The following is a 144179-nucleotide window of genomic DNA, read 5'->3' on the forward strand; positions in this document are numbered from 1 at the left end:
ATGACCACTGAGCCACATCCCCGGCCCTACTTTGTATTTAGAGACAGGGTCTCACTAAGTTGCTTTGCAGCTAGCTGTTGCTGAGGCTGGCTTTGAACTCACAATCCTCCTCTCAGACTCCTGAGCAGCTGGAATTACAGGAGTGCACCACTGCGCCCTGAAAAAGACTATTTTTAAGTATCCCAAATAGGCAAACACATAGAGATGGGAAAGTAGGTAAGTTACTGCCTGGGGCAGAGGGGTGAAGAAAGGAAAGCTGCAATGGGGCCAGGATTGAGAAATGTCCACTAATGGTTATGGGGTTTCTTTTCTGCATGATGAAAATGTTTTAGAATTGATTGTGGTGATGGTTTTACAACTGTATGAATAAAATAAAAACCCTTGGTTTGTACTTTTTAAATGAGTGAATTGTATGATATAAGTTATATTTCAATGAAGCTGCTGTTTTAAGAAGGAAATGTGGCAATGTTTATCTAAGGTGAGATGGTTTATCTAATATGTTTATCTAAGGTGATGATGGTGATGATGATGATGATGTTGTTGTTGTTGTTGCCATCTTCAAGGCTCTAGACACAGAACAGAGAGTGAGGAAAAAAAAAAAAAGGTTACATATCAGACTCACCCAGGAAGTAGAAAGAAACGTTTCCAGCTCTTTAAAGATTCTTAAGCCCTTTCACATTAACTGTTTTCCAGTCTCTACAATGTTCTTTGTTAAAATTTTAAAATACTATAACTACATATAGAAACAAGAAAAAAAGGAGATACATATACAAGTTATCACTTAAAATTCTGTACTACAGCATTTACTCTTATAACAAGTTTGAATGTTTGTTCTGTCTTGTCTTTATATTTGATGTTAAAAAAGAAAAGCTGAAGGAAGAGTCCTCCATAATCCACCATTATGAGCAACTTTATCCATTTGTTCTTTAAAAATAAGGAGAAAAAAAAGAGAGAGAGAGAACAGCACAAAGAACCTAGATGAAGTAAGTGGCATCAACTGCTCATCCCTGTTCTCCTACCCTTGAGCTTAGTGCAAGCTCTTCTTAATGCTCTAGGATCAGCCTCAGGCTGGATTTGACTTATGATGGACATGCTATTGGTGAGCATTTCAGCCAATGAGATCACTGTCACGGACTGCTCCTCACTTGATGTTCTTAGAGTGGCTAAGAGGTCAGAATTCAGTTTGTCCTTGAGATGAAGGATGTATATGACAGCAGTTCTGTTCCCATGTGCTTAACTTTTCACCCTTTTGGGTGGGGAGGGCCCACTCTTCTTCAGTCTAGGAACACCAAGTGGTTGTATTCTAACTTCATTAATCCAAAAGCCTTCTTATCAGAAACAAGGGCATAATGATTACTCTCTCAAATGCTCACTCTTCCTTGGTAAGACAAAGTTTATTGAGACTTGGGACGAAAGTATTCTTGTATAAAGAACTTACTGACCAAAATGAGCTTCATAAGTGTTCTTCTTACTCTAGTTTATGCCAAGCATTTTAAAAAAAAAATCTTTACAGGAGTTCTATTTTCTTCATTTCCCAAAGGAAAACAATCACAAATATATACAAATTTCTAAAAATAATCAATATAAATTTATACCATAGTTTTAACTTCACCACTTTGGGCATTATCCTTTCTATAAATGTCATAAGTTTTTTTTTCTTATTTTAAAAGCTGATATAATTTTTACTTTCAAGTTACATATGTAAAAATGAAGAGACTAAAAATTAAGTAATCCTTATTTGTGAAGCAACTCTATTCAAAGTGGCAACTAAACATTGTTGACAAATATCCTAATTGACACAAAAATTTTCTATCAGAATTATATCAAAGTGGCTGTAGTGATAAAGAGGTAGTTTGCTTTAATATTCCCTTTAATGCAAATATAATTGGTAGGAGTGAGATAGTGTAGAAATAGTTATCATTTTAAAGTATTACTGCTATGTATATGCTAGAGATTATTCTGGACTATATATATGTGTAGTATAACATATACACACATATACACACACATACACATACAGATAAACACACATATATACATATATATACACATGCATATGCATATATATACACATGCATACACACATATACACATGCATACACATATATACATATACATACATACACATGTATATATACACATGTATACTCATATACACATGTATACATATATACATACACACATACACATACACATACACACAAACACATACACATACACACAAACACATACACACACACATATATATATACACACACAAACACACACACACATATATAATTCCTTATAGCACAATAGTCCCTACTTGTTGTATTATTTCTATATTCAGATCACAGTATGTAATTGTGGTTTATTTTCCACATTCCCTTCTGGGACAGATACCCTGTAGGATGAAGGCACTGTGGGAAAAGGAGTCTGAAGAACTGATGTGGTAGAGAAGCTACCATACCTTGTTATGATCAGTTTGTCCTACAGTCATCTCATCTTGCCTCTCTGCATCTATACTCTGACTGCCCACCAGGTACAACAGAGAATGGGTCTCCCCTGGTGGAAGCAGTGGGTTGAGGGGAGCAGGAAACCTGCCTCTCACCAACAGCCCTTTCCTCTCAGTCTGCCCAAACCCCTGCCTACAACTGAAGCAGATGAGTGGCATAAGGCCTCTTTGATAATTTAGTAGGAGGAAACCCAGACATCATTGTTGGAATGGGCATTTCTATAGACACTATGATGTTGAAGCCCACTTCCTCTGGCTAGGAGCGTGACTACAGAACACAAGTTGATTAATGCTCTGCCAACACCACTTTACTTCACTAGGGAGATTGATCAGGGATTTTTCCTGTTTTCATTTAAGCTGTACATTTTTTTCCGTTCATAATTCTGGTGGCAAACAATTAACTGCAGCAAATACAGACCTCTAGAGATTGTGAGTGCTGAATTTTATTTTTTTTTTAACTAATTCAATGTGAGATCTAAGCTAGTCCCCTCCTTGGCTGGCCCTTGGACTTCACCTTTGTGAAAATGAAAAGGTTGGTTAGTAGATTTCCTCTGTCATTTCCAGCATTAGTCTCCTAAGGGTTTAAGTGATTAATACTGGACCTGCGGTAATCATAGATTTTATGGGGTTCCACCTAGTGGCTTTGCCCTATATTGCAACTCTAAATTGTGCAGGGTTTTATTAAGGCCTTCACTAAGGTACCCTGGGTAGATTTTGGTGTGTCCATCAGACAGTACATTTGCTATCAATAGAATAGGGAAGGATGAAAGTGGTGGTGAGAAGAAATATAACAAGACATTATAATATTTGTTTTGAGCTTTACAGTAATTAAACCTCAAATTTAGATCAAATTTAGACTTTGGTATTATCTCACATTGAGGTAATATAGAAAGCTATTGAGTCAGTGTATTTTAAACATTAACCCTTTAAATGCAAACATTTAAAATATGCTTCAATTTTTGCAGCCATGTGTCAGAATCTCCTCTTTTAAATAATTAGGGTTGGAGATTTTACTCTTTATCTAAGAAATTTTACGTTTAGAAAGTACACTTAGTGTTTGCCTAGCAAAATGCTAGATGCTGTAGTAGATTCCCAAGTGAAAAATTCTTAGGGAAGGTAGAATAATAGCATGCACACCTAGGATAGCCCTGTAAAACATGATCATATTTTCACTACATAATTTACTTGAGATTAGGTTGAACACTGGGGATAGAAACATGCCAGAGCCATGGTTCCTATTGTCCTCAAGAGACTGGTATTTCTGTGGGAGAGCAGATATTTATAAACAGTCACAATGCTCTATGTAAATATTCGAGCTACAATAGAGATTTTAAAAATATACCTATAGTGATATATAATAGAGAGGTTTTTGGAGGGAGAGTTTGGAAATATTTTATCAAATAGAAGACATGAAAGAATATAGAAGGAATCTTTCACAGAACGGGTCCTTAAAGCATAATTTGAAGTTTTCTAAGAGGTTGGGGAAGAGATTTTCAAAGAAACTGAAAAGAATAAAAGGCATATGTTAAGTAAAAAATGAACCCAAACAGTCCTTAATGTCAAATGTATTTAAGTGATTAGAGACTGAGGAAAGTGCATTTACCTTCTCTTTATTCTAGCTTGTCTTTTTCTTGGACAAAGCCCCACTACTATATGCATTTTTTTTTCTGCAAGGACTAAAATCAGCATAACTGTGACTACAATGTATATTAGAAGCAAGTCTGGCATGGTTGTAAAAAATGTGGGCTTTTGAGGCTGTAGTCCTTACTTGGGGTCCTGGCTCTTGCCTACTTGCTGAGTAAACAAAGGCAGCTTCTTAGCTCTTTGTGATTTGTTTATTTCCCTGTAAAGGTGGGTAAAATAATAATAATAATAATAATAATAATAATAATAATACATATTACATAGGGTTGTTGTAATGATTAAATGTTAGAACAAATAACATCAGGAATAAAAGTGAGATCATTATTATTTGATTATGAGAAATTAAAATGATACAAATAATGAAAAGTAGTCTCATTAAACAAAAGATCTTGCTAAAGTGGGCATTACTTTAATTGTAATTTATTAAAACATGAACAAAATAATATGCAAATCAAACACCACTATATCTAATAAATAATTGTGTCTGAAAACAAAAACCTTCCAATAAAGGAAAGTTCAGGCACAGATGAGTTTAATGGTGACCTATTTGAAACACTAAAAAAAAATAAAATCAACTTTTTTCAGAGAATAGGAAAAGAGGAACACTTACAATTTTACTAGGCCAGAATAATCTTTATAGTAAAATCTGAGAAGGCCATTATAGGAAGTAAATACTACAGTTCAATATTTCTCACAAACTAAAAGCAAAAATTCTGAATATTATTAGCTGATTACTGAATCAAAGGAGATCCAGGTGAACTTATTTCAGATTATTTTAGTATTCAGAATTTAATATAATTCACTATCTTAATCCATTGTATATCATATTTCCAGATGTGGAACCCCTGTAAACATTTAAATATAATATATAATAACAATAATTTTAGAATCAAAATAATTTTAGAATTATATTATTAATTAATATTCATAATGTGTAAGCTCTAGATTATGATTCCAACCTATTTTAATGCACCTATGTTAGTTTCATTGAGATATTCACAGAATTGAAAACTTGGGACTTAGTGGGTTAAGAAATCATGTCTGATTAGTTTCAGAACAGGAATGGAGCAATAGTTTGGTGGTAGAACTCTTGATTAGCATGAGCATGAGCAAGATCCTCATTTTTATCCTTAGCACCGAGGAAAAAAATAAAGTTGAAGAGCAAAAAGCATTTGATACCCTTAAGGTCCATTCATATTATTCACCTTTAGCATACCAGAAATAGAGGCAAAGTTCTTCAGTCTGTTAAGAATGTCTGTAAAACCCTCATTGTACAACTCATGGATAGAGATAAAACATTTGACATTTACCCTGTGAGCTAGTGATGAGAGAGGATGGTCACTCTTACCTCTTCCATCTAACACCGTCCTAGATAGACTTGTTCAAAGAAACATTGGCTCAAGTATTAGAAAGGAAGAAATAACTTATCATTTCTCATGGAAAACATGATTAGATGTGTGGAAAATACCAAAGAATCTCCAGATAAACTAAAAGCATTAGCAAATGAACTTAGCAATTTCAGCATGAAAGTAAATTTTATTTTATATGCAAGCAAAAAGAAATTAGAGGAAAGTTTCATAATTCTGTATCTAATGAATTATGTACAAGGTCTCCTTCTATACAGAATACTAGAAAACATTAGTGATAGATTTTAAACATGTTCAGATAGAACCTAGATCAAAAGCAAAGATGTTCAGGGCCACGAATAAAATGTTAGCACTAATTGCGCACAAACTCTAACAAGAATGAAACAACTTATTAACGGCTCATCATAGGATAGCTGTCAGAAAATTTCTATGAAAACTTTCATTGATTTTAATTCTTTGATCATGTTTGGATGAAAAGGTTGTGGTCTATCTTGTGAATGTCTGGAGCATCTGTGGCCCTAAAAAATTTAATATTAATAGTGATCTTCAAACTACAAATAAAGATGGTCAAGAAGATGGGGAGAGTGGGTGAAAGAAATTGATTTAGATATGTAAAGCCATTGTGGAAGTCCAAAGACAAACAGCAGATCACCTTGATTTGATTTTTCAGTTGGAACCAAATGATTGTATTGATAATATTTTTTTGTCATTTTATTCAACACTTATTTATACTCAACTCCAGCTTTTTGTATTCCAGAAATTATTATAGTCAGTTCTTGACCTTAATGAATTTATTGATGAAACTAAAGACACATGGAAAGAAACAATAAGGCAATGTCATTCAAATCAAGGATAAATTTTCTGTACCTGTTTTTAGCTCTGTGAATTTATTGAGCACCTACTATGTTTCATGTGTTTATGAAGAGATTTTGCTTTCATAATATTTGCTGACATTGTTGTCTCCATCTTAAAGATAAGGAAATGAGATTCAAGGAACTCAGATAGTTAGGAGACAACTTTTGGACTTAAACCGACTTATACCATGATGCTGTGAGTTTGAGGCATGTGATAAACTGGTTAGCTTGATATCAGGGACACATCATTAGTATTTGGTAAATTCATTGTTATCATTCAAACATATGAGTCTCAAAAGAAGGTTCTTTCCCTCTCTCTCAATGTGAAGAAGCCTGACTGTCTTATTCAGTAGGAATTGCTCTTTTTGATAGCACACACTATGAAGAATTACAGAAATAATGTAAAATATGGTAGAGATAAATGTTGCTAATCTTTCCTTCCAGGAAGTAACAATTATGATAGTAAATTGACACTCCCTAAAGGAAGCTTTGATTAGTATTTAGCAAATTCAATAGTGGGGTATTTTCTTATATTTGCTTAGAAAGAAATTCTAAAAAGTGACTTTTGGGAGTTTTGCTCTAAAACTCTGAGACTTGCAATATATTAGTCATCTGATAAAGCCTTAATTAATCTAACAGATGGCAATCTCTGTTACAAGTCCTGAAAACCCCATAAATAAACTGCTAGTAAGTAAATAGTTCTTCTTTCTTGACTAGATTAGATTCAGATGATCAATGGATTTGCAATGAAAGAATCCTTTTCTGCCTTCTGCGTAGATAATAGATCAGACCTATCAGAGATATTCCCTCTGTATATTTGCATGAACTTTAGAATTCTACCTAAGCAGATACATCTCAGACAGTGGGATGATAATGGGAAACTGTAACTAGCTGTTTTAAATCTTTTACATAAGCTAGGGTATTAATAGTGACTGAATCAAAGATGTTTCAAGTCAGAATATAACAGATCAGTGTTAGTTCTGATATGTGTTAAAGCAACATATCACAGTATGCATCAGCGTGTACAAAGGAGAAAAATAGATTTGAAATTTAGTTCTTTATAATTATCCAGTGTTTTAGGCAAGTATTTCCTCTTCCCCACTTCTCATTTCTCCTTATTTAGTCCCTAGAGAATACCCAGCTCAATACCATCAGCCCCTTACAATATATTTTGTTTTTCCACATAGCATGTGTATTAAGTTTTGTTCTGTGGTAATTTGTACATAATTCATACGTTACCTGTATGAATACCTTTTTTCATCACTCAGATATGCAGATTTAACGACAGTGATTACTTTTTAATGGATTTTTATAAGCTTAAGGGAGACTAACACAGTGTGTTCCATCCAGCAGGTATTCAACAAATGGTTGTTGAATAAATAAGAATAAATAAGAAAAACAGTAAGATTACTTTGAGAAAACTACAATAGAAAGCAGAAATTTAAAAAACAAAGTAGTTTTAAATTCTCTGTGGGAAAGTTTTATGCTATTCTGAAAGAAAAATAAAAAAGGTGTCAGTGGAAATTAAAAAGCCATTTGAGATATATACATGAGAAAATTAGTGGAGTAATGGGAATGGAAAACAACATTTTTTTTTGCAAGTTATTTTCAGGAAAAAAGGCAAATGGTTTCTTTGACAAGAAAATTTAAAAAATAGTATTCACTTGTGAATCCACATTGTGAATTGTCTGTGACAAATATTTAATCTGTACATATCTTTTTTTTTTCCATTACACTAGATATTCTAGGCCAAAAGTAATGCTATTAGTTATCCCATCTATCCTTATGAAAAGCAAACTTCTTTTTATTTAAACTTAACTGAACATAATTATATTGGGATCATTCCTTTCTGGATCCATTTTATCTTCCACGACAAGCACTGGGGCCCTGCCCCACTTCACACCTCTTTCTCATAAATCTCATTCACTTTTATAAACTCAACTTACAAACCATACCGGTGACTGCTGTTTCCATATTGACAGTTATCCCAGGCTCCAAATCTTTACCTGAAAGTATCATCAACAGTGCTACTTGCATAGCCCACTATCACCACAAAATCAGAACTGGGTTAAATAAGATGTAAGTACCAAGTATCTGCTAGGTACTTTCTAGCCATGCCTAACTCTATAATCTCATCTCAAAAAATAAAAATCTCAAATTTGAATTTATAATCTTCTCTACACCCCACAAATCCCAGTATAGTACTATAACAACTACTATGTATGAAACAATCTACTGAGATTTATGTACTGTACAAGTTACTGTTTACACTTGGGATCTTTTTAATTTGAAATAAATAAATAAAATTAACATTTTTTTTAAAAAAAGGATATTTAAACTCAAAATGTTTTATGTGTTCAAGACTTCATATGATAAAGGACTCAAGTGGAGGTTATTATACTTCCAAAGTTTAAACTCTTCCCAGTGTCACTACTGTTTCCAATGTCTTGTTACATTCTTAAAATAGAGGATAGTGCTTGCTCTAGTCACTAGTCAGTCTGAGTTCTAGATGTTACACTTGCTATGCTTGTGTCCTGAGGTCAATATATTTTATTTCCCTTTGCCTCGTTTTCTCATTTAATAAAAAACAATAACTCAATGGAGCATAATAAATGAAATAAGAAGCACCTAGTACAGCAACTGACACATGATAAACTCAACAGGAGTCATCTGATAGAATACCTTATCAGTGTTTTATTTAAAATTCTCCTGTATTCCTTTCCATCTTTTCAGACTTAATGTCCATAGTATAATACAGGAATCCATAACCTTGAATGATTGTTTCATTTTCTACCCTCATTACTATAGTCAGCTCTGTACCTGCACTGTTTTTTTGTTTGTTTTATGCTACACTTTCCTCCAAGAATACCCTCCCTGTTGTTCTCTTCCTAATCTGATCCTACCCACCTCTTTGGGTGAAGCTCAAATGTGCCTTAATCAAATCTTTCTCTGATTAATCCAACCAAAATGTATACTTTCTTCTTCCCACTGAGGAACCAGGAGTTGACTCATTAAGGTTTGGATCAAATTTACATTTGGTGGCCTTCATTATGCCCATGGAGTTCACATATTCACAGTTCTTTTCTCCATGAAACAAACTTGTAGTTCTGTCACTCTGTCCATTAAGGTACAGACTTCTTTGATTCTTGACTCTCCTGTGGTTTTCCAGAGACATTTTGCATATTTAATTCTTCAAGAAAATTATTATCTACATAGTGTTACCATGCATTTAGTTATCACAATCAGTGTAGGTATGAGGCACATAATTGTTAATATTCTCAGAATTTTGTAGAAATAGAGTTAGATCATATATTTATTAGGCTAATTAACTCTAGCTTCTATGGAAAACAAACCCAAATCACATTGATTGAAACAGCAAATTTTTGTCTTTTGATTATGTTACAATCTGCACAGGATCAAATGATTTGCTAGGGGTTTCGAGTAGTGATTCAGGCATACTGATTTCTCATCATTCAGCTTTATAATCTCATAGTCATGCCTGTCTAGTACTAAGGTCAGGAGAAAGTTATATCAGAAATCATTGAGGTGGTTTATAATGGGGCCTATGTATTAGTACATCTTCATTCACATTTTATTGGTCAGATTCATGTCACATGACTTCAACTCAACTGTAAAGGAAGCTGGGAAATCACTATTTTTGTATTTTCTGGGTGTAGGATCTTGATGAACATCTAGCTGGTCTGAAACCATACAACTACTTCCTTCATACTGACATCCATTCATCTAACTTCTATCAAGGTGTTTCTTCCCTTTTGCACCTGAACTGGATCAACAGTGACTATTTCAATGACTTCCAGATTAAAAAAAAAAATCACTTTAGTTCTAAGAATAGTCGCAGTGTAGTAATTAAAAAATATCCATTCTGAATTAAAAAACAAGAAAGTTAATTTGAACTTAAAGTTTCCTTTTCTACAACTTGCACCATATTGAGAAGCCAGTAATGGGGTAGAAAACATGACGAGCTTCTTTATAGCTGCAATTCCTGGCTCTCTGGGATTGGTGTAAGGAGAGGGCAGACATTACATTCAGGCAATAGCATGTTTGAATTGTGTGGTTGTGATCTGGAACTAGTGCTCTCTGGGCATGATGGAACTTCAAAATTATTATTCTTCCCAGCTTAGTCACATTCATAGTTCTTTGACAATTTCTCAGTTGGGAACATCTGATTTCCATAGTTTTGAAATATCTTGGCTATTTTTTCCTTTTGACTGTCCACTCAAAGCCCCCATACCATTCTTTATTAATCTGACAAGTCTGTCAATAGGTCGACTCTTAGAAAGTCTCTTAAAAATAACTCTAGGCTGGTTGCCTACTACATAATCTATATTGGGTCCTGGACAAATATGCATTGTTCCCCTGCCATCAGAGAAAAGTAGCTGGCTTTCAATGTAGGCATCATTTATCACTCTGGCAGTAGGACCTTTCATTACAGCATTTTAAATTTACATTTCACAAGTAGTAGTTCCAAGACTCCAAGGGATATATGTCAGGTCATCTAAGTGGTCTTTTTGAAACCTTTCTCAATAGGCTAAAACAGTCAAAATGTGCTGGGAGCCATTAGCCAAGTAGGTATGACAATTTCCTTGCCAGCATACCCCCATGTTGCTTAGTGGAAGGTGACCTTGCTCAAGGACCAGGGCAGATCCGTGTTTAGGGTGTTCCCGGTTTAGGATAATCCAAGTTTAGGACGTTCCCGGGGAATAGGGTGTATCCTGCTGCCTGAGTTCCTCTTGAGTTCTTAGGGATTCAGACAGTATTTTTTGGGAGACAGAAGCCCAGTGGAGGTGTGGATTTGGGCAGAGAACGTGGATTTCCCCAGAGCGTGTTTGTAGAAGGCTGGTGTGAGATCGGGAATAAAGAATTGCTGTTTGAATCTACAAAGCTGTGAGTGGCTCGTGATTTGTGCCCAGCCAGACTGCGGCAAAAATGCAAATGAATGGGTTTGTTTCCTAAGAAAACAAATATTTGTTTATTTGTTTATTAAAATATTTATTTGTTTCCAGAAGTACTATAACATTATCAACTACTTTCCTTCAAAAGATTTCACATCCTTCAATCTTATTTAGGGAGATAGCTTTATAGTTACATTTTTTAACAATCTACATAGGTATCTTAGCATCTGCCACTGTGCAGATCTACTTGTGTAGATTGACACAGCAGGAGTGGAAGCTGTTTATTGTAGGACAGGAACGGTATTTATACATTCTACACAGCTTATCTAATTAACATAAAATCGATACAGCAGTCAACCAATAAGGAATCTCCATACTTTCTCGCTGGCGTTACTTCACAAACCACTCCCCCTGGCATTTTGCCAGACGCCATCCAGACTTGTTTACAGACCCTAACATTTCTCTGGCAAAATGCCAGGCGCCATCCTGACTTGTTTACAGACTCTAACAAGCATCCTTTTGGAATTTGGGAGGAGTAGAGATTTGTTTATATTGTTTTGTTTCAGCTATGGATCTGTCAACCAAAACTGAGGACATTACAAATTTAATATATTGTTAACTAAGTATTAGTTATAATTTCCAAGAAATAATACACTTTAGAAAATCAGAATGAATTGACTCATGTCATGATCCACTAAATTGCATTTTGACTGTGAAAGAAAGAGGAAGAGCTAGAGCTTACTGTGCTGAGAATTTCCAGTCATCATCATTTTGGTGTGTTTATGAAATTATTTGGCATGTGGGAATATCATTGGTCATATGCATCTGTGCAAAATGAATGTTGAGAGCATATGTTGAAGGGACATGAATGTTACACTCTTCTTGATGTCTTTCACAGCATAGCCATCATGGATATGCATACTGGATATGCAGCATATAATGGAAGACCTTTTAGCTATTTAACAATATGAAAATACCATACCATGTTGTCAATATGAGGGAAATTTCTGTGGGTGAAGGAGATGAGTATGTTTATACTTACCTGAAACGGATCAAAAGAGCCAATGTGATATAATACTAGCAGACAATGTAGATACTAGAACATTTAGAGGTTATTCTTACCTCTAAAACAACATGGACTATTATCAAAGATGAAGAGGGTTGTTAAATAATAGTAAAGAGGACAACACACCAAGAACATATAGCAGTACTAAATCCTGGCACTTGGATTGAGTGGGTTTCTGGTCTTTGTTTCTTCAGCATGGAAAGACTGATATTCAAGCATATCTTTCAGGGCTTCCCATATACCTCCTGAACCTCAGATCTCACATAATTTTAAAATCTGATAATGCATCTAGGAAGAGATTGAGTATGTATTTCATGTTTATTTCCTACCACTGCTTTATATTTTAACCATCTGAGACTAAGGAAGTTTTAATCTTTCTTCATAGAAACTTTTGCCTAATTCCCAGCTCTGGTACAGCCCCAGAGTGTAGGAATTGACCCTCAAGGGCTCTTTAGAATTATTTTCGTTGAAGTTACAGAGATATGGTGTCCAAATTTCCAGTTTATTTTATTCCAATCTTGCATGATTGTCAACAGCTTTCATATTTCCCTTTCCCTAGTAAAGGTACTAGACCTGGGTAAAGTCCAATCCTGGCTGGTCTTAGAATGGATAAATGACCTCAGGGGAAAAAGAAACTTGAGATTATGAGCAAACTTTTCAAGGGATTTTTTTCTTGGAAATTTTAATTTAGTGTTATTGTTTTCACATCCTCTCTTAATGTCTTTAAAATTATGATTTGAATAATTTATCTAACTTTGTCTAGGCTTAATTTTCTCCCAGTGAGATGGTAGGGTATGATCTACTCTCCTACACTTGAAAATAGAAATCCTTTCCTCTATTAACTTTTAAAGGTTAAACTTCATTTATTAAACTATATTCCCTAATTTGATGAGTCATTTTTAGAATTTGGCCATTTCTTTTATTTAGAATAATAACTACTAACTACATTTTGTCTAAATAGATTAATTGTATTGAGAAACAGTATGAAATTAAAATTATTTCTTTGAAATTAGATCTCCTTATCTGTAAACATGAATTAATGTTTGCAGAGTTGTGAAAATAATATAACACACCTGAAAGCAATTTGGATGATAGAAAAGAATATGCAAATATGAAGAATTTTTAAAATTATAATATGGGGGTGAAGGAACAATTTGAAAAGCAGGATCACCTCTATTTGTATTAGTTATGTTCATTGAAGCAACAGAGATATTGTGTCCAAAGAATGGTTACAAACACCCTTTCCCTAAGCAAAAGCTTCTTAGGCATAGAAAACATTCAAGTGGAGAGGAAAAATGTAATTTATTGAGTATACATTTTTTGTTCAGCCATTTTCATGTAAATTATCTCGTATTTTCTCAAGAATTGGAAAGATATCATATTCTTCAGTATAAAAATAAATATGGCAATTCAATAAGAGGAAGAAAAAGAAAACAAAATCAGCTGTGTACCATGGAAAACAACTGAAGTCTGAGCTATTCTGGAGACTGAGGCAGGAAGAAGACTATTTGACCCCAAGAGTTCAAGACCAGTCTCTCCAGAAAAATAAGGCCCAATACCCACTGTGTTGGGAAAGGAATTGACTTCCTTAACAAGACACCCGAAGCACCAGAAATAAAACCAAAAGTCAATAAGTGGGATGGTATCAGTTCAAAAAGCTTTGGCACAGAAAATGAAACAAAAGCATGAACAGACAGTCTACCGAATGGGAATAGATCTTTGCCAACCACAAAGGTAGGGCATTAATATCCAGAATATACAAAGAACTCAAAAAACTTAACACCAAAAAAAAAAAAAAAAAAAAAGGGCAAAAGTATCAAACTGATACTTCTGAAAAGAAGGAATAAAAAACTTTCACCATCTCTACCAATTAAGAAGATGCAAATCAAAACTACATTGAAATTTTATATTACCCCACTTAGAATGGCAATGATCAAAAATGCAAATTATAGTAAATGTTGGTAAGGATGTGCAGGAAAAAGGTACACCCATACTTTGTTGATAAGACCAAATTAGTTGAGACCACTCTGGAAAGCAATATGGAGATTCCTCAAAACCTAGGACAGAAATAACCACATAACCCAAGCATTCCACTCCTTGGTATATATCCAAAAGAAACAAAATCAACATACTATAGGGAGACAGCCTTATTGCCGCAGTCTGGCTGGGCACAAAATCACGAGCCACTCAAGCAGGAACAAACTTTATTTCTGAACTCTCCCGAAGGCCACCCATGCGGCCCTTTCAGGAACTACACACCACCGGAACTCCCTACACCGGAACTTGGAACTCCCTCCACTGGAACTTCACCAACCAACGCAACTCCCCAGGAATCTCCCCGAGAACTCCAAAGTAGCGGGCACCCTAGGTGGACAGCAGGGGTCTATATACAATTGAATACACAGCCTGTTTCAATCCAGGATCATTCAGTCACAGCAATTATACACAGCTTAACTTAATTATCATCATCTTAATGGCTCGAGCTTCACCTCTCAACCACTCCTTCTGGTAATATGCCAGGTGCCATTCCAACTTGGCTGTGGCTCTCAACACCTTATCAATTCACAATAGCCATGGAACTATGGAAGCAACCTAGGTATGCTTCAACAGATGATTAGATAAAGAAAAAGTGGTATATATACATAATGGAATATTACTGTTATGAAAAAGAATGAAATTATGGCATTTGTTAGTAAATGGATGAAACTGGAGATTATCACGCTAAGTGAAATAAGCCAGACCCAGAAATTCAAAGGTTGAATGTTTTCTCTGATAAGAAGCAGCTATTTGAAAACTAAAGGGAAAAGAGAAAAAGAGAATTGGGAGGGGGGGATTCCATCAAAATAGAAGAAATATCAGTGGAGAAGAAAGAGGAAGGATATTGAGGGCAAGTGAGAAGGGATGGGATGAGGGAAGAACAGTGGAATGTATCTGACCTAACTTTCCTATGTACATATATGAATATACCACAGTAAATCTCCTCATTATGTGTATCCACAAAGCACTAATTAAAAAAAAAACAAAACAACCTGTAAGTATATAGCAGAAAGATTAGTATAATAGAATAGAAGGAAGGTAACATGGGGAGAGAGGAGGGGAGGGAAAGGGAAAGTACTGGAAACTGCATTAAGCAAATTATATTCCATGCTTTCATAATTATGTAAAAATGAATTGTAATGTTATATATAACTAAAAAGAGCCAATAAAAATGAGAAATAAAAAAATAAGGCAATTCAGGCTGTAAAAAGTTCGAGATCTTACATTGTAGACACACTAGTACAAGAGTGAAGGACAATTATTCTAACCTCTAAAAGTAAGAACAAGCCTGGGTTCTGAACCATACCAAAGACCTCCCCATCTTTTTTTTTCAATCACTGGAAGAGAAATTAATTATGACTTCAGATTCTCTTTGAACTATTCTGTTATTGTTGCAATATAAAATACATTTAAATGATGGATAGTATCTTCTTTAGTAAATGCATATCCACCTAAACTCATTTGCCTAGAGGTTGAAAAAAACCCATTTTTTATATCCAAACATTTTTATTAATTTTTGTTCTTTTTTAAAAATGTTGGTTCATTTTAGTTATACACAACAGTCCAAAAAAAAAAAAAATCATTTTGAGCCTCATGTGGAGTGATCTTTTCTCAACTGCTAACTGTACATTAAACCTAAAATTATACCCATATGCTAGAGAGCTAGAAGCAAGGTCTTAGCAAAATCATTTTCCAAAAGATGTAGATACTGTTCCACAATGTTAATGGAGGATTTTGCTGATTACAGACTAGACGTGAATTCTTGAGGACATAGTGCAAAGGTTTCAAAGGTTGAGGACTGCAGAGGGGAAGAAGTTAAGGCTTTGGTGAAAAATGGCATCAGATTTGGGGATACAGTCCTTTAAGTGGTGGAGGGTCCAGGAGACCTGGGTGTTCTGAGCTTCTGGAGGTGAATGCTATGAATCACAATAAAGGCGCAATTGCCTTAGTTTGGAAAGGCTTTAAAAGCAGACAGCACTATTGAGACTGTGAATGGTGAGTGCAGGAAGGGGAGGCTAGAAGCTGAGAACTGGAAATAAGTAAAAGCAGAGTGGTTCTCTGGGGAAGCCGTCAGTGTTTGGTGATAACAATCATAGAAGAGTGGAAAAAGATGCAGGGAAAGAGTAAGGAACTTCCGCTGACAGATCCAAGAAGCCTGAATCAGCAATGTGCCAATTCTTCAGCCAAGAACTCTTGATTATCACTTAACAACTTTAAATTTAGCAAAATGTTGCAATTTTTCAGCTGCTTAGTTTCAGCTATTAAATCCAAAGAAATAGCACCAGCTGTCATATGATTAATGAAGTACAATACTTCCTAGGCATTACTCTTTAGGGAGGTCCTCTTCTTCTTTACTAGATATGTATTAAAATATGTTCATCTCCTTTCCCATGCAGCCAATCTGAGAATTTTCTGAGCATCAATGGCATTAAATCAAGGACTTAATTATTACAAAGTTGGTTTGATGTAACTATATTTGCTAATAGTGTATTTGAAGATCCATATCTTTGCATTACTTCCAGTGAGTCTATTTTATCACCCTGATTTTAGTGCAGAGTATAAAAATAAATATGATCAAAGTACCAGTCAGGAAGGTTACCAGATGAAGCATGAAAATGTATTTAGTCACTTAATATTAACTTCATACCCCATATAAGAACATTGTACTTTATAATTTTCCCTTTGATTTTACAAAGAAGCCAAGTCTGTTTAAATAAGTTTAATATATTCAACTAGGCAAATTCAAATATGATATTTAGTTTTGGTAAACATATTACTTCTCTAGGTGATTTATTCTGTCACAAAAGGAAGAATGTATGCTTAGATTTCTTTTTAAGTCCAGCCTTTTTATTCCTAGAGCACATACTGTCTGTCCCTTCTATGTGGAATCATCTCCCTATCCATACTATTTAGAAAAATCTTTTTGTCATTTAAAACTGAATCCAATGTCTCCTCTATAAAAGTTTTCTTGATCCTTTTATCTCCATTACTATACCTCTGCAGTTAATGTTTCTATCCTCTGAACAATTTCTGGACATATATAAAATTACATATATGTGTAAACATAAATACAAAATAAATATGTACATATTTGTTTTATTTTTACCATACTATTTTGCAATTTATCTGCATACCTGCCTCTCTTAGTGATTATTCATGGGAATATGCAATATATTTTCATCTGCATATCCACAACTTTGTAAATGTTTTAATTACATGTCCAGTAAAGTTTGAGTTGAAATGGGTGTGGCTTATGGATGGATTTGCCACTTCTTTAGTTTTGGACAATTTTGAAATGTGCTTGCCTAAATTAATACACATTTTTCATTAAATGAGGTGGAATGCAAGATAGTGATTTATCAGATACGGAAAATTCCTTAAGACACTTGGAGTCCAGGGTAGAAAGAAGAATATGCCATGTCTGAAATGTCTCCATTAAAGTAATTTTTAAACATTAACTAAGATATTTTCATGTAGAATAGTTCCATCCTTATAACCCTCTTTTTCCTGTCCCCTGGATCCCATTTATTCTGACAATTTTCTCATCAAAGTTTGGGAATTTCAGAAATGTAGAGCAAATTCTTTCACCACATATCTATTAGGAAAAAAGTTCTATAGAAGATCCAAAACTTAAGTAAATTATTGACCTTCCTTAAAATAAAATATTTTCATGGGTTCCTAGTGTTGGCTTAAGTTATTTTTATTATAATGTTACTGCTATATGTATAAGATTAAGGCTAGTTAAAAACAGTTCTTTTAGAACTATAAAATGCACAAAACACATGTATAGATTAAATTAATATTTCTAGAACTAAATATTTATTTAAAATTAAATACCAATTACATGTGATAGATAATATCATTGACATTTAAATGCCAATATTAAAATTAATAACGTTTCACCTGAAGTGCAAATAATGCATTGCATTATTTTGTTTTGAATTTTGTGGACTTGATTTTGTTTGTTTGCATTTCCCAAACTGTCCTTTGGTGGTTTTTTAAAATTGTCACTATTATTTTAATTTCATTTTAATAGAAACATCTTTGTAACTACCCAAACATTATTTTACTGGACCAATACAATTAATGGTGCATTATTAAATGCAACACGGGAAGATTTAAAGGTCCATTTGATAAAGACTCCTTCATTTTATATTTATTACTCTGGTGGAAAGACTGATTCTATTTAGCATCATGTATGATTCCTTTTAGGTCATTTCTTTTCCAGCTTCAGAGAGTTTCCTCACATACATGTGCTGATCTGTATTTTGCTGAAAACTCAAGGGGTGCCCTTTGCATAATGCCTGAGTTCCCCTCTGAAAAACTCTTTCCTTTCTGGTATGCTCCCTGTGAACTACAGCTGCCTTGGTTCCCCCAGACTTCCATCTCAAGAGTCCTCAATTTAGAGTGTTCTGGGATCTGCCTGTCTCTGCCTCCCTGAGCTAGGTCTTAGAAACACACTGCAGACAGCAAGCTGGGACAGATATAGAGGTCACTTGCTCATGGTTCCTCAGGGATCACTATCATTCAATACCTGATGTCTATGCCCAGTGCATAGAAAACCCGCTGTTTCAAATATTTTGTTGAATTCATTGGTTATTTTAAGAAGGAAAGTAAATCTGGGTCCTTCAGACCATTTTCATTAGAAGCAGAAATGGCCAAACTCCTTGCATCTTATGGCTCCTTTGCTCTCAACACACAGCTTGCACAATCTCTGTGCTCTTTTCATCAAGTCGTGGAAAGAGAAAAAACTTGAAAGTTCACATGTGGGTAGTTTTTATGAGTCAGGTCTGAAAATGGTTTCTCAGTTCTGTCACACTTCTCTGGCCAGGCATCAGTCACAAGATTGCACTTGACTGAAAGGCCAGTGGGAAATAATAGTCAAACTTCAATCCCAGAAAAAAAAAACCTAGAAAATGGTTTTTATGAACAGCTAATCCCTTCAGAGTTGCAATTTTATAGGTATCACACAGCTATTTTGTTCTTCCTCCCATATAATAAAAGATACTAATCCCATTTTGAGGGAGACAATCTGTAGTCTCATCACAATTATGATCTTCAGGTGCTACTCCTTATCTCTGTTAATCTGAATATCATCTCTAATGATTTTTAAGAATTGGAAGCAAAAAGTAAATAACATATTTACTCCCCCCCTATCCATTTAATAAATAGCATTGAAACAGGGATGGGATAACATCAATTAAAACTTCCATTCACACAAAGAAGAGTGGGATTTTACTTTAATAAGTAGCTGGTGAAAATCCTGCCAGGTAAGAAATGTAATATCATCATACTATAGTGATACAACCACATCAATGTTCATAGCAGCACAATTCACAATAGCTAAGCTATGGAACCAACCTAGATGCACATCAACAGATGAATGGATAAAGAATTGTGGTATATATACACAATAGAATATTACGCAGCCAGAAAGAAAAATGACTTTATGGCATTTGCCAGTAAGTGGATGGATCTGGAGACTACCCTGCTAAGTGAAGTAAGTGAATCCCCCAAAACCAAAGGTTGAATGCTTTTGCTGATATATGGAAGCTAAACTATCATAAAAGTGAAGGGTAAGAAGAGAAGGTTACTAGATTAGAAAAAGGGGAATAAAGGCAAAGGAGGAGAGATAGGAATAGGACAGTTGGTAGAATAAATCTAACATAATTATATATACATATGAAAATACCTAAGTGAATCCCACCATTGTGTCCACTCACAAGAATGGGATCCTAACTAGAATAAGATATATTACATACTTGTACAATTTTATCAAAATGTATTCTACTGTGATGTATAACTAAGAAGAACCAATAAAATAGAAAGAAAAAGAATTATATGATCTTAATTTACTGGAAAAAAAGATTATTCCATGATTAAACTTTTATCCTATGTTCTAAAAGGAACATTTTCATCTTTTATTTTCTAAAGACTAACTACTCCTCTGCTAATAATTATCCTCCATTACCTTTCATGATGACAGCTGAAGTTAGTTTTGGGGAGTAGTTGCTTTTCAGGGGTTACACATATTTCATAGTTCTTTTCTGCTCATGGCATTTTAGGGCATCCAGATTTGAAAACAGGTAGTCAAGGCATTTTTTTGGTATTGATTCATTTAATTTAGTAATTTAATTTCCTCAAAATGTAGTGGATCTGTTTCCCTTCAGGTACTGAAGTTCTTTTAAAAATTTGTCAAAGTATAGTTGATATACAAAAATCTAGGTATATTTCATATATACAACCCTTAAGTTGTCAGCTTAAAATAGGCCTCATAGAATGTTTCACATAAAACTCAAGGTAAACACACACACACACACACACACACACACAAACACACACACACACACACACAATACATATAAACAAACCATAGGGGCTGGGGTTATGGCTCAGCAGTAGAGCGCTCACCTAGCACATGCGGGGCCCTGGATTTGATCCTCAGCATCACATAAAAATAAATAAATAAATAAAATAAAGGTATTTTGTCCAACTACAACTAAAAAATAAATATTTTTCAAAAAAGAAGATACACAGAGAGAAATCAAATATATCAATAAAAAAACTGGCAAGTCAAAAAAGAAGACAGAGAGGAAAGAGCAAGTCAGACCTGAAGAAAATAATTAATCAAATGGTTATTAGTATATAGCTATCTATCAATAATTACTTTAAATGTAAATGGATTAAGCTCCCCAATCAAAAAAAGCCCAGTGATGAAATGTATAAAAGAAATCCTACTATTTAATGCTAAAGGAGTAAACTCAACAGGATGATGTAACAATTATAAATACATAGGCACCCAACATCAGAGTACCTAAATATATAAAGCAAACATTGACAGATCTAAAGGAAGAGATGAATGGCAATACAATAGAAGTGGGAGATTTCAATACCCTACTTCCAAAAATAGATGTGACATCCAAACAGGAAATCAATAAGAAATAAAAACAAGTTTGAACAACACTATAGATCAAATGGCCTTAACAGAAAAATAATTTTCCACCCAACAGCAGTGGAATATACTTTATTCTCAAGGACACATGAAACTTTCTCTCTGGGATAGTTATTTTCTAAACTCACGTGGGAAGTCTGATTCCTTTCAGTTTTTGCCTTAGTATTTACATATCTATCATTCTCAATTTAAAAGATGGTTATCTGAAACCTTTCTAAATAATCTGTGAGAAGGGTACACACTTTTAATCTTTTTCCATCTGAGTTCTATAACTGGTCATCTTTTCCGATCCTTGAGGGTCAAAATTCAGAAAACTATTACCTTTTAGTTGTGATTGAAAACTATTATCTAAATAGACTTGGCTCTCCAGACACAAAATATATATTCCATGGCCATGCCCCAAATGAACCACTTCCTCTAGCTGCACCCCACCTGCCTCCAGTTACCACCCAGTTAATCCCATCCGGAATCAATCAACTTGATTAGACCAAGACTGTAATCCTATCATTTCTCCTCCAAACCTTCTTGTATTGTCTCACACATGAGTTTTGGGAGGACACCTCACATCCAAACCATAACAGATGCTGTCTCCATCATTTTTTGGGGAGGAGAAAGCATGGAGGATTTTTGCCCACTGCCTCTTAGCCAGAATTCAATCACAGTCACACGGCCAAATTTAACTATGAAGAAGGCTACAAAATGCATACGGGCCAGTTGTATCAGCAGGAGAACAAGATGAAAAACTCTGGTAAATAGTCATTTAGCTTCTACACAGAAGCTAATATTGTGAAAACTAGAGCAGGAGAACATAAGAAACTATGTGCTTCTTTGAGCTACTGGGTCAAGTTTGGCCATATTTTGCTAAACCGAATGTTAGCTAACATTCTTTTTATTATTGAAGGCCATTTTAGTTGGATTTTCTGATACTCATTAAGCTGAGCATTGTAATTAATACAGTTGTCAGATGAATTTTCCATTGAATAACCTAACAAACCAAATACCTTCTGCTGCCTTCCTTTTATCTGTTTGTATAAAGCACAATCAGTATGTTTAATGTTTGGGTTGCCAATAAAGCAGCTGATACATTAAGTTTGCATCCTGGGAGATTCCGTTCTAAGAAAGTGTAAGCCTTCAAAATGTGTAAGATAGCAGTTTGGGGAAGGCCAGTTCAGGTCGGAAGGAGCCTTTGGAATTCAATACTTATTTGAGAGTAAATCCTGTAGCAGGAATGTGGTTTGCGATAATCCAATAAATCCTCATAATCTATGGCCACACTTCTGAACTTTCCTAGCAGAAGAAAATCCATAGATCTGTACCTGGTTGAAAACACCTCCTGTGTTTTATTTGTTTGTTTTTCAACCTAAAAATCATCTGAGCAGAAACTAAACTTCTTGGTGATACCCAATTTGAACTCATACCTTTAACTAAATTCAAATAACCTTACTTTCCAAGGTCAAAATACAACTGAATGCAGTTCCTACCTCCCTTTGTCTGCCTCCCTTTGCTTATTGTATAAGAACAAAAACTCATTTTCTCATTTTTCTTCTGCTTTTTGGAACCATTCATTCACTCAGCCAGTTATCAAATATTTATTGAATATCTACTGTGTGTCAGACTCTGCAATGAGCTAGAGAAGAGACAGACAGAGGTACTTCCATAAATCAGGCAGTAGAAAAGCCGATTTCTAGTGTTGGATATGTAGATATGGAACCAAATACAGGTTTTGGAGTCAGATACTTAAACCTCAGCTCAGTTACTAACAAGTTGTGTTCCATTTCAATTTCTTCTGTAAAACAGAGATAAAACCTGCATTTTATGGTTAGATTGATAGTGAAATGATGCAATGCAGGTGGCATGAAGTATGGGTGCAGTGAAATCCCTCCCTCCCTCTTCTCACTTCCCTTCTTCTGTCACCTTCTTTTTGATTTTACTTTTTCTTCTTTTCTTCCTCTTTTTATGTTTAACTTGATTCTTTTCCAACTTCTCAGTTTTTTAATTCCCTTCTCTGGTAAGCAGAAAAATTCCCATCCTCCAGGACTACATTGAAATACTAATAAAGCTGAGGGTAGTGGCTCACACCCGTAAGTAATCCCAGCAGCTCAGGAGGCTGAGGCAGGACCATTTCAAGTTCAAAGCCAGTCTCAGCAAAATCAAGGCACTAAGCAACTTAGTGAGACCCTGTCTCTAAATAAAATACAAAATAGGTCTAGGGATGTGGCTCAGTGGTTGTATGCCCCTGAGTTTAATCCCCAGTGCCCTCCGCCAAAGGAACAAAAAAGGAAATACCAATAAATACTCCTTGACAAAAATGCTCCAGATTAAATACCCTTTGAATAACCTAGGAATATAAATTATACTATATGAGATAGATACTTTCTTCCTAGATGGCTGAATGGGTAGTTTATTCTTCTGATTCTAAAAGTAAGGCATCAATGTTAAATTGGGATGGCATCCACTGACACTTCTCAGATATATTTTATAAATAAAACTGACAACAAGTAGTTAGAACTCCAAAATAATAATCACAGAAAGCTGAAAACTAAAAAATGGCAGAGGGTAATATTTTAAAAGGATGGCAGAAGAGCATGAGGATTTAGCAAAGTCTTCATCTAATTGACTCTGCTTAATTTTTAAAAATACTATTTGAATTTATTGCATTTTAATAAATAATTACAATAGGTAAAAAATAGAAAAATTGGTTTTAATTCAATTTGCAGAATATTTTTCTTGAAATATAACATTCATTTCAGTGCTTTAGAAACAGTCTGTAGTTATATATTATTATAGGTAATATTTTATATATTTTGGTAGAATTTCTTGTTAATATAATTCCAAATTAGATCTTTTAAAAGAACTTTGAATCTTTGTTAAGATATGTGAAATGCTTTCATATATTCAAGATAAGAATTTCTAAGTATAATTAGATGTAGACAATTTGCATATGCTAAAAATTATGTTCAAAGACCTCACTGATTTTTTTTGTGTGTGTGAAATTTGCACATTGGAGGAACTCCCAAAATATCTGAAAGATGACTTATATAGCTCAAGAATACTATTTTTATAATTCTCTCCTTTATTTCAAAAAAAGCAGATGTTTTGTTACCTTTTGAGGAAGGAAAAGATACTTTCTTAAAATGCTATTTCCTGTGATATATCATTTTATATGTAATGTGTTTAAAACTCATTAAGACTATAGTGATGTTATATTTATAAAAACTCTATTGGATTAAAATTATAGCATGCTGAACTTCATCTTAAATGCACTTTTAAGAAACAATGGGCTATATATTAAAAAAAATTCATAATATTTAAAACCAAATATTTAAAACTCTATTACATGAACAAGTGCAATTTAGAAACCAAGCTATGTTTATAGAATTTTTTACTTTATTTGCATATCTACATATACACACATATATACAAACAGAGCAATAAATAATAAAATGCAGTAAACTTTGGCAGCAATTGTGTTAAACAATGAAATTCTGATTAGTTTTCCCTATTTCTGTATTTGCCAAACTTCATGAAAATGCACCTGTATAAGTCATAATAAAAAACATTAAATGAAAAATACCCCCTAATTTGTCTCATAGTGATTAATGATAATTCAGTCTTAAATATGTATTATCAGAAATATTTATTACTTACTAGTAACTCTACAAAGCATAAATTATTTATTTTTAGTTCTTATATACTTTGCTTCTTCATAAAATAGACAGTGATACAGTATGTTTACATTACATATTGGTGAAGAGGTCAGAAAAATTATTTTCATCAAGCAGTGATCATTTTTATTGAGTACTTTCTTTAAGTACTATACATATATTAATTCAGCTCTTAGAATAAACCTACAGAATAGGGCTACTCTTATCTCCATTCTACAGGGAAAGAAACTGAGGCACAGAAAACTTAATTATCTTTCCCATGGTCACACAGGCAATAACTGGGAGTGCCAGAATGAACCCCGGGCACTTTGGCTTCAGAGACCAAACTTTAAACAAGAGACTATGCCTGCAGTCAGTAGATGTCTACTATGTGCTCTGTACTTTGATCATGTATTATTACATAATAGAAAGGATAATAATCTCAGATCTGGATGGTTTGGGCTTAAATTCTGATTCAATTAGACTAAGAAATTCATCGTATACATGTTGACTACAGTTAAAAACAATTTTCCATATTCTTGAAAATTTCTGAAACAAGTACATTTAAGCATTCTCACCACCAAAATGTGACATGCATATACAGTAATGCATGTGTAAACTAACTCAATTTATCTATTCTGCAGTGTGTACGTATTCTCAAACATGTTGTACATAATAATTATATATAATTTTATTTGTCAATTAAAAATAATAAATGCCAGACATGGTGGCACATAACTGTAATCTTAGCAGCTCAGGAGGCTCAGGCACAAGGATGGTGAGTTCAAAGCCAGCCTCAGTGAAAGTGAGGTGCTAAGCAACTCAGTGAGACCCAACCTCTAAAGAAAATACAAAATAGAGCTGGGGATGTGGCTCAGTGACCCTGAGTTCAATATCTGATTAAAATAATAATAATAATAATAGTTCAATTCAGGTATTTACATGTGCTATATCTTTAGAAAAGGAATTAACTTCTCAGCTTGAGTTTCTACATAAATAAACTAATAGTAGTATTTGTTGTTAAAAGAATGAGCTTTAATTATACATTAAATGCAAACATGAAATACATATGTCTTGACACATTAAGACACTTCTCCAAGGTCATACAATTAGTAAGTGGTAGAAGTACAATTCAAAATCAGGTCTGTTTGATGCAAAGCAATGCTCAGTGATATTTTTTTAGAGGGGGTGAAATCCTTTAGCTTTTAGGATGGATGGTAGACTTATATTAGATTCATAGTAAAGCTGTATGTTTAGTCTTACAATAGAGTATTTCAACTTCAGTACTTCAATAGAACCATTACTGCCATTAGTGTTTAGTCTTACAGCAGAGTTCTTTTGATCATATGGCATGGACACTAGGAGTAGTGAGAAATCATAATTTTGTATAAATATCCCTTCAATTTCCTAAATAATTGCTCAGCCATTTTTCTGATTTGATTTTTTTTATAGCCATGGAGAATAGATAATATTCATCAAATGTCACTGCTAATGAATCTGAGGCTTGCTATTTCTTTATCTATTAGCCAAGATCAAGTGCAGAATCTAGGCTGAAAGAGATCCAATAGACTGCCTGTGTTCACACTGCAGGTGAATTGTGGAACTGATACTAAACTCCATAACTTGTCTTTTTCAGTAGAATTTGTTTAAGAGATTTATGTACATTTATCATGAATGCAAAGTGAAGAGTGGCCTCACAGCAGAGTGTGTCCCAGTGATCTGCTCTATGTCTTTCCTTCTCTCAGGCAAGATGACCATCAATCACTTCTGTGCTGAGACCCATAATTACAACCTTAAGTAATTCTTGCCAGCCCAGGGTTGGAAATTATGTTTTTCCTAGTTCTGCCAACTTCTCTATAATAAATGCCAGATTGCACTAGCCAATTAGTGAAGAGCAGACAATGCAATTTGATACATAACTCTTACACCCTTCCAACACACCCAGTGATTGTGACCTCACTGTGAACCCAAGTGGTAGTAAAGCTACCATTATGAGTAGGGTTAAAATAGATATAGTCTTCTTAGCCTTTGTTGAAACTATGAAATCTCTTTCATTTTCAATTATTATTTATTTGATCCATTTCTCTGGAGGGCAGGGGGCTGTCTGATCCCTTAGGCTGAGCTTCCGGAGTCTGTCCCAGAAAAAAAAAAAGAATGCCAGACTTGCATTCCAGGAGCTGGGAGACTGGGCCATGACCCCACTGAGAATGGAAATGAGGATGCTTCCAGAGCTTCCTTGTCTGATATTTATTCAGCTAGGGACTGTTTTAAAAACGCTCAAGAAAAGTTTTTAGCATTGTAAAATTGTCCTAAGTGGAGGGGAATAAATAAAGATAAAAAGTTTTATTAAAAACAACAACAACAACAACAACCACACACACACACACACACACACACACACACACCCCATAGAGTAAACTGAATAACTGCAGAATGACTCAAGGAGGACCCAGCTGATGAATGTGATGAATGTATTGCATTATGACAGCAAGCCAGTGCATGCTCTTTGGAGACTCACAGACTTTGTTCTACAGCTGAATGTTGGAAATTGTGTTCATCAAGACCATGTGGGATTACCTTATGTTCATCAAGACCCAAACTGGATTACCCTGAAGTACCTTGACTTCAATGAATCAGTAGTGAAGATTCAGTTGGAGAACCATTTCATCTAAAGGAGGAGGCAGCAGCACTCAGCAATAACTCTCACCAGGTACACCAAATGAGGCTATCAGTGGAGGAGGAGGCCCTCCCACCGACAACTGCTGCAAACATTTGTCCCATGGGCCCTGGAGCTTTGAATTCTTATAGCCCTAATCTTCTTGAGTCTTCTGGTACTCAGCAAGCTGGAGTACCTGATGTCTCTTTTTTAAATTTTTGATGGTATTGTCAGCCTCAAGAAGCCCAATAGATATGTCTAGTGAGGGGCCTCTGCTCCTCCTGTCTCTCTTCCCTACAATAGAGGCCAATTTGTACAACAAAATACCATACTTGGGGAAGATGATTGCAGCAGTCTAGATAAGTGTCTCTTCTCCAACTTGAATAGGCATCAAGCAACATTAAAGGTTCTGATTCAGGTGCTAAGCTGTTGGAAAAGATCTGGTAAATAAATCCTGATCCACAGACAACATTGCCAGAAACCTTTAATGTGTAGATTTCAGTCTGAACAGAAAAGAGCTAAGGTACTTTTTAAAAATAAACATCAAAGAAACCAACCAAGCAAAGAAACAATATAATCCTTTCATCTTTTCTCATTGCTTGGATTTTCTATCTTTCCTTTGAGTTCTCCGTAACTAAAGTTTCTGAATCAAAGATGGTCAGAAAAATAGTAGATACCAGCCAGATTTCCAGACTCCTAGCTTGAACCCATCTGAGGTTAGCTCACTAAAAGAATATTCCAATATCAGTTCAATTTGAAAATTCCTACTGTCCATAGATCAATTATCTCCTTCACTAAAAACTCTTCAGTGTAAAATTTCAAAATACCAAATATAAATATAAATAATAAAGATGAAAATATTTCCAAAATACTAATACATTAATTTTACAGATTTTAATATTGACATATATATGTGTTGAAGAGTTCAGAAAAGTATAAGGAAGAAAAATCTCACATATTAAGACTATAACCCTATTTTGGTAAGTTTCCTTTCAGTATGTATAGAATCATGCACATATGTTTATAAAATTGAGATGATAACTAGCACACACATGTATATGCACATATGTATATAATTATATGTACCACATTCATGGTACATTTCAATTATTTTGTATTTTGCCTTTTTCCACATAGTATATCATATATAAAATAACATGTACAATTATTATACATAAAATTTTATATTTTGCCTTTTTTCAAATAATATAGTATCTTGAACATTGTCAATATTCTTTATAAACTTATATGACAACAAAGTATTTAATTTTATGTATACGACATTTTTTTTTATTTAATCAATTCTCTGTTGATATATACTCAGTTTGCTTTTAAAATAATGGTGCATTAAATATACTGTGCGTAAATCTTTTAAAGATGGCCTATTTTAAAAGAATAGATTCTTAAAATAGGAAAAACTGGTTAAAGGATACTTATCATTTGTTGTATAATTATGTCTATATATAAGACCCTTAATACATATGATCAAACTCTTTTAAAATGTCTTATCAATTTGAACAAGGTATTCAAATGCAGTTGGCAGAGTGCAAAGTGACTCTGGATTTAGTATAGGAGTCAGAAAAATAATGCAGCTCTTATAACTTTCATCCCAGTGGCCTTTGGCTCCCATCTTCCCATTGTTTTCTACAGATGCTGGATGCTGGTAGCAATACTCAAGTTTCTCCTCCTTCTTTCAGTACTAGGAGTTGAACCCAGGGGATTACACATACTAGGTAAGCATTGAACTCCATCCCCAGCCTTTGTATTTTGTATTTTGAGACAGAGTCTCACAATGATGCCCAGGCTGGCCTTGAATTTGCAATCCTTCTGTCTTAGCCTCTCAGAGTACAGTGTGTCACTGTGCCCAGTTGCTGAAGCTTCCTGTAGAAAACAAAACAAAACAAAAAAAGGCTTACTGTATCGACAGCTCAGTGGTTGGCAATAACAGAAGACATGATCTTTCATGTTTCCTATCTTCCATTGTCATTAAAAGATTTACTGAGTGTCTGAGCAAGTCAGGACATCAAGTACAGCCAGGCCTGAACAAGTATGGAACATGTCTTGGGCATACAGGTAAGACGTGACGGGTACTACGCCAGGTGCTGGTAGGGAATATACTTCTGATTTCACAGGTAGAGTCAAAGAGGACAGAGATGAAATCTATTAAAAGAATGCCAGTAGGAGGTGGAACACTATTATACAGGTGTGCAAGGGAAGGACATAACCTCCTTTTTCACATCCAAGGAAGTTTATAATTTATGATTTGGTTCGGCTACATACAACAGAAAAACCTAACTCAATAAAAGGTCAAATAAAACAAAATCTGTTCCTCTCATATACAAAATAGGCTTCAAGTTTGTGAGTAGAGGAGCGCCCTGTTGAAGTAATTTATTTTTGAAGATTGATCTGCAAGTGATGATGGATGTTCAAACCAGGGGAAATTGAATCAGAGATTACCTTAGGAAGCAGCTCCTTGGTGAGATATTAAGAGGTATTGAAATGAAAGGGATGAGATGAATGAATGGAAGAGACATTATAGAGAAGAATTATCAGACACCTGGTGTCAAAGTGGAAAAGCAAGACATGAGGAGAAAGGAGTAAAGACAAAATCTAAGTTTGGAAACCAGTGACCCTGGTGGGAATTTTTATCCAAATGGAGCATGTGGGGTTGGCTTCTATCAGTGCCTCTTGAGTGAATAACCCTGGACAACGTAAGGACCCTGTCTGACTGGTTCTGGAGTGTCACACTGATTGTGCCACCCATGAAATGGTGTGTTGATTTCCTTGGGAGGACAAACTCTCAGCTCTGATAAGATCAGTGGGATCGGGATGACAAAGGTTGACTGGAAAAATATAGAAACCTAAGACACTGATACTGAGCGCTTGGTGGGGAGGCTTAGACAAAATCGTCAGTACACATTGAACTTGGAAGCCTGGAACTGGAGTTGCTGGGAATCTTCACCTAAGACTCATTCTGTGCACTTACAAATATTTTTTTATTTTTTGCAATCAATAATGTTTCTTGTATGAATGAAGTAAGAAAATATATAAAAGCAATAAAAAATAATAAAATACAACAATAATCTCATCATTCAAGGATAAACTTTGATAACATACTGGTTCTCTTAACAACATGTGTATGTTTATAAAATAAAAATGTTGTATTTTGTGCCTAATTCAGCATAAATTATAATATTTTGCAATTTGTTTTCTCTCAATTTTAAAATGCTATGAGAAAATAATGTGAACATCTTTCTGGCTTTAATATTTTTCTTTATCATCATTTATAAGGGCTGTATGATGTGCCCTCACATAATTATGCCATGATGATACTTAACCTGATTATGTTAGGAAGTTCCGATTTTTTGCTGTTTGTTGTTACATATTTATATAGGCACACAATATAATCATATTGTTTGGCTAATATCACTCCCCAGCACTTCAGCAACATTATAATAAGGCATTCTTGAAGTTAAGTATTCATGGATATAAACCTCTAATGATTTACTTATCATAAATTCCTATGAATTGAATTGCTGTATCAAAGGGAACTTACATTTTAAGGTTTTTGATCCATATTGTCAATTTTCCTATGAAGAGTTTATTCTTATAACACTGGTGGAACTAGTGTTATATGATAGTATCTGTTTGTTTGTATCTTCATCAATTTTGGGTATTTTAGTATTAAAATATATTTATTACTTTGAAAAGGGAAAATGGTGTCTCAATGTTTTTTAATTTTCATGTTTTTATTGCTAATGAAATAACTTTTCATATTATTATTGGTTTTTTTGTTTTTCTTATATGATAAATTGTTCATTCACGTCTTATTCCTTTATCTGTTTTAAAAAATAATTTAATGAGCTTATATGCATAAATTATATTCCATTTTTGCTTCTCTTACATGTTGCAAAATTTCCCCATTTTGCCTTTGCCTTGCTTCTGGTGAAATATACATACTCACACACACACACTTAAAATATATTTTTTTAAGTATGTTTTTTAGTTGTCAATGGACCTTTACTTATTTTATATGAGGTGCTGAGAATTGAACCCAGTGCCTTACACATGCTAGGTAAGCACTCTACCATTGAGCCACCACCCCAACCCCTAAAATATTTTTATTTTATAATTTTGCATTTCATTTCACCTTTAAAAATTCTATCCCTACAATAATGTAGAATAAATATTCACCTTTTTCTTCTAATAGTACTTTGATGTACTAGAGGAAATGCACTTAGGAATTTGAGATAGAATCAGAGGGTTCAGCTGACAGGATGTGTGGGCAATATAGAGGGAGGAGTCAAGTGTGACTGAGTTTTCAGGCTTCATAGTATGGTAAGGGTGGATCCACCGACCCCAAACCAGGAATACAGGAAAAGGAACAAGTCTGTTAGGACAGATAATAAGTTCAATTCTGTACATGTTTTAGTTGCAACGCCTGCCAGAAAGCCTGATAGAAATGCCCAGCAGGCAGTTTGTAACCAGGGTATGGAATGTAGGTGTAATGTTGGGGTTTTAAGTACAGCTGTGGAAATCAGCAGACATTTGTTAGTTTAACTTTTATTTTTTAGTGGATATCCTGGGCCAAGCACTATGCTAAACACTTTACTGCACTGTTAGTCTTCCAAACAAATTTGAAGTAGAAACTAATGCCATCCTCAATTTACCCATGAAGGACAAATTTATAGAAGTTAAATTTCTTTACTAAGATCTTATAACTGAGAAGAAGAAGAATTTGTGAAATCAAAAATTCACCAGATTTCAGAGTTGAATTTCTAGCCTAAATTACCGTATTGTCACAGGAGTGGATGAGTGCAAGCAGAGAAAGTCCCATTCCAAAGATGGAAAACAAGAAAATCACATGTGAACAGGAAAGACAGGAAGTTGCAGTGAAAGGTCTATGAAGGTCACAGGGTATAGGTGGAGAGCCATATATATTTTAATGCTCTGACCAGAATGAATGCATTTTGATGGTAGAGACTTATATCTTACACTGTCATTTGGATAAATTTGAGAACCTTTTTTTGACCCTGGTCCTCAAAAAACCAGCCAACCAACCAAAACAAAAAATTCCTTTTTGGTGCTTTGCATATAAATATTGCTGGGTTGATGGTCTTAATTTTATGGCAACTTTTATCCTTCTGAGTTAGGCCACACCAATCCTTATGTCATCACCTATTAGGCTAGGGACTTATGCACTGGAGATCCTTGGTATGACACTATTACTTTCTCTGGGAGCAACAGAAATAGATTCTTGGTCTACTAGAAAAATAGACTCTTTATTAGAAAAAAACCATGGATTTAGAAATTCTCATTTTGTCACTTCATATATGTGACTTTGAGGAGAAAATTTAAATTATTTTAGCCCTATTTCCTTCATTATATAAAGGGATACATGCTTCAGGGTGGTTGCGAGAATTAAATAAATTTACTAAAAACAAAGGGTACCCAATACAAGGAAGTTGAAGTTCTACTACACACAAAATCATTTTGCTCCATATTTATCTTAGTTGCTTGTTTTTGAAGACAACAGAGAAATGAACTTCAGCCTTAACCTGACAAACATATTTATTGTTAAAGTAGTGATTTAGGAGATTTTTCAAATGTTCCTGTTATTTGTAGATCTCATTTGTGATCGCTAACTCTCTGCTTCAGGAATGAATGTTCTCAAGGACATTCCTTGCTTGTTCCTGTTGTTTGGTGTAATCATTAAAATGTCTCCTATTACTTTCAGGAGGCTCAGTTTGGATAAATTATATGGTCATTCCTTAGTATGTCTTTTGCAAAATAAAGGCCCATCTATTTTAGGACATATTCCTTGTAGAAAAATTAGTTTACCTTTCCTACAAAAAAGCCTATGGGACCCTATCTTGCAGTCATCTGTTTTATTACATATTCCTTGTAGAAAAATTGAAGAAAAATTAGTTTACCTTTCTTACAATAAAGTCTACAGGGCACTATCTTGCAGTCCTTTAAGTATTTCTTTGATGCAATAATTAAGACCACACGCAAGCTAATAAATAACTCCCATGGCTCTCTCAATGGCAAAAGCAAATAAGGTAATTTCACAGAAGCTCACCTATAGCACTGGGAGGGAAACATGAGGGATTGTCCTTTCAGGTTTATATTTGCAAAGCAATTTCCAATCATTTTAATTAATTTTTCCACTTTATAAGTGCAAGCATATGTATGCACATTGGATATCATAGGAATGAAGACTTAGAGAAATATGATGCTAGGCTTTCTGGGATACCACTCCAGGTTTTAATTCTGATAAATTTGTGGTCATCTCACATACCTTTTACAGAATTGAATCATCTGCCTTTCTATTCTTCAGGAGAAGATGTGCTGTGGTTTAACAATATAAGGGTAGTGAGAATGTCAAAACATTGCCAGAGATGCTTGGGGAGCTATAGTGGAAGACAGGCTTGCAGGGTGCTTTTTTGTAGTTGCTGGGAGAAAGAGCCACTTTCAGGTTCAGAGACAGAGATTCTTTAACAAAGATTTCACTGCACTGCTAGTCCATTATGCATCAAATCACTTTAGTCTAAAGGATTTAAAAATATAAACGGAGAGTAATTTCTTCCCACTGTGAAAAATTATCATGAGACCTAAATGAATTCCTCTGGAAACAAATTGTACATACTTCCTGCCTGACCAGGGAGCTTGCTCACCATTCTTGGCCAGTGTCCCTGAAAGAGTGATCTCTTTCCCTCAGAGAGGCAATGAAGCTGAAGCTTCAGGACCCTTCCATGCTTACACAATTTAATTTTTAAATTTTACATTCATTTGCTTAAAGAGCTCCATAACCCAATTTTATAGCTTTGTGCCCCAGAAAACCTGAATCATGCCCTACCTGTCCTTTAACATAAAAGTAAATATCTAATGTTCTAATATGCTCTAGGTCAGAAGGGGAGACCAGATAAAGATGAGAATAATCCAGACTGCACATAGATTAGGAAAACCACTTGAGGTTTGCAAAGAAGGTGGGTGGGGGGAGCTTCATTCCCAATATATTCAGGTATACAATACCTCATTTTGGTATGGAATACTTATCCTCAAGACCTGCATGCCCATCTTACTTCCTTCAAGTATTCACTGAATTGTCCCCATTTCCACAAGACTTTTCCAGGCCACTCTATACCAATTTTTTCTTATCCCACATTTGTTCAAGCTAGGAATCCTTGTCTCCATTATTATTCCTGTATTATCCCAAGCACACAGAGCTGCGCTTAACAGGGAAGGTTCTCAATGTATGTTGATTAAATGAAAAAAAACAAAACAAAACAAAACAAAAAACCTTTGACCCTGGGACCTAATTAAAGTGTCTAGTCCTTGGTTTCCTTAGTTGTAAGATGGAAAAAAGTAATGGTACTTATCTTTAAGACTTCTTGAGTGACTAAGCAACATATGTATAAAACCTGTGGCACATAGCAAATGCTCTATGAAAGCTTGCTAATATTATTACTTATGATAATAAAACCGATTGTTTGAATTGTCAGTGCTGCTGAGCTCTTAAGATGCTGAAAGTCATGGATGTGATTGCATTTTCAGCCCCACCTCCTTCTTGCTAGTTCATTGACAGTAGAAAAGATGTGAAAGTGTTCAAAGTTCACATCTAAAAGCTGCTGACAGTTCACTGAGGCCTGGGGCGTGGGGAGTCAGAGGAATTGCCCAAGATCTCTCTACTCAAAACCAGGGGCCTGCAGGACCCAAATCCTGGTGTTGTGCCTCCTAATATTGCATTCTCTGTTGCCTCTACGCTCCAAGTGTGGGATGGTGATGGAGCCCTGTGTCCTTGGGAGACCTGGGTTCACCTAGGTCTTTCACTGGCTCATCTCTCTCATAGTACATTTTTTTTTTTTTTTTTCCAGGAGATAGGGATTGAACTTGGACCTCAAGCGCTAGGGGAGTGCTCTTCCACTGAATTACATTCCCAGCCCCCTCACGGTATGGTATTTTTTGACACTCAATTTTCTCGCAGGCAAAACATAGAAAATAAAATCTACACCTGAAAGGTTTGTGCCTGGCATCAAAGGGGAGAAAAATCTCTGGAAACTCTGAAGCACAGTACAAATAAGTGCAGCAACAGGCCATAAGAACCGGAGTAGCTCCTGTCTCCACCCTTCTCGAAGACCGCGAAGTAGGAAGGAGGATTAACCTCAGGGGAGGAGTTCCGCCCTACGCCCCCGCCCCACCGCGGACGCCTCTCCCCGGCTCCCACACTTGCGCTACGGGTCTCTCTCCCGCGCCCAGCCCAGGCTGTGCTTCCCTGGCCAGGCACAGCACGGCGGGCCGGCCGCCAGGATGCAGGCCCCGCACAAGGAGCACCTGTACAAACTGCTGGTGATCGGCGACCTCGGCGTGGGCAAGACCAGCATCATCAAGCGCTACGTGCACCAGAACTTTTCCTCGCATTACCGAGCCACCATAGGCGTGGACTTCGCGCTTAAAGTGCTTCACTGGGACCCGGAGACAGTAGTGCGCCTGCAGCTCTGGGACATCGCTGGTGAGAACCGGGGATGGTTGGGGGCGAGCGGCGGCGTCTTGAAGCTGGTCTCCAGTCCCAGGACAGCGGCCCTCAGCCAAGAATAAGATCCAGATCTCCAGGGCATTCCTGGCGGTTTGGAAACTTGTTCTCAAAGACAAGAAAAAGTTTTTTGCTCCAGCTGAAACTTCAAGTGCGTTCGGTGGCGTTTTATTTTCCCCTGATGTCTCTCCAACTCAGAACAGGCCACTGCTGGCCCCCCGAGAGTGAGACTCTCAGCAATTGCTTTAGGTGGTTCTCTTCTCAAGTTTGTTTTCTGGGCCGATAGTCTTACTGGTTAAGCTGCTCAGAGTGCCACATAGGCCCTTGTGTCTGAGCTGACCTAGGGAAGCCCCTAGCCGAGTTAATAGGAGCAAATGGGATAATATGAAACTATCTGGAGTTTGCCCATTCCTGTTTTTAACAGCTGGCTTTATTCCCAATTTCAACACCCTGCTTTCTGTCCTTCAGTCAAGGGAGTTTGTGATTCTTTGCTTTATATTTATCAGGGGCAAATTAATGCCCCAGTCGCCCATTTCAATTTTTTTTAAAAAAAATATATCTCTGTCTTTATATAATCTATAAAAAGCTTTATATGTATTTTAAAGCAACTCTTATGTCAGGGTCTATGACATTAGGCATAAAATTTCTTAATTTGGCCTTAAAGTTGTCTTTTGAAAGATATGTAAATGAGAACCTTTTTTTTTTAAATTTTTTTTTACAATGTTTGAAATCAGTATTTGACAATGAGAGTTTGTACCTGGACTTAAGTGTAATCAAAAGTGAGAATGTGAAATGTCTACTCTAAGAGTAAGTCTTGGACTAAGAATATTTGCAATCCTGGCATGTCCAATCTCTTATTACAGGTTCTGGCTCTGCCACTCATTAACCTGCTCAGTGGCTTTGGACAACTCCCTTCAGTTTCATTGCATCCTTATTAAGTAGAGAGGGGTTGGACAATGATGGCTCAGGAACCTTCCTGCTTAGAAGTTTTAAAGTCCTTGAACTTCTCCATGAACAACTTCAAATAGTCCTACTCCATTTCTGACTGTTTCATGGTCTGGGGTACCAGGAACCTTTCTTTATAAGTGTTGCACCCAAACTATTCCAATCCTTTTTTAAGAAAACAGGTTCATTTCAGCTGTTGCTGGAAATGCTTTTTCATGGTCTGAAGGGAGAATAAATGTGGAAAATATTTGAAAGGGCATTTCTGGGGACTCTAGTGCCTCTTTAATCATGAGCTGCCAGGTCTTATGATAAAGCTCTTGGCATACGAACAGATTCATGCATTTGGAGTCTTCAGCAGCTTTAGAAGCACAGGGGTTATCAGAGACCAGAAGATGTCATCAACCAATGTTTGATTGGGTTTCCATATTTTAAAATTCACTGTGAGTCCATATGCCTTGATGTTCCATATTTTAGTGTGTGAAAACTATCCTGGGTCCAAAAGTCTCTGGACTTGGGTCTAGAAATAGCTTAGTGTTTAAAAGAAGATGTAGCTGTAATTTGTACTTCTGTTTCAAATCTAAGTAGTAATATTCCTTCAGGCAGGTTATTGTCTATAAATCTGTTTTCTCACCTTGACCAGGGAGATGAAAACACATAGTATTTGTGAGCCCAAATTCCAGAATTGAACTGGCTCCTTCTGAATACTGTTATTGCATGAATACTATGAGATCTTAGACAAGTTCCTTAAACTCCTTGTTCTTGTCTCCTGATCAATAAAAAGGGAGACTTTCTCCTAACAAAATGAAAATGAGAGATGAGCAACCAATGATGCTAGTTAAAGGTATTCGTGCCTACTATCTTGGAGATCTTCAAGGGTTGCTATTATACTAGCTACTAATTTTTTTTTGAGCATTTATACATGCTAAGCAAGAGTCACATGATATACAAGTGCTGATCAAATCCTAAGGAATTGCAATTCCTACATTACACATATATTCTGTCCCCAAACAGCCAGCATCATTTTCAGGCTTACCCATTTTGCAATATAAATTTAACTCCCAAGCTGGGAAATGCCTCCTGAACCATAGTTCTAGATGAATTGGAAAGTCAGTTTTACCTATAAGGTGGTGTTCAGCACCTCAGAAGGAAGTTTCTTTTTCCCAGGGATCTATTCCCCTGTATTTGGCAGCCTCAAGCTCAAAAGCCCTGTTAGATGAGTTAGAGATTGACAGAAGGCCAAGCTGGGGTGGTGGAGAGCTGGGTCATGGTGGGATGGGATGGTGGGAAAATACTAATTCAAGCTGCTTAGGACTTTTGTGGGCTATGATCATATGTGAAATTCACCCTCAATTGCTCACTCAGATTGTAGTTAGTTAAGTGAACATTCTTAAAGTCATAGCTTGTCTTCCTTCATCCTGCTCAGTTATGCTGTGTGTTTGGAAATAAGAGGTAGTAGAGGATAGCAGGCCTAGTTTTAAGGGGTTGGGGTTGTCCATGAAGTAGAGAGGACTTTTCCTTAACCTGACAGGATATCAGGTATGCCTGCTATAGAGGGAATCCTTGCTTAGGTAGACTCTTGATACTTGCTTGGTTCATTGCTAAGTAGGGCCCTATTTATTCAACAAATTCCCATGATGTATGTCTTGTGTCTACCTAGATTGGCCAGTCTTATCCTGAAAGTCTCTAAAAAGTAACTTTAGGACCATGTGAAACGAGGTGATTCATACCTCAAACCCCACAAGGACAACAGTTGCCCCAGATGCCAGGGAATCCATCATCGAGGAGTAGCTGAGCAGCTCTATGTTCAGAAGCTCTTGATAGAGTCACAGAAATCAAGTAACTTTGCCCAGGGCCATCCAGCTAATAGTAGGAGAGCAGGATTTGAGTTGTGCTGTCTGATTTGGCATCAAGGCATGTTCTTTGTGTCCACAGGCCCATGGATGCCTGATGATCCATTGACCCAGGGGGTAGGCCCTCTTCCCTTCCCTAGTTAGGAAGTTCTCTTTGCCCTCTTCTTCTTATTTCTAATAGATTTTTTTGTACCAATATGCAGAAAATGGAAAGAAATGAATGAAAATCTATTTCTGAACTAATTCTTAATTATGATGTTTTTCTCTTTTTACATCGACTAATTAGGAAAGAGTAAAACAAAAATTTCTCATGTGAGGCTCTCCTGTTTTATAACTCTCCAAATCCAGACATTGCAAATGCTCCATTAGCACATTCAAAGAGAACTATATGATTTTATTTAGATTTCTTGATGTGCTTTGGGACTCAGCTACAGGAATTGGGCAGTTATAGTAATAGAAACTAAATTTGTTAAGTATTTATTTTTATAAATGTCTGGGCATATTTAATCTTCCAGTAAAATAGCTGGTTTTGTGGTGCTAAATTTAAAACAAAACTGTTCAATCCAGCCCCCAGGTTTCTTTTTTTTTTTTAAAGAGAGAGTGAGAGAGGGGGAGAGAGAGAGAGAATTTTTAATTTTTTTAGTTCTCGGCGGACACAACATCTTTGTTTGTATGTGGTGCTGAGGATCGAACCCGGGCCGCATGCACACTAGGCGAGCTCGCTACCGCTTGAGCCACATCCCCAGCCCCAGCCCCCAGGTTTCTAACAGCTTTCTTATACTTCCCTTGTCTTAATAATAGAGTACGTCAGACATATTCTGAATATCTTGTAAATCATAGATACTTTAAAAATGTAACACTTGGCATTGAGTAAACCATAAAACTTTGCTGAACCTCAGCTGGCTCATCTGATTTTATTTTCCTGTAAGACGTTATTTCTTACATTGTGCATCAACTTTCATATCATTGTTTTACTGTGCCTGGGGCATAGGTAGTACATGACAATTTTTTCAACTTTTTTGCTGAGGAGACTTATAAAGTTACCTATCCTCTATGCCTTGGTTTCCTGTTTGTAAAATTGGAATAATAGACCTTTGCATATCTTAGAGTAATGATGAGAGTTAAATGAGCTAATTCTTGTAAAGCTGTGCTTGACAAATATTAAATGCTGAATACATGTAGCTATTATTCTTGTTGTTCTAATTGTAATTGTGACAAACTACTTTCACATACATTTTCCTGCTTGATCTCTCTAAGTACCCTTTGGTAAAACTGAAGGTATAAACAGAGAAGATAGTATTAAACCCAATTTATATTAGAGAAGATGAAAAATCAGAGAGCTTGTAAGGGACTTGCCCATGGTCACAAGTGGCAGAGAAGAACAGGAACAGTTTATCTGTTAAACTTCAGTATGACAGATGACGAAGCCTCTTAGTCATCAGAAAAGCCAATTCTGGATTTGACAAATAGAATACAAAATAATTTATGCTTCTTCTCCATACAACATTTCTCTGCAGAACTCTACTAAATAACAAATGTTTTCTAACAACAAGATCAGTTTATAAGAACCATAGTTCCATGTGGGGCACAGGTATACTAACTTCCCTACCTAACTGCATGTGGCAAAAAAGCACAGGAGAACATTATCTCCCAGGTAGAGTAACAGGGTGAAGAGTACTTGGGCAGCTGACTATCCCTTTATACCAGGGATGACATTGATTTGTGTTATGTCATAAGTAATAGGTTGTTTTACAATTTACAAAGACCTTTCAAATTGTGAAACTCAATTGAAGGAAAGGTTTGGATTTGACTGTCTATTCGGTATGTATTTTTAAAAGTAATTCTTGAATGAATTTTATAAGAGGGATCTTAAATATCAGGATAAATGATTTAGAAATGTAGAAAAAGCTAAATTTGGTAACCAGTGTGTTAAGAAAAAAAAAAGAGAGAGAAAAGAAAGATAAATTCATGTCAAGTCTGCACTACTCCCTTACTCTCTGCTGGGCAGTTTATTACCTTGTTTCCAGCCTGACTAATTATAGATTTTCTGATTACTATGTGAATAGCATGCTCTGTGCTTACTGGGAAACAATGCATATGGTAAGCAAAAAATGGTGCACTTTCAAAGTTGGGTGAGGAATGTGTGAGGAAAGACCTTGGGCCTATTGCAGAGCAGCTGTTAGAGTTTATATATGTCACAGATGTGTGGGCAGGACATGTGGGACTTGTTCTCATCTAGGACTAGTTCTGACAGGAAAGCAAGTAGCAATTTCATCAAGGGAAGCTGGATCATTAGAGAAAGAGGGGCTAGGAAAGAGTAGTTCTTATATGTGTTGTTGGAGATATATATGGTATATGTTAGATTCTGTGCTAAGTAAAGGGAAAACAAGGATAAAGAATAGGGTACAACTTGACTCTTGACATTAAGAAGTTCTCAGTTGTGTGGGCATGATGACATGAAAGAAAATCACCTGTAAAAGAGAGTAAAGTGCACTGTTACTGGTATCTTCACAATATTCTTGTGCAAAGAGGATCCTGACCACACCACATCCTTTCAAATTCTGAGCCTCAGGAGACTGGACAAAGCCCCTGAGCTAGTATATTTCCTATGCTTGTACTTAGTTCTGTGCTTTTACCAATGGCTCTTTCCAGTGAGTAGTTTAAACTGTGCAGATGACTCAGAAACTGTGCCTATAAGCTTGACTTCTCATAAATCTCAAACACAGAATTCAATATTTCCTGCTGGACACATTCTTTATATTACCTTCACATAATGGCTGCTCAGTAAAAGTGGTTGGCTGTTAAGCAGTCACTGGGATTGATACTAGGGTCATTGCTCACCTGATGAATTTTTGAGAAAGTTGTCTTGAAATAGACTTAGAGCTTTTTCTGTTCTGATCCTCTTTGGAGGATCCTTCAAAGTTTTGAAACCACTAAGATCCCTTTTTATTTCTTTTGATCTCTGGCTCTGGGATAGATATTTGTAGAGGAATATGTTGTCTCCATTGCTTCAGGGGTGGGAATCTAATATAGTCCAGCAGGAATCATCCTCATTTCTAGGTTGGTCTACTAGAGTGCTTGCTTTCAGCTCAGCAAGGCCATCTTAGATTCTCTCCTGGGGTTCCTACTTATTGAGTTTCAAGCTTTCCCCCAGATCTTTGGGAATTTTATTAAGAAGATGTATCATCTTAGATTACTTAATGAAAATAACTCGGTTTGGTTTATTAGTTTCTTTTGTGGTACCCAGGGAGATTGAACCAAGAGGCACTTAACCACTGAAACACACCTAGCTCTTTAAAAAAAAAAAAAATTTTTTTAAAGAGAGAGTGAGAGAGAGGGAGAGAGAGAGAGAAAGAGAATTTTTTTATTTTAATATTTATTTTTTAAATATTCGGCGGATACAACATCTTTGTTTGCATGTGGTGCTGAGGATCGAACCCGGGCCGCACGCATGCCAGGTGAGCGCGCTACCACTTGAGCCGCATCTCCAGCCCTTAAAAAGTTTTTTATTTGGGACAGGGTCTCACTAGGTTGCTTACAGTCTTGCTAAATTGTTGAGGCTGGCTTTGTACCATCAATCCTCCTGTCTCAGGCTCCCAAGCTGCTGGGATTACAGGTGTGCACCACCAGGCCTGGTTAATAACTCAGGTTTTAACTTTCACTCTTCTCCTCTTGATTTGCTTTCTCACTCTTAGGCATTAATCAAATCCTGTCTTTTCTAACTTGTGAAATAGCTGTCTTATTCTTATTTTCAATAGCCATATCTTCTTTGCAAGCCATCTGAACTCCTCAGGCCCTCAGTTTGTAACTCACAGCTTTGATTCTTCTCAGCATTGTATCATTCTCCACTTTGATATTCTCCAATTTGTTCTCCTCAGTGGATCAGTACCACTTTCAAAATTAAATGCTAAACTTTTAGCATGAAATTCAAGTTGTTAAAGATCAGGTTTGATTTCCTTGTTATAGTTTCATCTCTCGTTCTTGTCATGATTATTGACCGTGGCAGATATCTTACAGTGTCCCTATTTACTTACCTTTTCCATTGCTCTATACCTCAGCAATTCTCTCAGACAAAATGTACTTTTGTCTTTTTTTACTTACGTATTTCCTGTGGGTCTGTCCTCATGCTATTCATGTGACTATCTAGAAAGTCTCTATTGACTGTGTAAGACGAGGGGAGACAATATTTCTCTGCTCCCAGGATATTTTATTCTTACCCAAGATTAGGAAACCTCTACTACTGCATTGGAACGCCTTTTTTCTCTAAACTGTGTCACTGAGTCATAATTTAGTACTTGGCACATAGTATGTACTTAATGAGTAGGTAGGTGTTCCATAAAAAGTTTTTCAGTCAACTGTCATATCATTGCTTTAATCCTAAGATATATCGTTGTTTTAAAAAAATTCTTAATAAAATAAAAAATAAACTTGCTAACTCATTTATGTTCATGAAAGATTTCATGATTTTATAAACATTAACATATTACAATGTAAATATTTTAGAATAAAAAAATATGGTAATCACTTTTTATAAGGTATTATTCTATTGTAAATTTTTGATATAAAAACTGAGGAGTCACTTTAAATGCCATCTTTTCTGGACACAATCTGTACCTGGATTGAACCCAGGGACATACTATCAGTGAGTTATATCCCCAGGTCCCCCACCTTTTTAAAATTTTGAGACAGGGCTCACTGAGTTGGCCAGGCTGACCTCGAACTTGTGATCCTCCTGCCTCAGTCTTCTGAGTCGCTTGGATTCCAGTTATAGGCCACTGTGCTTACTTTAAATAACATTTCTGAAAATTGCACTTTTCTATTTGACAGTCTCTATAATTTAGAGTGAATTTTTGTTTATCTGAAGGTCACATGGCAAAAATGAATCTTCCTCATGATTTTTAGATGTAATATATTCAATGATAGTTTTTGAAAGGTAATTTTAAGAGGTAAAAAATTTGACTACTCATCAAAGCCACACTGGTCATTTTAGAGCCGAGAAGCTATGACCTGGAAGTGGGGTGGCATTGCTTTCTTAGGCCCACAGAACATGATAATGGAAGAACTAGAACAAAGATACAGGGTTCCTTGGTTTATTGCTATGAAGTTTGAAGAATTAAAGACTTACTTATATTTAACATCAGATGTTTTGATGCTGAGGTGCAAATATAATTGAATTGGGTATTCACCTAATCCTGTGGTGATTCATGCTGTGGAGAAGAGGGAATGCTGATTTATCATGGTAGACAACCAAAGTTATGCCCAATGTGGCTTACAATAACATTTCTAATATTATTTTCAGCCACTGTCCATTATGAGGCTCACACTTGAGTCACTTGTGTTCCTTTGGTTCCTTATTAAGTCTCGTGTTTATGCTTGTATGTCTTTGCTCCCATTCTTCCCACTGGTTCACATGTCCTTTCCTTTATGTCCACATATTCATATCCTACCTGAGTTTTAAGACTCACCTGGAAAGCAACTCCTCTACAAAAGCTTCCCTTTGGATTCTCCCCCATCAGAAATAACTTCTTTCTCTTTTGAGTCCCAAGCAGTATCACTTTACCTTCCTTGTAACACTTCTCCAATTAAAATTTGCACTATAGTTATTGTGTACCTGTCTGGATATCCTTCACAATTTTTATCAGACTTTCCATTAGTTCCTACAAAACTTAATGAAATTATTGTAAGGTCAGAAAGGAAATGGAGAAAATGCTAATAGGAGGAGAACCAAGCAAACACATGATTCTGGAAGCAAGAGACAGAATTGAAGAAGAGCATTCAATAGTTTTAAATATCTTATTACTTTTTCCTCTGAACCTGTACTTTTTATAATTTGAGTTATCCTGGTGTATTATTTAACCTTTGCTCCTTATCATTTATATTTGGATTTAACTTTTAATTAGTTTTTCAATCTTGCATAGAATTGTTCTCTCTGGAAGAGTGATGAAGGACTTAGTTTCTTGTGTACCTCTCAGTCTAAAGGAGATAAAGATAATACTTACAATGTGGGAGGTTCAAACAAATTTCCATCCAATTTAAGAGTGAAGTATAAAACAAATTGGCTTAAATTCATTGTTGAGAGAATTGTTTTTCTCTACAATATAATATGTTATAAATAGCTACTATTTATTTAGAGTCAGTCATGGTATTATGCATTTATATGTATCTTTTCATTCATTGCACAAAATGAACTTTTGTGGTAGATACTGGTTATTATATAAAGATGAAAAAAACTGTGCTTAGATAGGTTATTTAACCAATAAACAAGCAAAGAAATACGTAAGCTTTTTGAAAGTTACACAAAGGAGTAGTGCTGGAATATGAACTGATATTTCTCTGTTTTCCAACCAGTCTATTCTGCTGTTTTCTAAGGCTTGATAGAACCATGCAATAGTTTTCACATCTCAGATTGCTTAAATTGCATGTAGAAGATGAGCTGAAGTCTTTGCATACATCATTGCTGAGACCATGTGATTGGTTTGGTTTAATAACAACCACCTTCATCTACTTTTATTCTGGAAAACCACAGAGCCTGAGGGACACAGGTCTTTATCTGGGAAAAAAAGACTAGGAATAGCTATGATGCTTTATGATATCAGAATCTAAATTAGGTCTAATAATGTGATGGATTGGATGAGAGAGCCTTAAGTCAATCAGTGAATTAATCCCCTGTTAGGGATGAACTGAGGGGTAACTAAAGGCAGGTAGGGTGTGGCTGGAGGAGGTGGGTCTCTGGGGTTTGCCTTTGGGGCATATATTTTGTATCTGGTGAATGGCATCTCTTTCTGCTTCCTAATCCTCATGTAAGCCACTTCCTTCTGCCACACTCTTCCACCATGATGTTTAGCCTACCTCAAGCTTGGAGGAATGGAGCTGGCTGTCTATGGACAGAGACCTCTGAAACTGTACTGCAAATAAGCTTTTCCTTCTCTAAAATTGTTCTTGTCAGGTGTTTTAGTCACAGCACCAAAAAATCTGATTAAAACAAATAGGATGGTGAAAGGGACTGTATGTATGCTGTAGTGGTGTGTGTGTGTGTGTGTGTGTGTGTGTGTCTTTTAAATTTAAAGACAACAACCAACTAGACTCTAGAGGATACAGCAGAAATTCTCAAACCTTAAGTTTAACAAGTCTCCTGTAGCGCCAAAGTGACTTTATCATTGTGCCTGAAGACTGAAAGAAATACCCAAGGATGTTCTTCATGAAATAGCACCAAATAACCAAATACATATTATGTTCTAATTTTAATACTCATGTGAGAAAAGTAGAACACATAAATTAAAAGAAATTTTTATTTAATTTTAGTAACTCTAATTTACTCTAGGCATGGTGTTTGGTTATGGAACAACATCCCAATCCTTTGAGACATCACCTCCCTCATTTTCTATTCACATTTTCGGATGATTCTTGCTTTTTATCACAGAAACTTCCAATACCCCATTTTCAAAAAAGACCTAATGACATCACAGGAATGTAGTGACAAACTGTTAACTACCTTGTTGGAAGTTGCTGAAGTGTCTGATTGATCTTGATTATCAGTGTGTTTAACTTAAATTTTAAAAAATTCTGTTGCACTCCATGAGTTTACTGTGGTACCTTGTCATCTGTTTGGGGAATTATAGTTCTAGAGGAATCTGGATATTCTTTAAGGATGGGAGCTTTGGAGTTTAGAATTTCTTGTGAGTTATTTATAAACGTATCTTAATAGTCTACTTAGAGGCATTGGCTCAAAGGCCAAATAATTAATGGTAGCTTTTTATTAAATCCTCTTGAGCTTACAATTCGGTGAAAGTATTTTATGTTGCTTATTTGTTTAACTAAAAACAAAATGCTCACCCTTCTATTTTGATTGATGCCAACTTTTCACCTGCGACTTGGTTTCATTCTCTCACCCCATCATTATTGGATTTTTATTTGCTATATGATATTATTTCTTCATCTAAATGAATTATTTCATTTAAACTGGTGGCATTTGATCCCAGTTTGAACATTTATAACAAAATATTTACTATGACAGTGTACTAGTAGTCTTTTTCAAAAGCATAATATGTATATAGCTTTAAATTCAAATATAAATTCAGAGTTTAATGAAAATTTAACAATAAAACACTATAATTCATTTATCTTTCTTCCAGTAAGACTATTGTTTATGGACACCTAATAACCAGTATTGACTTTTTATCCTATCTTATTATCTTACATTCTTTAGCTTAGTTAAATATACCACAGCTAGTCTTATCTTCTTGTTGAATAGAAATAAGGTTTGTCTATACGTGGTGCAAACCAGCAGTTAGGTGAAATGAAAGACATTGGTTATAGAGGAAGTAAGGAAATTTCAGAAAGAATTAGAATGGTTCTACATTATGGATAGATTCAGAATAGATCACAATGAGCAGGCATTGAGGAGGCATAGGAAAAAAGTGAAAATGAAATGAATTAGAGATATTGCTTTATTTAGTCTACTCCTTTCCCTGCTGGGATTCCATCTTGCTTATAAGAATCCATATTATTTGTTGCTTCATTGTGTAAAAAGGACTTGTATGGCCAGTTTTATTCTGTTATGTAAGTCTATCATAAGCATAGACTTGAGCCTGTCGGAATATGTGTATGATGCGGACATAGGCACAGTAATTGAATAATTGAACAGTAGCCAAGTGATTGATACAGTCAATGTTATGGGGATATAGGAGAGTGGCAAGGTAGGTTGGTATCAGCTAGTTATGCAGAGTCTTCAAGAAGGCTGCACTTGAGTATAACCTTGAAGGATGGGTAGGATTTGGTTAGATGGAAGATAAGGAAGAGAGTATGTTCTAATGGAAATGGGGTTGCCATGGTGTGATGGTGCTTCAAAGCAAGAAACAGAAAGACTAGCCAGGCATAGTGTGCCTAGCCCTTAACTTGTAGACCAAGGTGCATAACCTCAAAAATCTCATAGAAGGCTAACAGGTGAGATAAATGACCTCTTATTTTTTGGCCTGGCAATTACTTGTTCATCTTCTAAGAGTCTTTCTGAAAATTGTGTTCCCAATTCTGGGGCATGCTTTCCCACAGTTCTGTTTCCTACTTTCTTCTCAACAAAACTCCATGTCCAGCTATGTCAATATACTCTGAGAAACTAGAGTGTGTTAAAGTATTTTAATGCAAGAAACGAACACAGGATCCTAGGTAATCATTAAAAGAGCCTTACAATAAGATAGACTGATAGCAAATATCTCTTTTAAAATAAAATTATGAAATATATGTATATTCAAGGGAAATACTTACTAATTCGCATGAGCAAATGAAGCAAGGGACCAGAAGCAGATACAGTTCATTAACCCATAAGGGAGAACCAAGCAAGGGCAGTGGAAGAAATAAAAAGTCCTGTGTCCTGGGGATTAAGGGGCAAAGGTATTTGGAGGCTTCATGGACCAGGAGGTATCTAGGCCATACCAGTATGTGAGTGAAAATCAATGTAAGTTGGATGGAATCTTCAAAGTAGGAGAAAACAAAACGAGCCAAGACACTGAGCCATAGAACTACTGACTATTCAGCAGACAGTGGAGTGATTGTACTGGGTATGACGATAAAATCTTAAAGTGAGACAGCACAAAATAGAGAACGAAACCTCACCGTATAGGGCAAAATACTTCCCCAACACAGAGGCTCCACATGCTCTCTGTAGAGGTATGGTAGCTGAAGATCACTCTACAGGTCACCCTTGACTCCAAGGCCCTAGTCCCTTGGAATTAAATCCACGATCTATTATCTCCCTTAATGTAAGCTCTCTCTTATCCAAAATGTAAAATAAAAACACAAGAAAACAGAACTCAAACGAGACATCAAAGTAAGCTTTGACCCCTGTACTTCACTTGTATCTTAGTGGTTATGCTAGTGAGACAGGATCTGCTTCATTTCATACACTGTTTGGTTACTCCGGGGCCTAACAACATTTAGCATATCATGCTCCTGATGCATCTTCCCTCAAAAGCAGTAAATACCTTGGGAAATATAAACTCACTCCAAACAAAAGGCAGCATCAACTCAGGATCTACTGTAATACTTAATAAATGACTTATTACTCATTTTTGTTTATGTGCTATGTATATGATTTTGGGCATGTGGACCTATGATTACCAATCTTAGATCAACCAGTCTCTTCAGTTAGAATGTATAGGATAGGAAAGCTTTTAAGAGTTATTAAAATTGGCATACTATAGCTATAAAGCCACTTCAGTGTTTATAGCAGCACAACTCATAATCGCTAAATTATGGAATCAACCCAGATGACCATAATTAGATGAATTTATTAAGAAATAATGGTATATGTATACAACAGAGTTTGACTCAGCCATAAAAAGAATGAAATTATGGTATTTGCTGGTAAATTAATGCAAATGGAGAATGTTATGCTAAGTGAAATAAGCCAAACTCAGAAATTCAAAGGTTGAATGTTTTTTCTCATAGATGGAAGCTAGAGTAAAATAAAGGAAAAGGGAAAAGAAGGACAGGATAGCATAAAAGAAAGATCAATAGTGTAGAAGAAGGAGATCAAGAGGCAGAGTAGAGGGGTGGGAAACAAAAGGCAATGCAGAATGAGTTCCTAAAAAAAATCACGTTATGTGCATATATAAATATATCACAGGAACTCCACCTTTATGCATAGTTCAAAAGAACCACTCAAATATACATAAATAGATGAACGAAAGAAAGTCTAGTAGAGGAAGGAATGTGGGAGAGGAAAGGGAAGATGAGAGTAAAAAGTGGGGATCATGAACTGAAATCGAATTCCCTGCATGTATGAGTTTGTGGGGAACCCAACTACTATGTGTAATCATAAATCTCTAATAATAAATAAATAAATATTAAAAAAGTTATTTTTAATCATATTGTTAGGGTTTAATTGACTCATACTAATTAGAAGGTATGATGGACAGCTTTAGATTTTTTGATTAAAAACCTAAATAAACTTTTTTAGTCAGTCTTTTAATAGAGAAGGTATTTTTGGTGAAAACATTAGAGAAACTAATCTAGGTGCTTAGTGAATATAGTTTGAATTTGTATATATGTTACTGTCATTTCTTTATATTAATTTGGAAGTTATCTGTCAAATAACAAATCTTTCATAAAAGTAAAATAAAATTTTGTAAGTTTCATTTATATGTATTTGTTAGTTATTTTTGCAAAATTGATAGAAATTCACACACTTAAATTTAAGGCATTGTTTTAGTAGAATATAAAAATGTGAAAAGAATTGTATCTCATGACATTTTTATTTTTCCTTAAAGATTAGGAGTTTGGCATTGTTCAGCTCAAATAAACTAACTTCTGAACTTTGTTATATAATATAAGCCCTGTATCACTAAAGTGCTAAATTTTGAGTATATTCCATTTGTGAGGTAGCTTCCAATTTATAATTGTAATAGTTCAGATTGTTTTAAATCTGGTATGGATCACAAAGCATGTTAGCCATTCAACTTCCATTTATTACAGCTGCTATAGATAGAGGAAGGTTCCTTAAAGTGTTTAATTAGGGAAATGATGGGGAGAGGATAGGGCCCTGGAAAATGAACCAGGCAGAGATACACAGAAATTAAGCAACATTTTAAATATTCAGTGCAGACCTTCCCTGGAACTTCAGGTATATATCCCACTCTTCTTAAGACAGAGCCCAACAGCCATCTCAGACTTACACTAAACATGTCAGATTCCTACGCTTCCTCTCAGCGTGCACACGTGTGCGCACACACACACATACACACACACATGCACACACACATACACATGCACACACACACACACACACACACACACACACCACATCTATGCCTCCTGAAGTCTTCATCTCAACCAATGGCATCTCCATACTTTCAGATTTTCCGATTCTAGGTATCATGCTTGAATCATCTCATACTCTACAACCCACTTATCATCTCTATCCCCACATATACCCAGTAAACAATCACTCTTTACCATCTTCACCACTACCACTTTGGTCCAAATCATTATTATCTCTTTCCTGAATTATTGCAATAACTTTCTGACTGTTCTTTTCTCACCTTGACTCCCAGACATCATTCATTTTCTCATGCCAGTCCATGTTTCTCATTGGCTCACAATCCTTCAGTGCTTTCCTCTTACCCAGAAATAAAGGCAACATCCATATGAAGGCCTGAAAGTGTCTACAGTCTGAACCTTGTGATCTCCCTGCCTGACCACACTGTACTCTGACCCCGTACAGCTCTCTCCAGTCAACTCAGTCTCCTCGCAGTTCTCCAGCTCCTTGCCAGACATATGTATGCCTCAGGATCTTGATGTTTCACTTGCTGGTTCCCATGTTTAAAATTCTTCTGAGATAGAGCCCCCTACGTTACCTCTTTCTGGTCTTTTCTCAAATGATACCTTTTTAGTGGAGCCTTCACCATCCAACCTATTTGACTCTGTCCCCAACCCCAATATACCCTAGTCTCCTTCCCTGCTTTATTTTTCTCCATGACATTTTCACCAGCTAACATAGTATTATTTATTTACATTTTACTTATTTTTAACTTGCTGTTTATTTCTTCCCAGTGGAATGGGAAAGCAAGGATATTTTATTCTAGTTGCTAGACCAGTTCCTAGAAAATTATAGGCATTAGATTTTGATGTCATTGTTGTTGTTAAATGAATGAGATGAGATGAATGATTTCGGTGTGAGTAGAAGAGAAGTGATGAAGGAACAGATAGCTCTGAAAGACTTGGTAAGCCTGCAAGTACTTGCTGAAGGGGCAATAAGAGACTAGGCTTATTCCTTCACTTAATACAGGGACCTTAACAGAAATTTCACTGTATACACAGTGCAGTGCTTGCAAGGAGGGCTACATAAACTTGGTCATGGTTATAGAATAGCTGGTAATTTTGTATGAAAAGATTTTGCAAGGTTAATTCTAGGATCTATGCTTTGTCACTTGGAAAAACAGTGATTGACACATTTCTGTCACAGTTTGGCAGGGCAAAGGAGTGAAGAGATCAGATCAAAGAGTTTCAGAACCATTGCCAGGGGGCCAGATGGGTTCCTAAAAACTGGAGAAAACCTTGCGCACTAGAATGTCAGCTTACTCTGATCCTCGTCCTAGGATGTTGTTTCCCCTTGGCCTTCAAAACCAGCTTATGTCATTAAGAGCTCAGTGTCCTTTTGACCATTATAGCAATCATATAATTTGATTGTTTTCTTTTAGATCATTGTACAAGATCCATATTTGCTTTTGTTTTTATATTTTCACACTGTTACATAGATATAGAGAATATCATTGTAGCACTTTTATATCTTCTGATTGTACCAGGACCAAAAAGCATGTATTGTTTGGAATAAATTGATTCTGAGGGATCATTTCTTAATTGTGAGAATGATTACAAAAGCATAACATTCTAGTCCAAAACTTATTGCAACAGGTATGTACATACCTGTGTTAGAATAATGTTAATTTTCTCTCCTAATGAATTTCTATTGATTATTTACTGGGAATGAAAGTGGAATACAGAATAAGTGCATCAGTGTGCAGCAGTAGGTCATGAATATATGAGAATGTACTTTAGAGGAAGAAGAAACCTTAATCTCAGATTATTTTCACCATAGTGTCATGAGCCCTTACTCGATCCAAAAAGTGAAGAAAGAGCCCTCAAGTTTCACAACATCAAAACACGACTAACCTGCTCTCCAGGATTTTCAATGCCAGATGGAGACTGAAGTATGAAGACACACCATGATAAATACTCATGGTGTAGGATAGGGAAAATGCTGTGGGGTCATGCAGAAGGGAGTAAATTTCAGCTGTCAGGACAGGGAAGGCTGAGATTTTAGGGCATAAACTAAGGGCACACAGTTCACTCATCAGGAGCCATGAGGAGGGTATTCAGGATCTGGGAACTGAGATGTAAATCACAGGGAAATCCAGAGAGTAATGCAAGGTGTGTTTTAGGATGGAGGAGTGTTCAGTGTGGTTGGCCATGAAGTACTTTAAGGGAGTGTCAGGAAAAGTAGAAGAGTGCAGAAAAACCATCAGGAGTCCAAATTAGGAGCAAGGAAGGGCTGAAGTAGAGCAGCAGCCAATGCTGATGGAGTGGAGGAAGCAGAGTTAAAAGCCACTTCTGAAGGGGAAGTGTTGGTGGGACATTGGAAATCCTTTACATGAGGGAGCGCAAACTGAGTTGGAAGATGACTGAAGGTACTGTTCTGAGCGGTTGTGTTGTTGGTGATGTCATGAGCTAGTCTGGGGAACAGAGGAGCAGTAGGACCTGGAGTACTGGGTGCCTAAGAAGGGGAGTTTTCCAGAAGATAATGGAAGTGTCTTATAGTGTCCAAGCTCGTGTCCATATTTCATAATAAGGAAGCCGAGGCTTGTAATAGTGCATTGACTAATCTGAGATTCACAAAGCTAGTTGGTAAGGGTCAGAATGGTTAAAAAGGTATTCTCAGTTTAATAGAAAACCCGCTGTGCTTCCTACCATTGGTTTTATGTGAAAGATTCACTGCTTGATTGTGTCTGCTGAGAGCATCTATAGAGCCTTAATTATGAAGTGAAAGTATCATTAAATACACATTATGACTGTGATGTTTGTGTGAATTTTTGGCTGAATCTTTGACACCAAATGGTCCATTTCAGTCTGTTACAAAAGACAGCCAGGGTTTCATTTAATCTAAGGAATTATAACAGGAAGGGTTCTTAGAGATCAGACACACGAACTTCATTTAACACTTAAGAAAACTGAGACTCAGGGAGAGAAATACATTTGTTTAAAACTGCTCTGATTTGTTCAAGGCTTCCAGTGATTAAAATTAAGACCCATGTCTTCTGATTCTTCAAGTTAGTAGATTTTCCCATAAGGCTCCTGGAACTATTACTGCAGCCATTGTATTAATTTCTGTGATGTAGTTGATTGCTTGGTCGTTGGAACACCTCTTGAAACTGGAAACTGAGTCATGAGCACATTTATTGCACTGTGGTGTGTGTTTGAGGACTAAGAGAAGGGGTCCTTACTTGGTGAATTGGATCATTTTCAGTGCAGATTCTCAGTATAGCTTTCTGTGGTATAGTTCCTCCTGGTCAAAAAACTGTATTAGCTGCACAAATCACGGAGTCTGGACTTCACCAGTCATTCAGTAATTGTGTTAGACAAGTGATCTATGCCAAAGGAAGTTTTTAAATTGTAGTCATGTTTTAAGTAAATTTACTCAGGATGAATTCATCACTCTCCACTCCGCTCATAAGTAGCCATTCACAAAGTCACATGTTTCTCACACTTTGATTAAGAAATGGCAGAGAGGACTATCAGCTGATAAAGGAGGGATTAAATGTGAGTGTTAGAAATGCTCTGATCTGAATGTGACCCGTGGCCGGAATGCCAAAAACACAAACTTTCTAAATGGGCTAGTCCAGTGACCTCCATATACAAAGGTCTTTTCTTTCCAGAAATAAGCTAACTTCTTGGTTCTGATGTGACACACAAGCACAAGTGCACATGTGTATGCATGCACATGCGCACATACACACTTCCCCCTTTTTTTAAAACGGTGCTGGGAATTGAACCCAGAGCCTTGCACTAGCTAGACAAATACTCTACCAAGGAGCTATCCCCAGCCCTCCTTTATGATTCTTCATGAAGGTGTAAAGTTATCCCTTGCTCTTTGCACTGTGTCATATATTGAAATGTAAAATTTCTATTCTTGAGAGCTTCCTACTCTGCTCTGAAAATCTCTGGACAAGCAGATTATTGAATAACCCATGACTTTGCTCTTCATCTGATTACATCTCTGAAAGAGATCATAAGACATCCTTCAAAAAGCCTAGAGGCCTTTGGAGTTCAGAGTGATCACAGAGGGCTTTTTTCCCGCCAATCCTCTTGATATGTCATGGCCTTTCCTGAACAGTATCAAAGGAAATTGCTGTTTGCATCAGTCATTTAAAAAAAAATTAAAACTCATTTGGAAAAAATGAAAGTTCATCTGTGGGTTGTATGTCATATGAAAAGTATTTTACCCCTTTCTTTCATTGACTGTATAACTGGGAAATTAAAAAAAAATACTTTTGTGGTACAAGCTAGGTAAGAAATGCTTTAGGAGTGTTATGTGGTATCTTTGATAAAAAGTTCTTCTTTCCAGAATATCTAGCTGGGCATATAGGCACCTAGACTAGGATTGAAACTATAGAATTCCATCAACTTTCACTGGTACATAGGGGTCCTTCACCTCCTCATAATGTCCCTGTGAACATAATCAACGCAACATCTTTTTAATTTACGCTAAAGTTCACCATTGCAAAATCTTGTGCTCGAAATTTTTGTATTCCAAGGGTATATTAACCTATATTTTCTTGGATATACCTCAGTTTCAGCAATTTGTTCTTTTCAAAAAAATGTATCACATACCTAAATTTGTTTTACTTTCTATACTTTTATAAGACTCTTAACATACATTTTCAAATAAAAAAGACTGTCTGGTTGCACACTTCTGGGGTTTTTGTGTTCCTAAAATATGAACCCAGTTTTCATTAGTTCCTGTCCTCAACTAACACAGAAATAAATGATGTGATTTTGTTAACTTTTGTTGCTTGGTTAAAATATCTGCAATTTTTTTTTTGTCAAAATCTTTAGCCTGGGACTATGATTTGAAAATTTGTATCATACTTTCTATTTTATTTTTAACCTGCTGAAGAAATACATACTGATTAGTTCTAAGGTACTGAACTGGGAGCTTCATATATATTAATTTATTCCATCCATGTAACAACCCTGTGGTACATTTTCTTATAGCCCTTTTGCTGGTGAGGAGGGCTTAGGATGTTTAAGAAACTTACCAATATTCACTTAGAAAACTAAGCATCAGAAAAAAGCTGATTCTAGCTGATTACAACTAATTCTAAAACCAGTCTTCATTTTATTTTTAAAAATTACTTATTCATTTTTTGCAACATCTGGAGGTTTTCCTTACACAATAGATTATGGTCTACTTGAAGGAAGATATGATACCATCTAGCTCATTATTGTATTTTGAGCATGTACTACTATATTGCTATCAATATAGTAGATGTCCAATAGACATTTGTGAAGTTGGATTGAATAGGATGTTCCTGGCACATACACCTGGAGGAGAGAGAGTACAAGACTATGGTTCAGTAGTTGAAAGTATTCAAAGTTAGTAAATGACTATGGGCTCTCGTTTCAAGTGACTCAGGTTTGAATTCTGATTTTGCAAGCTTACTATTTGTTTAATTTGAGCCAGTTACTTAGATTTTATAAGTCTCACTTTAAAATGAGACAAATGGCCATGCATGATGTTGTATGCCTATAATCCCAGAAATTTGGGAAGTAAAGGCAGAAGGACTCTAAGTTCGAGGCTGGGCTTAGCAATTTAGTGAGGCCCTGAACAACTTAGTAAGACCTGTCTTAAAATCAAAAATAAAAAAGGCTAGAGATATAGTTCAGTTGTAAAGTGCCCCTGCGTTTAATAGCCATTGCCAAATAAATTGAAATAAAACCAAATAAGAATAATGACTGAGAATGTAACTCAGTGGTAGAATGCTTGCCTTTCACATGCCAGACCCAGAGTTTGATTCCCAGAATTGCAAAAAATAAAACAGAATGTGGATAATACCTTTATGATCATTTATGCAGGTCACATTTCTTATTTTTAGTAAATATACAATTAATGGTGCTAGTATTATTACTTTTAATCAAAGTAGATTTCTGATGCCTTTTTAACATACTACATAATTTGTTTATTAATTTGCCTTTTCAGTAAAATAATGTAAGCCTTATGACTGCAGGGATTTTTATGTTTGAGTCATTATATCCCAAATGTTCAGAATAATGTTGTCCAATAGAACATCCTGTGTTGATCCAAATGTTCTCAATTGGCATCATCTATTGCAGTAGCCAGCCACTAGCCATGTGTTTTATCAAACACTTGTAATGTAGCTATTGTGACTAAGAAACTGAATTTTAAATTTTATTTAGTCATAAGTAATTAATTAGCTGCACAAAGCTAGTGAGATACTATATTAACACAGTTCTAGAACATTACATGGTGCATAGTATTTTCTCAGTTAATACTTGTTAAATGAATTAATTTCCTTCTTGTGCTCAAAAGATTAAAAACAAAACTGCATGATTATATATTTAGCACACTTTTTAAAGACTAGAAATAAGACTTTATTGAGCGACTTGTTCTTATTGGAGCCCACATGAAGTTCTAATATTTTATTCAGTTCCAGTTGTAAAGAGTTTCTGAATTATATTTCTTCTTGATGCAGGTCAAGAGAGATTTGGAAATATGACAAGAGTCTACTACCGAGAAGCTATGGGTGCGTTTATTGTCTTTGATGTCACCAGACCAGCCACATTTGAAGCAGTTGCAAAGTGGAAAAATGATTTGGACTCAAAGTTAACTCTCCCTAATGGCAAACCAGTTTCTGTGGTTTTATTGGCCAACAAATGTGACCAGGGGAAGGATGTGCTCATGAACAATGGCCTCAAGATGGACCAGTTCTGCAAGGAGCATGGTTTCGTAGGATGGTTTGAAACATCAGCAAAGGTAATGTGACTTTAAAGGATGAGCATATTATAGGCAAGATTCTCAAAGAAAATGCACATAATCATTAGCATCATTATAATAATAATAATACATGTTTGTCTGGTAATAAAGGGTTCCAAATTACTTTATTAAACTTTTTCTTATCTCAAGGCAGTGAATGGGCAGAGTGGGACATATTAAGGTGATTGTGACTGAGGGATCAAATCCATTTGTACATTTTTATATTGATAATAGTTAATAACTATTCAATTTTTGAGCACCTACTGTGTGCCAGGCATGCTTAAATGCATTTTTGTATTTAGTCCTCACAAAAGATCTATTAGGTAAGTATGAGTTTGAAAGAAATGGGCCTTAAATTCAGTGCCATTAAATTTAGACAATTAACAGTTAATGTGTTTAGCTGTATGTCAGGAATTGTACTTTGCCCTAGAAATGAAAAGATGGCAATAATACAGAACTACCACATTGAGAAATCTGGAATAGTGGAGTGACAGGGCAGTACAAATGTGGACAGAATCATGCAGCCATGTACAGCTGAAGCCTCCTGGGAGGCATGAAGTAGCAGATGTGGGAACAGAGGAAGGGCTAGAAGATACAGGATCCTATGTGGCATGATGAGGGTATATACTTCCCTTTATGCCCCGTAATGCTGTCTGTTTCATTAGATGCATGGATTGTTTTTCTGTTCTTTTATATATATATATATATATATATATATATATATATATATATATATATATATATAATTCAGTATCTGAGAAAGAAAAACTTTCATGGTAAATTTTAAAATTAATTTTATTTTTTGATTGACATGTATTGCTCATATTTATGAGGTACAATGTGAGGCTTTGATTCATGTATGCATTGGGTTATGAGCATTCTGATATTTTTTACATTATGGTTGCAATCCATATAGTTTCATAGATTTGTGGAACACAAATATTTACATTTTTGTAGAGCACAGGTACTGTGCTACTTGTTTGGGATTTGGCTGTCAATAAGATACATTTCTGTCTCTTTACTTATGGAATTCACACTTATTTTGCACATTTGTGCACAGCATCAAAGAATGGTTTTAAAATATAACTTGAATGGGAATCATTCAAAACTGGGTATTTTATTGCACAGTAGAGTGTTTATAGATATTGATAATTTACTGTATTCTTCAAAAAGCCAGAAGAATGGTTTCCGGAATGCTTTTATCACAAAGAAATGATAAATGTTTGAGGAGAGACATGTTTGCCCAGATTTAAACATTACATGTGTCCTTGTGGGAAAATTATGAGACCTTGCTCTAGAATACAAGTCAAAGGGACTGGAGAGAGAAACTTGGGATTATCACTAAAGTGAGAAAACCATCAGAATAAAACCATTGCTTGGATTGGGAGATGATAGAAGGCGGTGGTAGTACACTTTTCAGAAACAATTGGCATGATCATTTATTTGAGGCATTTCTTAGAGAATCTCAATACCTGCTGTCTCTCTGCAATCATTAAGCTGCTCTTAGGTTTAGAAAGTTGTTTTCCCTCAGTTTCTAATATTCTTGTCTTCTTTCTGAGGTTCCAGTGATCAAGCTAGCTTTCTCCCCTCTTTCCTTTAAAAGTTCCTAATTTCCCCTATTTCTTAGGACATAGTACCCATCATTTCCTATTTCTTGACTGTCATTGAGACTTTTGATTCATGTGTTTCAAGGATTTATTACTGTGAAGACAGACAGGTGGAAAACAATTCAGATATTAAAAGTGGCAGAAATATAACAAATATGAAATTTGATAGTTTGACTTTTTTCCTGAACATTAGCTTGGATTTTCCTTTTTAATTCCAAAATGTGGATGAATTCATTTATTCTACTTTTCCCTTAGCTGCACACTTACCTTCACAACTTCTGCATTTTCTTTGAGTTCTTTGGTTTCAAAAAAAGAGTCACTTTCCAGTTCAAAAGCCTGCAGGTCTAGTGGAGAAAGGAGGATTTTGGAAAACTCCTTTTCTCAGTTGTTTACTTTAAATTTTAAGGGAAAACTAGATTGAATGATATTTATGGAGAGGAGAGACCGTCTTCCTTTATTCATTCATTAAAAAATGTCATTGAGTGTCGGTTATGTGTCAGCCACTGAGAACAGAAACTTGCAAAACAGAGTCTTTGGCAGGGGTTTGCGTGCTGGGGTTGTGGCTCAGCAGTAAAGCACTCACCTAGCATGTGTAAGGCGCTAGGTTCGATCCTCAGCACCACATAAAAATATATAAATAAAATAAGGGTATTGTGTTCAATTACAACTAAAAAATAAAATATAAAAAACATCTTTCCTTCATGGATAGCAGTAAGTAAAACTTACAGTGTTTTGGATGGCGATTAAATGCTAGTAAGAATAAAGAGAAAGGATGAGGCCTGTGAATGTGTGGAGGGGAAGATTGACATTGCTTTTGGGTCAAAGAACTTCTCAACATTTTCTTTTTACTTCACCCCAACATTCTTTGTTCAGCCACTGCAGTGGCAAACCCTATATGCTTAAGGACATGATGTTCATTAACTTAAGGTCTGGCTAACCCTCCTAGTTGGATACTGCATTTCTAATCCTCCAAATCCCCACTAGTGTGAACTTTGAAGAGAAGCTTTGTACAGCGTGGGAGAGGGGACATGGAATTTCACAAGCTAAGAGAGTACAAGACCTCATTGTAAAAGACAGAATCCACATTCAACATCTCTTCTCTCTCCAAATAACTGCTACTGAGGTTGTTATTCTGAATAACTAATGAAAATTTTTGGCCAGTGCCAGGTTAGTATTCAGACTCCACACCTGGAAGCCCAGGAACAATACTGCAGCAATGACAAAGTAGAGTTTTGAGCTGTTCAAAAAGCCTTTTCAAAGATCTATGTAAAGTTAGCCAGGGACAGTGGTGCATGTTTGCAATCCAAGCAGCTTGGAAGGCTGAGGCAGGATGATTGAGAGTTCAAAGCCAGCCTCAGCAAAAGTGAGGTGCTAAGCAACTCAGTGAGACCTTGTCTCTAAATAAAATAGGGCTGGGGATGTGGCTCAGTGGTCGAATACCCCTGAGTTTATCCTGGGTACCCAGATAAAAAAAATCTAAAATTCTTCTAACTTTCTGAGTATAGCATCACAACATTTACAAAATTGAAGCCCAGATAAAAGTATCTGCCTGAAACTAAAATAGGAGCATTTGGGGACAGCTACCAGTTCCTTCTTTGATTACATTTGGGATGAGGGAGTATCTCCCATAGAGAGCTTTCTGCTAGAAAGTGAATCTGTTAATAATTAGAGAACTCTTGAGTGATATCACAATCATGCTGGTGATTAACATATGATTTTCCTTTCTTGGATCTCTGAACATCTAATGAGCCAAAGGTTATAGCCTCTGGCTTTGTCCCCATGGGCACACCCTGAGTAAATCCTTTGGGTGTCATCAACAGCGTGACCCTCTCTGGAACTGAAGCTAACAAAGCATTACAGGAGTTTGTTGTTGAAATTATCCTCTGTCCTGCTGCAGTGCTGAGGTAAATTTACCTTTTTGTTCTTCCATCTTCTGGATTAACTTCTCATGAGAGTTTTCATGCCTGTTGCTGTTGCTGGAACAATAATGTAGCCCCTGGCTGGCTAGTGCATTAAGAGAGAGAAAAAAAAAAACCATAGATGTCTTCTGGTGCATCTGATTTTTCACTTTATCTCTTCCAATATTAAAACTCAGGAAAAGAAAAGAAAATAGTATTTCCTACATCAGGTTTTCAACTTTTGCATTTTTTTCTTTCAGCTATATTTCTTTGAATTATTTTATAGACAATATATCACTGGGATCCTCATATGTCTCAATTTGCCCAAATTGCTTTTGGGTCAAAGAACTTTCTCAACATTTTTCTTTTCCCTTTACTCTGACATTCCTGGTTTATACCTGTTTTCCTAGTGGAATTATTAATAACACTCTTCAAACATTCCTGATTTGTAATTTGCATTTTTATGGTTGCCCTATAGATCAGGAATTTGATCCATTTTACTCTCATTATCATAGCTTTACTCTTAAAATGAATATTTTGTGTATTCCTATGCTTGTGTCTAGACTTCATAACATGCTTTAGTATATATGTCTTTCAGGGTTATTTCCCTACCCTGTTCTTGTTAATGAATCCCGAGTCTTGTCATCTGGGTCCATTTCAGAAGACAACTAGAACCTGCTACCTGCTAACCAATTTACATGGTTAATTCTTGATGCACCTAGTCTGAATCTCACCCAGGTCCAGCTTTTGTGTATTTGATGTCTAGACACCCTTACCCACCTTCTAGAGTTGTAAATACTAAGAGAATGTATGTGGAGTCCCCAGATGCATTATGTCTGATCCCACAAACACACACACACACACACACACACACACACATACACACACTCTACTGTACCCATAACCTATCTGCCGGCCTGAGTTTTCTCATCTTAGTAGGTGCTGATGCACACAACAACCACACTCCAGTGGAATGTCTGTTTCTATATTTTAGCCTTTCCAGTTTATTTTATTCTGCTCATAAGGTGCAGTACTTCAGGTGTGGCTATGTTCAGAATTAAGGATATCAATGAAATACCAGCATAGCTAGGAAATAATGGAGCAAGGTATATCTAGGTAACAGTGAGAACAAGAATCAAATTCACACAAAGAATCTGCAGTTAGCCCTGCTCTTGCTTCCCTCTACCTTAATTCCTACCCCTGAAAAATGCCCTTGATTATTTCTAACCTCCTTATACTGACTTTTTAGGTACACCTTCTCTCCCAGAATGTTCTGAGAGCAGTGGGTGTTCTGGTAAGAAACCTTCTTACATTAAATTGTACTCAATTTTGGTCTCCCTCTGAAGCTAAAAGAAAAAAAATGTTGATGTGTGTCGTTCTGCTGAGAATAATGAATATGCTCGATTGTGTTCTCACTGAGATGGCATTAGTCGTTTTATGGGCTGCAGTGATCATTTTAGACTACTGATTTTTTTGACTTTCTAGCAAATTTTAAACACATTTATTGTTTTTGGGGAATTTATAGCTTACCTGCATAGGAAGAACCCATAAGACTCGCTACTTTTGCTTCTTTTGCTGCTATGGCACAGACATATAACCTAAATTCCACCAATTATATGAGTTTGGAAGTAAGCCACTAGATGAACAAACCAAATGCAGAGTCCATTTTCTGGAGGAAGGGGTGGCAGAAAAGACCTCCAGTTTTGAGAGACAGCAGAGTTTATGAGGTCCTTTGCGAGACACAGAAACAATCACGGCTAGACCCAGGTACTCAAGTTGAGTTCTTGGAGTTTCACAGATAACAGGACCTAGTGTTCCATGGGGCTGGGAGCGGTTTTGTTCCTTCTTAGGACTCTTTCCTGTGGGTTTGGCTTTTCTGCAAAGTTACAGCTGAAGCTATTTCTCTAGATGTCTGAATCATTCTACAAGCTACCCAATCTTCTTTGAATAAACTGTTATATTTAATTATCCAGCATCAGCTTTTTACTTCACAAATGAGAATTCGGGTTGCTATACATGGTGCAATGAATTTTTAGAAAACTGATTTAAACCACCATTATACTTACTGTAGGGCTTCCTAGGACTTGAATATTTCTGATGTACATTCTCAATCTACAGTAATAATATGGCTGTTTTTCTTGAAGTTTGCTATATGTTACCTTTGTGCAAAAATTTGTATGTTTAAGAATTCTTTCAATCATTATCACAGCCATATAGAATAATAATATTATTGTTTTAAAGAAAAAGAAAGAATTGAGGTTTAGGAGACTTCCTTAAAGATATATATTTGCTATTTTATTTCTTTGATTCTAACATTCACTTTTTTTTTATTCATTCCTGTGTTCATCTTTCAAATTCAAGATGTGCTCTATAATCAATCTGGATTTCTAAAATGATGGTTTGACTTACAAATGATATCTTGGTTTTGTTTTTTTACTGTCTCCTCCAAGAGGAGACTATACCATACAGCGGTTCCTAAATGTTTGGGACACGTTGAATGCTTAACAAAGTAATGGGAATTCTGGCCTGGAATTCTTTTGTAAAAGAAAAGTTTTCTGTGTTTCATTAAGTTTAGTGAGCTGTTTTATTACTATTTTTTAAATTGCTCTGCAAGCTGAAACACACAGCAGTTAAAATTGGCTAGTTTTCTAGAAGCTACTTGAAGGGCAGTATCACACATCATTTATTTTATAGGCTTCTAGAAAATATACAGTTATAAAATAATGCATTTATACAAACTGGAAATGCATAGATAATTGCATTTGGGTATGGGTAGATAGTTACTCTAATTCCTTTTTTAATGGATTGAATATGGTACATTATTTTTAAAAATTATTTTATGTTTAAATTGAGTAGTGGTCCATCTCTGAGTGTTTCCATTTTGTATATGTCAATATATGAAAAAAACCCTTTATAGTCACTGTGCATTCATTGATTAACATGATAGGCATCAAGTGACTTTCGTTTCTGCATCTGTGCTATGAATGATCTGTATTATACCTACAGTGTATTCAAAGAAAGGTGCTTACTGTACTTTTTATCATGCCACTGTGTAAAATAGATAATCCAGGATTTAGGTATCTCCAAAGAATTTATATGGGGTTGTAGGATGTGACTTTTCTATATTCTTTGGCTACAGCATTTTTAACCTTGTATTTTTAGCTTATCTGGTTGGAACTGGTAGTACTTAAGGACATTAAAAAAAGAGAAACCAATATGAAATCTAAACTCAGAGCAAAGTTAGAAGGCATAATTTAAAGGAAACTATAGCTGTGTTTAATAGTCATGATCAGTTCACATAATGACCAGCAGTCTGTAGTACAACTATTTGAATCATTGCTTCTGACAGCTTCTTAATGCCCTGCTTGAAAAATGGAAACATTTCTTGATGTTGGAAATGGCTTAAGCAGAAAAATCTCAAACTCAGGCTACACATCCGCTTAAGGATCAGTATAAATTAATGATAACATTTTTATTTATATCTTTAGCTAATTGGTTCTCTGGAGATGATCTAGGTCTATGCTTATAATTTACTAGGTAATATGAGATCCAGCTATGAATAAGGCATTATAGGAGACTAGATATGTACCGCCAGAAGCTATAACTATAGCTTGGTGTATAGAAAGAAGGTGGTGTTACATAGGTCATTCTGTCCTGTGTGCTTCACATTTTCATAACTTTGAGCTCAGATCTTCCATTTCATGATTAGACAATTATAGTAATGCATTATCAGACTTCACTAAGACTACACAATTCAGTAGTACGTGTTGCTAAAAACTTAACATGCCAAGGGATCATTTTGATTTTGTTAATGTCTAGTTCAGAAACCTTCCATGGGTCCCACTTCTTAATTATTAAAATTTAGACAACTTAGGATAGGTATCAGCAATTTTGGTCTATAGGTCAAATATGGCTTGCCTTCTCTATTATAAGTAAAATTTTATTGGAGCTCCTCTATGCTCATTGATAACAACGATGCATATTATCAATGGCTACTTTTCTGCTATAACTATAGAGCTGAGTAGTTTCAACAGAAGCCTTGTGGCCTACAAAGGCTAACTCATTTACCATTTGATCCTTGGCTCTGAAGTTTGTCACTGATGTCTTAGAATACAAATAGCTTCTTTTTAGCCAGGCAATGTTCTATGGCTTTATATGCATTAGTTCATCTCTCAAACAAACTTCTATTAATTTTCCTCTTTACAGATGAAGAGACTAAAGATTAAATTAGAAAATGTAAACAAATAGCTCAAGGGCTCATAGTTGGTATGTAGTAGGCTTGAGATTTTAAGACTAATGTGCTAGCAGTATCACCAGTCACCACCTTTACTACCATGTAATTTGTCCCTGTCTGAGCTTATACCATAACTATGTCTTGAGCAATTGTATGATAGATCAGGGACTAGGATAGGTATGTGAAAAAAAATGTGGAGGCATAAAGTCTAGTGAAAAAGAGACATGTAAATAGGTCTTCTAGGAAATGTGACAAAATAGAGCAATTCACCTGGAATTGTTAATGGGCAAAAAAGGAAAGCCTTTGCCCACATGTGCTTTTTTTTCCCTCCAGCTATTGTCAGACATCTGCCTTTTCCTCATCTCTGTGCTTATGTTCATAGTACTTTTTCCAGCATGGGATGTATAAGGTGTTTGATGTTATGGTCTAAGTTCAACTTTGCACAGTGAAGTTCACTTTGGGTATGAAAAAAGAAAGATAGAAATCCCCTACCCCTCTACCCACTGACTTTAGAAATAAGGGGTGTTCAGAAATTAAACCTCAGTGCACTCAGAGACAAGCCAGTTCACTTTCCAGATGTCTCCTTCCTCCCAGAGACATTAGAGAACAGGTCTATGAGGATTCTTTGTTCTCAGAGAAGATCAAGACAGGTTTTTCACTGCCCCCACAACTCCCAACAAAAAAGAAGCAGACCCAATGGGACACAAAACACTTTTCGATGGTTGTTTTTAGTATTATTTAATTGTGGTCCAGTGGAAATGATTTTACTCATCCCAACAGGGAATATTTTCAATGTCTACAAATATATTTGCTCATTAGAACCTATTAGGGTATGGAGCCCTACTGACACCCAGTGGGTAGAGGCCAGGGCGTCTACATTTACACCCTTCTGAACATCCTACTTTTCACAGCATATACCTACCTTGTTCCCACTCAGCAAAGAATTATTTGGCCTGAAGGGCAGCAGAGCTTAGTTTGGGAAACCCCAGATACTCTGCTTTATATTAGAACTTTGCAAACTCTCTAAAGATACTATTTTAAGAATTTTTTGTTACTTAGCATTTTTGTTTTAAGAGAAATTAAATAGGGTCATCCTTTGATTTTTATATCATTACTAAAATACAGTTGAGTCTTGGGCTTAGAATTCTATTGTCTATCAAGGATTCTCAGACTGAGATATTCATGCCAAGGGACATAGTTGGATGCAGAGCAGAGCCTTGTCTTTTTGGTCCTCACCCATCTTATAAATCATCCTCATTGAACTTTTGCATTTTTAGCACTGTTATTTATCACCTCCATAGCTTTTTAAATGGTGTTCCTTCTGCTTAGAATACCTTTCCCCTTCTATCTCTGCTGTTGGAAATTCTACAGACTTTTTATGTCTGTGTTTCCCTTCTATCCATATTATATGGCCTCTAAAGATTTCCTTAGGAGTTTCTTCTCTCTCATCTATGAGGCTGGGATCAGCAAGAAAACATGTATTTCAAGCCAACCAAATGGCTTTCCTCAGCCTTCATTTCTGATGGGTCCCTGCCTAGAGATGAAACTGAAATATAGGTACCTCTAAGTGACTGCATCCTTCTGCCCTCAGGCTTTTCCTCTTCTGGACCTGGACTTTAGGATCATTATGGAATTCAGAACCTGAGAAATAGCATTGAGAAGTATGAAGAGAGCTACTTTGTCAAAGGTTGAAAATGTGGGCTTTGACCAGGCAAATATATGCCAGCCTCTGACACAAGTCTGTGGCTTTGGGCATGCAATTTAATCAGGCAATACCTAGTTGTCTCAATGAAAAATGGGAATAATGCTTCATAGTGGTGTTGTTAAATATACATATTTAGTATGCAGTAAATTCCTGGTCTCTAAAAAATACACATACATGCAGTAATCGCAGACAACAGATTGCAAGAGCTCCATCACAGGTTATGTTAGGCTGCATAAAGTTCCCTGTCGACCTTGATATTCCGAATGTCTGGGAATAATCTTTTCTACCTTATGCACCTGCCTGTCACTCTTCCTCCAGGTCTCAACTTGAGCATCCTGTTACTGACTCTGAAGTGGTCTCCCCTCCCCATACCACACTATGTCAAAATTATTTCTTTTAGGGCCTGGACCCTGAACTACACTGAGTGCTTCTGGTCATCACCTAGCACAATGGCTTACACACAGAGGGCAATTGCTTGGTCAGTGTTTATTGAATGGAACGGGATTGTTTGCTGCACTGTCTTTCAAGGACTCTTTCAGAAGATTCTTTTAGTGTGTTATTCTTTCTCTTGCCCTTTGTGGGGTATTTCTGTCCTTAGAGAACTCTGCAGAAGCAGAAAAATTAAATTACTGCTATATTTCCCAGAAGGACTCCAACATTATATAACTCCTTTCATCCAGAAATCTCTGTAGGCACATTGCATAGCAAAGAGATTATAGTGCCCTGCTGTGTGGATGGGGAAATAGAGAAGAAAAATGAAGGTGAGCTAAGCAGCCACCCCCCTAATGCCCTAAGTCTCCAATGGGGGGAACTTCAAATTCTTTGTTTGGTAATGCCACATAGCACCCTGTAAGAATCTAACATTAGCCAGTGGCACTGATTAACCAACTTAGTCCATCTTCACATTTCAGGACCAGAATATTGCAGTATTTTTTTAATTGAAATCCTTGTTGTTTTATTTTATATGCATACCTCATTGTTTTCAGCTATTATCATTTGAGCCAAATACAATGGCTATCATGTTTAACAGTGTTCCAGGGAGCCTTTTTGATGTTTTGCATTGAAGAAATCAGGCCTCAACTTCAGATATAATCAAATGCTCTATCAAATGACAGCAGTCTTGAATAGGCTTATGCTTCAGGGTCACCTGAGATGCTTGTTAAAATTGCAGTGCCTTGGTTCAACACAGATATTTCCAGAGGGGATTAGAAATATTTTTGAAAATACTTTTTTTTGGTGATTTGGATTAATGAACTGGTTAAAATGCATTGTGCTGGATTTTATTGATTCATTTATTCAAGCATGCATTAATTCCAAAAGCATTCCTTGAATATCTACTATGAACTCAGGCAGGCACTTCACTAAGTACTGGGACACTGATGATAAAGGACCCGGGTTTCTTTTCATTAAAAAACTTCCAATCTTCTAAAGAAAACCCATAAACAAATAGCCACAATACATTTTGATATTCCATAAAACTTGGTGGCTTCTATAAGAGCTGTGAGAGCACTTGGAGGAACAGCTGATACCTCTACCTGAGATTGAAGCAGTTTCCTTGATGCTCGACCAGGGTCACTAAGGATGAGAGATGCTATAAGGGAGACTCAAGGGGCTGCTGAGAAGAGCTTCTTTAATGGATATTGTGCAGTGAGACATTAAGAATCATCTTTAGGAACCCCTGGGTTGTTTTCAAAAGCAGACAACAAGCTTTTCATCTTTATTCTAAGATATCTTAGCAGGAACATGTTGCTGTTGCAGAGTTACTAGCTTTATGACTCATCAGAAAATTGTCAGTACAAGGCCATGATGAATCCATACTGATAAGAAGTTGCATTTATAAAATGCATGCTTATTTTTAACTAGATGTTGTCCTAGGGTTTAATTTCTTCCTTTCACTTAGTTCTCACAAACCCTCACAAAATAGATTTTGTTATTATATCCATTTTACATATTAAGAAGTTAAAGCTTAGACAAGTTAAATGATTTAACTCTAATTATATGGTTAGCAAGTAGCAGAGTTAGAATTAGAACCCAGCTCTCTGTTTTTGAATCCAACCTTCTCTACTTTTTTTATTTCCCAGTGTCTAAATAGTACTTGTATATTACTTTTTCCTTATTTATTAGATTTAGACATATTGATAACCTAATGATCCCCTGATTTGATGTAACATCCTAAACTAAGTCTATGAACCTACTTTTTTCCCCCACACATTTTCAACACTTTGTAAGTTCTGTTTTATTCTGTATATTTATTTGACTTATTTTAAAACTATTTTAATGTAATTTTAATTTTGGCATTCATAATTTTAATTTTGAAGAGCTCTTTACTGTTCTTTTTCATAGCATCCTGTTCTTAGTTAAGAATTTAATAGTCTTTATAAAGATACTAATTCATTTTTCTGAAGTTTCTTTTATAATTTATTGCATGAGTTATTTTTGTTCTTCTTTTATTTTCAGGTTTCTTTTAAATCTTTTGATGATCCTTGGCAGAACATTTTTAGGTAGGAGCAAGACCATCAAAAGTAGACACTAAATTCTGTGTGTATAGGTGGGCCAATAGATTGTGGTTTTGTTGATTTTTGCTATGTGGGTTCCACTTTACCTTAGTAGTCACTGGAGACTTCTAAATGTCAGTTGGAGGTCTTTTCTCTAGAGAATGTTTATTTCCTGATAGAAATAAAGATGCCAGAGTTCTAAGGGTGGGGAGTGTGGCCCAGTTGCCATATTGGAATACTTTTAGTGACTTTTTTCCAACTCCACACTATCTACTCAGGCACACTAATTGATATCTCCTGAGTCTGATGTCTCTTTTATTCATTCAGAGGATTAAGGCATATTGATTTGGGGTATAGTTGGTCTAGTTGCTTCATTTTCTATGTGGAAAATGAAGTAGGAATGGGATTGGTATCCCTATTATGACTTTCAATCAACCCCCCTAATTTACTTTTAATATGTTAGCGTTGGGGCTCTTGGGTTCTGTGAATGTGAATCAGCTGTCTTACTGTTCCTCTCTCTCCCTCTTGTACTTTTTGTTCTTGTGTCTGTACACTAGGAACTCAATACTACTTTTCCATTACTACCATGTTTCTAAAAAAGTATTAAAAGCCCTTGAATGCTAATAGATAATTTATTATTCTCTTAATCCTTGAGATTCTATTTGAAATACTATTTTTTGTTTGTTTGTTTTTGGTACTGGGGATTGAAACCAGGGACACTTAATGATTAAGCCACATCCTCAGTCCTTTTGAGACAGTTCTCCTTAGGTTGCTTAGGGACTTGCGAAGTTGCTGAGGCTGGCCTTGAACTTGTGATCCTTGGGCCTCAGTCTACTGAATTACTGGGATTACTGGTGTACCACCATGCCTGGCTGAAATAATTTTTGAGTTTTTGTAAAGAAAAAAATGAACATATTTTCTGCTCTCTTAATCTGGAAAGTTCCCATTTTCTTTGAACGCTTATTGATTGTGCACCTTACTTTTGACTCAGTCCTAGTCATTATGTAATTGAATTATTATTTTTATTTTTCATTTTTTTTATTTTTTATTTATTTTTATTTAGTTAGTTTTTATTTATTTTTTATTAGTTTTATTTTTTAAAATTAGTAGTTTTTATCCTCATTTTATAATGTAGGAATTAAAGTATAGTAGGATTTTAATATCTTACCCAGAGTAATCCAGCTAGTGAGTAATGGAACTAGGATTTAAAACTTACATCTAATTGATTCAGCTTTCTTTCTTCTTTTCTTTTTTTGGGGTGCTAGTGATTGAATTCAGGCACATCTTTTAACACTGAGCTGACTTTCTTTTTTAAAAAAAATTTTTTTAGTGCATTATAGTTATATATAATAGTTGGATTCATTTTAACAAAATCGTATGTGCATGGCATTTAATTTACTCCATTTTAGTCCCTAGTGCCCTCCTCTTACCCTCTCCTCCTTCCTGTCCCTATTTTTTTCCCCTATTCTACTCAACTTTCTTTCACTCATATTTTTATTTATTTTTATTGGAGCTTTATAAATATACATAAACATGGAATTTGGTCAAATTCCTTCTGCATTTCCTCCCTTTTCCATCCCTCTCTCTACCTTGATCTCCTTGTTCTAATCCACTGATCTTCCCTATATCTTTATGATATCTGAATCCTCCTTAGATGAATGGATTAAGAAAATGTGATATATGTACACAATGGAATTTTACTCAGCCAAAAGAAAAATGAAATTATGGAATTTTCTAGGAAATCAATGAAAACGGAGAACACCATGCTAAGGGAAATAAGCCAGATTTAGAAAACCAAGTCTTGACTTTTTTCTCCCCTTTTTATTTTTTAGTTTGAGACAAGGTCTCACTGAATTGATGAAGATCTCACAAAGTTGCTGGAGGCTGGCCTCAAATTTTTGATGACCCTAACTAGCCACCTCAGTTCCTAAGATGATAGGTGTTGTTTTAATAAGCTTTTTTGCTGCTATGACTAAAAGACCCCATGAGAATAACTGTAGAGGAGGAAAAGTTAAGGGCTCACAGTTTTAGAAGTCTCAGTCAGTAGACAGCCATCTCCATTCCCCAGGGGCTACAGGAGAGGCAGAACATCTTGGAGGAAGAGTGTGGCAGAGGGAAGCAGCTCATATGGTGATCAGAAAGCAGAAAGAAAGAGAGAGACACTTCATTCTCCAGACACCAAATCTATACCCCATAGCCAGGTTCCCAATGAGCCACTTCCTCTAGCCACATGCCACCTGTCTCCAGTTACCACTCAGTTAATCCCATGAGGGATTATCTCACTGACTACATTAAGGCCATCCCAATCATTTCTCCTCCAAATCTTCTTGCATTGTCCCACACATGAGCTTTTCGGGGGAATACCATGTCTAACCATAATAGGTGTGCATTACCACATCCAGCAGGGAAGCTTAGTTTTTTTTTTTTTTTTTTTTTTTTTTAAACAAAACAAAACAAAACAAAAAGGAAAAAAGCCCTATTTCCTCTCTCCTCTGTCTGAATCTATGTCAATTTCCCTTTCTTTCAACCCAGGCAAAGTCATCTCCTTGTTTCGGGAGGTCTTTTTACTAAGATGAGTTTGCCTTCTCCCTCCTTCTGTTTTTTCATTGTTTCCTGTATCGATTTTGCTTGTCCCCTGGTTTGTGGTGCTTTGACTTCCTTGATGTGTCTTTACCGTCTTTGAGGCATTCTTAGACTTGTGGGAGACAGCCCTACTACCATCTCAAGGCCTTCCATTTCATCTTCATCTGCTTCACTGCTGGTGAGGTACTGATTCCTTAGCCTGTCAGGACTGGGGAAATCAATATCCCATTAGAATAAGTGAGGAGCAGCAGCATATTCTGCTGCCCGTCCACTTACCTAACATGCCAGGGCAGTGCTCAAAGACCAGATACTGTGTCCAAAGATAGTCAGAAAGGATTAGATCATCCTGGGGATAATGTAGAAAGCCAATGACAGGACAATCAGGAGTTGTAAATCCATTTTGCTGAACAAAATGACATGGAGTCATTTTGTGAGAATAATGTGCTTGTTAAAGATTGCTCTAGAGAAAATCTTAGAATTGTTTTGAATTGCATTTCTCTAGTTGTAGAGATGTTGAACATTTTTTCATATATTTGTGGATTGATTGTGTATCTTCTTCTGAGAAGTGCCTGTTCATTTCCTTGGCCCACTTATTGATTGGGTTATTTGTTTTTTAGTGTTAAGATTTTTGAGTTCTTTATATATCCTAGAGATTAGTGCTTTATCTGACGTGCCTGTGGTAAAAAATTTGTTCCCAAATTATAGGCTCTCTATTCACTTCACTAATTGTTTCTTTTGCTGAGAAGAAGCTTTTTAGTTTGAATCCAATCCATTTATTGATTCTGGATATAATTTTTTTTCACTATGGGAGTCTTATTAAGAAAGTTGGGGCCTAATCCAACATGATCCAGATTTGGGCCTACTTTTTATTCTAATAGATACAATGTCTCTGGTTTAATTCCTAGGTCTTGATTCATCTAATTCCAGTAAGAATGTCAACTATTAAGAATACAAATAACAATAAGTGTTGGTGAGGATGTGGGAGAAAAGGCACACTCATACATTGCTGGTGGGACTGCAAATTGGTGTAGCCAATATAGAAAGCAGTGTGGAGAATCCTTGGAAAACTGGGAATGGAACCACCATTTGACCCAGCTATACCTCTCCTTGGTTTATACCCAAAGGACTTAAAAATAGCATACTAAAGGGACACAGCCATATCAATGTTTATAGCAGCACAATTCACAATAGCTAATCTGTGGAACCAACCTAGATGCCCTTCAATAGATGAATGAATAAATAAAATGTGGTATATATACACAGTGGAATTTTACTCAGCATTAAAAGAGAATAAAATCATGCCATTTGCTGGTAAATGGACTGAGGAGAAGATAATGCTAAGTGAAGTTAGCCAATCCCTAAAAACGAAATGCCAAATGCTTTCTCTGATTTAAGGATGCTGATTTATAAAATGGTGGTGGGGAGGGACATGGGAGGATTAAATGAACTCTAGATAAGGCAAAGGGAAAAAGGGGAGGGAGGGGGCATGGGAGTAGGAAAGACAGTGGAATGAAATGGATATAATTATCCTAAGTACATGTATGAAGAGACAAATGGTGTGATTCTATTTTATGTACAACCAGAGACATGAAAAATTGTGGTCTGTATGTGTACTATGAATTGAAATGCATTCTGCTGTCATATATAACAATAAAATTTTAAAAAATGAAAAAAAGATTGCACTAAAGTAAGGAAATTCTCTCTTGAAACTTTTATAATTCTTTGTCATTTTTAATTTTCTAGTATAGACAACATCTTTGGTTTTAAGTCCAGGCTGCAGATACATGTTTGGGTGTTATGAACATATCGATGGTATTTTAATCTCCATTGAGATTACCTTGGGAGTGAGTGTACAGAGAAAAGGGAAAAGGACCAAAGATTATCTCTTGGCACTTTCACATTTAGATGGGAAAATGAGATCACAGAGAAGGGAAGTGTAGAGGTAGAGGTAGCATTATTGCAAAAGAGCTAAGACTAGAACTCAGTGGACCTGCTCACTCTGCAACGCATAATAAGATCCTGTTCAGTAACCTGAGTTTCCACCTTTATTTGTGCTATTCTCCTGAGGAGTAAACTGGGAAGATGCTAGAAAAAACACTAGATGACACAGCAGCATTGATTCTCTGTCTGAATCCTCAAAACTTGAATTTATTTACTGTGTTTCTGAAAGTTAGTGGGTCTAAAAATCAAAGTAGGAAAATAATGGAAGTGTTTGTCTCCTTCTATGATGCCAATAGTATAATTTCTTTTAAATTATCACTAGTTCTAACATAACCAGATGTGTGTAAGGTATGTTAGGAACAAGGTTTGTACCAGGTGTTAGAATACAGGTATTAAATCTAATTCAAGTTTAATGTGCAAGGAAGTTTCAGGTACAAAAGAGCCAAAGTAATCAGAAACCTTGTAAATACACTCTTCATCTAGATCAAAAAGTCAGCTTTTGTTGTTTGCCAAGAATGTTCCAAATTATAACATATGACAGTTGTATGGAACTTTCAAAGTATGAGTTTCTGACATCTATTTTCTTATCTGATTTTTACAAATCCCCAGGAAAGAGCCATCTTTTGTTATTTTGTAAGACTTCTCTTTGTTGAGAATTCCTCAATTACTCATGTAGAATACAAGAACCCTTACCATTCTAGTTGCCTTATCTGGATACTCTAATCTGTCCATATGCTATTTTGAGTGGCCAGATCTGTTGACAGATATAGACTGAACAGAATATAACATAAAGGATGGGGCTCCAACCTACTTTGCCTGGGTGACAAAATTTCTATTTTATATAGTATTACACTATATTAATTTATTTTTCAATAGCTGTATCAAATTATTGACATATTATACTTATGGTAAACTAAAAAGTACCCTTATTTTTGCAAATAATATGCGACAAGATGAAGTCTTATATATTTAAGCTACTGATAATTTAAACTCAAGAGTAGAATTTTATGTCAGTAACTACTCACTTTTTTTTGTGATACTGGGAATTTAATCCAGTTATGCTGTACTACAGAGCTACATCCCAGCCCTTTTTATTTTTGATTTTGAGATAGGGTCTCACTAAATTATGGAGACTGGCCTCAAACTTGTGATCCTCCTGCCTCAGCCTCCTGAGTCACTGGGATTATTTGGCTATGCTACCATGCCCAGACCTACTAATTTTTCTGTGATTTTAATGTATTATTCCAGTTTCATTATTGATCTATTATTTTTTTTATAAAAGTAAATTATCCATTTTTGTTAGAGTTGTGTTAGAGTTTTGTTAGAGTTTTGAAGAGACACTAAAAAATCTGACTTACTCAAAGTAAACTTTATTTTGAACATGCAGCCAATATAGAGACAGTTCAATGATATCACAAGGGCTCAACTTCTTGTTTCACTAGCCTCAGCACATGGCTGTCTTCCTCATGGTCATAAGATGGAAATTGGTGTTTGTCTTTTATTTCTGTGTAACAAATCACCATAAACTTAGCATATTAAAACAACACACCTTTATGATTTTAATTTTCATGGGTCAGAAGTCCTGGCACAGATCAACTGGGTCCTCTGTTCGGCTCTTGTCAGGCTGAAATCAAGATGTTGGCTGTGGCTGCGTTGTGATGGGAAACTTGGGCTCCTCTTCCATGCCCATTCTGTTATTTGCAGAACTCCACGTATCTTTCCACCACATGGCAGCTGACCCTTCCAGGTCAGAAGTAGGTTTCAGTCTGAGTCACTAGAGTTCTGTATGAAGTCACCTAATTAGGGGGTAGCTATCTCATCATGCTCATAGCTCTACCTGTACTTAATGGGCATGTACCCCAGGAGGTGGGAATCATGGGAACATCTTAGAATTCCATCTGCTGTGCTCTGGAAAGTTGAGAGTAAAAGGCCTGGAACAACTGAGGTTACCCTATCCCTTTTCTTTTTCAGAAAACCTGAGCTAACATGTATTTGCCAACAATGAACAAAGTGTCCATCTCTCCCTGTCAGAACATTCTGAAGTCCTGATTTCATCTGTCATGTCAGTTTTATGTCTCACTTTTGTAACTAACAAAAATTTGGTTAAGTATGGCTTTTATAACTTCATCCAATCTTCTTATAAAAAGGAGGGTAGTTCTGGACTGGTTTAATGTAATTAAAAACATTCTGTTCCTCTATTTGAGCCCATACAAATAGTCATTTTTCATGAGAGCCAAGTCAGTCACCTTGTGGCCAGGAACATTATGAAGAGCATTGTTCTCAAGATAAATGCACAGAGCAATCTCCTGATTGTTCAGTTTAAAATCTTCATTAGGGAAGAAAATGAAGTTAGTTTACTGTGTAAGGTCTTTCTTTTTTGTGTCTTCTTTTAAACTTGTATTACTTTTGCTCTGAATAAACCCCAAATTGTCTTTCCCTGCCATTTGCAGTTTGTTTAAATTTGTCCTTATATTTGGTTTCAGCTTCTTGACCATTTGGATGAGTTCAGACCTCCTTTGAATCTATCTGAGTTCATTTCCCTTCTTCTTATAGTTTTTGTACATGTTATTTTTAAACCTGATCTTACCTGAGATGTTCCTGCAGTCAAAATGGTTTCTTTTATATCTCTTTCCTCTTTCTTATTGATTGCATTACTCATGATTGTGTAGTTAGAATTTCTGTTTTTTGAGCTTCCTGTCCATATTCTTTCTCTAGACTCAATCTTGCAGACTCTTTTCCACCTGTGACTTGAACCTACATGTAGCTTTCCATTCATCCTTATATATTTCTATTTTCCAGTTCATGGAATATTTATTCTAGTCTTATTCTTTTTTCATATTGTCTGGGCCTCAAGGAGGTATAATAAAGATATTAGGACTTCTTATATAATTCATGGTTCAAAATTTAGTATTCTTATTTTCTTTGTTCCACACCTTTAAAGGTGAATATTAAAATATATATTAAATATATAAGTATATTTACCTTATAAAGACCTTAGAGAATAACCAGAAGTATAAAAATTGAAATTATCTGTAATCAAACTACTAAGTGATTTAATAGCAATGTTTTATTTTGTTTTCTACTAATAAAGAAAATGTGCATTTAAAAATAACTCCATCTTATTTTAAGCCATACTTACCCTTACCCTTAAAGTTTCAACCCATAGAACTGATTCATTATCTCTAGACCTATAGCAGCATAATATGATAACTATGAGTGCACAGGACCAATGGCAAAAGTAGTCTTCTGAATAGTATTTTATAATGAAGAAAGATATATCATAAGTTGTTCTCAGCAATAAGGTTCAAGTTTTAAAGCTTAAATTTGAAGCAGAAGTATCTTTTAGCAGGCAAAGCTGTTGTCTTTCTGGATCTACTTGAATTGGTAAATTCTGTGAAACAACCAGAAAATCAGAACTGAGTTTGATTCTTAAGTTCCAAGAAAGCTAATTTTCCTTTTATATTTTCTCAGAAAACTTATTGAGTAACTACTTTATGCCTTTCTCATTAAGGTAGCTCTTTTAAAGTCATTTATGTTCAACTCTACTTTCCTCAACTTCCCTTTGTGCATATTCAATCAGATAGCCCCAATTATCCATTTAAATTGCATATTTTGAGGTTATCAGATGGTATCTATTTGATTTGTTTCTATTTGGTAATGCACAGCTTTGTGGAAATTTTTTCTTCTAGTTCTGTTTAGAAGTTACATATTGCTTATGTCTATCTAAAATATAAATATATACGTCTACATTGGTCTTGATTAAATGTTTGGAAAGTGATGCAGCAAATACAGCTGAGGGTTTCCAGATTCAAAATTATTCAGCCCTGTTAATTGTGTTCTTCTATTACCAGCCGTCCTTTTCTTCTCCCCCTACTGGTTGTCTCAGTGGAAGTTGCCACTTCTATCAAGTGATCAAGACACTGTAATTGGCTAATAGTGTCCATGTGACCAAAGTAATGCTACTCCTGGTGCTGCTGTCTCCTGGACTTGGAGTTGTAGTCTCCTGTGTGAACTGTGACTAAAGCTAAATTCCCTGATGTCCTTCCTCAGGGGTTCTGAACTGAGGTTGACTATAGGAAGCCTTTTCTCTTTGGTGGCTAAAGTATGAACACGTGAGCCCAAGCGGCTTTATATGCAAATAATGACTGGCAGATGAAGAACAGGAAGGTGACCTGATGGTGTTTGCAAGTCTGATTTTATTTTCTAAGGTTCATGGAGTAATTAGCCTGATTTTTTTAGTAATTTTGTGACTCCTAGGAGCTACCCTCCATATGGCCTAGGCAACACCATGGTTTTCTGATTTTTTTGCAACCAAAAACTTATAGCTAATCAAGTTGATATAGTGCAGTCACTTTAGTAAGTGGTCTCTTAAATAAATGTCTTATACTTAAACTCTCACTTTGAGAAATATTTCCTATTAAGGGAGCATTATTCTCAGATCTCTGCAAGTTTAACTACATTAGTCAAGAGATAGAGATAGTCTCAAGAGTCATCTTCAATTCTGCTTGGAAAAAGGCAGAGTATAAATTCTGTTCTTTCACAGTTGATGAAACTGATACCAGAGAAAGATCTTGATTTGCCCCTAATGACCAAGAGAATTTGTAGCAACATCAGGACTAAGGCTGAGGTCTACCAGTTTCCTGTTCTAAGCTGTCCTCAGTTTAAAAGAACTTCACTATAATGAATATCAATGTTTTTCTAATTTTTATTTGGAATTAGTTCAGTTTTCTCTTTCACTAAATAATCTATCCATAAGTTATATTTCAAGGATCTATGGCCAACAGACCCTATGTTAGCTACAGGCAATACTCCGAGTGCTTAAGTTCCATTTCTTTTCTCTTCAAGCTTATTATTCAGTGAAAATGTAATGCACATGATAATAGCAATTATAAAGCACCACTAGGAAGCCCTGACAAGAGGCACCCAATCCTGTTTTGCTCAGGGGAACAATGTCTGGTCATAACCAATTAGGCCAATTGTTTCCAACTTTGCATTGTGGGATCTTACTCTGTTAGTGTCATATTTAAAAAAAAATATATGTATTTCATCTTAGCATATGCTCAGAAAGGCAAAAGTGGAGATAGCACTACTGAGATAAGGTTGCAAAAGCCCAAGGGCAAAGCAAAATCATTAACATGTTTATTCCCCAGCCCCTCCATGCACAGACACTCCCACATATACCATTACTAATCCAGGCCATTAGTTGCCAAGTTTTTAGAGGAGGACTAGACCTGAGAGATAAAGCATTTGAGAAGAGTTCTGTGACCAGATCCAGTTGACTACTTGTCAACAACTTCCCTGTGTTGGGATGGGAAAGAGAAAGGAAACGGTTCTTCTCTAACCCTCCCATCACAACCTGAAGTTCCCTTTTCCTGGTTCACACATTACAGAGGCACATCTTTCTCTATGCTCCCCATTTTGCCATGTCACTCTGGTTCCTCATATGTCATCTCACCAATGATACTAACCCACTTTTCCATTTAATGCAAAAAAGTTAATCACATGCCTCAATATGTGATGCTCCAAGATTCTGAAACATTTCTTAGAATTATTTAACCATTAGATGCTCTTTTCCCCATATAATCTTGTTTTTCAATTTCAGATAACTTATAATCAAAATGAAATATATTTACATCTCTAAAAATTCTCATATACAACATAATAATAACTATGCAATGTTTTGTTATTCTCTAAGTGCTTTTTTTTCAATGTCTTTTGTGTCCCTCAGTATTGCTGAGTTATCACACATATCTCATCTCATTTGATACACCTCCTCAACAAATTTGTATTATTTTTATCATAGATTATAAGTTTAAAAAATGAGTCTTCCCTGAGGTTACATGGCTAGCAGCTGGCAGACCTGGGACAGTTCTGGTCATTCTGCTGTATATTTCCCCTTAATATTAAATATATATACATGAACAACAAAAATTCAAGGTACAAGAAGATTCTGAAGCTGGAGAATGTACCTGAATTTCATCCAAAAGTTCAAATAAGAGTAAAATGAAATGTTCATGAACCATATCAGCACCTAAATACTTCCATATGAGATCTTTTTGGTCTGGATAAGCAGGGGATTTAGACATAGAAATGGAGTAAGAATCACACAGGCAAAGACACATTGTTGATCTATAGATAGGGATGGGAGTAAGACTCAAGCAAAGGGCACAGTGAAGGAAGGCCTATGGTCCAGCTCAGTTAGAACCTAGATAAGTAAAGGAAGTCAGTAGAGACAAGAGAATTAATGTTGGTTAGCTCACAGTTTAGTGGCCTGTACTTACTATGCCTAGGTGGTGTGAGCTGATAAAGTATTTTAAGCTGGTATTTGAGGATGAGATATGAATGTAACTACATTGTGTGTGTGTGTGTGTGTGTGTGTGTGTGTGTGTGTGTATGTGTATGTGTATAATACTAGGAATTGAACCCAGGGGTGCTTAACCGCTGAACTATATCTGTTGCTTTTGTTATTTTTTATTTTGAGACAGGATCTCACCAAGTTGCTAAAGGTTTCGCTAAGTTGCTAAGACTGGCCTTGAACTTGTGATTCTGCTCATCTCAGCCTCCTGAGTCTCTGGAATTATAGATGCATGCCACCATGCCCAGCTCATAACTACATTTTAATTAGAGTAGCCAGGAGATAGTCTGGCAGAAATGTGAAAAATGGTTGTACTTGGAAGAAACTGAAAGCACATAGCCAGAGATTTCACAGGGCCTGAACTAGATTGGAATGTTACAGTGACTGTGAGAAGAAAGCATATCATGTTTATCATCAACTCTAAGCAGAAGCAGAAGAGTCTCGGACTAATGAGACAGTCATACAATGAATGACACCAATGTGTACCAAGGCACAGAGCAGAAAGCTTTGATAAATACTGCCTGGGACATGGAAAGTGCTCAATAAAGGTTTGCTGGATAACAAATTATTTAATTTAGTTACCTTCTACTTCAAGTATAAGAAAAAAATTCAAATTCATGTATCTACTCTTTCTTTTCTTCCTATTATAAGTTTTTGAAATAAAAAAAAAAGAAACATGTTATTCCTTATCAGAAAGGGGCGGGGGGACTACATAGCATGTGGTAACTGCTGGCTCGGGGAGATATCCCCAGACTGAGAATGACTTCTTTTCTGACTGTGGAATTTAGGACTTAGACATTAGGGATATGGTAAGGTGAGGAGACTTAGGGCCCAGAGTTGAGGCCAGAGTCTTGGTGGTTAATTAGTTCATTGACTTTCCAAATGTAAAAAGGTGGTTGTTTAACATGTGGATTTGTTTAATTTTAGAACACATCTATTCTTATATACTCCTCTTTTTCCTATTTGTTTTCACCCAAGCTAACATTATTCAAATAATTGTGGCAGAGATAGTTTTGCTTATGTTATCCAGAAAAGTAAGGGCTTCAAACATCCTACTGAGGAATTAGTTGAGGGCTGGATGAAAGTATAGTATATAAAGAAAAAAAATAGACTAAAGACCTGGAAGGAAATTGTCAAACTAGAACTGGCCATGCATTTAGTCATCATCAAAGTTCTTAATGGAAGAAGAGGATGTTAAAATAATCATAAATAGAGTAATAATGTAAGCTGTATTAATATCTAGTCACTTATAGAAGGTAGGAATATATATAGATAGAGATATCTATATTTGTATATATATATAGATATAGATATATCTTCTACTTTTGCCCCAAATATCATATTTACAATTCTTATAATTCCATCAAGTGGATATTATTATATCTATCTAAAAAGTAATTGCCAAGAAAATCAAGAATTTTACCTGAGTAAATCCAATTATTAAATAGCAAATAAAATAACCCCCAAAACAACAACAAAAACAAACACTTAAAATAATTTTGGAGCATCGGGCCATAAAGTATTATTTTTAAAACAGCAAAATTAGAATTCCAACTTAGGTCTGCCTTACTGCAAAGCCTAATTGCCAAGTTGATTTCAGCTTAGTATTTATAAACTCTTCAAGCTGTTGTCCTTCTATTTCACCTAAAAAGCATGGTGTCAAAGGATAAATGAAAAAACAAAATAAGAACAGATAGTTTGACTTATGAAGTAAATTTTGTTGTGAACATGTTTTCTTTTTCACTATACAGAAGTCACCCACATCTAAAATTATCTTCAGATTGCATCCTGAACTTGCATTTCTCTGAGGACCTTGTTCACTCACTCATTCATTCAGAAAGTCATAAGTTGATCATTAATTTATACATTTGCCATTTACAGAAACCATGCTAGGCACCACAATATAGCAAAGGACTCCCCAAGAACTCTCAGTCCAGTGGAGGATCCATACAAGCAAGCCATCACCTGATGGCTAGGGATAGGTATCCAAGGATAAGGGTTACTGTCTGTTCCAGCCTGGGGAAGACAGAGGAGATTTCCCATAGGAAGGGATGACCAAAGAATGACCTAAAAGAAGAAGGTACACAGAATACAGGAGAGGGGCCTTGTATTGATTGGCGTAGTTATGTAAGGTCTAGGTCCTTTATCTGAGTATTTCCATTTAACTGTAAGAGGAACCCTATAAAATATAGTTATGACTGACCTCATTTTCTAAATTAGAGTAGGGGCAGAGGCTTCAATTTGTTTCTGGCCCCACAGTAAAACCAAATGATGAAGCTTGACTCCATACTCTTTCTTTTTCCATTACTCCCGGGGACAGTGATGCTGTAGTCTCAATTTGCAGTCTTGGCACACAGACATGCCAGAATAAAAACAGTTAATCATGATAGAAATCATTGTAAATCAGATCATTTCTGTCCATAGTTACCATTCAGTATATAACACTTTAAATTGAAATAAGTCCAGCAAATACTTGTAGCTAAGTAGTTTATTCTATGTGTCTTGGTCTCTTCCTTTGTAAAATAAGGTTAATAGCATATCTACTCTTAGGGTGTGCTAAGGGTTAAATGAGATTATGCATGTAGTAGAATATACAGCATAATGCTGAGTAAATGTTCAGTATTAAGCGTTCAACAAATGTTAGCAATTATTACTATTAATATTTTGTGTCTGGTGAGTCATTTATCTTATCATACTGACAAATGGGAAAGTATTTTAACTGAAAGCCACTATTCTTCATGAATGGGGTTTATTAAGTCTTGCAAAATGATAGTTTTTGAGCTTGTGTTTATTATTTCTTCTCTTTTCAAAACCCATTATTGGGTGCTCTAGCACAGCTTCAGTAAAAGACTCACAGCGAGGGCAATTAAAACATGACTGAGTTGAAAATGAAGTGTTATTAGAAGAAAATCTATGAATGCTCTGATTCTCAATGGTCATTCATGCTAAGTCAGACATTACATATTGGCTTTGGCAAATATGTCTCAGGAATGCTAAACTAAGAAAGACTTGGGAACTGTGTCTGCTTCATATTGGGATTATAGGACTTAGTGTATAGGAGGAGAGGTAAGGAGGATGAATTAATTTTCTCAGGTGCCATGAATTTAATAGGAATGAATAATGTGGCCTACTAGAGAGTTCACATATATAATTTAAAGATTTTTAAAATTAAAAACCACCAAATTAGTTAATAATGTGGACTGAAACATAACACTTTATAGACTCTTAATTCATATTTTTTTTTATAGAAGGAAAGAAAGCAACAGCCAACAAGTTAGGAGGCCTGACGCCTCATATCTTCAACAAATATTTATGGACAGCAGCCGTTGAAGGGTAGGGACTCTGGGCTTGAGTCTGGCTCAGTCATCTGACAGCTTTGGAGCTTGCAGGGATTACATGACTAGTGGCAAAATGCTGAAAGGTTGACTTGTTGGCTGTTTACTTTTGAGACAGTTATTTAACTTTGGTTTCCTCACCTAGGGTTTTGAGGGGATTATCTTAGTTGATGCAGGTAGAGTCCTTGAATGATAACCTGGTTTATAATAAATTGTCCATAGGTATTATCTATATTTGGTAATATTATGGTTTAGTGACATCTTACCATACTGGAATCAGGAATACTAACATAATTAGATATAATACTTCAGTGCAGGCTGTAGGCAATAAGGTATAGTAATCATGTCAACTGAGGTGGATACTAAGAGCCAGAGATACATTTCAAAGTACTGGGAGAAGACTACTCAGAAAGAAGATCTTTCTGGAGACATAAGGTATGCAGGCAGCAAGAACTGAAAAGGTCGGGTGCACTTTACATATTTCTCTGTAAGTTTAGTAGTCTGTGTCAGGCAAGTCACTTGTCTTCTCTTTGCCTTAAATTCCTAATGTGGAATTCCTTAAATTCCAAACAGCAGGTTGAATTAGTAATGTCTAATTTCCCTTTATGTTTTATACTTGATGATTCTAATAAGCTTGGGATATTTGATGCCTGAAATAGGCTACTAAAGGCTGGGCAATGGAAAGAAGGTTCATTAGCAGGTAAAAGAAAAGTGATAGATGGTATGAGGCTTTGCCAATGGGTGGAAAGGAAGTTTGAAATGGACTTTAATATCTGATGAATAAAGGACAGGCACTGAGGTGAGGCTTTGGTGGACATGGAGGAAATATAATTAGAGGGACACAGTGTTAATCAGCTTTTTGTTGCTGTGACAAAATTGTTGAGAAAAGCTATATAAAGGAGGAAAGATTTATTTTGGCTTACAGTTACAGAGATTTCAGTCCAAGGTCAGCTGGCTCCATTGTTTTGGGCCTATGAAGAGGCACAGCATCATGGCAGAAGGCCATAGCAAAGGAGAGCTGCTCACCTGAGAGTGGCTAGGAACCTTAGACAACAAAAGAGGAAGGGGCCTGGATCAATATGTTGTCTCCAAGGGCACTCCCCCAAGAACCCACTGCCTTCAACTAAGTCCCACCTCTTTCAGTTCACATTATCTCCTGATAGTCTATTCAACTATGAATGCACTGATGAGGTTAAAGCCCTCATGATCCGTCGCTTCCCCAGAGCTCCATCTCTTAACGTTGCTGCACTGGGAACCAAGTCTTCAACTCGTGAACCTCTGGGGAGCATTCCAATTCCAAACTATGGCAAACACAATCTTTGTAGTTGGCTTTATTTGTGAACTTTCCCTCTCTGCATCCCATTTCCCCATGCTGACCACGTGACTCTGCTCTGAATTAAAACCAGTGACAGTATGGCTCCATCTGTCTTTCCCAATGCCGATTAGACTACAGTCTGGTAATATTCAGATAATAGAGCATCATTAAGACCTGATTACTTGGCATCACACTCTCCAGCTACACCTTCCCTTTATGAAGAAAATGTGGCAGAGTGCCAAATTATGGGCTTTGGATGCAGGTGGACATTGTCTCAGGCATGAACAAAATGTAGGCCATGGACTGTATATAAGAAGACAGCAAGGAAAATAAAAATAGGAAAATATTGGCCCTCTGAGGAAAGGCATTTGAAGCCAGTTTCTGACCATTACCATCCCTGAGATGTGTGCAAGCACACATCATTCTATGAACTTCATATTTCTCATGTGTAAAAATAGGGCAATAACGTGGACTACAGCATTATTGTGGAGATTAGTGAAATGCCACATTCTGAGAACAATGCCTGAGAAATAGGGCTCAGTTTGAGGGAGCCCCAGTAGAAGCTCAGGATCATAGTGGGAGGCAGCAGTTTCCCAAAGGAAATAGAAGGGAATTGTGATTATTAGGAAGGGGAGGGCAGACATGCTTAGCAGACAAAATTCCAGGTGTCCACTACACTGGCACTCAGGTATTAACTTAAAGCAGACAAAAAAATCTAACAAAATGTTTGGCACTTAGTGCTCAGTGAACAAGTGCTGAATCTTCTCAGAGGAATTTAAAACCCCTGTTCTATGCAAGACTTGTTTTAGTGCTGTTAATCTCCAGAAGGCCAGTGGCTCTGATTAAAATATCACAGGGCTGAGGAATTTAGTGCCCTAACCTTGGAGCCTCTGGTACACTTGTTGTTTTGTTTGAGGTTGGTGTATTTGGAAAATTATGAGAGGATGGATTCTTTGCCAACCTCTAACTAGGCAGATGTGCATATTTTCTACTATGATTTTTTTTTCACTCTAGTACTGGGGGTCAAAGATTAAATAATTTGCCTCCAGATGGATGTTCTGAAGAGCTAATTAAAAAACTGACAAGTGCTGAGGACCTCAGCTGATTAGATTTGTATGCCTTCCTCCATCAAAAGATCAGAAGTACTGCAGTTTAGAATCACTGTATTAGAGTATATTTCCAGAAACTCAACAATAAAAATAAAAGGACAGTGCAATGTCTTTAAAAACATTCTTATATCACATGAGTGTGTCTCAGACTGGCTGAATGTTTTAAATAAGTGAAGAATTTTTTTAAAAACTTCCTATGTTGGGGTGCTATGCCAAACCGATTAGATCAAAGTCTGGGAGAAGGACCCTGGTAATGTGTTTTAAAAAACTTTTTAATGACATGAATATTCAACCAGAATTGAGAACCACTGATTTAGAAATAAAACTATTTGGGATATCTATTTAAATCATGGGAGATGTTGTAACATAACGTATAGGAAGAAGCAGGCTGGGAATTTGTCAAAAGAGCCATCTTGGTTGACATGTCAGATTGGCAAAAATCATACTCTGTTCTGAATAAGTTATATAACTTTTTTGTTGCTTCTTTACTTTTAACATGTGTCTATCAGCTTTATAATAGATTTGTATGTGGAGTAGATGTGAACGTTATTTCATAAATAAAGTACTTCCTTAATTTGGTAGTTACTATCATTTGTTCTTAGTAAAATGCTTTGTTAGTAATTTTAAGCCTGTTTCTCAGGCTTACTTATTGATATAAATGAAAAGATTCTTAGCAGTGGCACAAACATGAGCATGCATCAACCTAAAGCAGTCAGCACAATCGTGCATCTTGTCATATTGCAGATATGTGAATAAATCACAGTCAGATCCAGTCTGAGTGTACGTGACTTGGAAGAATGTGTAAATGTCCTTTCTAGCAAAAGATGCTTTTGGGGATTTTGTTGCTACTCTCTATAATAAATGCAAATGAGAACTCCCAGGTATTATTTTACACTTGATCTGGCAGCTCTGTTTCTACACAATCACCCAGAAAATGTGAGCTGGCTATATCAACCTGGATGCCAAGTAGCTTAATCAATCATACTGCAATCTAACTGCTCACAGGATCTGAACTTGTGGTTTCATCATGCAAGGTTTGATTATCCATGCTAGCATTAGGATAGAAGGAGAGAGAGAGAGAGGTTTGCTCTGTATTGCCATTCCTTCTCTCAGTCTGGGCCCTTTGGCTGTTACTTCAATGGTGTATAGAAAGTCAGAGAGAGCAGATATATTTGGAAATGTGTCAATAATACAAATCAGCCTTGCCTGAGGTCCTGAGTGTATGCTCTTATACTTTTTTGTACTGGAACAAAGGGCCCTGTCCATTCTGTTACTTTATTTATTTTGGTAAGTATTTTAGGGAAGCTGAAATGAAGGTTTGGCTTTAACCTGTGCTTTAAATGATACACATCTTACTCATATTTTTGTAGAAAGCATGTGATCAATCTGTTATTTAATCCTTTTCCTGAGCTCACAACTGGCCCTACCTCTTTCTAGTGTGTGACCTGGGGCCAGCCACTTATTCTCTTTCAACCTGAACTTTCTCAGCTGCCAAATGAAAGAAAGAGTACACATATTATTGTTGAATACACAACATTATTGACTAAGTGAGGTGTTGTATGAGGAGAATATGGATATAACATGTATCAAATGTGTGCTGTATGCCCTTCACTGATGTAGGTATTTCACACATTCTAAGTAGTAACTTATAATTAATTCATAATCATTGGTGAGGTCGATTTTAAAAGTTTTCCTTTTAAAGATGAGAAAACTGAGGCAAGCAGTGATCAAAATAAGTTTCTCAAGGTTACATAAGCCAGAAAGTAGAGGAATTGAGACGAGGGTTTGACTTTAGGCCTCAGCTCTGAACTATACCCCTTGCCTATTTCTAGAAAGCATACAGTAAATATAGTGGTGATAATAGCATGTGCTTTTCTTCATGATATCCTCTTAAAATTCCTAATCTGAAATTGGTGTACTGTGGCATCTACCACAATGGGAAACATTGTAAGTGTTCACTAAATGCTTATCAATATACTAATTGTCAAAACAGAGTGCTGAGCATCTGTACAGTCCTACTGATATTGGATTTGTGTAGTACTGTGTTTTCCAACACTTCACCTGCAAGAACAGCTCAGTGACATCACTTGACCAACTGAATAATCAAGGCTTTACAGTGATCTGTCCCTGAGATGCCCTTTCCTCTCTTTCAAAAAAAGTCTTTGTTGTTTATACAAATCTTACTCATGTCTACGCTCAGTGAGGAATGGGACCGATTTTATTATCTTTATCTCTGTGCCTAGTACTTAGCAGAAATCTAAATTGTATTAATTAAAAGAATCAATGCAGCTCATTCACCATAAACTGCTGCTCGTATCTGCCATCTCCACACACACCCTCCCACTACTTGTCTTTGCCTGTTCTTTGTACTGAAGCCCCATCCTCAGAGACTTCATGTCCTAGTCCTAACACCAAATAGCGTTTACTTGGTGTAAACAATTTCACCAGCATCATCTTATCTTTCACTAACATGATTCTGCTAGGCTTAGATTTTTTGTTGTTTTTCTCATAATGATGATGGATTTTTTATTTATTTGCCCATGCTAGCATTTAACTCTGCTCTGAGTAGATTTTACTGATTTACATGCAATGTACCTAGTAAGGTGGAACATTAATAGATGAGCAGAGACTTAAAAAAAACCACTAGTGACAAATCTAATTTACATTGTATGTGAAAGAGACCTTTTTAAATGTTTAGAGCTTTTTTTCCCCCACCACTTAAACATTTTATCATAATATATGAAAAGGAAAGGAATTAAAATTTATTTAGTACATATTGGTTCTAACATTGGGAAATGTTGTGGTTTTTTTTTTAATTTCCTTTTGTACATGATTCTAAAAACAACTTTTAAAAGATATTTGGCTTAGCAATATAAAGACATTAATGTCAGAGGGACCTGGGTGTGAGTTCTGGACCACCAGCCCACCGGCTTTGTGATTGTAAGAAAGTCTCTTGTCTAAACTTAGTTTTTCTTATATGTAAACACATATGATGCTATGTCATGGTTGGTATTTGGGGTAGCGTTTTATTCTATCTTTCCCCAACACAGGCAGTAGTCAAATGGAAATGCAAGTCTTAATTTATTAACTGCTGGTCAAGTATGTTAAAGTCATTCCAATCAATATAGGGCTTCTGCTTGCCTATGGGGCTGGGGCTAGATGGTGAGGCAAGGCTACCCATCCCCACCATCCTGATGGTGAGACAGTAGAGGACCATTGAGAAGGATTCTACTCAAATACATTAAACAAGTGGTTGGACTCAGGAGCAAAGTGTCAAACTGGGTCTGTCCCAAAGAGCCATGCCATGTCTAGGTCGCATTATTGCTTGGGAGCAGGTACATCAAGTGTGAACTCTGGGTATGACAGTAGGAAGAGAAAGAGTGACAAAAGGTGTGTCAAGCATGGACAATGACTTAAGGCACAGGGGCCTGCTCAGCAGGGGACAGGGCACAAGCACTGCTAGTCTCTGCCATTCATGGAATGACTCAGACACCTGAGTTGAAAGAAGAAACACCACCTTTACCTCCATCCAACAATAACAACAAAATCAGTAAAAACAAAAATCTAATCTTTATCTAGTAGTGTTTAATATGAGATTAAATACCATAAAGTGCCTAGCTTCTTCCCCCTGTGAAGGCGCCAATAAACACAACACCCTGTTAAGAGAAGCAGGTTAACTTTGTTAGGGAAGTGTTATCAGCCAGACCATTTTATAGTTGAAGAAACAGAGGCTCAAACACCTCTATACTGTTTAGGTACAAAAATTACAACAATAACCTAGCACAAGCAAAAAGGCAACAAGACTTTTATCTTGTGTTTTGGATTTAGAAACTCTCAGAAGCATTTTCATTAAAATGAAAATGGGCCTCTAGGTTACCTTGTGCTTTCACATCAGGTAAAATCAGGATTGGACTTCAGGCAGGGGAGCATACTAATGGGTATTAGCATGTACAGCTAATGCCATTAGCCAAGGGTGCATTTAGAAGCCATCACTGCCTCTTGCATTTTCCGTGTAACATGACTTGATGCAATGATCTCAAAATACATCAACAGTTTAGACATCCACACAAAAATTAAGGGTAAGTAGTTATATTTCAGATTGGTTAGTAAGGTAGTGTAGTAAAACAGTTTGGCAACAAGAAAGTGCTTGTCTCCTCATACTGAATATGAGGAAACACATCAGAGAAGTTCTAAAAATTGTGAGAAAAACAACACAATTTAATTTTACTGGAGAACTTCACTCTACTACTTTTCACCTGAGAAATGATATGATATTTTATTTTAGCATACAGGTAGCAAACATTCTGTATTTCTCTTTTCTGACTAGCAGGAAGACAAAGCAATTTATTCTAAAGTAATTAAATACATAACATATTTTGGATTCAAATGCTTGCTCCATATTTTCTCTAAATTAAAGCTTGTTTATTTCTTGAAACTCTATTTGTATTTCTGATTTTATATTTTCCTGTAAAGAGTTATACCCATCTGGATTGCCTAGGTAATGCCGCAGTAAAAGACAACTTCAGGTCTCAGTGGCTTGAAACAATGAATTTATAATTTCCGTATACACTACAAATAACTTCATGGGCTGAGGGGAAATTTGCCTCTGCTCCATCCTTCACTATAGACCTAGGCAAGAGAATTCCTCTCTCTGTTTCCATGACTGCTGAGACAAAGAAAAGAAGATGGGGAACTGAGCATTCACTTTTGTTGCTGCTATATAAGGGTGAGACTCATCACCTCTCACATTTCACTGATCAGCAAAAGTTAGCCAGCCAGGCCTAATTTCAAGGACGTCAGAAGTAGTGGATACCTACCATTTGCTGAGTAGAGAACCATAAATTTTGTTAATCTACTAATGACCACTGCAAAACATGTTCCATTATTTTTATTTCATATCAAGGCCACAGAAGTAGAATATAGCAGAGGACAAGAAACCTATGCTGGATTGAAAACCTGTGCTTCTTCTGCAGTATTATGTTATAATGTAAGATACATGCAAATAGGAAAATTGCCCTCTAACAAATTCTACCTGCTAAGTGAATCCATCAAACACTACTCCTGTATCACAAATTAAAATAAGTACATGTACTTTTATGAGGGATCAAAAGGTAAATTTTTTTGAAGGAAGAAATGAGGATGAGGGGAAATAAGAGAATTTATAGGTAGTATATAGAAGGGTATACTTATGAATCATCAAGTAACTGTCCTTTTGTCACATGCTTCATTTTAGAATGTTCAAAGTCATTTTAGAATGTTGACTAAGAAAAGCTGTTTTTCATCCTTAGGAAAATATAAACATCGACGAAGCCTCCAGGTGCCTGGTGAAGCACATACTTGCCAATGAGTGTGATCTAATGGAGTCCATAGAGCCGGACCTGGTGAAGCCCCATCTCACCCCACCCAAGGCTGTCAGCTGCTCCAGCTGTGCTAAGTCCTAGTAGGCTCCTCTGCTGGCCTGTGATGAAGATAACCCCATGATCCCATGAATTGAGCCTCAATTTTTACCATTTTGGGTAAATGTCAGGATAGGGAAGCATATGTGGCAAGCCAAAGATCTCTGCCTGTATCTTTTCTGTAAAAGAGAAATAATAAATATTTGTTTTATGTTTGTTCGCCACCATCAGCACAGTGTTTACAAGCTTTTTAAATATTTAGTCTGTTACAAAATTGTGTTGAATAGCTGAGCAAAATGTTGCAGGGTCAGAATCAGCCCTGGTATTTGCTCCTTTAAATCAGCAAAGGCCTCAGGACTTAAAGAGAAGGGGATAAGAGCAAACTAGCTGTCAAGTTAAGCATTGGTGTTTGCTTGCCCTGGTGTGTCTTTGTTCAGACTTCAATACATTCTGTGATGGTCTGACAGGCCTATTAAATAGAAATGGTATTTTCTCCAGAGATGACCTCCATTCTTGGCAGACCTGGGAGTTGTCTATGATTTAGCTCTTCAGAGTCATGTACACAGGCTTCCTGTGCTTTTGTTGTCTGCATTGTCATTTGCCGTGCCCTGGATGTTGGTTTAACTGAAAACTTTATGAAAAGACCTGCACTCTCTATGTGCCTTTCTGTTAGCTTTCTCTGAATCTGTGGGACTCTTCTGTACATGTAATATATATATTATATATATATTTTCAGAAGCAAAAAATAAAACATAAAAGATGCTGTTTCCCTATTTTTGGAAAGTGCTTTAAGTTTCTTAGTATTGTGAACCCCCCACCCCTGCCCTTTGGCAGTGAAACCATGCTTCTCAAGATGCATTTCTAAATTTTGTTTCAGAAAGGACATGAGAAATTGGGATAAGTCTATTCTATTTACATCTGCTATTCATATCAGTATTTAGGCCAAGAAAATAAGTAGTATGTATACATTTTTGGTTAATCACAGAAATATATCCTCAATTATCAAGAAAGTGTCAGACCAATCAACGTAAAAAGAAACAACTGAAACACTTATGGTGCTGCCTTGCTTATCACAAGGCTGTGGTGCTGATATTCTGCAAGTAGCTTGTATTATTTTCCTCTAATAATCATATCAGTGGAATACACTCACAGCAGCCTTATCTTTTGTAACAGATATTTTTTCTTACATATTCTTGACATTCACTGTTTCTATAAGTACCAGCAATATAGCTTCCTATATAAGTCTATATAAGCCCCCTCTTTGTACATTCTCTGGCTCTTGGAGCAGCCAGTCCGCAAGTTAGGCCAGGAGTGCCAGGGAGTCAATGTCTCCAGGAACAACTCTCAGCCAATGATAGCAGATGCTGGGGGATAAATACTCTTAGGTTCCTTGTTGCTCAAATTGAGCAATTCTGAGGCATGCTCTGTGGACTCTCAGAGGTCTTCAGTGGAATTAAGTCCCTGTTTCCCACAAAGGTAATCTTTCCACATGCCTCACCCTTAAATTGGCTTTCTATCCCGTTTCATCCCTTATCTCCTTACTCTTTTACCTTGATTCATTTTCCAAATAAATGGCATTAAGTCAAATCCTTGTCTCTGGGTCTTCTTCCTAGGGAACACAACCCAAGTTAGGTAAGACAGAGGAAACAGGAAGCTTCCTAGGAAGCATATCCTTAATATCAGCTTTCAGAATTCAATCGTTCACCACCCAGGTGATAGATAGCAAGGAACCATTTCTGGTAGATAATGTTGTAGGGCTATAGCACCATAATTGTCAAAAATCTTGCTTGGTGGTAATGCTATTGCAGTTGTGTTTGAAAGATTAAAATATTGCGAAGTTTGTTAGTTGCTATAGAAATTCTAAAGGAAGAAGGGAAATACTTCAAAACATTGGTATAGGCAGTGATATTTTGGATTAGATCTCAAAAGCACAAGCAACAAAACCAAAAATGGACAAATGGAATGATATTAAACTGAGAACCTTATACACTGCAAAGGAAACAATCATTAGCATGAAGTCCCAACCTACAGAATGGAAGAAAATATTTGTGAAATATTTATCTGATAAGGGATTAACATCTAGTATATATAAATACTAAAAATGTTCAACAGCAAAAAGCCCCCCCCATCAAAAAATTAGAAAACATATGAATAGATACTTCTGAAAAGAAAATATGCAAATAGTCAACAAATATATGAAAAAATGCTCAGCATCATTAGCCAACAGGGAAATGCAAATCAAAATCACAATGTCATTTTACTCTAGTCAGAATGGTGAAGTCAGAATGGTTTTTTGCATCTCAAAAGCAAAAAACAACAAATGCTGATGAGAATGAAAAGGTAACTCTTATACACTGTTGATGGGAATGTAAATTAATACAGTCATTGTGAAGAACAGAATGGTGGTTCTTCAAAATACTGTAATAAGAACTATCATATGATCTAGACATCCCATTTCTTTTTGTTGTTGTTTATAAATTGATATCTTTTATTTTTTAAAATTTTGTATTGTTCTTAATTTTAATTTGTTATATATGACAACAGAAGGCATTACAATTTATATTACACATATAGCACAACTTTTCATATCTCTGGTTATACACAAAAGTAGAGTCAAATTTTTCGTGTCTTCATACATGTACTTAGGATAATGATGACCATAGCATTCTACCTTCTTTCCTACCTGTAAGCCCCCTCCCTTCCCCTCCCTTCTCTTCCCCTTTGCCCTATCTAGAGATCATTTAATCCTCTCATCCTTACCTCACTGAAGCATATTATGAATCAGCATTCTTAAATCAGATAAATCATTTGGTGTTTATTTTTTGAGGATTGGCTAATTTCACTTAGCATTATATTCCCCAACTCCTTCCATTTACCTGCAAATGCCATGATTTTATTTTCTTTTAATGCTGAACAATATTCCATTGTGTATATATACCACATTTTCTTTATCCATTCATTTACTGAAGGGCACCTAGGTTGGTTCCACAGATTAGCTATTGTGAATTGTGCTGCTATAAACATTGATGTGGCTGTGTCCCTTTAGTATGCTGTTTTTAAGCCCTTTGGGTATAAACCGAGGAGTGGGATAGCTGGGTCAAATGGTGGTTCCATTCCCAGTTTTCCAAGGATTCTCCATACTGCTTTTCACAATGGCTGCACCAATTTGCAGTCCCACCAGCAATGTATGAGTGTACCTTTTTCCCCCACATCCTCACCAACACTTATTGTTATTTGTCTTCATAATAGCTTCCATTCTGACTGGAGTGAGATAAAATCTTAAGAGTAGTTTTGATTTGCATTTCTCTCATTGCTAGAGATGTTCAACATTTTTTTCATATAATTGTTGATTGATTGTATATCTTTTCTGAGAAGTGACTGTTCAGTGCTCTTTTGTCACTAGACACCCCATTTCTGGGTATATACCCAAAGAAAATGAAATCAGCAAACTAAAGTCCCATGTTTATTGCAGCACTATTTACAATTGGCAAGATGTGGACTCAATGTAGGATGAATGGCTAAAGAAAACACTGTATATAAACAATGGAATATCATTCAACCATAAAAAATGAAATTGTGTTATTTACGCAAAATGTATGGATTAGAGAACATTATATTAATTAAGATAAGCCAGATGTGGAAAGACAAATGCTACTTGTTTTCTCATATATGTGGAAGCTAAAAAATTTAATCTCAAAGAAGGAGAGAGTAAAGTAGCAATTACTAAGAGGCTAGATAGGCAGGGTGAAGAAAGGGATAGTAAATAAGGACCCAAAATACAATTAGATAGGAAGAAAATGTTGTGGTATTTCACAGCACAGAAAACTGTTATAGCTCACAGGAACATACATTTCATGAGAAATATATTCAAGAAGGCTCATACATGGTAAGGAGATGAAAATGCTTATCACCAAATTTGATGAGTGCACATTGTATATACATATTAAAATATCATACTGTACCCCATATATGTGTATAATTCTTATGTGTTAATTTTAGAAAAGAAATATAGACTGGCAATGTAACTTAGTGGGAGAGCAGTTGCCTAGCATGTGTGGGGCCTTGGGTTTGATCCTTAGTGTGCACACATGCGCGCACACACACACACACACACACACACACACAAAGAAGAAATAAATTATATAAAAAGAAAAAGAAACTCTGAAGGAAGAAAAATATATGTACTCAGATTCACCAATAGCACCAATACTTCAATTAGGATGTAGTGTGAAAGCTGAAGACCTTTAAGCAGCAGCCAAAATTACCCTTCTTTTCTTCATTTCCAGCACAGATGATGCTGTTAATCAGTCTTTAGATTTCATTTCAGGAGAAGCTGAGTAGTAAAGGAGGCTAAATTCAAAGTGCTCACAAATGTCTGCCGCTAAAGTGAGTACCTTATAGGAATGGAAAGGGACACTGAAAAACAGGATGAGATATTTGGGGGAACATCTTTGAGTCTTGAAACCCTAGGTCCTTTTGAAGAGTGGAGAATGGATAATTGTCCTGTAAAAGCCTCATCTCAGTAGGAATGTTTTAGGTATTGCTTGCCTCTTTCAAGTTCTGTTCTCATTTCCCATTATTGCTTCTAGACAAATAATTACGGCCAAGGGTAGTAGAAAGGGATGATCTTTGGTTGCTTGACAAAAATGGATTATTCATCAAATGAATTACAGAATCTGGCTAATAAATACCAGTAGCAACCTGGAGAATATTCCAAAGAATTGACTTTGACATATTGAGATATTGGATCAGGGAGGAGAGAATATAAGACCAGATAGTAGAAAATCTATTTCTATAATGGCACTCCTTCATGAGTTAGATTTCAACATTTTGGCAAGTTCACCTGTAGTCTATCTTAATATGCTACTGAACTTGAAGTTTGCAAATGATGTTGGCCTAAATTAAATGATGTGGAAATTCTAGAACTACCCTGTCAAAGTATCATCAGAGAAGAGATCCAACTTCACACAAAAATGGAAGTATTAGAAAATATCTAATTGAAAAGCTAGGTAACCTGCGAGCTGGTTATTTTCTCCAGCTGAGTTTAGAAGCTGCTGTCTTTACAAAAACAATAAGAGGTCTTCCAAAAGGAGAGATGCAACATCAAGAAGAAGCTCAGTGGTGGCTGTTGTCTATAGACTTGGTTCAAGATTGTAAAGATGTTGCTGTATTTTGATAGGAATAACTCCCCCTACATGCTTAAGAAAGATGTGGTCCTGAAATGAATGTGGTAAATTGTAATGTCCTAGGAAAGCTAAGAACAAAAAGCAGAAGCACCTAGGTAATAACTATGGAATCTCTAATCCACTTTCTTTTTAAATATTCACTGAAAGGTGTTGTTTGAGATATGTATTTTAAAATGAGAACTGTCTTCTAACCCTCTGAAAATTATATGTATAACAGTTTTCAAAATGAATATTCATTGATTCAGTGGCCCCCTCACTCCCCAAACAAATATTTATTAAACAATTACTATAATCCTAACACTTGGGGTAGGCACTGTTGTGCAGATATAAATGACCAAGGTATGATCCCAGATCATTAGGTATTTTGGTCAGGTAGGACATTCAAACATGTAAACAACTCCCCTAATTTAAGAAAGAAGTCTAATCTAAACCCAGGTATTTCTTCCAAAACAAAATTTGTTTCTTGATGCAGGAATTGGAGCTGAAATTATGCTTCAGGAGACAAAATATATGTTCCTGCCATTCTCTTCCTAGAACAGAGATCAAGCCACTCTAGATAAGTTCATTCAGCAGACAAAAGCAAAGGAAATGCCCATATGCCCTTAGCCCTTAGCATATGGCCTGTTGTTTGGAATATTGGGGGTTTTTCCTTGAATATTTTAGCTATCCTCAGAGATGAGTAGCCTGACAGTTTGTTCATCTCTATAGAAACAGTGAGTAGAGTTACTAAAGTATACATAGGAAACCAGTAAGCAAAATAAAGATCCAAACTGCAGCCAAATTCCAATGTCCATGCTTCTAAACATTATGATAAACTATCTCCTCTTTTTTCATTTTTATTGGTGTAATAAAATTATACATAATGGTGGGATATATTGTTACATATTCGTACATGCATGCAATATAACAATATAATTTTACCAGTATCATATTTTTTAGCATTTCCCCTTTCCCTCCCAACCATCTCTACTTAGATTTCTGAAGGTGACAACAATCTCTATGTAGAATGCAATGCTCAGCCTAGAAGATGATAATGGAGCTTGCCATTTACAAGATACCTCTAAGCACTTCTCTTAATTATTAGAGGTATTGTCATGAGATAATACATATAAAACACTAGACATAGTGTCTAAAACATAGCAAGTAATCAATGTGATTTTTATAAATTCTGTCTATTAGTAAAATTAAAATAGTGTAAACAAAGCTATCTGATAAAAATGGCATATATTTTTGGGTGTGACAAAAATGAGCTCCAGGGCTAGCCCAGAGGCAAAAAGTTGATTAACAGTTGAATAAGGTTGGGGGCATTGGTGGGTGACAGGTGAAAATATGTTTTATTTTTAAGATGATAAAAATATTGTATAATTAATTATAATGACAATTATACAACTTTGTGAGTACACTAAAATCCATTGAATGGTATACTTTAAATAGATGGAATATACAGAATGCAAATAAATACTAATAAAGCTTTGATAAAAAGAAAAGTCATAGAGGACACAGCAATATAAAATTATTGTTTTTCCCAGTTCATTAATTTGGCATAACTGGCCTATTGTCCTGGTGTTATTCCACAGGAAGGAATATAAGAGGTGCCTTTTTACCAAGCCTGTCATCTGCCTCATTAGTCATCACCTCTGAATTCAGAACTTGCTCTCAGATGTTGGAACAAGCATTATGCATGGGTTTAAATTCAGCTGCATCTGAGATGTTTCTATCTGAAAATGTTTTTGACTTTCTGAGATCAGCAAACAAAGAAAATGCCTTGATGCTAGAAGAAAAAGAGCATGAGACATTCTAGAACAAAAGGTCACAAGTGCCCATAGACAAAAGCGGAAGTCTCAAACGTGAGGGTAAAATGCCTCTGGGAAGTGTGCCTGCAAGTATTCACTGCATAGATGAGTCTGAAGTTTTCCATTTCAACAAATCAACTTATTTCCTTCAATTTGACTGATTTTTCACAATATTAATCCCCAGGCACAGACCGTATACTCCTAAATGGAATGTACTCACTGAAACAGTAATGGTAGACTTAAGACTGGAATTTAAAATTCCAGATGGCTCAGATTATGCTTTCCATTAGAACAAAATTAACTTTCAGAGGAACTCAAAGAAACCTTATGGAAGTTGTTTTTAATGTCAAATACCAAAGAGTTGCTGTTACTTGTAATAAAAATAAAATACCTTCTGAGTTGCCTTGAACTGAACTTTTAAGAAATTACCTCATGCCAGATGTGAAGCACCAATCAATTTATATTTATTGAACTCTTTAAATCAAACAGCTATCAAGTTGCTACTCTGAGCAACTTGCTGTGTCTGGGTGCATTGAGTAGGTCACATGTCAAAGTCTCTAACAAAATGCATAGTATTAATATATGTTAGTTTCCATTCTGTGATGGTTGTTGTCATGGGAACATGAGGAATAAAAAGTCATGGTCCCCTGCTCTTTAAGTTTGGAATTTCCTTGGAGGAAGAGGGAGTGGATTAATAAGACAGACAAAAGATACAGTTGAGGATCAAGAAAAGAATATTGTTTCTGTTTCTACCACATGACATTCTTCATTTTGCTATCTTTATCATCATAATAATTGTTAAAAGCTATTTATTATTCATAGCTAGATCCCATATTATGCATTTTTCAAATATAAATGTCATTTAATCATCATTACCACTCCATTGGGGATGAATTTCAAATGTCATAGATAAGAAAACAGGCTTATAGAAAAAAAGTCCACATGTATCACATAATTCTGGCAGAATTTCTGGTCAGTGTACATGTGCTCCTGGCCACAATGGACTAGTCCAAGGATTTTATTCTTCCTGGAAAATGTGACAGATCTGGAGGTGTGCCTGTGATCTAAGCTGCACCATGCAGAGTCTCTGTGCCTTTTTCCCAAAGCTTTAGAAAGGGAGTTGTAGGGATGGCCATCATTTTCTCACGCCATGGGCAGTTAGTTAGGTGAACACATATCAATTCATAGATCCACTTCAGGCAGTGAGAGAGGAGGGCAGAGAGGAAGGACAACCCCATCTGAGTCTTAGTACAGCTATGTGTTAATTCTGATTCAACTTTTAACTTCCTTGCTACAAGAAGCAATGAATTCGTCTTTGGTTTCTTTGTTCACTGCTTAGGGGAGACTGAGTTGATTTTCTGCCACTTGTAAATCAAATGTTACTAATACAGCCAAGTGGCCATTAAAGGTGGAGCTGTATTTGTATCCATATATCTGTCTACATAGTCTGCAAGGTCCCAGCTCTTGACAATAGTGTTTATTAAAAATAATAACTACCCAATTGATCAACAAACATAGGAAAAAATGTTCAACATCCCAAGCAATTAGAGAAATACAAATCAAAATTACACTGAGATTCCATCTCACTCCAATCAGAATGACAATTATCAAGAATACAGCAACAATAAATGTTGGGGAGGATGTATGGAACAAGGTACACTCATACATTGCTGGTAGGGCTGCAAATTGGTGCAGTCATTATTGAAAAACACAATGGAGATTCCTGAGAAAACTTGGAATGCAACCACCATTTGACCCAGCTATCACACTTTTTGGTTTATACCCAAAGGACTTAAAATCAGCATACTACAGTGATGCAGCCACATCAATGTTTATAGCAGATCAATTCACAATAGCTAAACTATGGAACCAATCTATGTTCCCTTCAACAGATGAATGGATAAAGAAAATGTGGTATATATAAACAATGGTGCATTACTTATTGTTTAAGAAGAATGAAATGGTGGCATTTGCCAGTAAATGGATGGAGCTGGAGAATATCATGCTAAGTGAAATAAGTGAATCCCCAAACCAAAGTCTGAATGTTTTTTCTGATATGCGGATGCTAATTCACCACAGGTGGGGATAGGGAAGAATAGAGGTACTTTGGAGGAGGCAGAGGGGAGGGAAGGGAGGGAAGGGGTTATGGGGTTAAGAAGGACAGTAGAATGAATGGGATATTATTACCCTATGTGCATATATGACTACACAACCAGAGTGATTCTACATCATGTACAACCAGAATGAGAAGTTATACTCCATTTATGTATAATGTGTCAAAATGCATTCTACTGTAATATACAACTAGTTAGAACAAATAAACAAACAACTGTCACTGTGGAGATTTTTTATAGGCATTGGAGTCTTTGTTTCAAATATTTATTAGTAGACATAAAGTACATAAAGACATGGTTGGTAGAAGAATATATGCCTTTTGATAATATAGATTAAGTGGTCAGTATTACAAAATAAATAGATAAATGGTGGCCTATGGAATGAAAACAAAGCACACAGATACTTTTGGAGGAATAAATGACATGATATTACTTTAAAGAATAATGTAATAGTCATAAGGTCTCATAGACAGTATATCACCTAATACTTAAAAGTTAATATAAAATGTCTTAACTAGAGTATGTTCACATATAAGAGTCAGGAAGCAGGTTTTCTTAAAAGTTCATAAAGTAAGGTCTGGAAATCTATTTTAAAGAGAGAGCAAGAGCAAGAGAGTAAGAGAGAGTGCACACGTGAGAGAATATTGAGAGGAATTAAAGAAGAATGAAAAATGATTTTGTGCAAGTGCAAAATGATATGGGGGTATTACAGAACACACAAAAGGAAGCACAAGAAGGAATTTGATAAATATTTTACACATTGGTTAATTTTAAGAAACGTAGTTTTTTTTTTTTTTCTATTCTCTCTGGCAAGGGAAACAAAATAAGAAAACATAGGATAGCAACATTCAGAAAATGTTCTGCCTAGACCTAAGTACACAAAGAACAACAGTGAGCATATTGGGGAACACAATCATTTGAACATAACAAATAGATAAAATAATGTTTAATCATGGTACAGAAGAATCATAGTGAATTAATATTCAAAATTCTATTTATTTACTACTGGCTTTGTATCAGCTACTTGGCCTTTATAGCAACACTACAAAACAATCATTATTAAACCAGTTTTAGAGATGAAGAAGCTATTGTGGGAGACTGTTCCAAGGTTATACAGCTAAAAAGTGAATGAGACATTACTCAAATTCAAGACTGGCTGACTCAAAAGATCTTGCTTTGCTATGACTCAAAAGACCCATTTTTCTTTTTCTTTTTTTTTTAAGTTTTTTTTTTATTGGTTGTTCAAAACATTACAAAGCTCATGAAATATGACTCCATATGACCATTTATTCTTATGACCATAATTTAAATGGCACAAATTTTTAATTATATTTTTATTTTGTGTATCAGTTTCAGTAAAGACACGGACATTATACAGTTAAGTGAACAAGGAACAATTCATATAATGAATTATTCACTAGTAAATGGATATTAAGAAGAGTTGGTTGAGGAAAACTGTAAAAGGGTTCAAGAAAAGCAGATGTGGAGGAAACCACCACACCTATGCTTGAGGGAAAACATTCAAAGAAGGAAAAAGCTTAGTTGAGCTTTCCCACATTCCACCCACTGCCTGGGGCTGAGATTCAGGCTTTCTTGGTGAAGGTTTGAAGATTCACTGGATGATGGTGGAAGTTCTCTAAAGTACTTTATTCCAGGGAGAAGAGAAGGAAATGACTTCCTGGAGTCACTGGCTGGGTGCTTCTGAAACTAGAGGGTGTACACAACTTGGTCTCCTGCCTTTGGTGTCAATGCTTTCTGGCAAGAAAGCTGTCTGCTGGTAAGGACTGTGTCCTTGGGTAACACGCCATAAAGGAAGAGAAGAACATTCAATTCAGAAGAATCTGTCTTCCTTCAGTATCTCTCTAGCACCCTCTACTGACAAGACCTTGCATTGTGCCTGCTGACAAAGGAGAAATGTTCACCGCGTCCAGCTCTCAACTGGAAAAGAAGGAAAATAAGGGTAGGTTTGGGGCAGAAAAGCAATAAATGGATAATTAGCACAGTGTATTAATTAGGGTAAGTCATGACAACTGGAAACAAAGAGCTACAAAATGTTTTTATAAGGGTTTCCTTCTCACTTAAATCATGATCTGGTACTGGTCAGATGACTTCTATAAAGCTCATCTTCTACAAGTAGAAATTCAGCTCTTTAGTTGAATTAAAAAATCATCTGTGGTTGAGATATTTGGAAGTTAGATAGAAAGCATGAATTTGCAAGGGGAAGGGAATGGCAAATGGTAGTAATACATAAGAAAAGGTAGAAAGGGCACTGTGTGAAATGGCTTATCAGAAACTGGCATTTATGAGAGCAGAAGAAGGGAAAGTAAAGGGAGTGATGAGGTAATATTTATTAGAAGACACAGGGGATAAAGAAGGTTGAGAAGTATTTCTGTAAGAGCCTATTAGGCACCTGCCTGAGGCATGTGCCTGCCTGTATCATCATACCCATTGATTGAACTCACATGCTTAGGATGAAGTGTGAGTGCTTTGGCTCTGAAATGACTGCCTACATTCAAATTCTAGCAATGTTATTTAATATTCATGTGCCCTTGAGCAATCTCCTCAGCCACCTGTGGTAGAGGCTGTTGATTGCTACAGATTTTTTTTCCTTTTTACTTGATGATATAATTTTCAGATGGGCATTTGGACACACAGACAAACAGTACATTTCCCTATCTTCTCCTGTTGGGAGTATGGACATGTGATTAAATTTTGGAAATTAATGTGAGTGCCCTCCAAAGAAAGGAATATGTCTTTCATTTCCCCTTTGAAATGTAGATAGGAAGTGAGGAGCTGGAACAGGCTTCATGAACAATAACACAGAAGACTCATATTGAGCATGAGAGGGTTAAAAGAAGGATTCTAGTTTCTGGATAATAGTGAGTTGCTCTACCACCTTCTTGAATATCTTTAAGATAGAAGAAAAGAAATCTATCATGTTGAAGCTTTGATATGGAGGTGTCCTGTATAACCTAGCATGATCCTGAGTGTCTAGTCTGCAAAATTGAGATGCCCCGTAACATTCATACTTGCCTGTTCTTGTGAAGATTCCACAGCAACAGCAAGGCAGCAATAGAGAGTTCTGGTGTTTATATAGCACATATACTGTGCTAGGCACATTTCTGAGTACTTTACTTGTAGAAAAACATATCTAGTACCTAGTAAATCATGGATATTTGCTATTGTTATTTTCCTACTTACTTCATAATTTCAAGGATAACCATTCTAATTCATACTTTCCTCTAGCTTCTCTGATTCCCATGGGAATTACAATTAATATCCATTATGTTCAATTATTTCTATGTGGATAGCAATATAAATATGCAAATAGCATATAAAATACAATTATCAACAAAATATAGATTATTTAATAGCATCATTATGTATATTATTAACTTTCTTTGTTTGACAGCTGATAATGAGTTGTTGAAATATAATAATATTTATGAATATAAAAATAAAACCCAGCATTTTTATTATAATGTGAAAGAGCAACAAAATCTTTAAAATAAATTTCTTCTTATAGCAAATACAAAACATATATTAAAGAAAATAAAACTGCTGTAAAAGTTAAAAGTGACATCACTACTCAAACTTAACAGCAATTTTCTCTAAATGGAATTGTATTTAATGTGGCCTAATTTATTCTCTTTACTGAATATCTAATTCATCAAATATTTTTATATGGTATGAATTTTGAGGGTAAATTCATAGAAATTGCATTGTATTAATACATACTATTGGTTTACTTAGTCAAACCTCATTTATGTTTTTATCAATACTTTTCCTTTATATAATATGAAAAGATAAATTTTATGTACATCCATGATGGTTTCCTTAGAATAAATTTCTAGAAATGATCTTGCTGCACCAAATTTATGAGAAATTTTAAAATAATCTGGACATTACTTTCAGAAAACATGTAAGAATTTCCACTCCTATCATTGGCATTTGAAAATATCCTAAGAGCACAGCAATTTATGATTCGTTCCTTTAAACATACTCCTAACTATACCAGATAACTTCAGAAAGCCTTCCTGAGTGTGTGTTTGTGTGTGTGTGTGTGTGTGTGTGTGTGTGTGTGTGTATGTATTGGTACATGTATGAGGAGAAGAAAAAAAGCTTGCCTACATCAAAAACATGATGTCACATATCATGTGCATCACAAGAATGCGGTCCTTATTAGAATAAGATATATTCCATGCTTGTATAATTGTATCAAAATGGATTCTATTATCATATCTAACTAAAAAGGAATCAATAAAAATGATGATGTCAGATTATAGCAATGCCACTTTCAGTTGGAGAAGATATTAAATTAAAATTTTAAGACTCCTTCACCCTCCCTTTTCAGTACCTTTGAGAAAGTTTAATTTCCTCTGTAGTAGTTGGGGAGAAGTTATGACATCAGTAAATAAAAGAAGTTTAGGTAAAAAGTGTTTACTAAGAACTATTTTGTCTACTTGAAATATGTAACCTGCAGCCTCCTGCAAAAACCTTGGCATTACTGAAACCAACGTGAAATCTTGGTGTTATTTTCAGAGTGCTATATTTATACTACAATAGTATTATTACCACTTTGAACTACTAATAGAATCAACTTTGTTTTAAATCTATGGTAATAAATTGTACTTTCCAAAATACTATTGAGGTTGTTTAAACCTTAATTTTGGATGAAACATAAATCTAATACCATGATAAATCCAAACATGAAATTTTCTCCCAGAAATATTTAGTATTATATTTCAAGTCACAGAAAGAGCCAGGTTCTTTGGTATATTGGATTGCTGAAATATAAAATAGGAAATATCAAGAACTATTAGAATATAGAATATAATTTTAATCTATCATTGTAAAGACTAATTTTGTATGACTTTCTTGTTTAAAGCTATACATAATCTCACCATCCCCTCCTTTATTTTTATACACTTAGAAGAATACTAGGCTCACATGAAAGGGTGATTCCTAAAATATTTCGATTTATCTTGTTTGACCTTGAATCAGAGTTATGTTATATTTCAATGTTGTACTAATCTTTTTCTTGGATTTGGGGTAGGCAACACAATGATATTTAGTTATCTTTTCTCTTTTTCTTTTTCATTTCTTCTTTTCTTTTCCTTCTTTCCTTTTGGTGTATACTGTGTGCATTTTATTAAGGCGAGCCATTAAAAATTACTTAATGATTAAACACTTCCTGATATAAATGTAAAAATGAAGTTCCTAATCACAGAATTACCAATTCATTAAAAGAGATAGTCAATTTGATGCATTTAGAAGCATCCTTGGCATTTGAAACTGAGAAAATGTTAGCTAGTATTATTCTGATAAGAACAGAAATTCAAATATCACAAACAAAAAGCATGCCTTGATTCTATGTGCCCATAGTGCATTCTGAAGCAACCATATATTTATATTTAGAAAGATTAGACCCAACATCTTTGTTCGAGGAGAATATCAGACACTATCAGCGTTGGAAAAAACTGATCTGGCACATCTTAACATATTCTATCATTCATTGGACTCTCTCAAATGAAGCTCTGTGTTTGTTGTGTGGTGCACTAAAAAATATACCCTGTGTTGTGTTTTATTTAGGTATGCATATACCTTGGATTGGTTTCTTCTCCTTAGGAGACTCTTATTGATGATAGTGGAATATTAATGAAATGGAATTTCTTTCTGCATCCATGTGATATTCTTTTTTCCTTTGTCAGTTAGCTTTTCATCACTGTAACAAAATATATGAGAAGAAAATATTTATTTTGGGTTATGGTTTCAGAGGTTTCAGTTCAGTCAGTTGACCCTATTGCTATTGGCTTCTGAGGCAAAATATCATAGGAAGGAGCACCTGGCAGAGCATAATTGTGGCCTTATGGTGGCCAAGAAGCAAGAAGATAAATGCTGGGGACAAGATAGAGTCTCCAAAGGTAGGCCCCCAAGGCCCTATTCCTTTCAAGTGGACCCCACCTCCTATAGTCTCCACAATCTCCCATTATTCTCTTCAGCTACAAACTCATCAAGAGATTAATCCATCTATGAGGGTCAGAACCCTCTGTGGGGACACTCCAGATTCAAGCCATAATACTCCTCCTTTCTTTCAATTTTTTGAAAATGCCATAAAAAGAAATCCTAAGACTCAAGAAGAGGTAATTAATTCTGTGAACGTTGGAAAACAAAATAACAATGAAAAGGATTTCCTTGAGTTCTAAGAAATAAAGGTCACTGGATACTTAGTAACAAGGCAGGTTTGATTGTAATACCAGCATTTTTTTCATGATTTTATTGCATTCTATATAGTATACATATTCAGTTTACATAAAAGAAAATTATAGAGATAAATTTCTTTTTTAATTTAGATTGTTTCAATAATTTAAACATGAGACATAGTTCTAAGTGATGTTTTAATAATTATCACAACAAATGGAAATGGTTAAAAACCTTATTTGAAATAATACATAAGGCAACATTTTTATTTCATTTGCTCTGCTCCATGATAAATCAGAAATAAAATTATTGATGCCCGAGAATTAACTTTCTTAAAAAGAATTCTCAATGTACATACAAGTTTATAAGAAACAGAGACTTGAAGAGATTCAGTAACTTACACAAGGTCACACAGAGTAAAGATGGGTAAAAAGCCAATTCTGATAAATTTCTGATAAGATGGACAGCCACCATCAAAAAATCTGCATACATGTGTATTTGTACAACTGCTTCTTTAATACAGCTGACCTGTACTGTCTCAAAATGGGGCTCTGGGACAAATTCCAAAAGTGTTTAACCATTTATTTTCACAAAACATATAAAAAAGACAGGTTATGGCTGATTAGAAAGTTTGACTTCACAAAAAAGAAGCAGGAACAGCAAAGCATTGACAAAGTAATACTCTTTTGTAAATTGATCTCATATACATCACTGTATTAGATCTCACAACCATCTATTTTACTGATAACTGAGGCCTGGAGACCTTAACATATTATTAAAGACCTCAGTTATCCAGAGACATGATCAAGACATAGCCTCCTTTAGAGCCCCCATCCTGTCCCTTCTACTTTTCCAGGTCTTCCTCTTGTGTAGGAAATTCTTTAAATTTGGGAGTGTGAAATTCGTTAAATTTGAGAGTGTATGAGTTGGGTGTGAAAATGTAGAACTAACAGGGCATTAAAGGATGAAGGAACTCACATGATCCTGGCAGTGGTGGATGGATTTGGCCCTGGTGTGTTCATCAGGTCCCATCATCCATCCTTTGTGAGTCACAAAACTGAGGCTGCCACATGGCACACTGTGCAGGGAGGGGATGGAAGGAAACCTGGGGCTCCCTGGCGGTGCCTTGGCAGGGTTCTACTCTCATCTTGTTTACTCTTTGCTCTGTGTTCCTGCAGAAGTAGGCACATGCATTATTCACAATCAAAGACTACCTTGCTTTCCAAATGCAGACTCAGTGTTCTCTTCCTGACAGTTTATAAACTCTTGAGGGGCACAGATGGAGTGCTTTGTTGCCTCTGGACTTAGCTCATACCAGGCAGAGGCTTGCAAGTTGTCTGAGTTTGCCCAAGATGTGCATATAGAATTGGGCCTGAGACACTCCATCCCTGTAAAGGTGACAGACACTCCAGTGGGTGATGAGGGATAGCCTCATAGATAGATTTCTTGGGAAATGGGAGAGGAAAGCAAAGTCTCTGCTCTTTGGGTAAGCCCGTGTCCACTTTAATTAATCCAGTGTTTGAGCTTACTGTGTAGAAAATGAGCTTTAAAAATGAGCATAGAGTGTACAACCAGAGATATGGAAAATTGTGCTCTATATGTGTAATATGAGTTGTAATGCATTCTGCTGTCATATGTAACAATTAAAATTTAAAAATAAAAAAATGAGCACAGGGATATATTTTTTCTTTCTAATATCTTATTTCTCTTAGTAAATGTCTTCTCATAAGGAATTTTCACAGAGAGAAATCTCTTCTTTATTTAAATATATATATATATATATATATATATATATATATATATATATATATATAAATTTCATGCCCTCCCCCAAGAATCCCCCACTGTAGTCACTTTGTTGACATAAATTTCATATGTATATGAAACAAATGTGTGGAATATACATCTGTTGACATATATAACACATATATTTTGTTGACATGTTTCTAGACTATTTTCTGTGTATACATGGTTTTTTATTTTTAACATTAAATATTATGATATCAAATGCATATATATTGTGTCTCCAAATAATAAGAAAATATTTTCAATGTATAGAGTTTTGTTTTTAAACATAGTAGCTCCTTCCTCAATCCCTCTTTTTTTAGCTTCCTTCCTTAAATGTTTCTTCTTTATTTTTGTTGCAATAAATCTTTTCCTCAAAAGCATTCATTTATTCAATAACTAGTTAGTATCATTGAAATTACAAGGGCTAAAGCAGCAAATAAAGCTGGCAGCATTGATCTTCCACAACCAATGTACAAATAAATATATGATATGTAAGGTGTTAATGAGTTTCATGGAGAAAAGCAAAGGCACTTAAGAGGGAGAGTGTCCCTTGAGGCACTATTTAATACAGGTCATTCAGAGAAGTCTTCGATGATGAGTGACAAGTGAGAAGAGCTCACAGGGAAATGCGAAACCATGCTATAAAAATGTCTTGGAAGCGAGAATTCTAGACAGAAAGGATATTTATAAAAAATATCAAGGCCTTGAAGTGGAAACATGTTTGGAGTATCCCAGGAATCCCACAGAAGCCAGTGACTTGAGGACACGAAGGAAGGGGAAATAGTAGGGAATGAAGTAAGAGAGGGGTGGGAAGGATGTTGATGACGTAGAATCTTACTTACCTTGACTTTTAGTGGAAGAAAATGGGGGACCATTAGAGGGTAGTGAGAAAGGAATTGTGTGATCCAATAGGGCTTTCGTGAAGACCACTCTGGGTACCATGTGGAGAAATTTTACAGGGCTCAGAAATAGAAGCAGAGAGATCAGATAGGAGACAGCTGTGATCTGCCCCAAGGTAGTGGCAACACAGCTTGGATCAGGGAAGCCATGGATGACATGGTGGAAATCAATGAGTTTTGATTTGAAGAAAGACCCAAAGAGATTTCCTGATGAGTTGGGCATGAGGACTGAAGAAGTCAAGGAAGATCTAAGGCTTTTGTCTCAAGTTAACTGAAAGCCATGGGCAGAATGGGAGGGTGGTGGTGACAGAGGGAAGATCAGGAGTTAGATTTAGGGATTGCTAAATTTGAGATACCAAGCAGAAACAGGTAGTTGGAGTAAGATATATGACATTAGAATGGAGAAGGAATGCCAGATTTAGTCAAAACTTTGGGAGTCATCATCTTATACACAGTATTTAAAATTATGAGGTTAACTAGGAAATAAATGTAAAAAGAAGAAAGAAACAATCCTAGGATTAATCTTTGGAAAACTCAACATTTAAAGTTTGGAAAATGAGAAGGAGCATCATGAAAGATGGGAGGGAATGGCCAATCTCTTGGAGAAAAGAGTGATGTCTTGGAAGCCAATGGAGTGTTTTGAGAAGACAGATGGAATGATACCAAAGGCTGCTGATAGGCTGAGGAGGATGAAGACTGAATCTATCAGTAAGGGGTCTTTGTAATTCTGAAAAGTTGAGTGTCAGATGAGAAAGCAGAGAGGAGATCCATATCCATAAACATGAATAGTTCCCTGTGAAGCAGAAAAATGTGATTGTAGGAGCAATGGTGCTTGGATAAAATAATTTTTTGTTGTTGCTCTTTCTTTTGTGTTTTGAAATTGAAAACTTATAGCATGTTTGCACATTGAAAGAAAAAAAAATCAATAGACTGGGCAGTGGAGGGAAAGGTGACATTGCAAGAGAGAGAAAGGAAATTCTTGGACTGATGTATCTGAGTGAGAAGAAGTCGGGTGCATGAGTAGATGAGCTGGTTTTATGTGAGGCAATGGCTTTCTGTCCACTGTAACTGGCAGAAGGCAATGTTTTGCTTCTATTTGTCTGTGAATTAAGAAGTAAGGCACAACTGAGAAGAGAAAAGCATATGTTGAATGTTAGAAAAGATATGAAATAATTTTCTAAGAAATAAGGAAGACAAATTGACTAAGAAAGTATGTAATTACCTGTCAGCATAAAGAACACACTTGCAGTTGGTGGTTATGAATTTTAAATGAGATCAGTAAGTACAGTTGTGCTTCTTTCTCCAGTCACATTTTGCAGTGCAAGCTCAGGTTAAAGTAAATGGATATTTAGATTCAACTTGAGTTGAGTACAGTAGAGGAAAAGAGGAGCAAGGGATGCAGGTATGTGTAAGAGAGTTAACCTCATGTTTAACAGTAGAATTAAGTGGATAAGAAAGAAAACGAAGGCAGGAGAAAATGAGAGATGGTGCAGAGGTACTGGCATCAATTTATTGTAGGTATAGGTGAGAACAAAGGATGGTTCATTAATAGTGAGACAGGCTATTCTACGGACAAATCAAATAAAGACCTCACAAGTGAGTGGTTGAGGTATCTGGAAGAAGGAGATCATTAAAACATAATAAGGCTATGGTATATCAAAAGTTGTATGCATATCAAAATAAGAAAAAGATTATTATACAAGTGGAATGGGACAGTCCTGGTGAGCCATGACAACATCATTAAAGAGTAAGTTCTGAAAGTTCCAGGAATTGGGGTACAGAGAGGTATGTTGGGAAAAGCACCAAACCTGACTTCATTCATTCTCTCAGTATTCATTGAGTATTCTGATACATCAGGAAATGAAGATATGAACATATGATGGATAAGGATCCTACTTTCCTGAGGTTTCTACTTGATGGAAGAGACAGGAAACACATCCTTAAAGCCATATCTTGTGTGCCCCTTGTAGTCATGGAAACAATAACGTAGGCATAACCTCTTATATTCAGGAGCTGGAGTAACCTCTGAGGTAAGTTAACAAAGAGTCCTTTGAAGGATAAGTAGATTTTTCAAGACAGAAAAAGAGGATAGGAAATCTGGCATTGTATGAAATGACATTGTATGAAAATGAAGTGAAAGTCAAGTAGGTTACGTGGCATATATGAAAGATGTTTCTGGTGTAAGTAGAATAGAAGATTTCAATGACGCTGAGGTAGAGGGATGGGATGAAGCCGTGTGACCATTTTGTATTTTGTAAGCAGTTGGAATAACCAACTTAAGATCTAGATTTTAGAAAGCTCATTATGGCTGTAGTATGGAAAATAAATTGAAAATCTTGCTGGAGGTAGGATAAGTTAGAGTACTGATTCAATAATCCAGATGAGTGTAAGGGTCTCAGTCAACAAGAGGAATGTCTATAATTACATAAAGTTGGGATTTATCTTTATCTGTTTCTCTATTGAACTGGAGTAACTCTATACATATCTAAAGGTAGATATAGATAAATCCCAACTTTATATATAAATATATACATAGGTAGAGATATATAGATAGATAGTTATTCAAAGTATAAATCAGTGGTTTTTAATATGTTCACAAAGTTGTTTGACATTGAACACAGTTTTAGAACATTTTCTTTACCTCTGAAAGAAATCCCTTATTCCTTCAGTCAGTCCCAATTATCACACTCTCAACCCCCAGCAATCTCTATTCTATTTTCTGTTATGGATTTGCCTATTCTGGATATTTCACATCAATTGAATCACAAAATATGTACTTTTTTTTTTTTTTACTGATTTCTTTGACTTGGTGTCTGCATACAAGTGGTGTGTGTGTGTGTGTATGTGTGTGTGTGTGTGTGTGTATGTGTGTGTGTGTGTGTGTGTGTGTGTATGCGTTTTCATTATACTTGTAGGGGAATTGTCAGATCATACAGTAACTTTAATTTTTAATGCAATAGAAAATGTTTTTTTTCAGCATATATGCACCATTTTCTTTCCCCATCAGCAACCTAACAAGGTTCCAAGGATTCCACATCCTCACCAACATTTGTTATTGTCTCTTTTCAATAGCAGCCATCCTAAGAATGTGACATGTTAAATCATTTTGCTTTTCATTTGCACTGAATTTAATGTTGAGCCTCTTATCATGTATTGATAGGTCACTTGTATATCTTCCATGAAGAAATACATTTTCATATCATTTGACCATTTTTAAATAAAGTCATTTGTATTTTTATTAATAAATTACAAAAAAGTTCATCATGTATTCTGATTGTTATTTCTCATCAACATGAAATCTGTAAATATTTTTTCCCATTTTGTGGCATCCTTTGAAAATTTGACAAAGTCTTAATTACCTATTGTTATTCTGTCTCTTGTGTTACTATTATCATGTCTAGAAAGGTTTGACCTACCCTGGAATCCTAAAGATTTACTTCAACTTTTTCTAAGAGTTTTTGTACTTTTAGCACTTATATTTAAATGCATGATCCACTTTAAGTTAATTTTTTTTGTATAGTATGAGGAAGGGTTCCAACTTCATTCTTTGATTTATGAATATCCATTTGTCCCAGCATGAGTTGTAATCTATACTAGTACCTGATTTTGCCTGAGAGACTAAGCTTCCACTGAGGCCTGAGTTCCACTACCTTCAAGGACCATTGCTTTCTCATGGACAAGCATATGCTGCTGCTATGTGAAAATGTTAGTGGAATTAAAGATGGTGAGGAGTGTAATAAGAAGGGAATAGGTTAAAAAATAGCTCTCTTCACTCTTTCTGTCTTTCTCCACTTTGGAAAGGTACAGAGAACACTAGCCCAGGAGATGGATAAATAAGGGAAAAAACAGACACCAAGATGACATGTGGAAGCTGGGCACAGTGGCACATACCTGTGACCCCGGCTACTTTGGAGGCTGAAACAGGAGGATCATAAGTTTGAGGCCAGACTGGGTACCTTCTTAAGACTTTGTCTTAAAATAAAATAAAAGGACTGTGGTTGCATCTCATTAGTAGAACATTGCCTAATGTGTGCAAGGCCTTGGGTTCCATCCACAGTAGTGGGGGGTGGGGAGAAAGAAGGAAAAAGAATATGACTATGCCACACTTGGACACATTAATGGAACACATGGAGCAAATACAAGCTCTACTTATCACCAACCCGTTCCAAGATAGATGGACTTTCTCTAGGTAGGGGAGGGTAATCTTAGGCTCATGGGGAACAGACCTCCTGGGCTAGGTACTGCCTATGACTGAATCCTTGTTTGGCACAATTTTCAATTGTTTGTATTCTGACTTGGATATCATGTTTGAAATATTCTAAAACAAGTCCTTTTCCAATTTTAGTCACTGCAAGTATTTTCTCCAAATACATGTCTTGCCTTTTCACAATTTTAAAAATGAATTTTGAAACAGTAAACATTTTAAATTTAGTTGAGGACCAGTTGATTTTTTTCTTTTATGTTTCATGTGTTTTGTATCCTTCAAACTGTTCTCAAACCCAAGTTCATAAAGTTTTTCTTCCAAGTTTATTTATAATTTTAGTTATTTAAAATTTCGAGATCTATGATCCATTTAAGGATATTTTTTTGAAAAAGATGTGCAGCAAGGGGACACAACAAAACAAACTTATGTCAAAAAGTCTTTATTAAAATGAAAAGTTTAAAAACACCCCTACGTTGTACTGTAGATGAATTATAGAAGCCCATAATTTAGCCAAATGTTGTACTACTGCTCAATGGCATTTAAAACTATTGATAACCACAGTGCTGTCTGAGGAGGTGAAAGGGGCCATATCAGGCTGGACCATCCTGGGATTCTTGAAGAAGAGCAATGGAAGCTCCGACCAATTGTCCCAAATACACAGAGTTTCCTAAAAATGTTACTTGTAACAGAACTTGATGCAGCCCAAATGATGGGCTGATGGACTGATGGACAGTATCAATGCAGTGTGCTGTGTAATATTCTATTATAATTTTGTAATCTGTTAATATTCCTGGAAATTGAAAACTACTGCATGTGAATCTACAATTAACTCAGTAAAAGTTTCTTTTTAAAACAATGGAAAAAATGAGCTAAGAATTTTAACAGACATGTCACTGAAGAGATAAATATGGCATAAAAATACATGAAGAGATGGTTAATATCATTACTTTTTTTTTGGATACTTAAAACTTCAAGAATGTGTTGGAAAGCATTTGGAGCCTTTAGAACTCTCACACTGCTGAGGAAAATAATAAATAGGACAGCCACTTTGGGAAACAGTTTGATAGACTTTTATAAAGTTATCATATGAATCATATACCTTAATTCTAGGTCTTTGCCCAAAATGAATGGCAAATGTTCATAACAGCTTTATTCAAAACAGCCCAAATTGGAAACAACCCAATTATTGTTCAGCTGACGGGTACATTAGGCATAATTTAGCCAAATGATGTAATACTGCTCAATGACATTTAAAACTATTGATAAGGTGAAACACCATGGGTGAACTTGAAACTAATATTAAATGTAAAAAGCCAAGGGCAAGACACTATATACTATAATTATTCCATTTATATGATATTTAGAAAATACAAAACTATGATGAAATGAATCAAATCAGTAGATGCTAGAAGCTTAGATTAACTACAGAGAGACATGAAAGGACTTTGGGGTCTGATAGAAATGTTCTTATCTTAATTGTGACAGTAGTTACACAACCATAGTTGGCTGTGAGTATCCAGGGATTCCAATCTGTGGATTCAACCACTCAGAGATAAAAAATGTTTTTTTTTAAAGCTTATTTCTGTATGTTGAACATGTGCAGACGTTTTTCCTTGTAATTATTCTCTAAAAAATAGAATGCAGATACTATTTGCATAAATTTATGTTATATCAAATAGTATAAGCAATTTAGAGATGATTCAAAGTATACAGGAACATGTGGATAGGTTACATGTTAGTAATATGCAATTTTATGTGAAAGACTTGTCTACAGATTTTGGTTTCCATAGGTAAGAGAAATAAAAACCCCATGGTCCACTTTCAGAATATAGTATTTACCCTTAAATGTAAAATTGAGATGTAAAAAAGACAACTAGTAACCTATTTAAATTCCTGCTTTTAATCTCCAGAAAAAGGCCTGAATGTATCCAATTGCCTTTTCCAATTTCACAATTAGCCATTAGTGTAGATTGTAACTCCGAGCTCCTCCTTTTAGAGCAAGGGGCAGAGCTGAGTTAGGGATAAAAACAGGTGGACTGATCACCCAAGTGTGCTTGCTTGCCAGACTTTGTTGGGTAGCACACACTTCTGCAGAAATAAAGTTTGCCTTGCTGAGCTACTTCTGAGAACTTGTTTGAGTCATTGTGGAATCCTGGTATTTATTTCCATTTTAAAATTTGTTATTTTAAGATATACATGACAGTAGAATGTATTTTGAGATATTATACACACATCAATTATAACATTAAAAAATCCCTTTCTTGTACATGATATGGAGTTTCACTGGTGGTGTATTCATATGTAATCACAGGAAAGTTGTGTCCAGTTAATTCTACTATCTTTCCTATTTCCATCCGCCTCCTTTCCCTTCATTCCCCTTTGTCGAGTCCATTGAACTTCTGTTCTTCCCTCCTCTCCCTTGTTGTGGGTTAGTATCCACATATTAGAGAGAACATTTGACCTTTGATTTGGGGGGATTGGCTCATTTCATTTAGCACGATAGCCTCCAGATCCTTCCATTTACCAGCAAATGTCATGAAGTTATTCTTCTTTAAGGCTGAGTAATATTCTATTATGTATATATACCACAATTTCTTTATCCATTCATCTGTTGAAAGGCACTTAGATAGGTTCCATGGCTTAGGCATTGTGAATTGAGCTGCTATGAACATAGGTGTGGCTGTACCACTAGTATGCTGATTTTTAGTCCTTTGGGTATATGCCAACTAGTGGGATAACCAGGTTAAAGGTGATTTTATTCCAAGTTTTCTGAGGAAACTTCATACTGCTTTTCAGAGTGTTTGCACCAATTTGCAGTCTCATCAGCCATGCATGAGTGTACCCTCTTCCCCATATCCTCATCAACATTTATTGTTACTTGTATTTTTGTTAATTGCCACTCTGACTGGAGTGAGATGGCATATCAGTATAGTTTTCATTTATATTTCTCAAATTGCTAGAAATCCTGAACATTTTTTCATATATTTTTGTTGGCCAACCATGTTTCTTCTTCTGAGAAGTGTCTTTTCAGTCCTTTTGCCAATTTATTGATTGGGTTTTTTGTTTGTTTGTTTGTTTGTTTTGGTGTTAAGTTTTTTGAGTTCTTTATATATCCTGAAAATTAATGCTCTAACTGAGGTGTAGGTGGCAAAAATGTATCCCATTCTGAAGGCTCTCTCTTCACATTCTTGATTGTTTCCTTTGCTGTTTAATTTGATACCATCCTATTTACTGTTTCTTGATTTTACTTCTCATGCTTTAGGAGTCTTGTTGAGGAAGTCACTTTCTAAACCAACATGATGGAAAGTTTGGCCTACATTTTCTTCTAGTAGGTGCAGGGTCTCTGGTTTAATGCCTAGGTTCATGATTCACTTTCAGTTGAGTTATGTGCAGGAAGAGAGACAAGGGTTCAATTTCATTCTGCTATGTACGAATTTATAGTGTTTCCAGCACCTTTTATTGAAGAGGCGATCTTTTCTCCAGTGTGTATTTATTGCTGTTTCGTCTAGTATGAGATAATTGTATTCATGGGTTTGTCTCTGTATCTTCTCTTCTGTTCCACTGGTCTTCATGTCTGTTTTGTGCCAATACCATGCTCTTTTTTGTACTATAGCTCTGGTTGTTTAACTTAGGGTCTGGTATTATGATGCCTCCTGCTTAACTTTTCTTGCTAAGGATTGTATTGTCTATTCTGGGCCCCTTGTTTTTCCAAATGAATTTCGTGACTGCATTTTCTATTTCTAAGAAGAATGTCTTTGAGATTTTAATAGGAATTGCCTTAGATCTGTATAGCACTTTTGGTAGTATGGCCATTTTGACAACAATTAATTCTGCCTATCCAAGAACAGAGAAGATCTTTCCATCTTATAAGATCTTCTTCAAATTCTTTATTTAATGTTCTGTAGTTTTCATTGTAGAGGTCTTTCACCTCTTTTTAAAAGATTTATTCCCAAGTTTGTTTGTTTCTTTTTTTGAAACTATTGTGAATGGGGTAGTTTTCCTAATTTCTCTTTCAGCTGATTCATCAATGGTGCACATGAATGCAATTGATTTATGAGTACTAATTTTATACTCTGCTACTTTGCTGAATTTGTTTATAAGTTCTAGAGGTTTTCTGGTGAAGTTTTCTGGGTCTTCTAAGTATAGAATCATGTCATTAAACAGGAATAATTTGAGTTCCTCTTTTCCTATTCATATCCCTTTAATTTCTTTCTTATCTCTCTTCTTCTTATCTCTGGATACAGTTTCAAGGATTATGTTGAAAAGAAGTGGTGAAAAAGCATCCATATCTTGTTCCAGGTTTTAGAGGAATTATTTCAATTTTTCTCCACTTAGAATGATGTTGTCCTTGGGTTTAAAGTATAGTTTTTATAATGTTGAGGTATGTTCCTAGTATCTATAGTTTTTTTAGTTTTTTGAACATAAAGGGATGCCATATTTTATCAAATGCTTTTTCTGCATCTGTTGATATAATCATGTGATTCTTGCCTTTAAGTCTACTGATATTTCTTTAAGTACTCTGATATTTCTAACAATGGGGATCTTGGAAATCAATCTCCCAAGGTACAGAGGGACTACTTTGTGTGTGTGTGAGAGTGTGTGCGCGCGCGAGTGCACGCACGCATGTGTATAAAAATATATAACAACTATATATGTATGTATATATTTGTTAAAAATGATGAATTATAAACTTAAAAATAATGAGTTGTATCTTATGTAGATTAAACAAAGGTAATATATTAATCAGCTTTCTGTTGCTGTGACAAAATACCTGAGAAAATCAACTGAGAGGAGAAAAGATTAATTTTGGGGTCAGTGTTTCAGAGGTTTCAATCTATGGCTGTTTGGCCTCATTTTTGGTAGCCAGTGGAAAGGCAGAGCATCATGCAGGCAGAACATGCTGTTGGAAGGTAGTCATCTCATGGTGACTGGGAAGCAGAGAGAGAGCAAAGGGTAGTGGCCCCAATATTCCCTTCAAGGGCATGATCCCAATGACCTTCCATTATACTCTACTTCCTAAGTTTTCCACCACCTCCCAACAGTGCCACAGTCTGGTGACCAAGCCTTTAATACATCAGTCTTTCAGAGATATTCTGGATCAAAACTATAAGAGCTAATTTTAAAACATCTTTAAGAAAACCATAAGTGACTCATCCTAAAGTTAAACAGGGGGCTTCTGAGTCATGTTTTATCAGGTCAGTTAAAGCATCCATATCTTGTTCCAGTTAGCCTTAAGTATCAGAGCTGGAAATCTTAGAGATAGATATCTGAGTCATGATCTTGTTCACAGGATAAAACTGAGGTAAGGGGAAAAAGTGACTTTGTTTTGGTATCAGAGCTACTTAATGAGAATCTTGGACTAGACGTTATTTTCTTGAATTGCTGACACATATTCCACATTATATAATAATCTCCTCTGAGGGTACAAATGATGTCTCACCAAACTTTTCTCTTTAATTCTCAGCTACTCTTTTGACCTTCTCTGGCCAGCTGTGGCCGTTTGCATATGACACTCAGTGCTGTATATGTCATTGAATTAATATAGAAGAGTGAGAGATGGAGGACAAGGGAAAGGATACTGCCGAAGGAAAAGGAGGGGGCCTCAGTATCCATCATGTAACTGGTACCACGGTTTCACTGCATTCACATAAAAATGAAGCTTGTTCCAGTTCTACTTTTTAAAAATTTTAATGCAATTGATTTAATTTCAGATATTAGATATTCAAGTTCTAGAATTTTCACTTGGTTATCTTTTCTTTTTAATGAATGTTCTTATTTGTTTTTAAATATCTTTATTTATTTATTTTTATGTGGTGCTGAGGATCAAACCCAGTGCCTCACACATTTGAGGCAAGCACTCTACCACTGAGCTACAGCCCCAGCCCTCATTTGGTTATCTTTTATGAAGTTCTTTTAAAGGAAAATTTTTCTTTTTGTTATTCCTTTTCTTCCTCTACCCCATGGTAAATGTGCTGTAAAGTTCATGTAAGTCAACTGGAGTGAGTTGTAGTTGTGGGGCTATTTTGTTCTATGCTTTTAAAAATATTGTTCTGTGTCACGTGGTCCTACAATTTAGTACTCTTTTATTTAAAATTTTTTTGATTGCCTATTAAAATATAGAAAATCCACACGGTGTTATTTTCTGTCCTTTTCCTTGTTGGTAAATTAGGGGCCTTATTCCAGTCATGGCTATTTCTGAGTGAAGGCTGATTTGCAGTCCTGTTAAGGTTTAGTTTACTGCTGGTTCTTCCGACCTGTGCCCCAGTTTTTGACAGAGCCTGATATATTCTTTATACTTCTCATTATTGAGTTCAGAAATCTAATCTTCATTTCATGAGACTCCTGAAACCCCTGCTCAACTCTTTAGAAGCTTCCCACTTTGGTCTTCAGCCACTTGCCCCATGAAGCCATAGAATTCAGCACAGTTCTGAGGGGAAGGCTGGCAGTTTGTTTGAAGTCCCTGAGTCTCCTCCAGTCCTCTATTGTGTTCCTTTTACAGATTCAAAGCCTGAAGTTTTTAGTCTTGTGTTCATGCCCCAAATTAACAAGTGCCCCTCAGGGTAAAAATAAATAAATAAATACAAAGTAATGAAGGTTAGTCCATATGCCTGAGGCTCTTTGTCCTCCAAAGTTTCAGCATCTTTAATTCTAATGGCCTCAGCAGCTCTCTGCTACTGTCAGATACTTTACCCCTCATTAGCTTATCCTTTGTACTCTGAAACAGAAGTCCAGTGCTCATTGGATAATACTCCACAAATTAAATATTTACAATTACAGTACAAATTGCAGAAAACTGATGCTGTGATTCAGGATTAAGGAGTAAAGTTAGTGACTTTTTTCCAAAACTCAATGTTTTGTTTTCACACCAGGAAGTGTTCTAAGGACTTTATCTACATAATCTTCCAGTTTTTCCTCTTAACACCAGGACATGGATAAACTATTCTCATTTAACAAATAATGTCCTTGAAACACAGAGAGGTCACATAGCTAAAAGGAGAGATAGAAGAGATTAGAAACCAAATTCCTCTTAATTACTAAGCCAACCAGCTCATGTGCAAACTACTTTTATAAGGAACTTCTTGTGGGATTTGCCACCAGTGCTTCTGACAAGGGAGTGAACTTCCCAGGACTCATGCATATGTTGTAATATAAATATCAACTCTTGAGCTGAGCACAGTTGTGCATGCCTGTAATTCTAGCAACTCTGGAGGTTGAAGCATTTAGGTCAAAATTTTAAGTCCACTTGTCTCAAAACAAAGGGCGGGGAGGTTGGGAACATGGTAGAGTTCTCCTGGGTTCAATACTTAATATAGGGGAAAAAAAATCCTTGTTTCATATGAAAGGAAACAAGTTCCAGCAGGTATACTTTGTGGGAGGCCATCCCGGAGCTAAGTCATTTTGTGGCTTATTAAACAAAGCATGTGACCTCATCTTCCCTCAGCTATAGACACTGTTCTCTAGCTCTGGAGTTGGGTGTTACCCATTGGGCTTGGACAGCCCACCTCCTACTTTTTTTGGCAAAAGAACATTCCATGCGTATCTTTGGAAGCTCCCTTTTGTATAAATAAAGGAAACACAGGCTCAGCTCATCTCTCTCTCTTTCCAACATGGAAGTTTGACTCTTAAGGTCATACAGCCATTCTCCCCTGCTTTCTGGATGCTAATTTCTGTGTTGTGTGATTTTTCACCACCGCCTTCTTAGCTTTATGTTGCAGCCAGCCTGTTTAAACCCAGTTTATCTCGTCTGCTCAGGATGCAGTGGAGAATAGTTCTTAGGGCCTTTGCATTTTTTTTGGCCCCATCAACTAAAAATTCCATTATAAAAACTTAACACGCAGGCCTCTAATGAGTTGCTGTTGATCACATTTTCCTGAAATTCATTCATCAAAGACAGGCAGTTCCAGGAAGAAGGGCCCTGTGCATTGATTTCCTGATGGATGCTTCTAGTTTGCAGGGCCCCTGTGTTTCCATAACAAAGTGCTATGAGTGAATTGTTAGGTTTCCTTGAACCTCTTCTGATGCAAGAGCAGGAGACCAGAAGTAACTGTGGCATAGTCCAGGTCCAGGGACTTTAGACAGCTTCTCAGAATCAAAAGGGACCAAATATTTTACCACTGTGGCCAGACGTGGTATGTTTTGTTCAAACTGATCATCAGATGGGGTAATAAAGACATGATTTGGTTTACCTCCTGAAAAGATGCTTATAACAGGATCCTAGACAACTTCTACCTGCTATATACACATGTCCACACACATGCATACATGATGTGGTACCATGAACTAATCCTCAGGCAAATGCTGATTTTACTGAAAATCATAGAGGAAGATGATAAGATGTGTGTTGCAGAAATGGTGGGGAGGTTGAACACATATGATTATTTCTTTCTTCCAGGAAAATACATTATATGATAGAGAGAAGCCTGTTATGCTTTGAGTACCTGCAATGCTCAGAGCCTGCAATATCAAGAAATTCCTTAAGTTAGAATCGATCTGCCCAACATGAATGTACTCCTCATGTTATTGCAGATTGGATCAGAGATGAATTTCTCACCCAAAGGCTGTGAGGATGCCTAGTAAGAAGATTGGCCATCAGGGCACCGGGGGACACACCAAACAGTTGCTGTTTCAGCAAACTAATTAGATTTTCTCTTAAAGAGTCTGAAGTTGAGAAATAGAAAGATAGTTAATTGGTGGGGGCTAGGACAAAGGAAGTAAAACTGTGATCAACCACAGTGATAATGTGTCCCTAGACAGTCATCAACAGATGTTTTTTATCTTGTACAATCTTCCAGTTTCAGAATTCTTCTATTTCTTATGAGGTCTGTCTTCTTTTCTGGTCCTCTGTATCCTTAAAGTGACCTCCCCTGACTTTAAATACATTTTCCCAAACTTTGTTCATTTGTATACTTCCTCTGAAGTATAGGCTCTGTGACTTGGAATCCTACTCAGACTTATATACTAGCCCTAATATCCAGCTCTTTGAAAGGCTCACGGCCCAGTAATTGGCCCAGCATATGCCAGGTCTCATCAACCCACAACAAAATTAGGAGACCATGACACATTAGACCTTAACAACCAAGCTCCAAGGCAGAGAAATGTTTAAGTGGTGCATGCACAAAGGAATAAACAGAAAATTAACTCTATGAGTCATCTTTGGGCAATAATGAGATTATTTTACTTCCTCAGTAGCATTTGACTTATAATAAATATTTTTGTGTTAGTGACTCTTCTTAGATTAACAGTACCTGCTGGTTTCTTAGGGAAAAGGTGAGGAGCCATATAAGGAAGGAAACCCAGCCAGGAGGACATACACACGAACAGCCTAAATCCATGATTGACTGGATCCATAACAGCATTTTGCTTCATTCTGTACTTCCAGATTGTCATAAGCTGTCATTCATAAGGTTGTCATAATAGATTAGGGATTGTCTCTTATTGGCTCATCTGCTAATCCTTGGTATATCAAAATATAATAACACTGTAACTGAGTATGTTTTATGCAATATTTTTAACTGAGAAATGAAGACTTTCTTTCTCAAAACACTATTTGCAGTACTTCATGATTCCTAACTATTCTTATTATCTTTCATTTTCCAAAGCAACAGAGTCAATCTTATGATTTAGGACTTTCTGAAATGCATCTATTATGCCATTTAATCTCACAATAATCATATTTGTTATTATTCTTAAAATAATTATTATTAAATCATATTTGTTAAGTGAAAAAATGAAAACTTTCTCAAAGAGATTAAATTACTTTCTCAAAGTTATACATAATAGCCTGTAAAAACTAAAATTCAAATTAGTTTATGGACTCTTGATGGTCACCATGCACTCTAGGCTGTCCCTTCTATTCCTGACTTTACCTTGAATGTACCAAGAAAGGCAGGCTCAGGGGTAAGAGTAGCCTCCATTTTTCTCCTTCTAATTAAGCAGGTGCCCGCAAACTTTGTAGATCAGATACCAAAGCCTTTAGGCTTTACATGGTTTATGGTCTCTGTATTCACTACTCAATTTTGTGGTTGTAGTGAAAAGACAACAGACAATATGTAAACAAGTAAACATTCCTATGTCTTGACAGAATTTATTTATGAAATTAAGTGACAAAAAAATTTGGCTTATGGGTTTCTTTTTACTTAGAACAAGTAAACCCCATTTATTCCTTATAACCTTCTGGATTAATGCAATTATTTTCTTCAAACACCTAATTTATAATAAATGAAGTTTTCCCATTCCACATTGTAATGTTTAGCCTCTGTATAGCATTTAGTACAAGATAGTGACATATGGTAATGGAATGTAATTAGTTTTGGAGCCAGAAGATTTTGAGTTCGGCTTTTGTCTGTGATGAGCTAAGTGACTGTGGAAAAGCCGCTTCATTTCTTTGGTTAGTGTTTTCCCCTTGACCCTTCAATAAGGCCTCTATTCTTCAGTCTTCAGGAACTGTATTCATGAGTGCCCTTGTCTTCCAACTCTTGGTTAGGTTTGACCTGTGGGAAGAACCAACAAGAGGTAGCAGTGAGAGAAGTGAATGAGTTTGGTTCTCTCCCTGCAGGATCACTGGAAGCTGGCCAATTCCTTGACCAGAAGATCATGGCTCCTGCAAAGACAGACCTTGTCTTTTCGGAGTCTCTTCTTCCAGGTTCTTGTAACCATTGATTACCAAGAGTGTGCTCCTTCCCTTGTGGTTCTTTTGCATACTGGTCTATTTCTTTTAAATAGTCTTCTTGTTGAACTCTCATTAAATTATTCACCTTAATGATCATCTATTTTTATCAAACCCAGAGTTATACATTTTCTTCACACTTTAATTATTCCTTCATAAAATGTAATAAAAATAATAAATCTGTCTACTTCATAGGAATGTTTTTCTCATTTTTATTTAGCAAATATTTATCCAATGATATCATATTCTAGGCACTATACTAGTACCAGTGCTACAAAGAGGGCCAAGATGTGGCCTCACCCCTAAGAAATCCCTAAAGAGCGGAGGAAAACCCCAAATAACAGACCATTCTATATTATGATAATGCTACCATCAAAGAAGAAAGAATGCACTCCAAAAGGAGAGAAAACTGTTATGTGAGGTTGAGGGAGAGAGTCAAATAAGGGCATAATGGCCAGGCACAGTCAGTGGTGTATACCTTTAACCCCTGTGGCTTGGGAGGCTTAGGAAGGAGGATTACAAGTTCAAAACCAGCCTCAGCAACTTAGTGAGATCCCAATTAACTTTGTAAGGCCCCGTCTCAAAATAAAAATAAAAAGAGCTGGAACTGTGTCTCAGTGGTTAAGTGCCTTGGGTTCTATCCCTGGTACCAGGAAAAAAAAAAAAAAGGGTTCAGTGTTTAAGCATGGCCTTGAAGAGTAAAATGGGGCACCTGATCAAGAGATTTAGTGATTCGAAAATCCTTCTAACAAAAGTGTGGCCTGACTAAATGACCTAGTCTCGCTTCATTCTTCCCTCCCCTTTCTGATTAATTTCTAAATCTGTCAGCAGGTCATTGTCCTTTCTCCTCATAATGACAGTGACTGTACAATATGATTTTTTTTTCTCTTCTCTTTTATCTTCTTGATGAGCCCCCACTTCCTTCTACCTGCCCTGTCCTTTCTGGAGAGATGCCATTATCCTCCAGACTTGACTAATTGCCTGGACTCTATCTCCAGAATTCCAGTACAACATTAGATTTTCCTCTCAGCTTCCCTATTCCTGCTCTGTGTTCAATCACCTTAGTCTGTTAGTGTTGCTCTGACAGAGTATCACTCACTGGGTAATTTGTAAACAATAGACATTTATTTCTCACAGTTCAGGAGGCTGAAATGTCCAAGATCAAGGTGCTGGAAAGTTTGACATCTGGGGAGGGCCCTGTTTTCTGCTTCCAATATGGTACTGCTTTGCTGAGACTGTTATCTGCAGAGGAAGAAGATAAAAGTGCTTACAAACTTAAACTAGCTCCCACCAACCTTTTTTTTTTTTTTAAATTTTTGGTACCAGGAATTAAACCCATGAGTCCTTAAACACTGAGCCACGTCCCCAGTCCCTTTTTAAATATTTTATTTAGAGACAAGATCTGAGTTGCCAAGTGCCTCGCTAATCTGTTGAGACTGGCTTTGAATTCTCAATCCTCCTGCTTCACCCTCCCTAGTTGCTGGGATCACAGGTGTGCTCCACCATTCCTGGCTCCCATCAGCCTTTTTATAAAGCATAAACCATCCATGAGGGCAGAGTTCATTGTTAACCACATTCTAAAAGACCACATGTCTTATACCACAATAGGTATCAGTACACATTCAGACTTTTGATAGTCAGAGATGATTAGAATGTCATTCTTGATCTAAATTCCCAGGGTATTTTTTTCTTTCACACATGCATAATATAGACACTTAGGAAAACAGTGGTTGTCATGTTAGTGGCATCCATATTTGCCACTTTAGGGCAAATATTAACTTGTTGTAATATAAAATGCTTATTTGAGTTATTTCAGTTATGTAATAGCTTTACAAGATATTTGTTTTAATATTAAAAACCACTGAATTTAGCTAGGCATGGTAGCACAGGCCTGTAATCCCAGTGACTTGAGAGGCTGAGGCAGGAGGATTACAAATTTGAGGCAGGAGGATCACAAATTTGAGTGACTGAGCAAGGCTCTGCCTCAAAATAAAAGAAAAAAAAATGCTGAGGTGCACCTCAGTGGCAGAGCACCTCTGGGTTCAATCTCCAGTACCAAAAGAAAAAAACAAAACAAAACAAAAAACCTACCAAACAAAAATCACTGAATTTGATTTTGATTAAATACAATAAATAATACTAATGTGTATCTGTATTCATCTTAATATTCTGATTTCTGCCACCCAGAGAATGTCATTATTGACCTAAATCCCCAGAGTATTTCTCTCTTTCACATATGCATAAAATAAAAACTTAGAAAACATTACCCATCATGTCAATGGTATCTGTATTTTAATTTCTGGGAAAATTCTGATTGAAAAGAACAAAGAGAATAAATGCAATCACTTCTCCTAGGAGTCTGGGAATATCAATTTTTCTCGTTTCAATTCCCACTTTGCATACTTGCTTAGGAATTTACTGTGTTACAATGAGTTTTCTTTGTGTGTGTGTGTGTTGAAAAATTTTTTTATTTTATTTATTCTAATTTGTTATATATGACAGCATTGCAATTCAATTCATATCAGACATATAGAGCATGATTTTTCATATCTCTGGTTGTACACAAAGTAGAGTTACACTGCCGCAGTCTGGCTGGGCACAAAATCATGAGCCACTCACAGCCTTATAGATTCAAACAGCAATTCTTTATTCCCGAAACTCTCACCGGCACTCTACACGCACGTTCTGGGGAAAATCCACACCTCCACCAGGCTCTGCATCCCAAAATACTCTCTGAATCCGGCAAGAACTCAACGGGAACTCAAGGAGCAGGCGGGCGCCTAAGGCAGCAGGATATGCCCTATTCTCAGCAGGGTCCACCTTAAACCTGGAACCGCCCTAAACCTGGATCCGCCCTGGTCCTTGAGCAGGGTCACCTTTCTCAAACATTCATGCAATGTCATTGAAGATGACCTGGGTCGAAGGCAAGCCCATTTCCACAATGGAGAGTCCTCCCTCTAAGGAACATTGGGTAGGCTGACAAAGAAATTGCCATGCGTCATTCCTACTTGGCTATGGCTCTCAGCATTACACCATTCGTAACTTCATATATGTACTTAGGGTAATGATGTTCATTTCATTCCACTGACTTTCCTACACCTATGCAGTCTTTCTTTTCCTTTTTCCCCTTTGCCCTATCTAAAGTTTGCCTGTTTCTCCCATGCCCTCCCTTTCCCCATTATGAATCAGCATTCTTATATCAGAGAAATATTATATTTGGCATTAGTTTTTTGGGGATTGGCTTATTTCACTTAGCATTATATTCTCCAAATCTGATTTCTGCCACCCAGAGAATTGCCATGATTTTATTCTTTTTGATGCTGGGTAATATTCCATTGTGTATATATACCACATTTTCTTTATCCATACAGCTACTGAAGGGCATCTAGGTTGATTCCACAATTTAGCTGTTGTGAATTGTGCTGCTATAAACATTGCTGTGGCTACATCACAGTAGTATGCTGTTTTTAAGTATTTGGGGTATAAACTGGGGAGTGGGATAGCTGGGTCAAAGTGTGGTTCCATTCCCAGTTTTCCAAGGATTCTCCATACTGCTTTTCAAATTGGTTGCACCAATTTGCAGTCCCATCAGTAACATATGAGGGTACCTTTTCCTCCACATCCTCACCAATACTTATTGTTGTTTGTGTTCTTAACATTTTGAAAATTTGTATTCCAATAGAAAATATCAAAGGCATTGACAAATTTCTCAAGTCATATGATTTGTCCAAACTTAATCAGGATGATATACACAACTTAAACAGATCAATTTCAAGCAGTGAAATAGAAGGTGCCATCAGAAGCCTACCAACGAAGGAAAGTCCAGGACCGGATGTATATACAGCTGAATACTACAAGACTTTCAAAGAAGAACTAATACCAATACTCCTCAAATTATTTCAGGAAATAGAAAAAGATGGTGCACTACCAAACTCATTCTATGACACCAATGTCACCCTGATTCCAAAATCAGGCAAAGACACATCAACAAAAGAAAACTTCAGACCAATATCTCTAATGAACATAGATACAAAAAATTCTCAATAAAAATTCTGGTAAATTGAATACAGAAACATGTCAAAAAGATAGTACACCATAATCAAACAGGGTTCATCCCAGAGACGCAAGGTTGGTTCAACATATGGAAATCAATAAATACAATTCATCACATCAATAGAATTAAAGATAAGAATCATATGATCATTTCAATTGATGCAGAAAAGCACTCAACAAAATACAGAACCTCTCCATGTGCAAACCACTAGAAAAACTAGGATAACAAGAACATATCTCAACATTGTAAAAGCTATCTATGCTAAGCCCCAGGCCAATATCATTCTAAATGGAGAAAAATTGAAAGCATTCCCTCTAAAAACCGGAACAAGACAGGGATGTCCTCTTTCACCAGTTCTATTTAACATAGTTCTTGAAACACTAGCCAGAGCAATTAGACAGATGAAAGAAATTAAAAGGATATGGATAGGAAAAGAACTTTTAAGTAATCACTATTTGCTGATGATATGATTCTATATCTAGAAGACCCCCAAAATTCCACCAGAAAACTTCTAGAACTAATAAATAAATTCTTTAAGGTTTTATAAGTTGTTATTTGTTGATTCATTTCTAGCACCTAAGATCAAGTAATAATTTCATATATGAAAGACATAACCAAATTAAGAAAAAGTTATTGAAGCCTGATAATATAGATGATATATTATCCAAAGCAACTGTATTACCAACAAGATATAAAACACAAGCCCACACTTAATTTTAAAATGGGTATTTAATGAGTAAGTTTCCACCTTATTTTATGTTATATTCTCTAACATTAATTTCTGATCAAATGTTCTAATCTAGTCTAAATACTGAGATTTCAGTTTGCTCTTTTGTGGGATGTGAGTCTCTATGAACTGGGTCCTCCTAAACATTTTTTTTTCCTTTTTTTTTCTTGTTTGACAGACAATGGAAAGAGTATTGACATTCAATGTTAGACAAAAATCTCAACTTTGATGCTCAACTTCTCTATATTGTAGATTTCACAAATGCAAAATGGGAAAAATAATAACCAGATGATTGGATTAAATAATGTATGAAAAGCACCAAGATTAATGTTCTTTTACTTTAAGTATTGACTGTTGTTATCTTCCTCTCACATACAAGCTTTATAATACAGGAGTCATAGTGATCTATTGGGTGAACATAGCTTTAGCGTTGAAAAGAGACATGAATTCCAGCCCTGCTATTTAGTGATGTGATATGATATTAAGAAGTTATTTAGATTGTCCATTCTTTTGTTTGTTTTTAATTTGTTAAAATGGGATAACAACATCTGAAAGTATTATTAACATTAAATTACATAAACTATTGGCATAGTACTGGCACTCAATGAATAGTAGCAAACAATATTCTGCTTTTACCTATTATTTTGTCCTTTCGACTTACCAATTCCTAACATTTTATCCAAAACTCATTCCCTGGATTCACAACTCATTCTCAACTCATTTGGATTTCCCTGAATATTCTCCATTGTGTACTCAGTACCCACCATTCCTATTATAACTATGTGCAGATACATTCATCCTAATGAGAAGAATGTAACTGTTCAATGAGTACTTACTAAATAGCAATAAATATATTTTAAATACACTAAATGCACTTGTTTCATTTTTCCATACATTGAAGACATTGTGTCATTTAAAATTCAGTCACCATTAAAGGGAAATCCAATTTATGACAAAAGAAATCAGAATGGTAGTAGTCCCTGGATTGGCACAGATTGACTAGAAAAGGGCCCCATGAAATCACACACAACCAATGAGAAATTGAGAGGAAAAAACTAATCTGGAAACTGTCACATAAAATAGAGGGTTTTTTTTCCCCCTTAATATCTACTTTTCAGACAAGAAAACCAAGGACCTGAATTTTCAGCTAGTTTATTCAAATTGACACTTATGATGGTTGTGGCAAGGTCAGATCAAGATGTATTTTAGTACACAGTCCATTCACTTAACCCTTGGGCTCCTCTCCCTTTAGTGAGACCATTACGTCCTTCCCGTGTTTTAAAATCGATGCTATGTTACTGTATTCTTAGATACCTATCACACAGATGGAGGCAAAGCAACAGGTTCTGAAATATCCTGACTGATCTTATTGAAGATAGTGACCTGCATATTTTGGTCAAAACTCTATGAATGAAACTTGCGGATCCCCAAATCTTTAGCTAGGACAATGAGGCCCCAGGATAGACTCAGTGGAATCAATATGCATCCCTCAATCTCTAAGAACTTTGGGAGGGTTTGAGGTAACATTCCAGCTGTAATGACTTCAGGCAGCGTATGTACATGCAAATGTGGCTCACTAAGACCGCTAGCTGCAAAACTGCTGCAGATGATGTCTGTTGTGCAGTGAACCAGCAAGGGGTCAGGAGGAACTCTAAGACAGGATTTTAGCAATCAAGTGAACTGTTCTCTATCTAACCCTCTGTTACAAAGCATACATTTAAATTTCCAAATCAAACATGTCAGCAAAGGTCCCTTGCTACTTGGGTGATTACAAAACAAAGCAGTCATCAGTGCCTTTGAAGGGCTGGAGTCGCTGCATGATTATTTCCTCTTTAAATGAGGCAGCAGCTTCTAAATTTATAATATCTTGGCCCCTGTGTCACCTTCCAACTCCTCATTAAAATGCCCATAGAGATACAGAAAACTGAATCTAAAATGTAAATTTAAAAAAGGACAATTGATCAAATTGAAAAGACATTTTCCTTTGTGTCATGCTGAACATAAACTGAGAAACATCTTATTGTGCTATAATCTATGAGTTCACCCTCTTTAACCTAATATTCATGCAGAACACTTCACATACCCATTTAATCCTCAGAGCAACCCTGTGAGGGCTGCTCTATGAATATTTCCATTTGTAGATTAATAAAATGTGATAGCTGAGTTAGTTGTTTTGCCCAAGGACATACATCACGCAGTTTTGAGTGGGAGAAGAAGATCCAGGTCTCTTTACTACCCTATATCTCCTACTAAATTATCTCTTCCCAGAGGGGAAGAAAAATATGTTGATTTACTTTGCTGTCTATATATGAGGCTGTGGGTGCATTGACCCACTTAACCTAGTTTTAGAGCTAGGTGACCAGGGTTATTCCTGTCCCTTTTAGCACTTCCTCAACCCTAAACAACCTTTCAAAGCTCAGTCCCAGGATATGGCAGACTGAAGCAAATGTATTAAACTTGAGATCTCAGGCAAGAAGAACATTAGGAATATTAGGTGCCAGGAGATGTGGTTTGCTTTTACTATATTTACCAAAAAATATTATGTGTAAAAATCTTAAGTTTATTGAAGTTACAAAACCCATTATTATGGCATTTAAAGGAGAGTCGATATTTGTAAAGTAAGTCTAGACCTAAGAATCACACCTGAGCTGGAAAATAAACACAAAACTTCTCCTTCATATCTGGATCTCAGCGGGAGATGGAACAAACGTGTTAAATGCTGGCCTTGACTGAATTCAGCCTGCATACAGATCACCAAAGACGGTGAAAAATTGACAAGAGTCATAGTGCCCAGGATCACGTGTTATGGCATAAGGACAAAAGCTTCTTCTTAGAAAAAAAAAATCTCCCTGAAAGTAATTATTTATAATAACCCTAAGATTTCTCCACTAGATTGTAAATCCCATGTGAGTAGAAACACTATATGCTACCAGTGTATTTCCCAGCACCAAAGACAATGTTTGGCAAATAGCAGGGACCCAAAAAGAAAAAGTGTTTATTGAATACCTGTTGGAAAAAAAGTAAAGAATCATGACCAAATAATTCCCCAAATTATCAAGTGCAAAGTCAATTTCAAGTACAAAATTACTCAAATTTATAGAATTTTAATGTTATTCTTGAGAATTTGAAGATGTATGTTTTTATCCAAGGCATGAATCTAATGTACTTAATGCTAATTGCTTTAGTAACAACCTCAATCTCAGTAGCTTAATAGAATAAGGACTGTTTCTGATGTATATTATAGACTAATTGTGGGCAGAAGGTCCTCCTGTACAGCTCTCATCTAAGTGGCTACATAAGGATCCAGACTCCTTTGAGTGTTATATTTAATTTGCAATTGTATGGGTGAAAGAGACAATATATGGAATATTACATCACATGGTATAGCAGGCTAATCCTGGAAGTGGCATTCATTACTTTCTTTCATATATCATGAACCAGGAGCTAGTCACATGGTTCCAATTCAACATGGGAAATAGATTTTGGAATGTTAACTTTCCATTTCCCCAATAAGAGGAGATGGAACTTGTAAATTTTTAGCCAAGTTGTTCTGTTTGCCTCTATCCAAGTTATTCTGTTTGTCTCTATTCTCTGTTCTATTTATAGACATAATACCAAAATCTGATTTATTATTTTTTGTTGCTATCCTTATCGTGAATCTTTCTCTTGATATAAGTGCATCTTTTCCTTGAGAAAGCCTATTCAACCAGGACATTTTACTGGACATTTCTCAAAGTCTTAAAAATTATTATAGAAAAATTTTAATGTGTATAACTGTAGAGTGCATAATAAGCCACCCTAATCCTATCATCCAGGTCCAGCAATCTCCAATGCATGAATAATCCTTACCCACTTGTCTCACAATGCATACTCTGTTACTTTAATGGAAAGCTTGCAGAGAAGACCATAAGACTTCAGTATGCATCATGAAAAGAGAACGATTCTTAAAAAACAACAACAACAAAAACACCAAATATGTTTCATATCTCAAGAAAGCAGCACTTCTTATCATCCAATATTTGATAAGTGGGATATTTGTTTTTCCATTTATTTAATTAATGATCTCACAGAAATCTATTCTAATCTATTATGACCTAATAATATGATTCTTGATAATTTTTTGACCATTCATTTTTATTTATCTCCTCACAATTTAATTGGTTCTGTGGAGATTTTTATAGTTGGAGTTTTGCTGTCTGTAACCCTGTGGAGGTATTTAATATGTTCTCCTATAAACTATATGTCTATAAATTCACAATTAGATTTAGATCCTTGATCAGATTACAGTGCACATTTTTTCTTTTATGAAAGAATACATACTTGACAGACCAGTAATTCTAATGTCCTAATGCTTGTGCCTTTGCATAATCCCCTCTTTTTGGTGTGCACAGGACTTGTGATTTGCTTCTAAACAATGGAGTATAGCTAGGTAGAAAAGGTAGTGAGATGCCACTACTGCAATTAGGTGACATCACAAAAGACTTCATAGCAGACTGAAGATCCTCCTTGCCACTTTTATGAATTCAGCAGCCATTTTTAGAATGCCTGTGTGTCAAGAAACAACAAGGGGGTTCTAGTAGTTATAGGCAGCCCATGGGTCTCAAAGGAAACCTTCAATAAACCACCAGTGAAAGCTAAGCACCCACTCATAAAGCCACCTGCAGATAAACTGTGTCAGTCACCTGAACAATCTTGGAAGTGGGTTTTTCCCTGGTCAAGTCTCCAGATAAAACCACAGCCCAGCCAGTACCATGATTACAGCTTTGTAAAACTCTAAACAGAAGCTCCAACTAAGCAGAAACCAACCTTTAGACTCTGATCCACAATGTTTTGAGACAATAAAATGTGTGTTGTTTTAAACTGCTATGCTTGTGGGATTCTCTTATATGGCATAGGAAACAAGTGGAGAATATTTCACTGGAGATATTGTTTGCTATTATCAGGAATACAAATTGACTAGTGGTCTTTCTATGGTGCTAGCAGCCAGAAAGAGTTTTAAAAAATAAAGTGAAATATATTTTAAAGAGACTAAGGCAATCCCTATTTACTTCTACAAAGATAAGTTCCCATTACTAAAATTATTGATATGATGGAAAATAATAGATCTCACTCTCCAAAGCATTCTGTTTTAATATGTGTGTCATCAACAAATGATTGAAATAATATGATCTCAGCTTCCTCCTCCATTCCCCTTACTCCCTTCACCAGTGAAAGATTACTAATGAGTCACTAATAATTCACTCATCTTAAATTTTCTACACAAGAGACTCCATTAGCTATTTACTTCTCACTGGAATGCTAAACTTCAGATATGAGTATTTGTAATTTGTATTACACATACAGAGCATAATTTTTCATGTCTCTGGTTATACACAAAGTAGAGTCGCACCATTCGTGTCTTCATACATGTACTTAGGGTAATGATGTCCATCTTACAAAGAATGTTATTTTCAAGACTATAAACTAGATAAAGATACTAGATTAAAATTCTGTGACTTGTAAACTTTTCTAAAGTCCTATCACCACTACTACTGCTACTAGGTAACATTTATTGTCCATGTTGCATGTGAAAGTAGTGTTACAAGCTGGGCATTATGATGTAATGGCTGAGAGAACAGAAATTAGTAAATTCAAATAAATTTAACAGCTGGGGATTGAACAAACTGAGTCCATGGCCCTTCCATAACTGCAGATTTAGGGGACATAGATTATGCATGGGATTGTGGGATTGAAGCAAATTCAACTCAAAGAAACTCAGTGATTTGATGAAGATTACAAATTTAGTTAGGGGAAAACCTGGGACTAGAATACCATGTGTCTGAGTTTTTAGTCTAATTCATCTTTCATATTACTGTTTTGTCATGCTTGGATCAATTAAGGGCAGTGAGTACACATTAAGCAACTATGTATGTTGATCACTCATTATGTAAAACAAATACTGTCTTCTGAAGAAATTTAGGGATGTTTATGAGGATCTCAGATTTACAAAACAGAAATGTTTACAAGATAGACAAATCAAAGCTCTGCCAACTCTATTTCTTCAAATATTTATACTTTAATTTTTCTGTATTAAACTTTTTTTTCCTCTAATATATTTAGTAATAGAAATATGAGCATGCATTTATCTGACAATTCCAAGGAGTTTGCAATGCAAAATGAAAAAAAATCCAGATCAGTAAAATTGAAGAAGACATATAGAGGACTAAAGATTTCATTTTAGGTGAACCGAATCATGTCTTTTTGTACTCACTCAGCAAAGACTTGCAGCTATATGAAGACAAAATGAGCCTGACCCTTTACTCTCTTGGTGACACCTCCACATGGTGCCTGAAGGGCTCTCAGTGGAGCTATTGGCAGGTTTTGCTGGCATGCTGTGAGTTGATCACATGAGAGGAAATCAGGCCTCACACCTGTGCTCAACTGTATTCCAGGCAGTTCTCTAGGGCAAAGAAAAAAAAAATATGTAATTTGAATTTCCTTTCTTATAGGCAATTAGGATTATGTTTTTAAAAAGTTTCTTTCCATTGCCTCAATGCTCTTAATTTGCTCTAGTTTAATGTCACTAGTTAGAATCAACCCTCTATTTTTGAGGCAAACACATACTGCAATCTGATTCTTAAATGATCATTAAACAAAGTGATGTCTTCATTTATGATACATAAACAGGCTAATGTCTCTAGACATCTGGGATGTTTTTTCTAAATATGTATGATTAATATTCTCATTTTGCTCTGCACTTAAACTCATGCCTAATTTGCTATTTTCATATTATTTCTGAGGCTTCTGCCAACTGCCTGCACTTGGGTCTTTTGCAGCATTTGTGGCTATCCACTGTTTGATCCTCCTGAACTATAAATCAGAGCCAGACAGAAATGGATACTTATCTTAGCCTTTCCACTATATAGTGCTATGACCCAAAGCAGGCTACACTATTTCTCTCAGCGTCAAGATCTTTATTTCCAAAATCAATAAAAGTCTTGTCAATCTCAAAATCATTGTTATTACTATAATGATTACCATTCACATACCATCATATCTTCATGGTATTGATAATGTTGGTCAGATCAGTGAATGCACAACAGTTCTTTAAAAATTCCCTTCCCTAATAAAACAAGTTGTCCTTACTTGAAGTCCACTCATCTTTTCTCTGATTCCAATGCCATTTTATTAAGCTTCTTAAAGGTAGGATATTTTATATATCTTTGCTGTCACTGACACAATGCCTTATATACTTTGAGATGGCCATACTTTTTCAGGAGAGAAGATTACTTATGTAATTTGGTAAATGTTTTTCTTCTAATCTTGTTTGGGCAGTGGTTTTCTAATGAAGGGAGTTTCGGTAGTATTTGGAGAAAATTCTGGCTTTACAATTGGGAGATGCTATTAACAAATGTTTATAAAGGCCAAAGATACTGTAAAACATCTTAAAATATATACTGTATGCGAACAATAAAGAATGATCTAGCCCAAAATGCTTATAGTGCCAAGATTGAAATACTTTGTTGCTGTGGAAAATATAGCTTTGGAGTCAGACCTAGGTTTTAAGCCCAATTCTGCTCTTCACTTGCTTTATGATATTCATCAAATTATTTACTTCCTTATATCTTAAGTTTACAGCTCTATAATATAAAGATATTGCTTCCATTTATTTTGGGAAATTAATAAAATAGAATAGTTCTAAAAAGTATGCATTTCAATCCTTGAACCATAGATGGTACTCAAACATATATGAATGTTTCTGGTATGCTCACAGTCATATCAGACATTAAATGTTACAAGGATCTAGACACAAAAAGGTAGATGAAAGCAAATCCTTGTCTTAGTAATAGCCAGGGATCTGTGGATCTTAATCGTATGTTAACATGACTCAGGCTATTCTCTGGAGACACAAACAGAGGCAATCCTGATCAAAAGTTTGCTTATCTAAAGGGAACAAACATAGATTTCATGCCTTCTCTTATTTGTGACCACCACCTTTACCTTTGCCTCCCAAACACAGACTGCTTTACAAGAAATGGAAGCATGCCAAAGTACTAACAAAGCTGTTACTTCGCTCACTTCCCAAGCTCAGTAAATATAAAGTTGGATATTTGCTTAATTGATTTTTTAGAATCACAAAGGTTTACTTTAACCAAGACTGTCACAGTGAGCCAAACAGACTGTGAGCATCTGGAGAATCTGGTGTGAGTACAGTGGGCAGAAGCACAAACTTTCGAAACCCTAGCCCAATGCGAACAGAGCTCCAGGTCAGGGCTTTGGATGTTTCAATTGTTGACATTGTGTTGATGCACCTGGTGGACTGGAGCCAAAATTCCAGGACAGTCTAGCTTGAGGCCACTGCAAGCAGGAATGTCACCTTGTTCTCTGAAACAGCTACAGAACCATAGTGCCCAGCACATAGTAGGCATTTAATAATAATCATAATATTTATTTATTAAATTATTATTAAATGCCTCACAGAAACCCTGAAACAGAGTATTGAAGTAACATTTAGCTGTAAATTCTTAGGGGAGCATGCTGAGCAGAGGCCAAAATAGTCTTCTATGAGGGGCATGTGGACTGTGTTAACATGTTCATGATTCAAGACCATTGAGACTCATGCCTAAAAGATAACACCTTTTTTAAGTAGAAAGGCTTAAAGTCTTACAAGAAAGGGAAAACTGACGAATGAGGTGGACCCCAAATCTCAAGTTAGCCAAGGTACTCAGGGAAACCCTTATTATGAATGGAAAGAGATCACAAGCCAGAGTGAATTATGACCAAATTCAATCAAAAGAAATAACTCATTAGCAGACTTAATGATTTTTTCCCTTCAAAAATGTATTAATAACTAATATTTATTAAAGATTTACCATCTCCTATACACTGAAGATTTTTCATACTTTTTAAAAATTTTATGCTCACAACACTTGATGATATCATTAATATATATACATACATATATATATATATATATATATATATATATATATATATATATATATATCATTATTCCCAATCCATACACAAGGGAGGTTTTCTTTTTTTAAAGTCACAAAACTAATAATATATAGTTCAGTATGAGTCCAGAGGTTGAATTTTTAGCCACTCAACAGTAATATTTAGGGAGTAGATTCTCCAAGTCACAGATGTTCCATACAGAAAAAAAATTGGTTCCAAGAAAATAATGTTATGGTTGACTATCTGAAGATTATGTTATTCCTTTGTTTCTTTAGGTACTGTAAAATCTATCTATAGAGTGCAAATGGCCAGTGGGAATGTTCCTAGATTTTGTGGTTAAGGCTTTTTTGTGTGTGTGCCTTTTTTACAGTCAGGATGTTCTTGCATTCATGGTTAATTAAATTAAACAGTGTCCTCTCTCTGAGGCCCCAGAGGAATGACTCTCTGGCTTTAACACCAGAGATAATTATGCTTCGATAATGCCTTTGGCTTGCCTTTTTCTCTTCCACATCAAACCTTGTGAATATTCCCATTTCTTTCTTTGTTTTGGCAGCCAAAAATGTATGGCCACTCACCTGTAAATTTAAAGGACCTTGCACTGCAGGTAAGTACCTCCTCTGGCTGAGGCAGACTTGCCAAGCAATATTTTTTCATTTTAGAGAATGCTCCAAGGAATTCCCTAACCTCCTATTATTTTCACCTACAGTTCCTGGGAAACGTCAGGGTAATTGTGTGTGTAGAAGGGTGAAGATGTAGAGCAGCTAAAAGGATCCAACCAATGAACCAGGGCCAGATTACACAGATTCAAAGACATATTCTTCACCTGCAAAAAGTTCATATCTTTGTGGGGGAAACATATAGGTTTAAAAAAATAAAAATTGGCTGAGCACCTTGGCATATTCCTGGAATCCAAGTGGCTCCAGAGGTTGAGGCTAAAGGATGACAAGTTCAAAGCCAGCCTCAGCAACTTAGCAAGGCCCTAAGCAATTTAGCAAGACTCTGTCTCAAAATTAAAATAAATAAAAATAAAAATAACTGGGAATGTGACCCAGGGGTTGAGTACCTCTGGGTTCAATCCTTGGTACTAAAGACTAAAGTAAAATAAATTGAAATAATGAATTGCATTCAAGACAGCATGGGAATACATGGGAGACCTTCAAGTTTCATGCTTTCCAAGGGAAATTTTAAAAGTTCTAATGCAACAGTTGACAATTGGACAGAATCTTAAACCATCAGGAAACCTTTATCAAATACGATATGTCATTCTTTTCTTTAGTTAGATTAGCTTATTGAACACGTACTACAACTCTGTACACTGCACTTTTCCTCATTGTTGAGAGAGAGGATAAAAGTGAGGCTCAGGGGACTCAAAACGGTTACTCTGAGTGGCACTGGGATGAAGCTGAGACTGCAAGCCAGGTCCACTTGACTTCAGACACACCCTTTCCCTTGTGCATTGGGGCTCAGGTCTTCTGAATTCTTCAAAGTGAGAATGTTTGTTTTATGTGTGGTTCTGGTAAGTGGGTGAGAAAACCTGACTCAGAATACCTGGTTGAATGTTTGTGTCCTTTGCAGAGGCAAAGGAATGCACCAAATGATTCTCAGAGTGTTTGCACTTTCTGAGCATACTTGTCCCAGGGAAGAAAATGTCTCCACTTCTAACTTGTGATCAGTGTTCCTCTTGGTTTAAGTGTCCCTCCAGAGGTACAGCAAAAATTTTAGATCAGCTACCTTGAAGCTGGATGGGGGAAGGATCAGGTCAGATAAGTTCAGTGCTCATGCCTACATCCTGACTCACAGAGGGCATTAATATATCTTTGAAATTTACCAAGTGTGCACAGGAATCACTGAGAAACTTGAATATGAATGTTACTGTCTCAGCTTTGAAGACGGTACTTACCTGCAGTTTAAGGCCCTATAAATTTGCAAGTGGGTGGCCATATACTTGGTGGCCAAAACAAAGAAAAAATGTGAATATTTACATGGTTTGATGTGAAAATGAAAAAGGCAAGCCAGAGGCATTAGGGAAGCATAACTGGTATTAGATTCCCCAAGTACCCATGAAAATTTTATGTGTTCATTAAATGTTTTGAATGAAAAAATAATAGCAGCATTAATATCAGCATTTATTCTAGAAAGAACTCCTTGAGAATCCTCCCTCTGTTTCATCACCACCCTAAACCAAACACAATTTCCGCCCCATGATTCCTATCACACTCTACATTTCAATCACAGCATCTATTGCCATTTTTGTAATTGCCTCTGCCTCTGAATATCTCCCCTTGCTCCTCTTTAAGCATCCTGAATGCAGAGACTATGGTCCTTTGATTCACCTTTGTGTCCATTAACACCAAGCTTGGCATAAAGTAGGGCTGTCTGGTTAAAAGAATAAACAAATTACTTAATCAATTAATAACAAATTAATAACAAATTACTTCATCAATTTGTGTTTGATTAACATTCATTCAGATGATTTGAAGGTTTTGCAAGGAGTTATAATCCACAGAACTAAAAAATACACTTTGCAATATTTTAAAGCATATTATTATATAAAAAAAACTACCTCCCCATAAACATACAGAAAAAAATACAAGAGTTGTACATGCCACTTAAGTAGCAATATGAGGCCCTCAAAACCCAAATAAAACAGGTTTCTATGTATCACTTAATCACAAGATCCTTCATTTTATGTCTCATTTCGGTAGTCTCTTCTTCCAAGACTTCTGGTGCCTCCTACTCTGAATGGATGCATTCTAAAGGTTAAATTTTTCATAATGAAAATGTTAAACTCAGTTCTTCTTTCATTTTCTTGCATCCTTCCTTGGAATAGGCACACTTTATATCTCTTACTCCCCACAATTTGGCCAATTTCCCAAATACTCCATAATATTTTCATCTTAATTTTCACATTTAAAATAAAACTAAACATCTTCTTACTCTTTTTTTACACTACTTTACTTTTTTCATCACAATATCTCTATCATACAAAATCGTCTTCCAAACTTTGCTATTATGAAGACATTATATAAGTGATTGATTTTCTCTTCCTAGTCACTAAACATTTTGAAAGTGATTTGAAAATCTCTAGATCTTTTCATACCTATCTCAAGACCCAAAACATTTCAGTGATAGCATATCACATGCTATTCAGGGCACTGTGTTTCTATTGCTTTACGAATATAGCTATTTGAGATTAATCTAATATTGATGGTTTATAAAGTACCATATATAAAGTAATACTCAATAATAACTAACATTTGTGTAAATGTGTAGTTTAAAAGACTATTTTCTTATCAGTTAATGTTTTCAACAGCTACTCAAAGTGCTGAGGATTTTTAATTCATTTTATAGATGAGGAAACAAATGCTTACAGCAGTTAGCACAGATCAAGTAATCAATCTCGGTCTTTTGGTTACATATTATTCCCTCCTTTAGACTACTAGGGTGAAATTCAGAACCAGACAATCTGGACCCTATGAAAAGTGTTCTCATCCCAGTTTTTGTTGTTTGGGGGACCATCCATTCTTCCATAGTAGACTTGGAAGGTCCACTGATTAATTCCAATTGTAATTATTTGCTTCTGTGCTTTGTGCATAAAACCTGTTCCTCCTGCCTGCAAAGCCCATTCTTATCTCAAACCTGAAAAATGTTACATATCTTCATATTCAGATATTGCTTTCTCTGTGAAGCATACCTGTATCCCTGAACAAAATTAGTAGCCTTCTCTATGTTTCCTCTGTTTCTTGTATATCTTTCCACTATGGGACTTAACACACTGGAATGTCTAGGAAGATTTCTGTCTCCCTTAATATGATTTAGGCAGTTGAATAGCAGAGATCATGTCATGTCAAATAGATACTCAGTAAATCCCAGTTGAGCTGAACTAGCCATGGGGTTCTTGGCCTTAAAACCATGTTTGGCACACTCTTAGGTAATATTTACTTCCCTCTTGTTATTTTCTAAGACTCAGGCTGATACTCTAGGTGACCTCATTGCTTCACTCAGATATTTCAAACCTTGGAGGTTGAATAAAAGTACTAATTTCTCCATCTAACATATGAAGTTGGAGGATCTTGGAAGGCAGAAAACTAGGCTCCTAGAAGGCAGAGATCTAGGTTTATCCTAGCCTGATTCTACAAGCCTCAAAAAGCAAACTGGATGAGGAAAACTCATTGAATGGAATGAAACAGGAACTATTTATAGACAAGAAACATGCTGCCTTCATAATATCCAAGCTCACGGAGGTGTGCCTGAGTATGTGCTTTACATATATTCATCCTCACAGTAGTCATGTGAGGCGTGTATGCTTTCTTCATTCATTTTATGAAAGTGTGGTCAAGACAGGTTACGATGACTCAACAGGTTCAATTACACAGTAAATAGAAGACATGAGATTTGCAAGGGATTCTGCCTGAATTTAAAGGGGGTACTTTTTATTCTATACCATATAATTTTTTCTTGCTGTATGAACGGTGATGACATAAATTAGAATGCCTTTCTCCCTGGTTGGTTCAAATGTTTCTTTTTTTCTTTTTTCCAGTGGTTTTACTGTGGGAAGAAAATGCTTAAATCTTTCCCTCCAACAGTGCAACTGGTTGAGCTCAAGCGACTGTTTTTTCCTTGGCAAACCTCTCTATAGTTAAGGCTTTTGGTGAAACTAATTTAAATTCTTTGCTTTGGTCATATGGCCCTAACCTCCTGATAACATTTGTTTTTAACTTTACTTTTCTTTCCCACTGTGAGTGAAGCTCCTGCTGGTTTTCATAAGTGCACTTTGCTCACTGGACACACAGCTTTCTGCTGACTTTCATGGTCGTTTGATTTTTTTTTTTTTTTTTTTTGGAGGATATGAACAGAAGGCATGTGTGTGTATGCGTGCATGTGTGTGTATATATCTATCTTCTGTGTATATGTATACACACAATGAAGGCATGGATATGTCTGTGTTTGTGCATAATGTGTGTGTGTGTGTATATACACACACACACACATTATATATAAAAATTGCCCTGCTGTCTCCTAGAGGCAGCAGTGGGAGGTGTGTAAAATTCAAATTAACCTCCACTCACCCCACTTTTTCTTTGGAAATCAAATCCTCAGCAAGTAAAGAGACCCCAGAAACTGAAAGATTCCTTGCTGATTTCAAAGGTGGCCTCAATTTCCTCTAGATCACTAGAGATTTTCATCTATTTAAAAAACAGCTTTGAAGGAAACAGCTGTAAGTGTTGTCATTAATGTAGCATTGAGAGGTCAGTGTTAGGTACTTTTGGGAATGAAGGAAATTATAAGAGCCAAATTATACTCTTCTCTTGGTATTTTAAAAACAAGAATATCTATTTGGTAAAATTAAAATGTGGACTTAGGGAAACACACAAATAAGATGTAAATAAGCTTGTGTGTGTGTGTGGCAGGGGTAGTGAGGATTGAACTCAGGGGCATTCAACCACGGAGCCATATGCCCAGCCATATTTTGTATTTTGTTTAGAGACAGAATCTCACTGAGTTGCTTAGTGACTCACCATTTCTGAGGCTGGCTTTGGACTCACGATTCTCCTTCCTTAGCCTCCAGAGCCCCTAGGATTACAGTTGTGTGCCACCATGCCCATCTCTAAATAAGCTTTTTAATTAAAAAAAAAAAAGACGGCTACCTGTTAGTAGTAGAGGATTTATGATTAAATACATGTGTTAAAAATGCATTAGAACTATATACTAAAAAAACTTGAAAAGTTTCCAGGTATTATTTTCTTCAACTAATCTTTTACTTTACTTTCTGGGAATGATTGCTTAAGTAGCAAACCTCTTTTATTGTCACCAAGTCTCACGCATGTGTGCATGAGCTCTCTCTTTCTCATTCTTTTTTGCTCTGTTGTTTACATGGGATGACTTGTATTGATCTCTTTCAGTTCTCTGACTCTCTTCTCTGTCATCTACATTTCATTGCTAAGTACCACCAGTAGGTTCTTTATTTTAGTTACCATACTTTTTAGCTTTAAGATGTCCATTGGGGTCTTCTGTAAATCTTCCAATTGTTTGCTAAGACCTTAATTTTTTTTTTTCATTTGTTCCAAGAATGTCATAAATGCTAGTCAGAACATTTTTATAATAGCTGCTTTAAAGGCTTTGTCAGATAATTCC

At 35.9% G+C, this 144179-nt stretch overlaps 1 protein-coding gene across 1 annotated transcript; it reads left to right on the forward strand.

Moving 5' to 3' along the window:
* The first annotated feature begins 35870 nt into the window (after positions 1–35870).
* Positions 35871–91702, forward strand: Rab38 (RAB38, member RAS oncogene family). The gene is made up of 3 exons (XM_076843899.2): positions 35871–36139; positions 57219–57499; positions 91365–91702. The coding sequence occupies exons 1-3, from the start codon at positions 35938–35940 to the stop codon at positions 91515–91517; spliced, it is 636 nt and encodes a 211-aa protein (XP_076700014.2). The 5' UTR covers positions 35871–35937; the 3' UTR covers positions 91518–91702.
* The last annotated feature ends 52477 nt before the right edge of the window (positions 91703–144179 follow it).

Source organism: Callospermophilus lateralis, chromosome 2 (assembly GCF_048772815.1).
Source record: "Callospermophilus lateralis isolate mCalLat2 chromosome 2, mCalLat2.hap1, whole genome shotgun sequence".
NCBI lineage: Eukaryota > Metazoa > Chordata > Mammalia > Rodentia > Sciuridae > Callospermophilus > Callospermophilus lateralis.

Coding starts and splice junctions, on each gene's coding strand:
- Rab38 (XM_076843899.2), top strand. CDS start 35,938: ATGCAGGCCCCGCACAAGGAGCACCTGTACAAACTGCTGGTGATCGGC. Junction 36,140..57,218: donor GCAGCTCTGGGACATCGCTG/GTGAGAACCGGG, acceptor TTCTTGATGCAG/GTCAAGAGAGATTTGGAAAT. Junction 57,500..91,364: donor GGTTTGAAACATCAGCAAAG/GTAATGTGACTT, acceptor TTTCATCCTTAG/GAAAATATAAACATCGACGA.